At 42.4% G+C, this 131,420-nt stretch overlaps 5 protein-coding genes across 5 annotated transcripts in view; 2 read left to right on the top strand and 3 right to left on the bottom strand.

The window, feature by feature from the left end:
• cyp27a3 (cytochrome P450 family 27 subfamily A member 3) overlaps positions 1-9,010 on the bottom strand; it is a 12,961-nt gene extending 3,951 nt beyond the window's left edge. The window contains exons 1-8 of the mRNA XM_083922214.1: positions 8,556-9,010; positions 7,141-7,331; positions 5,324-5,523; positions 4,164-4,361; positions 2,282-2,445; positions 1,858-2,024; positions 1,507-1,588; positions 1,110-1,313 (exon numbers count right to left, since the gene is read on the bottom strand). Of these exons, the coding sequence (XP_083778340.1) occupies positions 1,110-1,313; positions 1,507-1,588; positions 1,858-2,024; positions 2,282-2,445; positions 4,164-4,361; positions 5,324-5,523; positions 7,141-7,331; positions 8,556-8,969 (1,620 nt within the window). The 5' untranslated portion in view covers positions 8,970-9,010. The remainder of the gene's footprint in view (positions 1-1,109; positions 1,314-1,506; positions 1,589-1,857; positions 2,025-2,281; positions 2,446-4,163; positions 4,362-5,323; positions 5,524-7,140; positions 7,332-8,555) is intronic.
• A 1,493-nt stretch (positions 9,011-10,503) lies between these two features.
• eaf2 (ELL associated factor 2) lies at positions 10,504-18,354 on the bottom strand. The gene is made up of 6 exons (XM_083922315.1): positions 18,204-18,354; positions 15,883-15,977; positions 15,598-15,734; positions 14,286-14,455; positions 13,856-14,089; positions 10,504-12,241 (listed from the first exon to the last, which is right to left on the bottom strand). Exons 1-6 carry the CDS (start codon positions 18,304-18,306, stop codon positions 12,198-12,200), a joined length of 783 nt encoding a protein of 260 aa, XP_083778441.1. The 5' UTR covers positions 18,307-18,354; the 3' UTR covers positions 10,504-12,197.
• A 49,172-nt stretch (positions 18,355-67,526) lies between these two features.
• On the top strand, positions 67,527-82,738 carry arhgef49 (Rho guanine nucleotide exchange factor 49; the record flags this gene model as incomplete). The annotated part of the gene is made up of 7 exons (XM_083921076.1): positions 67,527-67,825; positions 67,996-68,703; positions 75,609-75,801; positions 77,168-77,384; positions 79,102-79,691; positions 81,461-81,606; positions 81,904-82,738. The coding sequence occupies 7 exons, from the start codon at positions 67,527-67,529 to the stop codon at positions 82,736-82,738; spliced, it is 2,988 nt and encodes a 995-aa protein (XP_083777202.1).
• Positions 82,739-84,928: 2,190 nt separating this feature from the next.
• Positions 84,929-90,022, bottom strand: tsn (translin). Its single transcript, XM_083921983.1, has 6 exons — positions 89,871-90,022; positions 88,592-88,685; positions 88,392-88,488; positions 86,826-86,941; positions 86,658-86,737; positions 84,929-86,255 (listed from the first exon to the last, which is right to left on the bottom strand). The coding sequence occupies exons 1-6, from the start codon at positions 89,934-89,936 to the stop codon at positions 86,016-86,018; spliced, it is 693 nt and encodes a 230-aa protein (XP_083778109.1). The 5' UTR covers positions 89,937-90,022; the 3' UTR covers positions 84,929-86,015.
• A 1,705-nt stretch (positions 90,023-91,727) lies between these two features.
• fam124a (family with sequence similarity 124 member A) lies at positions 91,728-123,403 on the top strand. The gene is made up of 4 exons (XM_083922235.1): positions 91,728-91,834; positions 98,689-98,720; positions 114,543-115,300; positions 122,484-123,403. The coding sequence occupies exons 1-4, from the start codon at positions 91,779-91,781 to the stop codon at positions 123,291-123,293; spliced, it is 1,656 nt and encodes a 551-aa protein (XP_083778361.1). The 5' UTR covers positions 91,728-91,778; the 3' UTR covers positions 123,294-123,403.
• Positions 123,404-131,420: the final 8,017 nt, after the last annotated feature.

The following is a 131,420-nucleotide window of genomic DNA, read 5'->3' as shown; positions in this document are numbered from 1 at the left end:
TACCGGTGATACCATTCAGTGGGTGAATGTGTGTTGTTTAGAGTATTACCCATACAGTCCAGTAGAGGGACGTGAGTTACAATATCTTAACCCTTGGATTGATACAGCTCTCTGAATGAGGCTAAAATAGCTGATTTCCATGAAGCCAAAAACAGAGGTAAGTGTTTAACATGCTCCGTTCACATGTTTGTAACAGCAGGAGTCAAAAGTCACTGATGCAAACATGTAAAAGACACATACTGATACAATAATCTGCAAAAATATACTGGTGCTACAATCAAACAGAGCGTCTTCATTACTACCAAAGGAGAGCTCTGTCCTGGGAAATATGACATTTTCTTTTTTTTTTAAATGCTATAAAAAGTGTATGAAGCAAAACTAATTACATGAAAAACAAAAGAGAATAACATCTTTTTAAATTCAAATTAGTTGCGAAGCTAGGCCTGTAAGGACATTTTTTTTCCCAGTTTGGTATGGAAGAACTGGACCGGTCTGCACAGTGGCCTGACAAATCCCTGCAGCCAGGTTATACTTACGTGGAGTATTTTAAAACATTGTGCTTGCAGAGATGCTTGTAAAAGGAATGAAAAAGATTAGCTCAGAATGCTAATCCACTGAGACTTTTACTTCTTAATAGAGATGTTCTGATATTGATACCTGAACTTTCATATACCAAGCACCTATCAGAGGCCAGTGCATAAATATAAATATAGATATTTTTTAACAGCTGTATACGTCTAACCCTGTGTTTGGATGTGATACGATTGCTATCATTGTTGTATTGCCTAGCTCAGGTTAAACCCTTTGTAAAACATGAACAAATACAGAGGAAGAGTGCAACAGGATTCTATTTTATCATCTATTTTGATAGTCTGTCATAACGGAAAAACAACATAAATAAACTACTTTAAAGTCGTTTTTCGGGGCTAAATTATGTGGTATTGGATATTTAAACAGTATCAAAGGCATTTCTGATACTGGTATTGGTGTCAGAACAACTCTACTTTTTAATAGAAGAAAAAACAACCATAAATGAACGATAACAACTACTGTATGACAGAGAAAGCAAATCTATGGTCATGGTAGCGAGAGCAAAGAGATGTTCTTACCCTGGACAGGAGGAGATACATCTCCAGCTCAGCCACCCGCCTGCCCAGACACGCCCGGATCCCAAAACCGAACGGCACTGACCCAAACGGGTGGTGCTTGGACTTCTCTGTTCCTCTGAGCCAACGCTGCGGCAGGAAGATGTGGGGGTCGGGGAAAATATTCTTATCATAGGACACTGCGTAGTGGCACAGGTGGAACAGCGTCTGTGAGAGATGGCACTCATGTTACAATTTAATATGTAATATTTGCACAGGATAAATACATATCAGTCAGTACATGTGAGCCGTGTCGCATTTGAGGCTTTGTGACTATTAGCTTTAAGTCTGAAATGTCAGAAATGTTCTTTTAACCAGTGAACACTTCACGACTTTTTGTCATGTCTAACATGTGTCTCACGTTTTTGGGGAAGAGATGATCTCCAACCACAATCTCATTTTCAACAGTGAGACGGGCGTTTCCTGGTACCACTGGATACAGCCTGGTGAGCACAGAACAAAGCCGGGAGTCAAAGAAAGTTTGTCCATTCATGGACAGACAGACATGTAAACAGCAAAGTACTTCAAACCACTTTTGTGTACGCTACAGAAGGTGTCTCCAGGACCACTCTTCCAATGATGACACACACAAACACACACACACACACACACACACACACACACACACACACACACACACACACACACACACACACACACACACACACACACTGTTGTGGTTCGGCAGTAACAATGAAAGGAATCCTCTAACCGTAGCGTCTCTCTGATGATGGCCTTCAGGTACGGCATCTGAGCAATGTCATCACTGTTTGGCATCTTGTCCCCAGGGCAGACACTTATCACCTCCTGGTATAACTGTTCTTGGATCTCTGGCTCCCTCGCCAAGTGATACAGAGACCAAGAGATAGTGTTGGAGGTCTGCAACAGGGAGGAAGACACACTGTTATCTTCTGTCAAATCAGTGTGATGTTTCAGAGACGTCTGGGTGAGAGCTGGGCTACATTTAGTTGTGAGGAGTCTAGGTTATATAAAACTGCTCTTTCAATATTTCAAACTATACTTTAATGTGAAGCACACTTTAATGTGTTATACTGAGGCATCATACATTGTGACAATAAGACAAGTAAATGTAGGACAAGTTAACTACAGTCAATCACACACTGTTATCTACTCACTGTGTCGACTCCTGCCAGCAGGAGTTCAGTGATGCTGCCAAGGATCTCAGTGACTGTCATCTGATCCCCGAGCAGCAGGTGTGTGAGATACGCTCCTTCCACATTCTGGTCTAGATGCACCTTCTCCTGGATCTCCTCCATTTTTTGCTGCACCAACCTTTCGGCTATGAGACAAAAGAGGAAGGTCATCCCTTTTTCATTTGTCGTTGAAAAAACCAACACAAAGAGGAGACGGGCTTGACGATTTTGGCCACCAGAGGGCGAAAGAAACACACTCTTTCAACTGATGGGGAATAAGGGCTGTGAGGGAGTCACTAGAGTTTAGCTTTCATTCATTCATTTCATTCATTTATGCATTTATTTCAGGCAGCGTTCATTACAATAGCATTTAAACAGGAAATAGCAACATTTGAATGCAATTTGTGCCTGAAAAGGAGCGGGAAGAAGAAAACAATCGTATGTATACCCCACCTCCCTTTTCTCATCAAGTGTCTTAAACAGAATGTGTGTTGTCACTTCCTGGATTCATGCAAGTAAATGTAAATAAACAAAAACACACAAAAAACAACACGTTACATAATGTGCCTTCTTGAAATGCTGTGCAAACGGCCATGAAGCCTGAACTCTAGTAACCTTCTGTGACAACAATCAGCTGTGGGGAGCAGAGAGAGGGCTGTTGAGAGACCCACAGTCTCGCTTTGCCACAGAAAAGCTCGTAATACTCAGAAACTCCTGTAAGTCTTCACTCCAAATTAAAGACACATGACCTTTTTTTCCAATCATAATTTAATGCTAGTAATAGGCTATAATGTGTTCAGCATCTCATAGTATTTCTTGTGCAGTTTAATATCTGACAATAACAAACAACAAAGTCACCAAGACAAAATAGTGTAGTTCAGTGGTGGACCCTCAAGGCCAGCAAGGCCCTCTCTGCTGCCCTAAACATAATCAGGAATATATATTTTTTAATATTTATTCTTTTCACAAATATGTATTAAAATGTTCCCCATAGTTTATACTCTTCATTTCATAGCTTTCCTAAGTTGGTTGCTCTTCTTTCAGCCCCAGGTCGAGGTCTGTCTGGGGGGGCTGGCGTTGATGTTAGAGTGTTTATCCAATCATTATTCAGCTATCATGTGTTGCCAGGGTCCAAAATCTGCCTTTACGCCTTCAGAAGCAACAGTGCAGGCGCATTGGTAGCTTAAAGTCTACTACACTGTACTTACTGATTTCATGTTTTATTCTTTTATATATATATATTACTGTATACGAGATACTGTAAATCAATGTAGAACAATGATTGTTTGTTTAGCAGCTCCTCAGCAAGTAAACAAATATAGTAAATCTTGTTTTCCTTTCATCCTCTTTTTCTACTTTATTTTTCATTTAGTTATTTTGTTTTATTTCTATTTATTTCTATTTATTTCATTTTCTTTCCACATGCTGTTATTTATGTATCCTAATATTTTTTGTGGATTAATAGATCTGTATTTGGTATGATGTTACTATTGTTTATATTTATATGCACTAATTGATGAATAAAGAAAGAGAACGTTATAAGTAAGTAAAAGTGAATAAAATCGCACAAAATGAGAGCAAAATAGATACAAAGACAAGCACTGAAAGCAAGATAAAATGACCAAAACAATACAATATATTATTGACATATTGATATTTAAGTATAAAACAGCTTTTATGAAATGCCTGAGACATGCAAATACATATAAATATAAAATATATACGTGTGTGATCTTGTCATACTGTGTGAAAATGGTTTTTTGTCTTTCTTCAGGGATCATATAAAGAGAAACCCTGTGTCTGTAACAAAATGGCCTAAAACGTGCTGTACTTTGATTGGCTGGTTGAAAGTAATGTTGCTCACAGACTTTGAAGAGATGATCCCAGGTTGCCACAAACTGTTTCCAGAAAGGTAAGTAGGGCCAGGTGGCCTTGGGGAAGAGGACGAGGACAGGTGAGAGCCTGAACATTTCCCCCACGGAGAAGATGAACTTTTGGGTTTCCTCGGGCACCACCTCGTTCATGCAGCCCATACGGGTCTCAAACAACACCGAACAGATCCCTGCATTTAAAGATAACAGTAGAAGAATAAAATTGTTATTGTACCAGTACAACCCACACACACAGGACCTATATACATGCAATTAACGGAGGGATGGCCGAGCGAGAGCGCTGCCAATGGATCGGCTCCCAAGACTGTTGGGGATCAACGCCTTGCTCAACAGCACCTCAGCAGTGCCCAGGAGATAAACAGTCACCTCTACAACCACCAGTCCACACTCCACCCATGGTCCACACAGGGACTCGAACCCACAACCCACCAGTTCCCAGCCAAGGCATCTATGGACTGAGCTACTGGCACCCAAAAGTGCAGAAATAATACATTAAAAAATGTTAATTAGTAAGAAGTGCTGGTAAGTGAATTTTGGCTTCAGACAGAGCCAGGCTGGCTGTTTCTGAATGAGAAATATTCAAATGAGTGAATGAGAAATATTCAAATGTTAAACAACAACCTGACGTGTAAAGGCTTTGAAAAGAACCTTGATTAAAGGTCATATAATGTACTTAAAGCTACCTTTGTGATCATAAACACAGTATCTAATCAGCTGTCAAGGCCAAAAGACTCCCCATCTGTGTCAAACACTCTGAATGACGACACACACGCGGACCAGTTGCTCTACATAATTCTCAGCTCCACCCATAGACTGTATCAGTAAGAGGTGATTTATAACATTTAGTTTTTTATTTTGGCAGGTTCAGTCCACCATAATTAGTAACAAACCTCTTTTGTGAAGAATGACAGAAATAAAAACATACTTCAGAACAATCAGCGTAAAACTATTTTCCATTATTTAACTTAGTGTTAAATAACAACAGAGTGCAGTGTCTCTCACTTCTGTAAGATTGATTTAACCAGCAACTAAGTGACTTTTAGTTACTTCTTTATTACTAATCAAGTTGTTGTCAAGTATCTAAAAAAGATGAGTTTCCACAGCTGATTTAATGTGTTTGTTGTCTGCTGACCTTCAAAAGCAAATTTGTAGAGTTCTCCAGTCAGGTCATTGACCATAATGCCGCGGCCGTTGGTTTCCCTCAGCCACGCCAGTCTGTCGATGAAGTCTGTCACCACCTCGTTAAGGGTGTTGGAGTAGGAGGACACGTGTTTGGGCTTCAACATCCGAGGATTCAAGATGCTGCGGATGCGCTGCCACTTGGCCCCCATTCTACAAATGAGGATAAATAAAAAGGACATGGGGTGGATGAGGTTGTTTAAAACATACACTAGTAAAACTGAAACAATCCTTTTAGTTGTTCTAAGCTTAGAAGGGTTTAACATGTAATATTTGGCTCAAATCAAGCAATCTCATTGGTTCATAGTATTGGTACAATGACCACATATAATGGCTATGATGTCCTGTGCACAATCATTATAACTAAATAAAATAAAAAACATTAGCGTGCTGTCAGACAGCCCCTTTCGACGGGGAACTGAAGCATGTTTCAATGGTCTCTTCAAAGCCACCAGACTCCTTTGACATAAACAGCAATTTTACTTTGGAAGAACAAGGGAGTCGCTGGTCTTCCGGTGCCTCGATCGGTTAATTTGGTTGTGCTAACGTGGGACTTTGGTGAATGCTAATGCTAGTTTAGTCTACCATCCATAGCAACCGTCTTGATGTGCTGCCAAAAATCTGATTAAATTGGAGTCTCACCATAAATGTCATATTGCCATATTTTATGACGATGCCCCTTAGCTATTGCTTCATTATAGGGCTCTTGTTTCCATGTCTTTATGGCTTTTTTCCTGTACCTAACATCCTATATTTCATCTGCAAATCCCATAAACGAAAACACTGATTTATTGTATTCCCTTTGTCAGAGAGCTCCACACACACACACACACACACACACACACACACACACACACACACACACACACACACACACACACACACACACACACACACACACACACACACACACACACACACACACACACACACACACACACACACACACACACACTCACACACACACTGTAGTTAATTTTCAATTATTATTCATCAGTATCTGAAACCATTGTTGTTGTTATTGACAATAAAACAGAATAACATCAGAATAACATTATTCCTATTATCCAATTGTCCTATCAAAGACAGAGAAAGAAAACAGAGCAGAGCACATTTGGCTCCTCTCGTTACTCTAAACCTTTCTATTATTTAAATTTGAAACATTGTTAAACACCCTTAATTATTCAAGTTGATTTATAGATCAGGGTACATACTTCTCTTATTGACATGGAACAACATTTACCACCAACGACAAGTGCTGCCACAACGAGTCTGACAGGAAAAACAGCCAGAAAATGATGGTCCCCTTCGTGCCTGTTTGGCTGGAGACTGCACCATAATTGGTAAGAAGCTGTTGATGATATTTGAACCCTTGTCCCTCCCACTATGTGCATTGTTGTGCCCATCAAGTACAAAGCCCACAGCAACTTAAGATAGGAGTCTAGCCTTGCCTAGAATGATATTCAACTAGAACTTAAACATGTCTCTTTAAGTCTTTTCAAGGCTGCAGAAGCTGGAGTTCAATATTTCAACGTTCCAGTCTTTACCCTGTACATTGTTTCACGCAGAGCTGTCAGAGACACACAGTAACATTAAAGAAAGAGGACATTTCCAACACAACACTCTGGAGGATACTCGTGTGTATAAATGTTCATATTAGCTTCATCTGAATGAAGTTTTGCACAGAACAAAGACTTATTGTTTTCAGAGAGATTGGAAACAATGTGAACCTCATGCTTCGTAAAGCTATCTACGGGGAGGTTCACTTACTCTGTCAGGGGCCCATGGGCCTGGTTCCTGAGCTCTCTGTAGCTCCTCCAGTGGGGCATGTCTGTCCGTGCCGGGTGTCTCCCTTCCTGCCTCAGCACCTGCTCTATCAGCTCGGCGCTGGCCACGTTCACCACAATCAGAGGGCCGTACTTTGACTTCCACAGAGGACCATAGATTTTGCTGTGCTCAATCTGTGTGCAAAAAGTGTGTGAGTCATTAGATGTTCAATGCACTGAAGTATAATCAGTTAAACATGGCATTACACTTAAAGGGTCAGTTCACCCAAACCATAAAAATGTAATGAAGGTCCTCTTCATTACTAGAACTTTGCACTAGAATGCTTCTAGTTTGTGCAATAATTAAGTGTAATGTGTTGCTATGTGGCAAAAAGAGTACCCAGCGATGTGACAACATAGCAACCATGTGCATTTACTGAACTCTTTGAGAGATGGTTTTCCTTAGTCCGAATTAATTTTAGGACAAACACATATAACACAATCCACAGTCTCCATTTGGTTGCAATAATAATCAAGCACCAATTTTGAGGTTACAGGGTGGACAAGGCAGGTACTTACATGCTTATTTACATGTTATGTGCCCGAAAGGAATTCTTGAGTTACCTAACCCGTTTGGTAATGGGGAAGTCATTTTGCTGTTGTTTATTTTCAAAGATAAGGTGATAGGGACAGACTTCCCTGTCCTGTGCAGAATCAAGGCCATTGTCAGTAGCAGGATAAAAGGCTTCTGGTTTCCACATCTGTCAGTGACTTATTGCATTACTGTTACTGTTAAAAAAACACTTGTGACCTATGGGTTAAATCAATAACCATGCATATCCAGCTGCTTAATAGCCTTAAAACTACCAATGCAGATCATTTTGGTTTTATTTCACTATAGATTACTGACATGTCTGTTTGGAACATGCACACCTCTGCACCAAATACCACGGGAGGTGAGTGCAATAAAAGGCATTTGAAACATGCAGCGGAAGTAACTTGTCTTTCCAGAAACAGTGTCTTACACTTACACCATGATGGCTGGTTTTCATACTTTCATACTGAGTAAACGTTATTCATCAGGGGCTAACTGGGACTTTTAAAAAACTCTTACAGTTGGATTTTTAAAATGTCATTTTGTTCAAAGCAAAAATTCAATTCATACCCATGGCATTGGGTAATACACGATGCAAAAACCTATGCACTGCCTGCGTGGATAGGTAGGCTGCGTGTGTGTGTGTGTGTGTGTGTGTGTGTGTGTGGGGGGGGGGGGGGGGGTGTAGTAGGCTGTTTTCTAATTTGAGTGAACTGATCATGAGTGAACTTCTCTTGCAATAAGATTCAATGCTGAAACCAAGGTGAAACAAATGAAACACACGCATCAACAACGCACCAGAATAATGGATGCCCTTCACGTACTTGCATTTGTTGCGTCTTCTGGAAATACCCTTTTAGAAAGAGCCAGTTCAGGGTAGTCATGAAACTTGGTCCGCTTAAGTCCTCCATCGTTTTCAGTTTGACGTTGTCACCCATCACGGTGGCGGTGGCGGCGGCGGCGGTGGTGGTGGCTGCATCGCGGCGGTGGATGCACCCGTACTCCCCGTGCTTCAGTCCCGCTGTCACTCTCTGGATCCCTTCGTGCTGCTGACGGTTCGCTCGCAGTCCGATATTCACCAGAGATGTCCTGAGCATTTTTAACCGTATCAAGCGTCTGTTGTTCTGCACGGACTGTGATCCCAAAACATGCGCGACAATCCCGCACTGCGTGTCTAATAATAGCGCAACTGGCTCTCTGTTTGCACTGGCTGCAGGAGAGCGCTGCAGACGGCGCATTAGCCTAAACCCCAACCTTTGCGCGCCCTGGACTTTGATAGCCCCACCATATACTTTATTACAGTAACAAGCACAGTCACAAAGGCGTTCTGGTGATAATTGTTTTTTGGTAAGAGGATAAATCTACAACACAAATGAAGCCGATCACTAAAATAAATCCATTCAGTGAGGGTGAAGAAAGGAATAACTGAAGTTTCTACCGCAGCGCATAAAACAGCATCGAACCTGTGCACTGTGACATCAGAATTTGGTTTTATTACTCAACTAGGGTAAGTTATAATACATACACTTCCAACCAATCAGCTGCTCACATCCAGGAAAGTCACTTCCCCTATTTGTGTATTTGTGTGTGTGTGTGTGTGTGTGTGTGTGTGTGTGTGTGTGTGTGTGTGTGTGTGTGTGTGTGTGTGTGTGTGTGTGTGTGTGTAAATAGTGTATAATACCTCTTGCAACGTTAACAGCTGATCTTTGCTGGTGCTCCGCATCCATTTTAATCGCAGCAACAGTCAACAGTAGCCTACCTAAAGGCTTTGGGTTCGGACCCAGCCCAGTGAATAACTGTATAATTATCATTAATTATATATCTACATTAACTACATGGGGTATGGCAAACATATGAGGCACACCCCACAACAGAGATTCACAACAGTTTTGTCTTGGGACTCCCCTGAACAAAGTAATGTCAACATGTGTCACCACAGGTTGTGGTCTATAAATATGATGAACCAAAGAGTGATCTTCTCTGTCGAGGATATTTTTATAGGGGGCTGAAGCGGCCGAAATGGGTTTTCTCAGGAGGGTGGCTGGAGTCTCCCTTAGAGAGAGGGTGAGGAGGAACTCGGAGTAGAGCCGCTGCTTCATTGCGTTGAAAGGAGCCAGTTGAGGTGGTTCGGGCATCTAGTAAGGATGCCCCCTTGGTGCCTCCCAAGGGACCAAGGGGGCATCAGACCCAGGACCAGGTGGAGAGATTATATCTCCACACTGGCCTGGGAACGCGTCAGGATCCCCCAGTTAGAGCTGGTTAATGTGGCCCAGGAAAGGGAAGTTTGGGGTCCCCTGCTAAAGCTGCTGCCCCCGCGACCCGACAACGGATAAGCGGATGAAGATGAGATGAAGAGGAACTATTTATATTTTACAAAAGAGTGTTGCAGACCTAATGCAGTCGATCCGCCGACTGCATTAGGTCACAAAAGGTGTTTGTAAGATCATTTCCACTGCTCTGTACATGACATACAATCGAAATCCAGGTGCTGTTGCTTCTCTTGAATGGAACCGAGAAAACAGCAAACATTCAAAGATATTAAATGCACATTCAACAATCTACTGCTCAAGGAAAAAAAGTAAAACTAATAAGGAAGACGGAAACGCCCAGGATATCCTGCTGTAACCTGGCAGGACCTCAGGCTCTAAATTGCCATAAAATGTACTGTGTGATCAGAATAATTTGAAAGACATTAAATAAGTGCAAACATTAAACACACAGTGTAACAAAAAATGAGAATACATAAATAATAAGTCCTGCAAAAGCACAAAAAACTATTAAAATCTTTATTTTTCTACAAAGAAATGACTGAAACAGTTTACAAATGATGCTCTGAGGCCACCGTTCTCCTTAAGGCTACAACACGTGATTGACTTAAGACGTGATCTTCACCAGTCTCTCACTGCATCAGTCAACGGGGATGCCAAAGAAATGCTGGGACATCAACAGCAGCTTGCTGTGTGCTGAGATAGCTCAGCGGTGATATGGGGCTTTGTGACTGAACGATTAGAAGGCGTATGTTATTACTGGCCGAGGCAAATAACAAAAAGGCACGTGAAGTTCTTTGAGGCTCACATAGAGGTGCAGTATCGAAGCATCCGACTTGTTTTACGCAATACAGTTCGTACTAACTTTCACTTCCAATTGCTTGGCTATTAATATATATAAAATATATTAAACAATCCACCGTTGGTCGAGTATACTTTAAAATATAAATAATTAGATTCAAGTATTGCAGGTTTTAAAGCTACAAAGCGTCACCCTCACTGAGTCAACTAAGCACTAGTGCACTATTTCTTCGTCACAACTCAGACCCACTGAAATATCACATAAACGAGGGTGTAGAGACATCTTTAAACTGCAATAATTTATATTGATTATCAGCTGCATTTGCCTTTAAGCTCTACAAAGCATGATTTAGCATTTTTCAGTTAATTGTTTTGGTTTTATGGTCAACAAACTCCGCTCTCATCAACCCAGTTTCCAGTCAGCTGAAGCAGCTGCTATCTAGTAAAAACCTTTGATAAAACTGTACACTTCCCTCCCAGTGTGAGACAGACAGTTAGCATTGAGTTAGCAACTAGCCGATGGACATAGTAGAGCATCTACTGAGTCGGTGAAGACCAAAACAGAGCTAAAAGGAGAGTTGATACTGGATTTTCAGCTACACATTCAACTCAAAATGTAAGATAACGTTGAGCTGTGACTTCTGGGTGTGTAAATAAAAAACTGGTTGCTACAACTTCCGAAGGAGCTTGTTCCTTTGCCCTCAACGCACTGCCAACATTATCGTTTCATTTGAATTAATGTGGATTTGAATGAAAATGTTTTGTTGTCCTGCAGCTGGATGTTAGTAATTCAAAGCAAAAAGGTTCCACAGCTCCCTTTAAAAAATAACTCCATAAAACAAAAGCAGAGGACTCTGTCAAATCAGTTTGGCTCATCCTTAAAAACAACAAAAAACTGAAGCTATGAACCGACATCTGAGCTAAGGCACAACAAAAGCGCCTAATATTGCTAAGCAGAAATGCATGAACTCCAGTGGTGGTTTAGGATAAGTCGTTGGTGGGCAGAAACATCCATCTAGACTACATGAACACACCACTCATCATTCTGCCTCTGACATGCTTGGTCACAGACGTGCATCCAGTGAGATGAAACAATACGGCTAGTTTATTATAATTCAACGCTTCTCTTAAAGCAACGACATCACGTCACTGGACTAAGGCATCTTTTAAACACGGTCTCTACGCACAAGAAAATGAAGATCACGAAGCAAAAAATGTGACCGAAAAATTTGACGAATGCCGGCAGAGAAGCAACAAATTATATATGCTAACAGAATAGTGGATATGTAGAGAAGACAGTCCCACGTTAAAGGAAGCGAGACACTGACAGGTCCGTGCACGGCTCCTTTACTCGTCACTGAAAATCCTCCTGATATCCACGGACGTCCCTTGTGTCGTTCAGTCACTTTCGCTGCCTGATTCACTCAGCTGGAGGTCATTCTCTGCAACACAAGTACATAGCAAAATACACAATAGGCCACGAAGACTTCTGACATACATGAATCATTAAACCCAATGAGTCCTCTTTGTACTATTTCAATGTAGTTTCATTTTACCAGGTCCTCCCATCCTTTCTGTTTGTTATTTCACAGTTTGTTTTGTTTCAGGACACACTGTAAAGCACTTTGTAACCTTTGAAGAAACATTCAGGGAGTGAGTTTGATAACTTTTAAGTTCCTGCGGTGCGTCCTTCACTTTAGACGAGTTTAAGTAACACTGTAACAGCGGCTTTCAGTTTTGGAGTTGGGAGTTAAAATGATGCAAAAGACATAAAATACAACATAAACAACAGAGAGTGATGTGGAAAACATCCACCTGAATAATCTAGATAATGTTAACAGGATATTAACTGTATATATGTATTTTAAATTCAGAATATACACAATGTGTTTATAATTCTAATATTTGCATTTGAAATGTTTTACTATGAATATCTACTGGTTCAAGTCCCTGTGTGGACCATGAATGGAGCGTGGACTGGTGGCTGGAGAGGTGCCAATTCATCTCCTGGGCACTGCTGAGGTGCTGTTGAGCAAGGCACCGAACCCCCAACTGCTTGGGGCGCCAGTCACTGGCAGCCCCCTCGCTCTAACATCTCTCCATTGGTTGCATGTATATAGGTCCTGTCTGAGCATGTGTGTGTATTTCGGGCCTGTGTGTGTGTAAAATGAAAAAAATAAAAGTGAAAAATTGAATTTCCCCATTCCCCAAAATTGAATTTCCCCATTCGCGGGACTAATAAAGGAATTCTTCTTCTTCTTCTTCTACTGCTCATTGTCGCCCATGTATTCCTGTGATTTCTGTTTAATTCTGACTGCTGGTTGAAAAAATGATCATGAAGCAACGATGTAACACATTTGAAGTATGTTGGTGCTGAAGAAACACCAAACTAAAAAATAAACAAACCTCTAATTAATAATCCTAATCATGGTTTTTAGGACTTTTGGAAGATCCAATTAATCCATTATTTCCCCCTATATCTGATTACAAATTGTTGTTACTACAGTGAGACTGAAATTGAGTTCTGGCTGCTTTCATAGTTTTGCTGACACTGTCAAACTCAGGGCTCATCTTTGACCTTAGGGCAACTGGCTGGTATCAACTCGTAAAGTAAAGATAAGAAAATATGGCGTGCTGAAAAAACAAATAGCTGGCTCAGCTCAGCTGGCTGCGAACCGTTTCTTTTTTGGTTTCCCAAAGTTGTGGATAGGGTGTGGTACCTTTTTTGTTATCACCCCAGTCGAGGTTTCCAAGCGTAGTGAGCCGCTACTAAAACATGGAGTTCAAAACACTGGATCACAGCGAATAACCACTGGAATTGTGACTTGCGTAACGTGGGACAACGTGGCACAAACCTGTAATTTTAAATAGCCATGCTAAGATCAAGAGGCCGTACTTTTGTGATTCACTTGACCCAGATTTTAAAAAACATTAGCCCACAAAACCATGCCGTGGTCGATTGACAAAGTGCAGATGTTTGTTCAAGATAATGTCACAGCAGTTTCACAGGGCTTCCCTATGATGATCAGTGAAATGGAGTCAAGAGGGCTACTCACTGAGTGTGTTCATGAGTCCTCCTCCACTCTCCTGGTTGTGACTGTTGGTGTCGGCGCTGGTGGTGATGATAGGCATGCTGTGGTTGGCGGGGGCCGGAGGCGGCACAGAACGTCGTTCGTCTTCGGAGTCGCTGCTGGAGCTGTCATCGCTGCTGGAGGACGAAGAGCTGTTGGAGTCTGAGGAGCTGTCGCCGCTGCTCAGCTGGTCCATGCCCCGCGCCTCTGCCATCAACTCTGTGAACAGGAGCACGTGCGTAAACAATGAAGAAGAAAAGTGTGACAATCATCCCCATTTATGGAAAACAGATGAAAACGATAAATGAGCTGAAAAGAGTAACAACGTCATCCAGATGCATATGTGGAAACCTTCAACAATGAACACTCATGAAAGCCACTATAGGTGAAGACATCATGTCTAACACCACGTCACCTCTCTCGATGTCGTCCATGGGAGATGCCGGGGATGTCTTCTCTTTGGGAGGAGAACTCTTGGAGCTGGCTGAGGTCTTGTTACTGCTGCTACTGTTAGTCTTCACTTGCTGGCTCAGGCGACTGGTCTGTTGCTCCAGGCGAGAATGCATCTTACTGCTGCCCTCAGCCCTGGATATGCACATATACAGAATAAGACAGGTAGAATGGTTCTATTACTACTACCTGAACACGGTTTTAGGGGCATCTTAAAGCTGCATTAATTAATATCGATTACCAGCTGCCTTTGCCTTCAAGCCCTACAGCGCTTTTTTTTAGCATCTTTCAGTTAATTGTTTTGGTTTTACAGTCAATAAACTACGCTCTCATCAACCCAGTTTCCGGTCACAGCAAGCAGCTGCTATCAAGTAAAAACCTTTGATAAAACTGTACACTTCCCTCCCAGTGTGAGACAAAGTAAGCAATGAGCCGATGGACACAGTGGAGCATCTACTGTAGCAGCTAAAGAGATCTCTCTTTCTCTCTCTCTCTCTCTCATGGGGTCTGTGAAGACCAAACAGAGCTAAAAGACGAGTTGATATTGGACTTCCATTCTTCAGTTTGCAAGAAACACAGCTGTGACTTCTGGGTGTGTAAATATAAAAACTGGTTGCCACAACTTCCGAAGGAGATAATATATCAATGTTGTGTTTTCAGCTTGTTCCTTTGCCCTCAAAGCACTGCCAACATTATCATTTTATTTGAATTAATGTGGATTTGAATGAAAAATGTTTTGTTGTCCTGCAGCTGGGTGTTAGTAATTCAAAGCAAAAAGACTCTACAGCTCTCCAGCCGACCACGCACACATGTTCTGGACGTGCCCGGAGCTTGCTGAATTTTGGTCAAATACATTTCAAACCCAGAAACAGGCTCTTAACAAAAATTTGGGACCAAATCCCCTGACTGCTCTTTTTGGGCGACCTCCGTCTAAAAATCTGCCCATTACTACACAACGTGTCGTGGCCTTTACCACGCTGCTCGCCAGACGTAACATTCAAGTGTCAAGATAATATTACCTAATCCAGCACCAGCAACTCGATATGTTGACTTTCCCACCCCAGTCAAGCTTAAAAACTGTTTCTAACTGCTAATTGCCTTTGTTTTTTTTAAACTTCTGACATTTCACCTTAAGTTTCTTATGTCAAAACTGTAAATGAAAACAAGTAGATGGCAACATGTACACAGACACATGTATAAAAATCGCAGACAGTTAAATTTGATGAAGCAATATTGAATAAAAAGAACAGCAGTGACATAGTTCCTAAGCAAACCACCTGGTCTTCTTCACAGCTATATTGCTGTTGAGTTTCTCCAGTCTGTACTCTCCCGTGTCATGGTTCACAATTAGGATGCACTCTTTCATATACGGCCTCTTTGACCCCTTGAAGACTGTTAACGGTGCACTTGAACCCTAAAAAAACAAACAAAAAACACAGGCAGGATTGCCCAGTGAGCTTTAACCAAAAATTAAGCATCTTAAAATGTTCATATGTCCACAATTAAAGTTTAGGACCTGGTTAAATAATCTCCATAACTGATTTGGAGTATCAAACACTGACCTCTAAATTGGGTAAAGTAATAGTAACTTGCTCTCCTTTGCCCACTTCAAGCTCCCCTTCACAGGCTGTATCAATGGAGGCTGGTTTGAAGTCATCTGTGACATAAGAAAGCAAGAAAAAGAAGTATTTAAACATTTGATTTATTTAGCACGGGTTAAAAAAGAAGATTACATTTAAGAGACATTAAAACACGCAAAGGAAACTGAGAAAAACCCACAAAGGGCTTGGGCATGTTGGGTTCCCTGCAATTATTAAAATTATTATTGAATTATAATCCAAAACCAACAGATTGAATAACTGTTTCTTCCCTCAGGCAGTAAAATGCACAAACCCTCCTCCCCTCCACCCCACCCCTCTCTAAGAACTGAACTGAATGTGCAATAACCCACTCACGTTCCACTTACTTTGCACCTTTGTAAAATAACACCTCATTGTGTACATATTTGAGACGTACAGGACCTACACTCACCAGCCTGTCCAACTGCCCAAATTTCTAAACAGCCAATAACATGGCAGCAACTCGATGCATTTAGGCATGTAGACATGGTCCCATGTGTCTTAAACTGATCCAGTAAAGAGCCGCTGTGGCTGCAGGTTTTCATTCAAACCAAGCAAGAACACACCTGACTCGACTTATTTAACCAACTGAATCGCCTTCACACAGTTGGATTTGTTGGATCAGGTGTGTTCTTGCTTGGTTGAAATAAAAACCTGCAGCCACAGCGGCCCTTTACTGGATCAGTTTGAGACACCTGACTGCTGCAGTTCAAAGCGAGCATCAGAATCATTAAGTGACGTTGCATGGTTGTTGGTGCCAGGCGGGCTGGTCTGAGTATTTCAGAAACTGCTGAACTACTGGGATTTTCACACACTGTCTGTATCAATCATGTCTCATCAATGCATGTTACTAATTCAACTTCTTCCCTGAAGTTGTTTGTGCTTTGTCGTCTCTCAGGTCTCTGCTGATCGTGGTGGTGCCTGCTGCCGTGGTCCTGCATGATGCTTCCTGCTACTATTATCAATATTTCTCATATACTGTATACTATTGTTGTTTTGTTTTTGTTTGTTTACTTGTGTCAGTTGATTCTTTCTTGTGTATTATGCGATGCATGTCTGGACACCCTCGAAAACGAGATGGTACATCTCAAGGGGCTTATCCAAATAAATAAATTTAAATACTATGATTAGTTTAATAAATTAAAAAATTTGTAGCCATAACAACATCATCAGTAATATATCTCATTGTATCACAGCTGTTATTACCACTACTCATCATTGATCATGTTTGCCACCATAATTATTATCATTGTCATATTCTATCACCTTAGCTGTACTTGTTTCTACTATTGTACTATAATAACTGCCATAACATATGAGTCAAATTCACATTACTATAGATATTATTACAGTTACTGTTACTTTTGTGGTTGCTTGTATCTCTGGGACTGTCTCTCTGTCTGTCGGTCTGTCTGTCTTTCTCTCCCTTCCCATCCGTCTGTTTGTCTGTCTGTCTTTTCTCTCTTTCTCTCTCCTTTTCTTCCTCCCCAACGGGTCAAGACAGACGGCCGTCCTCCACAGAGTTGGGTCTGTTCGTCCCCGTCTGTTAAAGGGAAGGTTTTCATTGCCACCGTACTCTACGGGGGAATTGTTGGGTCTGTGTAAATCATGAATAAGTCATAAAGTGTGGTCTATACCTACAATGTAAAGTGTCCTAATTAATAACTTTTGTTATGATTTGGCACTATAAATAAAATTTAATTGAATATTTATCTTCATACTTGTTTTATTTTAGTATTATAACTTTTTTACTACTTTAATTGCAGATTCTGAAAGCTAAATACAAAAAATAATCAACAATATTTAACATGAGGGGAAAACATATGTAAAAAAAAGAAAACATATCGTCTAATAAAAACCATATACTCTACATCACAAAACATGTACATTTAGATATAAATAATATGTTAAATATTAACAACAGTAGCATTTTAATAGTTTTAAATGTGGTCCCTCCGTGCTGCAGTTACCCACCGTAACCACAAGATGGTGCTAGTGTACAGATCGCCGCGATGCTAACATTAGCTAGCATTTTGACAGCTGGAGCGTCAACGGTTTGTAGTAGTTGAGAGTTAACTAACTTATTAAGAAGACAGTGAGCATACGGAACTGTCAGCTGACTTAAACGGGCCAACAGCAGGCCGGTGCAAACAGACTGACGACACAGCTAACCCGGTTAAATGTCTTTAGCTACAGAGCTAGCTAGCATGCTACCGTTAGCTACTGTAAAACACGTATCCTAGTGATTCAAAATCCCCACTTACATCGCACTGTGTGGTAGCCACTTTTAGAGTGTTTCTCAAACGTCTCTCCTAATTTCAAGACGTGCTCTTGATTGTCAAAGTTGGAATAAGTTGTTCCATTCATCCTGAGAGTTTCATGAGCTGTAAACTTTCTGTTCTTTTTTATCCGATAACCATGTACGGCAGAGCCTTTGGAACACCTCATTGGTTACCATCCGTTAAGCCCCGCCCTTGCCCTCGTTATGATTGGTCGAGAGGACTATTCCTTCCGTCTGATTTGTTTGAAAGTCTGTCAATCAAGATTTTTGACATGACGGGGCAGCTACAATGCCAATACGTGACATGTCTTCTCGACTGTCACATTATTTGTTTTGTAAAATGTAAAATTAAGTGTTTTATCAGAATTTAATGTAGAAATGTAATTTTGTATTTTGAACATAAGGCATATTAATTTCAAGCTATTGTCAACTTGATCATTTGGTGTGGTTAAATTTTTCTGAACTCTTTAATTTATTGATATAAGATTCATAGATTCATATATATTAATATATATAGATAATGGTATGCTTAACTGAAATGTAATCCCCACGTTTATTTATTTATTTTATTTTTTATTTATTGTCAAAATCCATTTTTATGTGTAGTACATGTCTGAATTGTTGTATATGTGAAACTGTGAGGCAAGGCAAGTTTATAGCACATTTCAACAACAAGGTTTTCATGTAAAGTGCTTTACATAAAACTTTACACCAGCATTGGGGGAAATAACACATGAAACATATACATTTAAAACACATAAAAAGACATTTAAAACACATAAAAGGTAATTTAAAGCATACAAAAGATGCTTACAGTTACATACGTAACAGTGCAGTTTACTGAAAAGCAGCAGCAAAAAGAAAAGTATTCAGTTGAAGAACTAGAAGTTGGCGTTTTCTGGAAGTTAAAACATTCTGTATATATTGTTCCTGTTATTCTTATATTTTTAATGTTTCCCTGTGTTTATATTGTTGATGCTTCTTCTGTGTTTGCTATCCACTTTGCTGCTGCAAATAAGAAATGTCCTGTTTGTGGGACTAATAAAGGAATATATCATCTTATCTTATCTTAATTACTGAATTAGCTCAAACAGTATGGAGGTCCTGCGGGTCTGGCAAAGAGAGACTAAGGAACTGCTGCAGCAACACTTACTGACTGACTGCAGTTTCCAGCTCCACGGGCTGACGGGGGCTGTGGGCTCCACGAACCCTGTGACAGTGAAAATAATCTCTTCTCCTTTCTTTAAACTGTTAATGATTCCTAAGCCTTAAATTCCCGCACTGTCTGCGCTTTACTGTGGCCATATGCTCCGCTGCCTTCAAACATTAAAGGATCAACATCTAAGACAAGTGGCATGCCCAGATTACACAAGTGCATTATGACCAGCTCGTCACTGCTTGTTTTCCCGTCCACTTACGCCACACGAGGAGGTGGTGTGTATGCATGTGAGCAGGGGAGTAGACATGAAAGGAAGGTGGTTAGGGGGAGATGTTGGAATCATATGAAATAGGAATAAACAACAGAGCAGTTAAGAAGAATTACTTTATTAATCCCGCATCAGGGAAATTCAATTTTTTCACTGTATTACCTTTAATCATTTTACACACACAGGCCTGAAATACACACACATGCACAGACAGGACTTATATACATGCAATTAACGGAGAGATGTTAGAGCGAGGGGGCTGCCAGTGACCAGCGGCACCTCGGCAGTGCCCAGGAGATGAACTGGCACCTCTCCAGCCACCAGCCCACGCTCCATTCATGGTCCACACAGGGACTGGAACCGGCGACCGTCCGGTTTCCCGCCAAGTCACCTATGGACTGAGCTACTGCCACCCCCAGCAGACAGTGGAGGCTCTAAATTAGCCGGCTCTCACCTTTGACCTCTAGGGTAAAAATCAGAGTAACGTTAATCTGCTGCAAGAATATTCAGAATAAAAAGGTGTAGGAATTGTCTCAGAAGGGGACAGATTAATAAAACAAGATTGGGACATTTCAGTCAATCTTCATGATGGCTTGTTTTCCCATTTTTTGTGTGTTATTATTGTCCTATTTTAAAGATGTCACTTCTGTGTGGACAAATGGATCACAAAAAGGAAAGGAATCCTCTTTCACTGTCTCCGTATCCCTTGTGAAAAGAAACCGGCGGGGGTCTGTTTCCATGGGTGGAAGTAAACAGTGGCTGTCCTCTGGTGATATCAGTTACTGTGGTGCTTGCCCTTGGACCGCGGGAGGTAGGGTTTACTGTTTCCAAGCAACTATCCGCAAGTTAACAATGCTGAGGTTCGAGCCACAGAGAGTACCCAGGTTGTAAGATAACGGTGGTGAAAGAGAAAAAGTCTATACTAGAGTAGACTAAGCAGACCCATGAAGATTATTTATGCTCTTGTGGAGTGTGTGATAGTTTTTTCAGTCTCTTTCTGTTGTTTGTATTACATTTATTGCTGTGACGATGTTTTTAATGTTGCCAAAACTGTCTTGTAATGTCAATAAGACGATAATATAAAGTAAAATAAAGGAAATTATTCTGCTCTTTCACTATGCATATTATGATTATTACTGAAGTTTGTGTGCAAATGTTGAAACAGTATAATTTGATATAGTGAAATGTATAAAAAGTGATCTGTTTCACTCTATTGGGACTGTCATATTGGACCGCATAAAGACTTATTGATACTAGTTTCATTGCTGTTGTTATTATGACTATTTTACGGTGTGTTATGTACAGTGCTTATCCACAGGACTGTGTATTCACATTGACATTATGGTTCTACTTTCAGTTCTTTGTTTGTCTTTTTGTTGCATTTGGCTTCTTCCTTAGTGACTTGGTTGGAAAACACTGCTTTTTCACATTTGGTATTAATAAAGTAATCTTTCTACAACGACAGAAGTTTCTACTTTTTTTTATCTGCTATGTGGAAAAGAAGATGAGCCAGCAGACACATCCGGCTCATACTGGACTGATAAAGAGACAGACACCATCACCATGACCTGGGCTCTCCTCTCCGCCTTTTGAGCCTTGAGGGGAGGCTGAGGAGGGGGACATATGGGCTGAGTGGGACCACAGCCAGCGTTTCTCATCTGAGCCAATCAGGAGCAGAGTGAGAGCGTTTGCACTATGGTTAGTGCTGCCTTCACTTGCTGTCGGGAAGAGAAAACATCCCACTATGAACAACACCCAACAGAGCGAGGATGGATCATGTACTATGGAACCTGCCCATCATAACACACACAGGCTATAACATGACAGGCACTCTAAATCATATATAAAGTTTAGGATTACTGCAGATTTAAAAGGTGTATCAGGTGTAAATGCATTTGTTTGTTTGGCATTCTCTAAAAATAATGTTTTTTTGCAATGCATTTTTGCTCTGATAAAAATAAGCATTTTCCTCTTTTCCTGTCTGAGCCTTTTGATTTTAATAATACGATGGATAAGTATGGATGGATGGATAAGTCAGGGCCGCATACCACCTCATCTCAAGTTTTGTCTTATGAACTACATTTGACATCTTAGGTAGGACACTTCATCTCTTGTTTTCTGGGCAATTTGCCATTCACATTATTTTGACTCTGCTTTGCCAAACAAATGTGGCCTAATAAACATAAAACAAAACACTTTGCACATTATTTCATGAACTGAGTCACGATTTGTCAAACTACACAAACTACACCAACAGCATGATATCATGGATAAATGAATGAATGAATGCTTTATGTCAAACATGTAAATAATAATAAAAAATAATAGAATAAAAGCTAAAGGAACAATAACACAATATTTACTTAACACGTCTGAAAAGGAACTGCAAGAAGCAAAAGCTTATTTAATTCTACCGCTTTCCACTACTGTATAATATAATCACAATGAATGACTCCATAATTATATCATATCTTATTATTTTAAATTTGCTACATATGTATGCTATATATGCACACCACAAAAAAGAAAACATACATATTCACATACTCATACATACACATATTCACCATAGAAAATAAATATTAAAATAAAAAAACAAATACATAATAAACCTATGAGAACAGGTGATCAAAATACCCCTTCTTCCTCTCCGTACCTTGTGAAAACCACATGTGTGTAGTGCTTTTTATCATCAGGTGAAGGAAGAAGATATAATCCAGATTTCAAACTGGAAGTGTTGCTTTTTTACGAGCAGCACGTGAACGCAGCACAGCTCCCAAGGAGAACCCCCCGCACATGAACGAGGTCGTGGATCCGGGCTCTTGGATCCGGGCTCCTCAGGTTAAAACACCTCAGACCAGCACGAAGGAAGGGACGGAGAGCCAACGAATGTGTGATTTTATGTCGGTACCGTCACCGTCCGGACTGCACAGATCCCGGTCCCGGTCTGTGACTCACATCCAGATCCCTTCAATCTGAGGAGGAGCTCAGCGCTCAACCTGCTGCCCGGATCCGGATCCAGAAGACGTCCTCTCTCGGATGAGATGGAGGGGAAAGCGTCCTGAAAGTAACTCTGAGTGAGTAGCTGGATGACGCAAATGAAGATATAAAATCAGAATACACAGTAGATAACGATGCCTGGGTGATGTAGACAGTGTTGCACAGTATATGAGTCAGTGACGCACCTGAAGTACCCCTCATCCGTGTGTAGGACTGATGTTACAGAAAGGGGTTTAGAGTAGTGTTGTCTAGGTGTGAAAAGTGCATGGATTTTGAATAAAGTGCATGAAACTGCTTGAAATGCATGTGATCTCCGTATTTGAGGGACTGAAAAGAGCATTTCCTGACATTTTTTTGCATGGAAAATGACTTTAAATGATTGACAGATTATCAGAATTGGTGGTTATATTTCTGTTTGAGTCCTTCTGCAGAACGCTGTCTCAAGACATCATGTTGTATAAGATACAAAACAATGTCATTTAATGTGATGAAGTACAAATATGGAGTTTACCGCAGCTGTAAGGTGCTGGAAAAGCATGCAAATACACCCTGAAATGCTTGAAAAGTGCTTGAATGTGACTTTGGTAAAGGTGTTGGACCCCTGCTTTAAACACAGGCATCTCTCTAAAGATCTATTAGCATGTTAAATAAGTTGCTTCTGACGTTTGAATGATGGAGAAGAAGCTGGGGATTTGTCTGCAAATATCATTTTTTTCCCAATTATAGAGTAATATTTTCTTTATTGGTTAATCGCCTAAATTAAACTATTTAAAAAAACAAGGATGCTCATCACCAATGCTGTTTTCCAAACTGAGAAACAGTCCTGTAACCTCCAACATATCGAACCAGCCCACATTGGTTATAGAGGATGATTTATTGCCTCTTTTATGGACCTTGCTGTGAGATATTTTGCCAACCGCTGCTTGTTCCTAAATGTGTCCTGACAGTAATTTTAAGTGGCTGCTACATTAAATTTAGTTATGAATATGAATTATAACTAGTGCTGCTCGTTATTCCCTGAAGTCGTTTAATGCTGTTATGTTGGCCGGGCATGCTGCAAATTAATTGCCCTTCCTGGGAGGAATAAAGTTGTCTGAATCTGAATCTGAAGCTTGAGAATGAGCTTTACACTCAACTTTAAATGAAGTCCCTGATGAAAAAAAAAGGAAATTTGAACATTTACACTTCCTTACTCCAGGACAGATGGGGTGAAAGCAGCAGATTGTCTCATCTGAGTAACTTTGACTGACAACTATTTGATATTTTACTCTTTATAAATGACTTGAATGATCATTTGAGCATCCAAATCGCTCTTGATTCATTTAAATAGTGACTTAGAGTAGATGAGTGTTTAGCTGCTGTAGTTCGAAGCTCAGGCCGTACCAGAGATGACGTTCTGACTCCCACACTAAATACCTTAATGTCATTACCTGAATCTAACAGCCACTGGGTTGAACTCTCCTCACCTGTGGGAGTGGTCTTTACATCCCAGACGCTGTCTCCAGTGTCAAACAGTCCTATAGTACTTCAGCTGTGGTGTCTTTTTAAAAAACAAGCTCAGCTGAGGAGATTCCTGTTGGTCGATACTATTTATACCCAAGATGGGAGAGTGTAACACCGTGCCGCAGTATCAATACGACTGTATTTGTCTTTATGTTCTCTTTCATCTGTGATGCCATTTTGTAAATGAAAGAGTGAGGCACTGTAGTTATTCCTCATCTCCCTCGGGGAGTCCCCGGAGTCTCCTGGGAGCCCCTTTTAGTGCAACATGTTTGGGGATGACTGGGCTGCAGCAAGCAGGTGCATCTAAGCCGTGACTGGAAATGCCTCTAGGACTGATGGGAGTGCTGGCTGACTTCCAGCCTGCAATCAGATAATGTTAATGAATACTGTAAAATTGGGTTATTTTGCACCAGCAGCAGTTCCTTTGTTTTCCAGGAACGGAAAATAACTGTGTAATGACTGTAAGGCTCGCTACACATAAATACTTGATGAAAAGTGACTTAGTTGGAGTGTTTTGTTTGCAAAGATGAGGCTCACGTGACGGGAAAACCATTTGAATTGTCATGGGTGTTCTCACAAAGGCATTCCCCGCAGCATGTGTTAGTTATTAGTGCGGCTTGAAACGCGTTACCGCTTAGCTTGCATAATATTTCTATGGTTTTAGGCAGAAATGTTTGGCTCATTAGGAAGAATCTGATTATTGACTCCTGGATTAGTTTGGCATGTAAACGCTAACTGTGACCGTCCTTCTATTTTCTTCTCGATCACGTTCGGAGGAATTTCGCCAGGGCTTTTTCTCGTGTCACCGCTATTTTAAATTAACACATCAGTACGTTGGAATTTGATGCATTCATGGACAAGCAATGTCATGCTAATTCCAGGCATATCTGTTGCTGACAGGACCTTCAAATTTTGCCTTTTAAACCACCACTTGACAGATACAATGTACAGGAACATGTTATTGAACTGTTGTAAAAAAGCATGATATTATGCTGGGTTAATGAAACCCCTGCATTTCTAAAACCCTGGATACAGCCCTGATGGATCATGTTGCCTAGTAAAGACGTAATGCAATAATAAATCAGCTTTACTTTCTAACTGAACGTGGCAGACTGCCGTTCAGCGAGAGACCCCACACACTGTACAATCTCGCAGATTGTCCTCCACAGCGTCGCTTTGTTGCTCCCCATCTGAGCTCTGCGTGGACTTAATCAGTAAGGTGATGTGATGCGATAAAAGGTCAAACGGTGGACCTGCAGGCTCTTACAGCTTCCCGCCAGCTCCGCGAGCACACATGCACACACATCCACTCACATCCACCTACTGTAAACAGGAGTCAATAACACTAGATTTAATGAGACAGGTCGATGTGTCAGGGTAAGCCTGCAGAGATCCAGGGCAGGTAAACTAAGGGCCCCAGGGCGACAGGCATGATAATGTACTGGTGTTGTTCTGGAGAAAGATCCACTCGGGTGCAATTCCCTTCCATTTACTTATTGGCTGAGATCAGGTGTTTTTTTTTGTCCATTGACTTCCACTTCCCAAAAGTCATTACCATAGTGACTACGGCGGAGTTGTTAAAGGATGATGGTTACATGTAGTTAGTAGTTTTTACACACAGTATACACAGATGACTAGACACAACTTTATATAGACTATATAGTGTAGACTTTAATGGGATTTCTGCTGCGTGGATTTTCTTTGAATGCCTGCAGAAGTGATACTTATAACTTATCTACAAATCCAGATTTTAGCATATGTGCTCGCCTGCTACTTTTGGTAAATGGTAAATGGACTTGTACTTATAAAGCGCCTTTCTAGTCTTCTGACTACTCAAGGCGCTTTCACAGTGTTTGTCACATTCACCCATTCACCCAGACATTCACAATGATGGCGGCGATCCTCTACAAACCATCTAATCTAATGTAACCATTCACACCACATTTACACACCCATGCGCAGCACGGGGAGCAATTCGGGGTTCAGTGTCTTGCCCAAGGACACTTCGACATGCGGACCGGGGGAGGTGGGGATTGAACCGCCAATCTCTCACATGGAGGACAACCCACTCTGACAAATTGCCCGCTACACAGAGTTGACTGATTCTTCTGGATCGTGACATGAAACAGCGATTTCTCCTTTAATGGTCATTGCTGGGGGGGGGAATAACGATTAGCCAATCAGCAACGGCGGGACTAATGTCGTTGTCAAGCTGTCTCAGTATCTCTACACATCATATTGTAGTTTGTTATTACTTAGCTCTGCCGCACTCCAAAATCATTTTGGTGGCATGGTTACTCACCAGGGTCAACTTAAAATGATGTTAGATTCAGACGGATACATCGTTTTCTAGTGATATATTAGGAAAAATCGAATCCCCCTCTGTTAGAGTGGAGGTGACGGGACCATATTATGACGAGAGGGTGTAGATGGAAATCGAGTTGACTATTCTGTCTGATATCAGGCAAATATACAGTAGCAATATAAAAAAAAATCTAATTTATTTGAGACAAAAAAAACCTTAACTCAAGTCTTTTTCTGGAGCTTCAAACTGCCTCTCAGGGTCTTCCTCATCGAATGTCACCACGCCACGTGTATGGATCTTTGTCCTGACGCAATGATATCTGAGCAAACTGGACCGGCTGAGGAAGACTACGAAATGCAGTTGAAAGCTCAGGACATAGCAAAGGGGATCTAAAGCTCTTTTCACACATGCAGTCTTTCCCTGAAACATGCAGGGACATTAGTACTGCTGATTTCCCACCTCAAGACCTAAGGAGAGAGTAGGATTCCTGGGAAAATGCTGGCGGCTGTGTTGTGAATGCAAGCGGAAACATTTCAGGGGTACACACCCTGGACTGTCCCTTTCCCCCATCTATCCCAGCACTGCCAAAGCAAATGTGAAAAGTAGCAAGGATGTTCCTGAACGTGGCTGCATGTGTGAATACTGCAAAGCACTAGCGATGTGTGAAAGGTTATCCCAGTAATTTACTTGAAACTATGTATGAAAGAGGCTCCAGTGTGAACGGCTGGATGTGGAAAGGATATACTCTGCCTCTCACCCAGTGTACGGCGGGGTATCGGCTCCAGCACTCATGACGTTCCACAGGATAAGAGGGTTTAGTTAATGGATGGGTGTCTTCAACCAGCCCTCTCTTGTAGAGAACAACCAGTTTCAGAGGTTTTTGTCGACTGCTCTTTGCTTGAATCTGTTATTCTTCTCTAGACTTCTCAGAAATGTGTTATCATCTCAAGCTGCTGCTTTTTTTTACACTCTTTGATGCATTCTTTGCTCTTGACATCAGTCAGAAGGCACTTAGCCTTGTCAGCCGTGATGAAAAGAATGCCACCTTGATTCAACCACAGACATTAACGCTTGCATTAAATGTGGCCCAAACGAAACATGCACTCACCAGACAAGTCATCTCTCATGTTAAGGTTATTGATAGCAACTCTTTTGGAGATTTATATTAAGGAATTTAAGACAACAATGAAGTAAGCTACATATCGATGATGATGGGAGTGTGTTTGAGGCAGCAAATCAGCATCGAACCTCTCACATTGAAGCCATTGTCTCCTGGGCCTGCTTTGTAGTTGTGTCCTGCCTGCAGGATAACTGTAACGCATCCCCTTGTGTCCCCTTAGAACATCAGTCACAGCTGCATGCACAGCCACATGTGTGTGCGTGCGTGTGCGTGTGTGCGTGTGTGTGTGACCGCTCACCCGTCCTCCCCCTTTTACAAACGAACACTGTCAACAAAGGGCAGTGTGGGTGGATGACAGTCTGGAGTCCCTATCCCAATTATGGACAGCCACTAATTGCCAGTGGAGTAATTAAGAATTGGGCAGCTGTGGTGAAATTAAACTGCTTCTGGGAGACTATCAAGAACCCCTGCTGCTGGAGGTGAAACTGTTAATGGTGCCTTTTTACGCTGCATGTACACAGGGACAATAAGGCTGCATACTCTTGGAGACAGTAAATTTTGAGAGAGAGTAAATTTTGAGAGAGAGAGAGAGTGATTTAACCCAGTTGAACAGTTGTGACTGATGCAGTGCAGGTTGGATCATACAGAGCTGCATGTTATTTCCTAAAGTGAAGGCTGGAGTGAAAAGAGAAAGCAGTTTTTTTTAAAAGGGGCAGACTGGAGAGCAGGAAGGTCACTTGATAAAATGCTAATACGAGCGCTTAGCATCCATGCTCTGTCAGTCTGACAAGGCAGGCTGGGCACAGAGATCTCTTCAAGTAAACACACATGCAGTACATGGAGACGCTGTGTGTCTCTCTCTCTCTCTGTCTCTCTGTCTCTCTCTGTCTCTCTCTCCTCTCTCTCTCTCTCTGTCTCTCTGTCTCTCTCTGTCTCTCTCTCCTCTCTCTCTCTCTCTGTCTCTGTCTCTCTGTCTCTCCCTCTCTCTCTCTCTGTCTCTCTCTCTGTCTCTCTCTGTCTCTCTCTCTGTGTCTCTGTCTCTCCGTCTCTCTCTGTCTCTCTCTCTCTCTCTCTCTCTCTCTCTCTCTCTCTCTCTCTCTCTCTAGCTCTCTTTATCTCTCTCTCTCCCACACACACCCAAAGGCATCAGCTTTTGTAAAAAAAAACCTTTGAAGGACATGGATATTGTATCAGACTCTCAACATGAGTCTCTTAACCTCGGGGTTGATACGCAGGGAGAGTCACCAGAGATTTACACGGTCCGTTCCTTTGATATTTGGTTTGTAAAATCAGTTTGAAATGTGTCCTGATAGTAAACAATATACTCTCAGCAACTCCAGATTATTTCGTTATTGTTGTTTATGATGATTTCATAATCGGATAATAACATTTCTGTCAATCAGCGGTGGAATGTAATAAAGTACATTTACACGACTCTATTTATGTACAATGAGGTATTTAATTTTAAATACTTCTACTTCACTACATCTCAGATAGAAATGTTTTACTTTAACTCCACTACATTTGTTTAATACATTTAGTCATGAGTTACTTTGCAGTTTTACACTCAACACATATGATTTACTATTAAGATAAAATTAATTATTGCGGTGGTAGTAGCTCAGTCCATAGGTGACTTGGCTGGGAACCGTAGGGTCACTGGTTCGAGTCCCGGTGTGGACCGTGTATGGAGCGTGGACTCGTGGCTGGAGAGGTGCCAATTCGTCTCCTGGGCACTGCCGAGGTGCTGTTGAGCAAGGCACCGAACCACCAACTGCTCGGGGCGCCGGTCACTGGCAGCCCCCTCGCTCTAACATCTCTCCATTAATTGCATTTATATAGGTCCTGTCAGTGCGTTTGTGTGTATTTCGGGCCTGTGTGTGTGTGAATTATGAAAAATAATAGAGTGAAAATTGAATTTCCCCATTTGCGGGACTAATAAAGGAATTCTTCGTCTAAAAAAGTATAAGTACTGTAGAATTAGATCCACCTTCACCAGCTACAACTGCAAAATACTATTAGCACAGTTATGCAGTGATAATAATAAAAAACTATTTTGCATTTACTTAACTCAGATTTTTAAGTTCACCCTGTTTTATTGTATATACTCACAACACAATGTGAAACACGTTGGTTTAGGACATGATGAAAACCATGTCACCTGATAGCTTCAGTGACTACATCATGTCCCAAACCAGCAGCATTTCACCTGCGATGAAGTCACATAAAGGGACATTTAGTTTTCAGATGTGCCACATTTAAAAAAATATCTCACTCCACATATGAAAACATGAATCTCACTTGCTTTTTTCTAAGGAAAACTGGATAAATACAGTGAATAAATATAAGTACTTGAAGCTGTGATCACAGGGTATAAAGATTAACAAAGGAACCTGATTGAAACGCTTGTTTTGTTCTCACTGGTCATTACTGTTCTGCTGTTTCAGTTCTTTGCTGTGTGCTGTATGGCGTTCAATCGTCCACAAACCCCACATTTCTAATAGCTTTTTGTGTTTTACCAGCTTAGAGCATTCATTTTCTAATGTCTGTATGTTTCCTGAGAGGTGTTACCTTCTCTAACGTGGACTTCATCCCTTAATATTATTATCAGGATTAGCCTTCATAATCCCTTCAGATTTATCCGTCTGGTTGTATTAGCATACGACAGTACAATACCTGCAGTTGTGGCTCAATGACAAATGACAAAAAGGCAGGTTTAAATTAGTGTAACCTCTATTTTAGCAAGCCAGAATATTCATCAGTCTAAAAATACAAGTTAGGATGTTTCTAATTCGACCTGATGTGTGTTTATCACTCGCTAAATCCCCTCATATCTCTGGCATCACCTGGAAACCTGTCTTTGCACCGCTGATGTGACTGTGGAGCAGGTTTTCCAGTAGGCCAGACAAAAGTTGGTAGGTGGTTACCCTGAAGTTCCCTCAGCAAGCAGCAGCAGTTTCCTGTCAGTGCAGCCATTTTTTAAAAGCACAACCTAGCTGATAGCCTGCGGCAGGGTAAAAGCTTCCTCAATGCGTGACCTCTCCACCCATCATCTGGTGTAACCATGAGTGAAGCTGCAGACAGGGCTCCAGCTGTGCCCACTCTGTCCACATTCAACCCTCTCCCTCTCTCCTTCACTAACAACCATTTGCAGCCTTGCTCTCATCTTTTTTCTTCTCCTTTCTCTACGCTACATGCTCTAATGTTCTCGTCCGTCTCGCCCTGTCCCAACTTTCATTTATCTTTCTTCCATTCACCGCCTCTTTCTTGTCTCCCTACAAAAAGTAAGCTCAAGTGAGCAGACTCCCCCTTAACACTTAACATTTTTTTCCCATCACAAGTGGCGCAGAGAGAAAAATGGTGGCAAAAACATTTCCATCTCTCCCTGTTGGGATTTTGTCATGAACCTTTGGTGCCGTAGCTTCATTTTTTCAACACATACACACCTTTTGGTTAACAAAAGCGTGTCACGTGTTGCACATAAAACAAAAGCAACACAGAATCCCCAGGACATAACCACACAACAAGACGTAAAACAAGACGATAAAGTGACAGCATGTTTTTTATTTCTTTTCTCTCAAGAATCAAGATTCACGCAGCACCGTGACGCCATAGGACGGCTCCAGCGCTTCGGTTGGGTACAAATGCTTTTAAGGTACGATTTCACTCTCTCTGTTCTTTTCATTGTTATTATGTGTCATAGTTAACCGCTCCACCACAGACAAACACAGCATTATGTATTTACTGGGTGTTAAGACATTTGCTAAGATTTTTAAAAAAAATCACCTGGTAAGAACACATGTCGTAAAGCTCTAGCTCTATGTCGAGTACACTTTTATATTATCACGTTATCTGATATTATCTGTATGAAACCACAACACGGCAAGTTATCCGATGGACAGATTCACACTGTGGCAGTTTCTTAATCTCTCCCGACAACAAGAATCACTCACTAAATCCCTCCCGTTGGCTAGCCCTGAAGTAATTAACCATGAGTGGCCGTTTCACAAAATAAAGAATAATAAGAAAATAGCATTCTGAGTGGATTTCTTTTTTAGGAACCAGAAATGAACGCGCCACACAGTGAGCTATTGTTCTCTCAGATTTTCCATCTATCCAGCGAAGACTGTGACATTTCACCAGCAAAATATATTTCTCTCAGAGGAGATTGCTCCCCGCTTGTTTTCATGTGTGTGTGTGTGTGTGTGTGTGTGTGTGTGTGTGTGATGTGAAGGCAGATGTAGAATGTTAATGAGACCGAAGGCCTCTGTGCTGCTCCTGACAGCTCAAAAGATGGCTACTGCTTGTCTGTCTGTGTTTGCGCACATGTGTGTATGCCACACCTTCCTATGAACTATTAGGATTCAGGTCAGAGCACATTTTTTACCAGTAGGAAGGATTATCCTGAAAGCAGCTGAATCGGCAAGTTGAGTAAAGAGGTTGGCCGGTTGATCAGCAGCGTCCCGAAGGAAGCCGTCGGGTTGGCGAGGCTGAAGAGTCTGAGCTGACTCTCACTCTGCCTGTTTTGCCTTTAGCGATGTGTTGGTAAAATATGGATTAATCTACTGGTGTGCACATCCTCCCCTCTCTCTGTCTGTCTCCCCCCCCGCTCTTTCTCCCCCATAAAGTGCTGAAATAGAAATATGCTGCTATTGTTGTCTATTACCTGAAGATGTTCTCCTATGAAATAATGTTCACGTTTTTGAGTTTTCTGAATAGCCTACAAATCAAGGGTCTAAAATGGAAAGGGAAAGGAAGTGTCATATAGTAAGTAGGGATGCCCGATATGGTCAAAATCTTGTATTCCGGTAAGGTCATTTTATATCTTGATAAGGTGTATATCACAAGTTGTTTTCTCGTAATTCAATATGAAATGACCACATGGTGAAGCCTGTTTTTGTATACTCCTGAATACATATAATGAGTATTTCCTCATTTTATTAGGAACTTTAGTGCAAAATGAACATAATGTGCAAGGATCAGAGCGTAAAGCGTCGTCCTGATAATGTAAATATTGCCGTAGCGCTGCCGTTTTTTGACATTGCGATAGACATAATATAGAAACATATATACCATAGACATTTTTATATGGTTTTAATGATATACATATCCTCATATCACCAAGCCCTAAGTGTAAAGCCAACTGAGACAAATGTGTAATTTTGGGCTTCAAAAAAATGGAAGTATATACCACCGCCACTTCCTATACACACCAAACTGTTGCAGCTGTGTACCACAGTCGCCTGGTGGTACACAATGCTTCCTGGCTGTCTGTGGACTTAGGTGAGACTGGCTACTCCAGTCTGGTTAATAGTTACCTTATTTAGTGGATCATAGAATAAGTCATTGTTTTAAATATTGATTTAAATACTAGAACTTCTCATGTCTGCTACTGTCAGGATACAACATATATGTGTTCAGTTTTTCCAAATTAAGTTGTCCTAACCTGCTCCGTGCGTCATCAAACAGCATAGTGATGTGTTGCTTGTTTGAAAGCACCTCTAGCCCTGTTCTATTTTTGAAAAAGGTTCATGCACATGCCTCACCTGGCACTGCTCTCATGAGCCATCCCCACATCTCTCTGTCCTGCAGCTGAATGTCAACCACGCTCACCTCCACACCCTGCAGTCAGCAGTCAACATGAATGAAGAGACTCATTTACAAGGTTGAAAAGCAGCACATCTTATATGATCAGTGATGAATAAATAACTTGCTCATTTGCAGAGAGAGAAATCACGACAGCGGCAAAAAAAATGTGACAACGCTTGTAGTATATCAATATATACAGAGTTTGCTTGCTTGCTGTATGAAGAGGCGTAATTGAAAGTTGGACGTATTTAGAGGTTCGGATCTGCATACAGAGAGGCAATACAGCACCTAACATGACACTGCGTTTAAATAATCTGCGGCGACTTACTTACTGACAACTGTTGCTAGAGGTGCAAGTGACGAGACTTGAAATACAATCTTGGAAGAAGAGTTTGAGTAATAGATCCATTAGTTTGAAGGGTTATCAGACAGCAAAACACTGAACAGCAATTTATGTGTCTGCACCGCTGCAGTGATCTCATTGAAATGAATGAGGAGGCCGCATTTTTTTCCCCATGCAATGCTAATGTTTGTTCGAACACGGCCCTGTGATTTCAAATATAAAAACATGTTCTGCATCCTGGATGGCACATTATTTCCTACGGGGAGCGTGACCTCCTTTGCTTTAAAAACACTTTTTACTAGAACCTATTGTTCTTTTAAACTGCTCTTCCGACAGTTCATCCATTTTTTCATTCATCTTCAACCGCTTGTCCATGTCGGGCTCGCGGGGGGGCTGGAGCCGATCCCAGCTGACATCGGGCGTGAGGCAGGGTACACCCTGGACAGGACGCCAGTCTATCATAGAGACGAACAGAGACAGACAACCATTCACACCTACGGGCAATTTTTAGAGTCATCAATTAACCTAACACCTGCACGTCTTTGGACTGTGGGAGGAAACCAGAGAACCCGGAGAAAACCCACGCAGACACGGGGAGAACATGCAAACTCCACACAGAAAGGCCCCAGCCGAGATTCGAATCAGGAACCCTCTCGCTGTGAGGCAACAGTGCTAACCACATTCGCTTATTTCTGTACATGTGTATCGTTAGCAGCTCCTTCTTTTTGGCAGCAGCGTCACAGGCGGCTGTGCCTTTTCATCCAGTGATGGCCCAGTGACTCTTCTAAATAGCTTTTTCATGTGTCATTATTCAAAGTGCAGGGACCTTGTTGGCTTCCTGCTCTTTCCTTGGACCCTCTGTTATGTCACTGTCATTGCATAATGTTGCTCGCCAGCACAACTGTGTTTGATGTAGACACGGAGCTCATCCTCATGCAGAATTATCGCCTCCGGTAGTTCACAGCGTTCGCCTTCCTTCTGCCCGAGTACAGTGTCATTGAGATTCAAAACGCCTTGCCCACTGTCTGAATATTCTGCATAATAGTACCTCTCAGCCAGCCCCCTCTATTCATGTGTAAATTCTGATGTTTCTGAAGTACGCCCGAGCTTCCTACTATTACTATGAAGATTAGTTGAATTTTGATGGCTAATGTGTTTCTATTTCTGCCTCCCACGCAGCACAGTCTCTAAGAGCTCTTGGGAAAAGAGGAATAACGTTGATCTCTGTGTTTCAGAGGCTAATCTTGCCTTGATTGAATGTGATCCAGGCAATGCTGCCAGTACATTCAGTCCACTGCACCATCTGCAGATATGTTGCACAGAGGCATCGATGTGTCAACAATCCTGTGTTTACTGTGTCTACTGAGGCGATTAATTTAGGCTGAACATTAAGAGAGCCGTCCATTTCGCAGATGAATGAAGCCCAGTCGTGTTTCTGCAGAGCTGTATATTTACTCGGCAATTTCCTGTTTGGCTCATGCTTATTCACATGCATGCTGCTGGTACCTCTTGGCACATTGTTCTGTTACAGTATGTTCACGGATCAAGTAGTTTAACATGGCAAAGAAAATGCGCCTTTTCTTTATTTCCCTATGGTGAGATTTCCGCCGGGGAGCCAGTTTAGTCTATATTTGTGACAGAAAAGATGATTAAAACTTTATTAGCCACCAGCAGCATAATTCTGCAGTACATCAGTCGCGCTAACCAGATCTGCGGCGTCATCTGGAGGGGAGCAATCAAGGCAGGCTGATGAGACGGGCATGTAGATGCGGAACAAGCAATCCAGCTTCGAGAGGGACTGTATGGTACACTGTGCAGACGATAGATTGACAGGAAAATTGGATTTCAAGGCTTCCCATTAGGAGGGCTGGGTTCATTCAGTGTGCTGTGCAGCTGCAGGCATGCTGATTATGATAGCAGCCTCCCTTCTGCACACTTTAAATCAGCCAATGCAGGGCACAGGGGGGAGCATGTTTACACACTGTCCGCTCACCTACTCATTCACAAACACAACGGAGGATATAGGTCATAGAGTTTTCTTTATGTAACATGTGAAATGTTTAATGGGGTTGTGGCTGCGCCTCTCTTTCCTATCAGGCATGTTCAGAGCGGATGGAAAAAGAAATAATGAATGAGGTTAATGGGTCACGATGATTATGTATTGCACTGTTTTCCATTTATTTCCCTTTTTATAGACGGGTCACCTTTTCTAATGCACCGCCTTGTCCGATCGATAAAAACACACACATGCACTACCAGTATTTGGCGGGTGCTGAGGTTAGCACATCGTCACAACATATTTGCCTGCACACACCACCCCGATACAAAACACTGCAGTGAAAATAGGAAGACCCGGCCTTGCTTTGGGTATTGGTCTTTTTGTCAGTAACGCTAAAACCATTGATCAATTAATTGATTTGTTGATCAGCAGAAAATTAACTGGGAACAGCTGTTGTAATGAATTAATTGTTGAATCATTCATCAAACATTCTGTGGTTCCAGCTCCCTCTCTTTGAATCATGTTGAATATCTTTGGGTTTCGGGCTACATGGTGGTATAGTGGTTAGCACTGTCGCCTCACAGCGAGAAGGTTTCAGGTTCACATCCCGACTTGGGCCTTTCTGTGTGGAGTTTGCATGTTCTCCCCGTGTCTGCGTGGGTTTTCTCCGGGTTCTCCGGTTTCCTCCCACAATCCAAAAGACATGCACGTGTTAGATTAATTCATGACTCTAAATTGCCCGTAGGTGTGGTTGTCTGTTGTCTGTCTCTGTATGTCTCTATGTGCCCTGTGATAGACTGGCGTCCTGTCCAGGGTGTACCCCGCCTCACGCCCGATGTCAGCTGGGATCAAGCGGTTGAAGATGAATGAATGAATGAATGTTCTTTGGGTTTCGACTCTTGGTCAGAGAAAAACAAACAATTTGAATGCGTCACTTTGGCATCTGGAAAATGTAATGGAAAAAAATGTAATTGATGACACAAATAATCCTTAGTTGCAACCCTAGATATATCCTATATCTATATCCTAGATATATTTTGATATATCTAGGATACTGTAAGCTCAGGGATGTGGGTTGTGCACAGCGACACATGTCAGGAGTGAGTGAAGCAGCAGTTTTTGCTCAGAAATGTGGAGCGCTTCCCCTGTCGCCTCCTGTCTCTCCAGCTCTTTGGGTCAAAGTGATCACACAATTTACTGTAAGAACAGAATGTGTTTAATATCAGAGCCTGTCACAAAACAGTCTACAGCCGTGCTCGCATCCTGGAGGGAGGAGGGAAGATAAAGCTTTATCAAATTTCATGAGAGTCCATCCAACTGTTGAGGCGTTTCACTCAGATCCACAGACGTCAAGTTCACAGTGGCGCTAGAGGAAATCTCAGAGAACCATCACAGTCGTTAGGATTCATTCAAACAATTCTTGACAATACATCCAATAGTTGCAAAGATATTCAGCCTGGATCACAATGGTGGACAGACTGAAAGACATCCATAGAGCCATGATTCTGGCATGGCTGAAATTGGAATCAGAGATTTTTATTAGTCACCCATACATATGTTAATAGACTTGATCATTATGCTGGTCTTATAAAATCAGCATGGGAACCCAAAAAATGACTGAAGAGATGTTGGCTGAAGTCATACTTCGTTACACCAGGAGACAGACAAACCGTCTCTCAGATCTGCACTGCACTATTTACATTCTTCCATAATGTCCCCCTTTCACTGAATGCATTATTGTCCTAACTCCTACTTACTGTAGATATTGTTGTGACCAAACATACCCAGGTTTACCTTCATGCCAGTGGACAAAGACCCAGTTAATGTTTTAAATATAGTTCAGTGTGTCAAGCCTGTGGCTGCTTTTCTGTATGTGTGTCACTGTGTTCCTTTGTGCGTTGTGCCCTCCATCAACCTCCGCCCAGTCACCCATCACTCTATTGATTTTCGGGCATCAAAGGACCGCGCTGTGCCCCACAGTACCCCTGTGGTTGCCAAGCAATCAAGCGTTGGATAAACACACTGGCAAAGGACAATTTTTACGACGTCCTCTATTAACCCACTCCTCCCCCTACGATGTATAAACACTTCCATCTCTCCGTGGGGGTCAACAACAATGCATTGTTCCTTCACAAGAGAGCTAACAGTAACAGCCATTGTGTGCAGCAGTGAGGTCTGCGTTATGGGAACACACTGCCTGTGCACACTCTATTAGGCTTCCTCTGTGTGGGTGTAATAATATGGACAAATGACGTGATTGAAGCCTGTCTTGTCTTTTCTTCCTGCTGTGTTTGTTGGCTCAGGAGAACCCTATCCTGCAGAAGGATGCTGCATGCTTTCAGGCTCCCAGGGTTACTTACTCGTCACTTAAAGCTGTCTCACCCTCCTTCATCTCCTCGTGCGGCTCCTCCCCTGAGTCATGGAAGCAGTGCTAAATTTAGCAGGCCTCAAAAAGTAATGGTGTGGCAAGTTGTTATTGAGTTTGTACCCCACAAATGCCTCTCTCTCTCTTTCTCTCTCTCTCTCTCCCTCTCTCCCCTTGCTCTTTTCTTAGTAAAAGGCTTGTCCGTGACTCACCCACGGCAGAGCGAGTGCCCTATGAATTATTGAACCAATGGTGGAGCCCTCATAAATTATCTAACTGTGTGTCGTCCGGCATTGCAGGGCAGCTCAGTGGATACATCTAATCTTGAACCCTCGGTGTCAGTACCTCCTGGACCTCTGTGTTGATCTGATAACAGAACAGGGCCAACCTGGACATGAACACACACACACGCACACACATTATATACCCTGCAGTAAAGGCTTCTCCTGGCTTTCTAACAATAAATGACAAAAATGCATCGTCGGCACAAGCCAAAGCACATTACATCAGGACATCCACAAATAAAACGCCTACATACATTAATTAGATATACTTACTATTAACATGAATCCTGTGCCATGTTAATGCTTTTGGGTCTTTAAGCTTTATAATATTTTTTCCCATCTTAAAAATGGACCAAATGAGTAGCATGAAGCTGTTTTTGGAGTTACCACAGCAGCAGGTTGACAAAGTTAGTGACAAACTGGTGGAGAAAGTGAAACATTTAACAGCTATGATTCAGGCATTTTTCTTCAGAGTTGGTGGAGACTAAACCAGAGCTAAGGGGAAAGTGAATAATGGACTCTGGGTGGAAACAAAAAAATCAAATGGTGCTTTTACTGTGTCTGCTGAACATGTAAATAGGGCACAGTTCTGCCTTAATAAATCTATTAAGTGTTAATATTTAACAGTATGTGTGTTTCACATTCTTGAACATTTCAGCTGCTCCAAAGTAGCCCGAAAAAAGAAGCTTTTTATCAATCAATGGTTCCTGTTCCTTTCCTGTTAACCACAGATTTGGCAACAATGATATTTTTATACCTGTCCTTGGACTTTCTTGCTGAGGTCCAGGCATTTGATGGTGAAAGTTTAATGTAGTTTAGCTTTGGGCTTTCACTGGAAGAAAATGACCTTCCTCTCCGTTAAGTTTGCGACTAATGAACACTTTCACTACCACTTAACCTGACTAAAGTATTGCAACTAAAATATTGCAATATTTATATATTTGTAGTGTTATAAACTGTCTGTGGTGTCATCCCCGACAAAAATCCTGTATCAAGTTCATGCAAACTGAATATTTGCTCATACTGCAGCTTCGCAATAAAAGCATTTAACAACAAAGCTTCATTTTCAGCATTTTTGGACAGCAGATCAGTTTGAAATACAGCAGCGAGAACTGGAACATTCAGGGACAGCCTCAATGAGCTGTTAGATGAAGAGCTGTAGGCGACAGGCTGCACACCTCCAACTTCTCAGCCAGGTAAACAGCTTTCACTTTCATGGTTCGCAGACTCATGCAGCCGTGTGCAGCATAAAATCCGATCACAGTGGCTCACAGAATGGAAAAAGGACAACAGCATGTTGCACCTGCCTGTTCATAACCTCGCCCACACCTGCAGTCATTTTACCACCATGTGAGGTCAGTGCTGAAGTTATTAATGAATGTATGAATTGATTTCAACATGGTCAATTTGGCAGTGATTACATACAGTAATGTATATTCATACACTTTTCCATAAATACACAGACCTTCACTTCCAACCTCTGATTAATGCCCCCTCCCCCTGCGGTCGCCGTATTGATCATTTGATGTGTGATGGAGCTGCTAAATATTGAAGAAACGCTTCAACAGCCTTGAGCGTTTTAGTGTGTTCCTGTTGATGGCCGGTAGCCTTGAGATGCAGAACAGCAGGTGCTTAGTGAACACACTCCCTTTGGCAAGCAGGCTAATAGCCTCACCAGCACCTGAGAAGTCTAAAATAAGCAAAGTGATGGAAGTGGTGTTTTTAGTTTTTGCGTGTATGGATGTCAGAAACATAAAAAGGTTTTGCCGGAATTTTAGTGATAAGCTTGTGCTGGAAGTGACATCCGTTTATTATTTGTAGGTCTGTTTGTCCTCTGGTTTCATTGACACAAACACACCATGATCCCTTTGGCTGATGCCCACATGGTGCCTTTATTGACTCTTATTCCCACAGGAAGTCAGGGTTGTGGGATGCCCCTGGAGGCTCTCTACACATGGCCAAGAAACGCCACACACCAACACACCGCCATTACAACACACAGCAGCAGCCTGAGCATCTTCTGTGAAGCACTTACGCAATGTTCATGCCTTGTGTTTGATGCCTTTTAGAATGGTTCATTTTTACGACACGTGATCCTCCGACTGAGCAGAAGATCTGATTAGACTCTTGCTGTGTAAATAAATTTGCATATTAATGGGGGGAAATTGGATTTTATTGAGATACAGTAGAGACTTCATATTAAAACCACCATGGTGTTATAAGTGCTGCATGCATTTTCATAATTCATGATAAGTGAGGGAAACACATTGATTTATGTCACTCATTCTCTTCTTCAAATTGAATTTCATTGAGTGAAGCATAATGTTGCCCTTCACAGTCAATAGTCAATAACTTTGCTGTAGATAAAGGTCAGTGGTGCCATCTAGACAAGGTTGTTATTGCAGCACTTATTATGTCATTATCTCAACATGATATGTAATTATATTCACAACAAGTCTTCCAAATTTAACAACAAAGCACATTTAATGCTCAGGCCCTCGCTCCACAACGACACACATCAATGTTTTCTTTCTCTGTGATGCCTTGATAGCCCCCATCAACAGATATTTGCATATGAATGCTGAATATGTAGGCAATGGGACAAGATTTCTGTATCTGAAGTGCTCTAGTGTCCGTTTGTAGTCCTGGTAGCATTGACCATTCACATTTGAGTGGGATTTGGTTGTCGATTGCCCAAATGCAATCCCCTGTACCCTTCGATTATTGTCTGACGACAGTTTAGCTTTTAATTTGCTTTTTTATTTATTTATCTGCATTGAAATTCGTCCGGACCTCAAACACCTACACAAACTATTGACTTGGACCGTAAACACGAAAGAGGGAGTCTTAGCCTGGATATACATTTTCCGGATATCTGCAAGCTACACCGGAAACCCTGACATAATGGCGGTTTCCCCCAGAGGCTAATTTGCCAATGCCATCAGACTGATGGCCGGATAGGCCAGATGAGTGCTTTGATGCCTCTATCTACATGATGACATTATTTGTCTGTCCCTTCCTACAAATATTGTATGATGTGACAACAATTTGGTAGTTGGGAAAGACTTTGTTAAGGTTAAGTGATCTCTTTTACCCTTATCCGGCTGTTAAGACGTGATTCCACACTCCTTTAAAATACGATTTCCTGGTCCTAGTCGGCCCACGCCTCGTATTTTTACAATGCAGTGCTTTAATACCTGTTGTTTGAACAGATCTGAGTTTTTAAAATAAAAACTTAATTGTCCCCTTACCTCTCTTTGATGTAAAAGGTGTCTAACTGACGAAAGAGGTGATCCTAATTGTTCACATGTTCGGCCGTTGTCTGTTTTGTTTCAACGGCGTATTTGGACCCGGAAATCATATTTTGAAAGGGTGTTACGTCAGACTTAGAAGCCCATTTCCTGTAATCTCTCTGATTTAGTAATGAAGGCATGAAATGCCCAGAAAGATACTTAAACAACTTCAAATCATTCATTTGGACATCTCCATATGTAAGGTCCGTCATGATATGTTTCTGAATCATCTGATTATGGCCAGACAGGTCTAGTGTCTCTGTTAGTATTTGTCCAATTCACAGGTTTTTCCAGGTTAAACTTCAGGTGTATTACTGACAACTCTGGGCTAGGGTGGATTACTTTTTTATCCAGGGCACTGTGAACTTGTGTGTGTGTGTCATCCAGATCGCTGTCTGACAGAGCAGCTGTCACTTCACTTAGGAGAGGAGAATAAAACGAAGGAGAATTAAGGATTAATCAAACGTTGAAACATGGCCAATGATGACACAGCAGCAGCACCACCTGCCTGCACTTTGCTGTGTGTGTGTATCTGTAACTGAAAGCACCTCACAATTCGAGCACGACAGCCGCTTTCTGGTTTCCATGCCAACCACAAGGGCTGTTCATGTTGGAGCATGCTCAGTTTGGCTTCCTTCCCTGTAACAATAGCCAGTGAGAGGGCTCTCACTCACACACACACACTCTCTCTCTCTCTCTCACACACTCTACTCCAGCTCGCAGTGGGAGCGAGACGGAGAGGAGAGGCTGCCTGCTGCGTTGCGGAGCTCATAACACACACCTACCAGCAAACACATACTCCTTCAGTAACAAAGGTGAGTACACAAGCGTGCAAATATTATTCATTTTCCTGGTTTTTATTTCCTTGTGGTGATGAGCTTGTAGCATCAGTAGCTTTGCCTCTCTGAAGGAAAGAGCTGCAGAGTGGAGACAGTTGTGGGAAAAACTAGAGATAAAGGAGAAACATGTGCTCTGCTTTGTGAGTTGACAGGACTGCATGTGTTCTCTTTTTTTTTTTTTAAATCATTGGTTTCTATAATCATTATACTCAAATCCCCTCCTCTTCCAGCTTGGGGATACAAGGATCGTGTCTTTTTATGAATGGTGAAAGCAAGTTGAATATTTATTCTGCTCAATCGGAGGTGTAGTAGTTGACAAAGCAGGGATCGCTCAATAATTCATGCAGCCTTGTATGGAGGAAAGTCAGGGGATGACAGCAGGTGTAATGTGATGCTTTGCATGGACACAGATAGCTCTTTTAGGCTCTTTTGACAGCACAGCTTAGTTTTACAACCTTCTGTTTGCTCAAACTGCTTATCAAACATTTTTAAAGCCAGTTCTTTGTACGCTAACTTAACCTGCAGCTATAACTCAAGAGGTGAAAGTCCTCACCGACCGTAGAGAAGGATAAATAGATCCAGCCTGGTCTTGATGCTCAGCCATCTCTGAAAATGTTATATGATCTGCAGATAGAGGGAATGTGAGGAGCTCCTCATCATGCCCGACTGACCCTCTGAAATCTGTATGTGTGTGTGTCTGTCTGTCTGTGTGCAAGTGTGTATCAGGGGCGAAGATAGCGCCAAAGAGGTCTTCAATATTATCCTGTAGTCTCGCCCCATTTCTCTCTCTGAGGCTCACTTAGAGATCCTCACACACACACACACACACACACACACACACACACACACACACACACACACACACACACACACACACACACACACACACACACACACACACACACACACACACACACACACACACACACACACACACACACACACACACACGCACAGTTTCTACCCACCTCCCACAAGATTAATTGTTGTGGCTGATAAATTCCTGGTCGGTCGAAAATGTAACTGCAACCACCGGCTCCTTGTGTTTGTGTGTGTTGTCGGCTGTTGAGAGAAGCATGAATATCAACTGACCAGGGCTGTGACCTTATATGTGGAGGTGTAATAGAGGTGCAACCAGGGCTGGATGAGATGGTTCGAATCAATATGATGATATGAATTACTTTTTTATCTATCGATGACTTTATGGCAAATGCATACGTAAAATCAATGTCTCATTGAATATGATATGTTTGACTGTTATTCATTGTAAAAATGAAAAAAAACTTTTTTACTCACTTGGTTATGTTTTTTTAAACTGAAATTGGCTTGAAATCCTTAAAGGGATACTTTGCCAATTTTATTGCAGCTCTGTGTCATGGCATTGTGGGCAGATGAACGGTGTTAAGCTTTCCTCCCTGGCAGAAATCCCTGCGGAGTGAGGCATTGGAGATCTGCGTTCTGGTGGATTTTGGCAGACTCTCAGTGAACCTCCGTACCAGAGAGGGCAGCTTAACACCGTTTAGCTGCACACACCGCATGATGCAGAGCTGGATTTAAATTAGCAAAGTATCTCTTTAATGTAAACAGAACAACAGGATTAAAAAAAACAGGTAACACTTTAACTCCCCTAATTCACATTTTCAGACAGTAGCCAATATTAGCATGTACATATTTATTATTTTAAATTATCATATTGGTATATTCCAGCCTCCACTTATGAAATCCTTACAGGAGGAGTATTTATTGACAATTGGACGTTTTAGCCAATACATACATAATATGCATGTTGTCATGACAAAATTGGCATAATACAATTATATCAAAAAGGCAACAAACAAAAAAAGAAATCAACAATTAATTGTTAAGTCTCTAAAAAGCTAAGAAAATAATAAAAAACTGTACACAAATGTTAAAAAATCCAAGGTAATGTCTGCAAATTAACAGTCCAAAACTCAAAAGATTTACATTTATAATGAAAAAATCTTTTGCAGAACTGCTAAGAACTGTATTAACTCCACAACAACCTTAAAAAAACACACCTCTGACACACCATGTCCTTGTAAAGTTTGGCTGGTGTGTTCGCAAACAGACGTCTCACACATCTAGTACAGAGAGCAAAGAGCAGCAACATCATGCATCGGCCCTGTGTGTGTATACCTGTGTGAATGTGAGTCCAATATTCGCTCTCTGTTGAGCTCTGGTTTGGTCTCCACCGCTCTCTTTAGCAGCTAAATGTTGCACTTTGTTCACCAGCTTGTCGCTAACTTTGTCTGTCGGCTGTTTGGTGCTGGATAGGTATGCACAGTGGGTTTATCAGAGCTAGACTGTTGAAAATGATGCAGATGAGAGTTGAGACTGAACCAAACCGTAAATGTACTGCAAGATAACTAAACTGTGAGCTAAAAGAGACTAAAAAGCTCTATACTGTATATGTCTGTGGGTTATTCACTAAGAACGGCCCCTTTTACATTAGTAGTTCGATTAATTGTTTGTATAAATATGTTGATTACAGGAGCTTTAAAAGCTTAATTGTTTCTGTTTGTGTCTTAATTTGCAGTCGATCCCCTGTTCAATTATCGGAGTAATTGTTTCATCTCTAATATAAACTATTAATAGTTCAGTCTGCTCCTGTCTGTTTCTTCTGGGTGACCTGTCTAGTACGTGGAGGTGGAAGACAACAACGCTCCCCGCTAGCTGCAAATAAGACAAATAAAGACACAAGAGGAGGGGACACATGGAATGACAGAGAGAAAAGGGGATGAACAGAACATAGAGAGTGGAGAGTGATAGATGGCAGACAGGCAGAGCAAGTTAGAGGCACTCTTTCACCCTGCGGGAAATTGGAAAATAAATTGAGTTGACACAGGCAGGTTTGCATGTTGATATTGGGGAGTGGAAGGGGGCGAGGTTTGGACTCGGGGCTTTGGAGGTTCACGCGAGGCTAATCATCCCTGTACCCACCGGTTAGTACGACCAAAAAGCCTTTCCTGAGGTTAGTTATTAGGAGTTTCCATCCGCCATTGATAAAAAGAGACCGTCCAGTCAGTCTGTCGGACTCTTAAGCAGCCTTTGTGTCTCCATTAAATGGCGTTTCATTTAGTTCTTTGGAGTATTTGAGTCAGAATGAGTAAGGGGAATTCTTCTAGCAACAATTGTTTTAAGTCGGCCCGCAGAAACATCTCTGCTGTTCTTGGGGTGCCTTTTGTTGTGATGTTGGGCGGAATATAAAGTGGCACCCAGCGTGGGGTGTCAAGTTTGATTTTGTGAGCGCTGAGTGTTATGATGGCTCGGAGCAGACAGACGGTCAGTGTGCGAGCGATGTGAAGCTTCGCTGACACGAGGAGAAAGCTTCTCTTGTCCCTGTTCTTTGTCATCATTTTTTGGTCTTCTTTTCTTTCCTTAGATTTGAGACGGGTTTCTACTGTGGCTTTAAACTCAATTCTTAATGTAAACATGAATATTTATAATAGTACACCAGGTCAGAGGCTTCCTTATACAATTTACAACGTTGGTTCTCTGAGAATCTCTTTCATATCCAAGCAAAAGAGGTTTTGTAACTGAAATATCACGAATCGGATCGATATTGAATCAAACCGAATCAGAAATGAGTGGTGATACCAGAGCTCTAGGATATGCTCATCTCTCAGAATATGTATTACAATGCGTATCGTATCATGGCCTCTGTATTGTGATAGGTATCATATTGTAAGCTGTAGGCGATACCCGGCCTGAGTGTCCAACATTTTCACAGTGTACAAAGCACAGCAGCAATAATATCTAAAAGATTTCAAGTATAAAATAAATAAAAGAAGAATAAATAGCCGAAGAATATATCATACACAGTGGAAGTAAAGTGCATACTAGAGGGCCAGGAAAAACTTAGGTTAGTTAGGGAACATTTCAAACGACACCCAGCCCGAAAAGAAGCTGCACAAAATCGCAAATTGTAATATTTTGCACTTGCATGCGTGCACGTAATGTAAATACATACACAGAATATATAATAGTGTTTATACAGCCTTAGAGTGTTGATGCTTGCGTGTCAGGTCCATGTAAACCAGGGTGACAGTTGATCAATGACTTTCAATCCCTCCTCATTCCCAATCCCAACATCCCTGTGACTCCCCCCCAGCAACACCACTCTCCCTCCTCACCGTCATCCTCCCTGCTGCTAATCATCGCATCCCTCCAGCTCTACCCTTTCATCACTCTCATCCCTTCTTCTCCCTCTCCTCTCCTCTCCTCTTCCTCCTCTCTTCTCTCCCCCCATACAGTTTAAGCCAATTACGAGCGTGTCCTTGGCTTCTGGAGGAGAAAGAAGAGGGGCTTTTCCTGCTCTCCTCTCCCCTCTTATTCCACTCCCTCCTCTTTCTTTCCCTCTCTCTCGGTGTGAGTCATCCAAAATGCCTTCAGCAGGCGTCTGTAGGAGCTAGTCAGTCGATAAGCAGGCCATGATGTATCTGCGATGCGTCCTTGTTAAAGCTGACAATGAGCTGACAAGAAAGGCATTTTGAAAACATTGACACCCCCTCAGCCAGGTCAAGGGGCAGCATTGATCCAGAGAAAGGAGGCTGAATTTAAACAGAAATGGTTTAGCATTGAAGTAATGTATATTTTAAAGTCATAGATTGTTTTCTCAGGAATTTACAACCACATATTAAAATAATTTTTCCCCCTGCTCAGATGTGCAAACTTTTTATCAACTTTTCTTCTTTATTTAGAAAACAGCTCTTCGGTTTCTAGGAAGAGCAAATCATCAATGAAAGATGTTCCGCTTTTACTCACTTTATTCATGACATTAAAGGATTAATCCCGGACAGCTGCCTGTGACCCAGCAGGTAAATAAACACACCACAATCTATTTATTCCTGTCTTGACTGACAGGCTGGTTTAACAAGGAGATGCAGAAGTGCTCTGATGGGATAAATAAATGTTTTTTTTTCTCTCTGCCTCCATCGTCAATCTCTATTTCTCTTTCCTCCGTCCACCCTCACCCTCTCTTATCTCCCTGTCTCCCTTCATTCCCGGGGAAGGGAGTGACTCACGTAGCCATCTGCTGCCCAGCAAATCCTCTCCTACCTTATTACCCTCCTTTTGTTTATTAACGCCACCCCTGGGATGACAATGATACCTCCATCTCCTGTAGCCATCTCTTTATCTGCTTATCCCTCTCTCCAATCACCTACAACTCTCCTCCTCCTCCTCCTCCTCCTCCTCCTCCTCCTCTGTTCAGTCAGGCTTTTTATCATGTATTCCTCTTTACACTCCCTCTCACCTCCTCGGCTGAATTCATCTCTGCACGCGTTGCTTCCCTTCATTTCACCTGCATATTTTCCTCTCTTCATCTGCCTCTTCCTTTTTCTCCCAGGAGACAGATTGTAGGAATGAGGTCAGACACTGTGTGTGTGTGAGTGTGTGTGTTTGTGTGTAAGAGCATATGGGTATGAATTTGAGCAGCTTGTTGATGTTTTGTTGATGTAGGTGTTGTTGTCGTTGATGTCATTACGATCCCCCGCAGAAATGAACAGGGACAAATGAAAACATCCTGGGGGCAAGTGTGTGTGTGTGTGTGTGTGTGTGTGTGTGTGTGTGTGTGTGTGTGTGTGTGTGTGTGTGTGTGTGTGTGTGTGTGTGTGTGTGTGTGTGTGTGTGTGTGTGTGTGTGTGTGTGTGTGTGTGTGTGTGTGTGTGTGTGTGTGTGTGTGTGTACGGAGCACAAACATCGCCATTAAAAAATAATTAGAGACAGATACAGCATAAATAGTTTCAACTTTGTTTTCACAGTCATATTGTATTTGTTACATTTTACATTGACAAAAAAGGTGACACTTAACTCACGGGTGCTGATGTTTGACAGTTAGTATCGTTTAAGCCAAATATCCAGTGAGTGGGTGAGCTGCTTATGCCACATTTTTGTGCCATGTTGGATTAAGAAACGTTGCTGCTGGTAAATGTCGAAAATACAGCAAAGAAACCAAATGGAGGCCCCCAGCCATAACATTATAGATGCATCTACATGATTTTAAATAAGTAGGCTACACTGTTTTTTAATGAACTGTACATAAAAAGATAAATCTGATAACAAACCCGGGGGAGGCAGTAGCTTAGTCCATGGAGTTTTGGCTTGGGAACTGGAGGATCACAGGTTCAAGTCCCCACACGGACCACGTATGCCCATGAGCAAGTTACTGAACCCTCACTTGCTTGGGGCTCAGCTCCATAGGCAGCACTCTCCTCTTTTGTACATAACTCATGTGTAGATCCTGTTTGTGCATGTGTGTATTTGAGCTTGTGTGTGTGAATATATATAACAGAGTGAAAAAATTTAATTCCCCTTTGCAGGATTAATAGAGAATAGTTTCCAACAGGAATTTCCACTGAGGAAATTATATTTATTTCAACAAAGCAGCTCTGAAAAGGCACCAAAATAAAGTTGTGATGTGAGATCAGTTATTTCAAGCATCAAGAGTTCCAGAAGTGAAATTCTTGTTCATTTTATTGATAGTTAAAGTTAGATGACTGACTGTTGGAGCACTTTTACAGCTTGCATGGATGTGAAACCCTGCATGGTGGAATCAGAATATCAAAAAATATGTTTTTTACAATTCAAACTCAAAAGGTACAAGTGTTAGGGTTTGTGTTTGATCAGGACCCAAATGCACGACGCGACTCTGGTTCAAAGTGCAACAAACAAAAGCATAGGTGCGAGGTGGAGGGGTAGTGCGAGGTCCCAGGATCCTGATGTGGTAGATGAAGTCACCGAGGAGTGCGTGGATGCAGGTGACGTGATGTGAGGGCCGCTGTAGGGGAATGGTGATGCAGTGAGAGAGCTCCGGGGAGCTGGCAGCAGGCAGGCAGGTCCACAGGCAGGCAGGGAGGAAGCAACGCTCAGGACTGCACAGCAAAGCACCGAAATCTTGCAAAAACACAAGGAGATTAGCTTCACAAGCTAAACAAAGGGGCACAGTGCAAACAATGCAAAGAAGCCAGGATCCAAACCACCACGTAGACTGGCAAAAAAAATCTAGCAGGAGAGAAACCAGTGGCTTTATGGGAGGCTTGATTGTAGAGTGAGTTCACCTGTGGAGCAGAAGCCACACCCACATGCACACACAGCACAGACAGGGGGAGAGACACAGGAGGAATAATACAGACAGGGACACAAAAACACACACACACAAGGAAAACTCAGGGCTGCCATGGTGGAATCATGACAACAAGCCTGTAAACATTAAAAAAAAACAGAAGGACACAAGTCAAATACTCCTCCCAAGTTACTTTTCTTTTTCACCTCTCATTCAAGAGGCTTCATCAGTTCATGTACACATCTGACCAGGCTGGGACTGGTGCTGGAACAGTCCCAGCCTGGTCCTGGTCCAACTATCTGGTGTGGAGATCCAGATCTCCTTGTGAAAGGTTAAATACTTGGATCTCCACACCAGTTAGTTGGACCAGTCCCAGCCTGGTCAGATGCGTACATGAACTGATGAAGCCTCTTGGATGAGAGGTGAAACTTCTTCTTAGACAAATAACCAAGTCCAGTTGCTTTTGACCAAAATTGCTTTGAGGATAACGATGACCTGGACAAATGAGAACATTCACAGATTCAATAATGGAGATTCTGGGTCAATTCTGGATGAATTTGGGACTTTGGTGCCCTGTTTTCCAATTAGCTACTGTGCTTCTAATTGGCTTGTTCTCCTTACCAACATTTGCCGAGGCTCATGGGTATTGTTAAACACAGAGAAACCATAATCTCTCATGAACCTCATAGTGCAGATAAAAATCTTCCAGCTCCCTCTACGTCACAAAAAACTGCACGAATGACAACTTCAGCAGCCAAAGAGGATGATTAATGAATAAATGAATGATTGATGCATTACATGTAAAAAACGGATTCATTTTAAAAGAAAAATGACAGTTTTAGTGTATTTAAGTTTTAACGGACTGCCGTGGATCTGAGAGTAATTTGAACAAAAAATATGGTGGATGTTCTTTCGATTTGAAGCGGTGCATCAGATCATTCGGCCTGGGGCGAGCGGCCTCGTCCTGAAAACACTCACTTGTTATTTCTCTGTGTCTCTTAAATGCCAGCAATGTGCTTTAGCGTTGCCTCCCAGCATTACACAAAGCTAAATATAGATCACACTCTGTCTCTATCTGTTACTCTCTATTTCTCTTTCTTCTGGGATGAGTCTCTCATTCGTTCATTCATCATGCAGCAGTGATGAAGGGGGAGCGGTTCATGTGTCGTCCTCGGAGGAAAACACACATCACACAGTTGGACCTTCATTAACTTGTTCATGAAACATCCTGTTTGAAGACTTTAAACCGTCACATGGGATAGTAAGCACCGCAGAGATGTTATTTGATCTAGTCTCTGTAGGGGGTGTGTGTGTGCATGTGTGTGCATGTGCGTGTGTGTGTGCGTGTGTGTGTGTGTGGAGTTGTATCTACCTGTCGCTCTAAACGTTGGCTCTGTTTAGCTGTTGTTATGGATGCAGCCACATAGTTGTGTGAGATCCATAACCCTCCATCAGTCGATAGGAAAGGCTGGCTGTGGCGTGACAGAAAGCCACTCTGCTAATCATCAGACAGACACATACACACACACCCACACATACACACACACACACACAGGCTGTTATTGAGATTATGTCTATTTTCTATCAAGGCTTGTTTTCCTCTATGATCACAGGGTAATTACATGGTTTGCTGCTTCATCAATTAAACATGAGCCACAGACTTCAATTGCATCTAATATTGACCCCAGATAATGTGTGTGTGTGTGTGTGTGTGTGTGTGTGTGTGTGTGTGTGTGTGTGTGTGTGTGTGTGTGTGTGTGTGTGTGTGTGTGTGTGTGTGTGTGTGTGTGTGTGTGTGTGTGTGTGTGTGTGTGTCTGTGTGTCTGTGTGTCTGTGTGTCTGTTACTTTCTCTTAACTTGACTCTAATGTAACCAGGCACAACCAGCTGATTTTGGTTATGATACTAAAAAGTAAGGATGCTTTTTCTTTATCTATTAATCTCCTGATTGTTTTCACAATTAATAGGTTGGTAAGTTGGTTTATAAAATGTTGTAAAAATGCCCGTCACAATGTCCCAGAGGCAAAGGTGCACAACATCGCACAGATTGGGACTTATTCTGGCTCCTCTTAGTTGTTTTTTTATTTTCTTTCCTAGGGGTGAAGTTGGATTGACCTACAACCAATCAGAGCGACAAAGTTCTTCAACAGAAGTCACAAAATAATATTTATCATCAATGAATCAGTTATCATTTATTATTTTTATTATAATCGCTTTATCAAATAATTGTTTTTTAATAAATGACTTCCCAGGAATGTTGCATATATAAAAATCTGTGTAGAATTAAGAAAATTATGACTTGAAAAAGTAGCAAGATTTCTGCAACTGACACTTTCTATTTGCTGCTAAAAGTGTTGGTTCTTCGCTCTATATAACACAAGTACACTGCACTCCCTATGTGCATTCCTGATTGTCCTCAAGAGGATGACTCCAAGGTTGACTGAAAGAAAATAGGGCACAAATGTAATAACATAAATGAATAATACAATAAACCTGAAGAACACTTTATTTAAAATAACAACCAGATCAGACATTATAATCCCTATGAATCAGAGAGATATCACTTCAAAGCACCAGTGTTTCCAGAGCACTTTATCTTTATTACAAGTCCCCGTATCACACGGTGGCTCAGGTTATCATTTGCATGAATTGGCTCCTTTTGAACTGTCTCTCTTTGGCAGAGAAGACTCCCTCTTTTGTCCTCTTTGAATATGTGCAGATCTGCAGAGCCGCTCATGGAAAAACCTCATGCAAAGGAAGTGAGGTGTTTGCTCTGGGGTCATCTGCTGTCTGTATAATTCATCTGCTACATTTCCCCCTCGCAACACATGAAATATGAATGAGGCCGATATGACCCGCAACCACAGACAACACAACACTGCAGGTTATTGTGTAGGTGATCTCTACTGCTAGACTATAAAGTGACTCTTACCATTTATTCTTTTAACCTTTCATAGTGCATTTAACTACATAATGGAGCGCTATAAGACTTGACACAATTACCATTCTTTTGAACAAGTTTAGCTTATACATGTAGCCTCCGTTGCTGGGTTGTAACCAACGTTCACGGCCTCAAAAATGTCACTACACGTCAAGATTACAGCGTCTTTGGAGAAACCACATGGGTACATGGGCAAGCTGCTGATGCCTGTGGAGATGTGGTTGATTTTACTTCCACCTGGAACATTTGCCAAGCCAGTTTTGACCTCTGCGAGGTGTTTTCGGCTCAGATTGTCTGTCTGTCTGTCTGTCAGCAGGATTACGGATAAACTACTGGCCTGATTTCCATGACTTTTGGTTAAAGTGTGCAGCATGAGGCAAGGCCAAAACCAATTACATCTTAGAGCGAATCTGAATCAAAAGGCGGATACACAGATTGTTGTTTTTCACTTTTATTGCTAGATTTGTGCATTTGTGCCGCTTTTATGTGGTGTCAACATAAAAGTAAAATTAACACTGCAATAAGATGTTATGATTGTTTTAAATGATTAGAATAGCAGTCGTCTTCTTCACTGCCTTTGTTGGTGCATTATCACCACTCCGGCTGTTCTCATTCATTTGTTCGTACATATAACTATAAAAAGTAATGCACTGTATTTAGTGTAATCCACATATCTCCACTTCTTTCCTGTGGACATTACATCCATAGGGAAGAAGGAAATCAGGTGACGTAGTATAAAAGCTTCTGTACCATTGTTGCCTAAACGTCAACGTCCGGTTGACGTTCGACTGTGTTAAACATTATTTCATATTTGGCGAGATGCAAATTGTTGTTTTTGTTTGATATCATACAAACCTGTTGATGAGAATGAGTTGCACCACTGACTGTCAATCAGCGGTATGACCTGAATTCCTGGCAGGATGTGAACTGTACTGCCCACATGCACAATACAAAGGAAACAGGGACCACCTCTGAATGACATTGCTCTATAGTGCTGCTAGTCAGAAACTCCACAGGGTTCCTTTAAGCAGGTTGAAGGGCTCTGATATCTTCTTGTTCTCAGTGACACCCATCTAGCAAACACATCTCCTGCAAAAAAAAAAGTGACCTCAATGTAACCTCAGTTCTGTAAGAAGGATCACACCTGTGCAACCCCCTGAATAGAACCAGCTTCACCTTGTTGGCAAATACCCATAAAAACAAATTAATGTCAGGCCGGCCATTTGTTGTATGTATGAATGTATTGCTGTGTTGCTATGGATGTGTTGCCTCAGGTACCAATCGCAAAACTGTACTATGATCCGGGAAGGTCACTACTTCCTGGATCATAGTACTACAAGACCAACTTGTAGTATTTTAAGGCATTCAAGCACTGCTTTGTGTAAATAAACGAGTCCGTTTCAACCTTTCTGCAGGACCCTCACTGGTGTCTATAAGAGGACACACCCAGTGCTGAATTTGTGTTTGAACACTGCTTCCTGCTCCACTCACAGCCAGCCTTTATCTATAGTAACAGTGACTTCATTTAAATTTTAACTTAAAATAACCACTTTCAGATTCCTGCGGAGCTCTCAGCTGCTGTAGTAAACTGTCTCTACTGTACAACTCTGTTCATCTCCCCAGAGACTTGTGGTTCATGCACATACCACAGTCGTTCTGCCTAATTAACTGCACTCTTCCACACTTGCACCTTTGAAGTTGCCCATGCTCAGTGTCTAGCAGGCCCCCGCCCACTCTCTTGCCTCCCCTCCCTCTGATGAGTCTGGTAGTGTAGGTGTTGCTGACAGTGCCCCCGGGTGGTACCTCATTAACCCACATTTCACTAGCTGATGGGAATGTGTGTGTGTGTGTGTGTGTGTGTGTGTGTGTGTGTGGGAATGTTTCTGAGAGGGAAAAATGGAAATGTTGGATGTTGCCTTTGAAGAAACTCTTCAGCATCTGCATGCGAGAAAGGCAGAAGCTGTGTTTTTATTTTTATTTTACAACCTTTTCTCCTAATCACCCAGCTCGCTATGTATTCCAGTCCTCGTCAGTGCTAATGCTGTATTCACTTATGGGTGGAAGTTCGGCTTAAAAAAGAGGAAAGGCATGATTTCCGACTTGTGTTCGAGCTCCCAAACTAGGGAAAACATGAAGGCTGCTCATAAGCACAACAAACAGTAAACTAACAATATTATATTAGCGTACTGATTCATTTAAAGTCCACAGATGTGTTTTTAAAATATTTTCTTCAGTTTACTTATTTTGCCCTGATCGAACAAGATGTCCCAGATCTACCCTTTCCCCCCTCCGTTACCTTGATAAAGCTCCTGCCGCCAAAACCCAGAACACACATGATGCTGGTGAACCTCTGTGAGGCTCGGGTCCCACGGTTGCCCCATTCAGATGCTTCTTTTCAATCTCATACCTCCTCACCTCCTCAATTTGCATCCTATCTAAGCCATTTAGTAAACTAATCCTTCAAGTAGCAGCGAGTGAAGCCTCCACTGTCCTCAAGAGCTCTAACCTCTCCACCTCTCCTCCGTCCATCTTCCTCCTGACAGGAGATGTAGAGCCACTTCACTTCATTAGGATACTAGTGTCTTATTACCTGTGTGTGTGTGTGAAGAATTACTTTATTGATCCCGCAACGGGGAAATTTAATTTTTTCACTCTTATTATTATTAATCATGTTACACACACAGGCCCGAAATACACACATGCACAAACAGGACCTATACATGCAATTAAGGAGAGATGTTAGAGCGAGGGGGTTGCCAGTGACCAGCGCCCCGAGCAGTTGGGGGTTCGGTGCCTTGCTCAACAGCACCTCGGCAGTGCCCAGGAGATGAACTGGCACCTCTCCAGCCACCAGTCCACGTCCATTCATGGTCCACACCGGGACTTGAACCAGTGACCCTACGGTTCCCAGCCATGTCACCTATGGACTGAGCTACTGCCGCCCAAGGACGAGCTGCGTTTGCCGGGAATCGAACCCGGGTCAACTGCTTGGAAGGCAGCTATGCTCACCACTATACCACCAACGCTGTGTGTGTGTCTGTGTGCGCGTGCGTGCGTGCCTGCGTGCGTCGGGGCCTGCGTGTGTGTGGTTGTGTGTGTGCGCGCACACGAGAGCCATTGTATTATTGAGCTATTGATTACAAACATTAAGGCTGGAGCTTGATTATTCGTTATTGGATTGTTCTGATTCATCAGTTAATTGTCTAGTTTGCAAAATATCAAATCAATTTGACAAATTTCCACGTTATCAAGTTTCCAGAGTGATGTCTTAAAAGAACGTATTTTGTCGCATGAATACAATAATAACGTAGCAAAATACTTGATTTATCACAGTATAAAATAAAGAAGTAAGCATTTCACCAGATAAAGAATTTAAACAATTAATTGTCAATGAGGGCGACACGGTGGGGTGGTGGTTAGCACTGTCGATTCACAGCAAGAGCATGGATCGAATCCCGGCGGGGGCCCTTCTGTGTGGAGTTTGCATGTTCTGCTTGTGTCTGCGTGGGTTTTCTCCGGGTACTCCGGTTTCCTCCCACAGTCCAAAGACATGCACGTGTTCGGTTCATTGATGACTCTAAATTGCCCGTAGGTTTGAATGGTTGTCTGTCTCTGTTCGTCTCTATGTGCCCTGTGATAGACTGGCGTCCTGTCCAGGGTGTACCCCGCCTCACGCCCGATGTCAGCTGGGATCGGCTCCAGCCCCCCCATGACCCCAACAGGGACAAGCAGTTGAAGATGAACAATGATGATGATGAATTGTCAATGATTAAGTTTTAATTGACGGATTCATTTATTAATGTATGAGTCTATTAATTGTACAAAAAACTACAAATAAACGCCTCAGCCTAAAATACAGTGTTTTGTTTTTTTAATCAAATCTGTAGTGGTATTGTTAGTTGCAAAGCGACAATAGTGCTACTCTGCTGGAGGAATCCCTTCCCATCACTAACCCTGCTCATATGCTGAAATCTATAATGATAAGGGCAGTCAGGTGTTCTTATGTAAGACACTGCGGATAAGCATCTCAATCAATAGACTGACGCTGAGCCCAGATCAGGCTGGGAGGATCGGAGCTGTGGGTAGACTTTCACAGGGATAAAGATGTAAACTGCAGGATTAATAGACGACTCACACACTGAGAGTCAGGCAGACAGGTAAGCCATCAGATGGGCAGGTGATTCAGATTATATTACAGATTATATAGGGCAAAACTGAGATGTTTATGAGGTTGACTTGATCTTTATCTCCATTCGAAGGGATGTAAGTGACGTTTTCTGTTACGAGGTTCTTGGTTCATTCCTGTAACATGATGCACTTTATCACTGATCCCACTTTATCACTGGGATCCGCTCCAGCCCCCCGCGACCCCGACAGGGACAGGGACAAGCGGTTGAAGATGAGTGAATGAATGAACACTGCTTCTGTATCATAATGTTGCTGTCTGCAAGCTCTGAAACTCCGCTGGCATCAGTGTGTTCGGCCAAAACTACTATGAGCATCAAAATGCTGAACATACAGACAGACAGAAAAAGTGGATCATGCTGCAGGAATGGTTTGCAAAGTTTTTATAGTGAAACAAACTTTCCAGCTGCTAAATGTCATGCAGATGGAAAGGTGTGATATTTAAAGACATCCCGTTGAGGTGGTTCGGGCATCTAGTAAGGATGTCCCCTGGGCGCCTCCCTAGGGAGGTGTTCCAGGCACGTCCAGGTGGGAGGAGGCCTCTGGGAAGACCCAGGACCAGGTGGAGAGATTATATCTCCACACTGGCCTGGGAACGCCTCAGGATCCCCCAGTTAGAGCTGGTTAATGTGGCCCGGGAAAGGGAAGTTTGGGGTCCCCTGCTAAAGCTGCTGCCTCAGCGACCCGACCCCGGATAAGAGGCTGAAGATGAGATGAGATGAGTTACAGTATTCATTTTAAACTTTGATGTTCACCATGACTTTGTGACTTCTGAGCTGTGTCGTCCCTTGTCGAGCTCTCTCACCTCACCTGACTGCCTTACATTTACGCTCTGCTCCCATGGTCACAGTGTAAGTCACTGTTAGTACAGGCTGCTGTAGTCGTTGCTTCAGGGGCTCATAAAAGAGAAACCAGTCGGCCGTGTTTCAGCGTTCACCAGCGGCCGGTGTCTTCAGGCTCACTGTCGTGCAAAGTGAAATATCACAGCAGCCTTTGGTGTTTGAGTCCGACTGCATGCCAGCACACAGCGTGTGGACAGCAGTCTGCCATTTTGTGCCACCTGCTGTGTGGCAAACACAGCGTGTCTGTGCACTCCAGCATATGCACACCCACACATTCGTAGTATTACCACAAGGCTTTCCTTTGACTTGACTTACAATACATTAAGTTAAAGCTACATGCAGTATGTTTCTATTGATTTTTGGTCAAAGGTTAGTTTGTTGTAATTAGTTATTTTAAGATGGAAAAGAAGTATTCGAGTCGGTGGCAGACCTGACGCTGTGTAGAAAAGGAGGAAAACACCAAACACCAAGCTTACAGGCAGGGGTTAAACTGGGATTTGTCATTTGTCAAACTGTAAATAAACATATCTGAGCGAGTGATATTCTGTTATTAAAGCTGTCACTTTCTGAATCATTTCTCTCCTACCCTGACATCCACCAGTCAATCCCCGCAATCAGTGCTGTCTGACTGACAAGTGCACTGAGGCTGCATCTTCTCCTCTTTTTTCCATTTTATGTCACCCAGCTTTAAGGTGCTTTACCTCCACCTACTGTAGCTCTTCAGGAAACCCACTGACTGATATTCTCACCTCACCTCATTTAGGAATATGTTCTCTACAGCTACGAAGGAAACGTTTTAGTCACTGTTTGAATGATTAGGACAGAGAAGAGCGTAAAAATATACATTGTTAGAGATTTGCTTATTTAAGCGTCCTCTGATGACACAGAAGAGCGACAGCCAGCCCAAATTTAACCCTTTAATACACGTCACATTGCCTGTAACAGTTGTCCTCTTAACATTACTGCCACACAGCACCATGACTGAGCAGGCTTATCTAGTTATTTTCTGAAAGCAGCCAAGGCTCACACTTTCAGATTTATCCACTCACGAGACCGTCTCTAAAGGCTCCATTTTTAGCAGCCGAAACAGCAACTCTGGTATTGTTTTCACCTTGGGATATAGTATGTGTGAGTGAGGCGTGTGCGTGTGCATGTGTGTGTCATGGCAAAATGTGGTCCTAGAGACAACCACTGTAGCGTGACCTACCCCAGAGGCAGTTTTGAGTATTATATTAGGCGTTTATATGTCTGACTGCAGCCAGATTTTGTCGTGATAGAGTCGCAGCTGTGCAAGACGCAGTCACAAAACTTTTCAGGTGTGTGGTTGAGATCAAAATGAAGGCTGAGCTCAACGATGGGTGTGGTCCAGGCATGGGCATTGGAAAAGGGGAGTAGAAAGTGCTGCGGCTCCTGTGATTCCATTGCGAGATGTTATCTAGTCGAGTTTTTAAAATCACCGGCCAGTGTAAAAAAGGCCAAAACAGAGGTTTAAAAGGCAAATGCTTTCTTCTGACTGGGTGTCCTTTCCAGTCTTGGCTTCACAGTGAGCCCCGGCATGCCTGTCACCCGCCACGCCTTCCAGCTGTGCTAATGTTAGCCTGTCTTTCTGGAACACAGCACGGAGCTTCAGATTCAGACACCTGGTGAGCCTTAGCTGCAGGCATCGGCGGGAGGTGAACAAATTCGTGCCATGTTGAATTTAAGAGTGTTTAAGTATTGTTAACTCAAACTACTGAGCACCCTGACAGTCCTGACTAATGTTTGTTGTCAGCTTACAGACTGTAGACATGTGCTTTTAGAATAACTGTTAGAAACAGTGGTCGAGTGTTAGCGTATCTGCAGTTTAAATATCATTTTTGGATACATTTTCATGTCGTTAATATTCCGCATTGATTTTCAATGCTTCAGTCAAACAGTTTTTAATATTATGCATACATTGTTTGCTGTGCATGTCATTCTTTATTTGTTGAAGTCTGAGCTCTGAAATCTGACACTTGGCTGCAGAACATGAGTGGAATCACAATCGAAGTTTTGGATCTTTCCCGGAGAATTTAAACTGAATGTTCATGCATTTGAAAGTAAGAAATAGGTACTGAAATACAAATATATGTTTTTGGGTAGGTTAGTGTATTTAAGTGATCCTACTTATTGTGCTGCTTTTCACAGCTGGATTATTGTGATTATTTTGGTCGTCACTGTTTGCCCTTGTGAATCAAATCTGCTGTTATGCAATCACACAATGAATATCAATTCATGAAGATGAAGTGATTTTGCAGGAAATACAGGTATTGAAGAGTGTGAGGAGGGTCTCACTCTGTCTTTCTCTTTCTCTCTCTTTCTCTCCCTGCCTCTCTCTCTTACACACGCACACACACACACACACACACACACACACACACACACACACACACACACACACACACACCAAAGTTGGACCAGACAGACTGAGGTGCGAATCTTTATCACTGCAGGGAATGCCTGAAGGTGTCAAAAACCGTGGAGCACATTATTATCACCTCTTCTACCACTGTATAGGTGTGTGTCAGACATTCAGTCTGACACACACACACACAGACACACACACACACACACACACACACACACACACACACACACGCGCGCAGTAACAAGACAGTGTGCAAAACACTTCTGAGGATGAATGAAACAGGCCGGAACGGCAGGGAATTGGCTCAGTGATTTAAGCGCTCGCCGGATAAAAAGAGAAAAAATAAAATAAATAAATGGGTCACTTCAGTCAGTGCCAGTAACCAATTTCTCATTCCCTCTCTGAAAAGCCTATCAGTTTCAGTGGGATCGTCAGAGCGGGGCTATTCTGTGAGCGAAAGGGCTGAGAGAGTAGAAGTCTCCCAGTGTGCAAAGTGGAGCTGAAGAGCCCAGCTAATTCAGACTCCTAAAATCTGTTTGAAATCAACAGAGCTGGTGACAAACGAAATGTGGAAGTCGGATCATTTTTGCATGAGGAGCATGCATGGGAAAAAAAATGTTGGATTCTTTGGAAGCCCTGTCAATCATGTGGTACTCCTGGGATGAAGGAGAGGGTGGAGGGGGGGTTGGTTTCTAAGTGACAGCCACTTGTCAAAGCTTTGGATGATGCAGCCACAGCACTCTCCATTCCCTGCGGGGGAGGGGAGATAACGTCAGAGAACATGCGAGCTGTGCGTTGAATGATAACATTTTGCTTTCTCATCGCGCGGGTGAAGATGTTGAGGTGGCGGATGCAGGTTTTAGTGGAGCTGTCGTGTTTAAAGAGGTGGGGGTCAGTCTGTTTGTTCTTAAGTTTTGTGCACTGATTATTCATCGTTCCTGCAGAGTTGTGTCTATGATCTGATGCACAGTTCAGTCTTTTGTGTTATTTTAGGTCCGCTGGCCTACATTACATTCATGTCTGCTGTATAGTTAAGTCTGGAATGTGTGTGATCTCACCACTTCTATTTTATTTGTTGTCTATTTTTGTTGTTTTTAAAGCGGAACCTGCCGTTAAGTTTTAATGTGTTGATGTAAATCCATTGTTTTTCTTATTTTGCAGTCTTTTAAGGAAACAGCTATATATTTATTTAACTGTATGATGTTTTCCTGGTGCTGTTTATTTTATTTTTTCCTTTATTCCTTATTTGAAAGAGACAGATTGATTTATATATTTTTATTATTTAATAAAATGTTTACTATGACAGAAATGTACATGTATATTCAATATATTAATGTTAATTGTATATATTTATTTTATATTTACTTTCAACAGATTTCTTTTTTTCCAATTTAACTAAATTTAATTGGATTATTAATTTGGCTGATACAACCGTAATTTTAATATTTTGTGTGTGTGTGTTCTTTATTGTTTATTTAAAAGGTACGATTGCACGACAGTAGATAGCTTCAAACTAATTTCCCTCTGTGGTCTCCTGGGTGAGCGCCACCTGTATTTGTTTCCACTCTTACCCATAACTGTTACTGAAACCTGATGAGATTTAATATAAAGAAACTGCTGTTAGTGGAAATCTGTGTTGTTGCTGGGAAATTGAGTAATTAAATTAAACCTGTGACTAATTCAGCACACGCACAAACTATTGTATACGGGCTCTTGGCGTGATGTGTGTAATCTGCTACTCTCTCCTGCCAGAGAAACACTAATTATGTAATTGACTCAACATCTAATTCAGTCTGCGAAAGGAGGACGAGGTTAGTTTTACAGTATCAGGATACATCTGCCATTCGAGCCTCAAGTGTTTGTTGCTGTGTGTCTCCTCGCCTGGCAGAGTTAAAAGCAGCAGAACTTGGCGAAGAGTTTACCTCCACCGTGCTAGTTTGTTGTTATGTTCAGAAAAAGCAGCTCATTGATTGATATGCTCTTTCCTTCCTTTTCTCTCTTTTTACTTGTAGCTCTAGGCCACGTCTGTCTGGCTCGGTGGGAGCTCCAGACAGATCGCTGTACTGAGAGGAGACGAAGAAGAGGAAGCCAGGCACTCTGGGATCTGATCCAATGACCTGTAGGAGGAGGGAAGCGGTGTAGAAGCTTGATTAAAATGGGGTAAGTTTAGGAGATCAGACAGCACGCTGCCAGCGGCTGCAGGAACTGCTGGCTGCAACAGGAGCATTTGCTTCCAAACCTGATCTCTGCAACATAATGGTCGCTGTTAGATAACCTCTGCCCGGTCAGAGAGGAGGGGAGATGGCAACATAGACACTGACTCACACATAAGATCAAACTGAGCACATGCATGGACAGAATTACACAGTAACGGCACGATGATCCGTCACAGTCTGTAGATTCATTCATTCATCTTTAAACGCTTGTCCCTGTCGGGGTCGCGGGCGGGCTGGAGCCGATCCCAGCTGACATCGGGCGTGAGGCGGGGGTACACCCTGGACAGGACGCCAGTCTATCGCAGGGCACATAGATACAGACAGAGACAGACAACCATTCACACCTCACATCTATTAACCTAACAGGTGCATGTCTTTGGACTGTGGGAGGAAACTGGAGAACCCGGAGAAAAACCAACGCAGACACGGGGAGAACATGCAAACTCCACACAGAAGGGCCCCAGCCCGGATTCGAACCAGGAACCCTCTCGCTCTGAGGCGACAGTGCTAACCAGATGATCTACCAAAAACATTTGTCAATTGTGAGACTATCCAAAGTTGTGTCCAAGCAAATGAGGTCTCAAAAAAATGGCTGACGTTTATGCAGATGAATAAAAGTTAAAAGTTGCTTTATAAAGAAGAAAGCAGCAGATTCAATGCCAATTTAGTTCCCTTTCCCCTCTCCCAGAGCAGTAGTAAAACCCTTTTATACCACTGACCATTAATCTTTTAAGATTTGTAACCATTAAAATGCAAAAATAATAAATAAATAAGGCCAGGCAGCTTGTCGGGCTATTCAATTCATAGCAAAAAGTACATGGGTACTCGGAAATTACACCATGTAATGGTTAGAAATCTACTTTCAAAAACCATGGGCATTAATCTGCAGCTTTAACGACATTCACTCTTCTAGTTTGGGGATTTTCACCAGATTGTGGGCTGCAGGGATTTGCTCTCATTTAGCCACAAGAGCTTTAGAGTGGTCCAACACTCTGGCTCACAGTTGGCGTTGGAGTTCATCCTAAGGGTGTTGGATGAGGTTGAGGTCAGGCTTCTTCCACACCCAACTAGGAAAAGCTTTTCTTTATGAACAGGAAAAAGACAAACAGAAACTGTTAACAAAAAGTTGGAAGCATACTGTATCAATGTATGCTGTAGTATTAACATTAACATTAATATTTCATTGAAACTAAAGGACTAACCCATGAATAACAGTCCAGGCCAAGAGGGCACAAAACATAGGTGTCCACACACCTTTGGCCACATCATTTAAAATTGAAGGACTCTAAAATAACCCAGACAAACTTGTTAAGATGGAGGTTTGTAAGTGTAGTTAATAATGTGGACACTGACAGGGTATCCGATCACATACATGATTTATTCCCTCATTTTGATGCTGTCCTTTTCACGCACTCTGCCATCATATCTGGAGAAAGCAGTCCCTGTGCATGCTGGGACGTGGCGGCTGATTTACTGTCCTGTTGGTAGGGATGAGTTATTCCTCCGTTAGCTTGGGCGACAGAGGGAGCACAGAGAGCGCGGACCTCCGGAGAGATTTTATACTGGCAGTAATTCAACCAGAGAGTGAGGCGCAGGCATGCTGAGCACCACGCTGCCTGCTATTCAGACACACACGCTCATGCTAATTAAAGCCGAGTTTCACATATCAGCGCTTTTTCTCCTATGAAAACTACACACACACACACACACACACACACACAAACACACACACACACACACAAACAAACACACACACACACACACACACATTTGTGTCTGCCAAACAGAATAACAGAGGCCAAGCGTTCAGTGGGTTTTACATGCAGTAAATCCAGTTCAAGATCGACAAAATGATCATAGAAATGAAAACATTCTTCATACACAGAGCAAAGGGAAGAATCCTATTAAAAGTCATTATTTAGTCGGGCATAATAATGCTTATAGAGCGATCTCAGGGTCTTCAGAATAATGGACAAAAGAGATGAACAATAAGATGTCAGATATTTTTTCCTCACCGTTTATAGCGTGGTAGGCATTCCTTTAATATCCCTCTGGTCTAATTGGATCATCGTGGGGAATCTTGCAAATGAGTGTGCAAGACTGCTTTATGGCAATATTGGATTTTTAGCCATGCAAGCAACGGCGGCGTGGCTCTACGGATGGATGGCAATGTCAGATGGACGACCACACTTAGATCTATGAAATCTTTTGCAAACCTTCTTGGTTACCAGTTATGAATTCTGATAACTAATATATTAACTTTTAATTTAGCACCGTCATCAGGTCAAATTTGCATTAGTCCAATACTTTATGGCCGAAGACCTGTCACTTAACTGATGACATTCCCATCCGCCTTAGCTCTACTTTGTGTTTACAGTAGTGCTAATTAGCAAATGCTAGCATACTACCACACTAAACAAAGATGCAACATGGTAACATAAGCTACCTATTTAGTATCAGCATGGTGCTGTTGTCTTATCGGACCCTGTTTTTAAAAAAGATGTTCCCTGCTTTGTCTGTGCCCGGGGAAACAGCGGACCCTTTTGCAAGATAAGGGTCCGATGTTCCCCTCTTGTCACTGAAAGGGTCCTATGATCCCAGTCTGTTATTTTTTTCCACAATCAGTGCTGAATTCCCCGGCACATAGGCTTATGTAGACCCTAACACTACCCCCTAACCCTGCCCCTCACCCTAACCATAACCATAACCTCTAGCCCTAACAAAATGCTGAATTAAATCTGCAAAGGTAGAGAGTTATGCAACTGGGGAACATAGGGATGACCCCGTTACTGTAACTCCAATGATGCAACCCCATCAACAGGTTAAATTAAAGCATTTACAGCATCAGGACTAGGTCTGTGGGATTGAGTCAAAATAAACTACATTATGTGTGTTCATCGTAATACACGAACATGTCAGTCAGTGTGAGTGTGGGCTTTTTGGACAGCAACAGACAGATTCTTTGAAAAACTTGTTTCTACTCATTCATTTCCATTGACCTCCACTGAGTTACAGACCTCAGTGTTGCTTTGAGGATAACGATGACCTGGACGAATGACAACATTCACAGGCTTACCTCAGTGTCTAGATCAACACATTAATTCCCTTGATTTTTGTTTTGGAGAACCATTAATTTAATAAACATCCAACAAATGAGATTTGACAGAGAGCGCATGTGCTTGAAATGTTTGAGGCTACTGATTAACTCTGATCGCAGCCTTGCTTACGCCCAAACATGCGAGGAATGGATATTTATCTATTACTGCAAAGCTGCAGAGAAGCGTGGCGGCCCGTTCGTGCTTCGGCATTAGGGAGTGTTTGAGTCTAAAAGATGATTTGGGTTTTATTATTCACCTAATGCATCGGGGATGAGCCCTCTGAGTTCCTGTTTCATAATCGGAGTCATAATCACAGCCGTAACCCTGTGCTGCAGAGTGTGATGTAGACGGAATATAAGATACGGATGATGGGCGTTAGGGACGGGCGGTCGACACGCTATTTGTACTCATTATTACGCAGAGAGAGAGAAAGAGCTGCAGTACACCCAGTACCTTCTTGCCGGCTCTCTCGGCTCCTGGCTAATCTACAACTGCTGTCTGATTAGTCAGAAGGAAAGAGCAGAGCCGGCCGCCAGCGGACAGCCGAGCAGTTATCTTCATTAATGTCCCTCAGCTTACCGCTTTCTCTTAGCGTCACACTCATTTCCTCTCTCTTTCTCATCTGGGTCTCCTTTACAAACTCCCTTTTTCCTCCCTCCTGCACTGTCTGTCTCTCTGTATCCGTCTCTCAATCTCATGTTTTAATAGCCTGACAAGCAAGGCAATAATCCCTCTATTATTATTCTTGCTGCAGAGAAAGAAAAGAGAAAAAGCCTGAGGGGGTAGACAGGGGAGCCATTTATATAAAAATGAATGTGATTATTCTGGTGTATTCTGTGTCCAGAGCTGTGGTTATCCAATATTTCAGTGTGTGTGACCTCTCACAAATCTCTGTCACATGGCCGAAGCCGGTGCATAAAATCTAACCCGTGGTTTCAGTGATACAAGTGTAAGAGCTGAGCTGTATCAGTCTAACACAGACTGTCAAAGAGTCCACTCTGATAACAGAAGGGAGTGTGGTATTGTTGATATCACAATAATACGGTGGCCCTGAGGGTCAAAACACAAGAAAACTTCAGAAAACACAACATTTTCTACATTTCTAAAGCAAAATACCTCAATACCTCATGTGTTTTGACCCTCAGGGCCACCATACATAATAGCAATGATATTTTCGATGATGGTTATGATGTGAACTTTCATGTGAAGTCATTCAGTCAGTCATTAATTTGCATTTTGTAAAACAATAACATGATATGATCGTTTAATCACGATATCATTCCATCCAAAGTCATTTATTACTAATTTCCCAATTTAAGATAACAGAGTTATTTATATTTTATTTTAATTTCAGACTTTAGTTCAGTTTCATTGTCTTGACTTTCACATTCAGGATTAGTAGAATTAAGTACTTTCCAACCCAAGGTATAAACCTGAGTTGGGCATCCAAACGTTATTCAGAAAATAGAATCAGAACAAACCCAATTCAACCATCTTAGATCAAGTGTTTTTGAACTTATATTACACAGGTTAAGGTTCTGTAATCCATCACAGTGAACGTCAAACCATCAGTGCCACAAAATTAATAGTGACTACAATTAATGCAGACTTGATGTTCACTGGCTATGGATTTTACAGCTCAACACAAACAAGCCCAACAGCCGTCTATTAATTTCCATATTATACAGAAATTGATTTAAAATATTGGCTTGGACACTGGGGAAATACATAAAAAATGATTAGCTGTGAAGTGAAGTGATTTGTAGTAAATTGGCTTTAACCTGCAGACGTGACTACAGCTTGAAGAGTTTCTGTAGATACTGATTCTAACAGAACACGACAAGAACACAAGCACACTGTGAAAGGATGCAGTTCATGTAAACAACACGATGTCTGTGTATCTTATTGTTATACATTCTGTCTTCGTCTCTGCAGGCTGCAGATCTCCTTAGCTGCTGACAGTGTGTCTCAGAGCCACTCGCTCAGCCCACAGCCATGCCAGACGTAAGGCCACCACCTCCACAATGTGACTACCCCTCCAACTCCTCCGTCGCAGCGTCTGCTGGCTCTCCTGCTGGCTCCCCTGCTGGCTCTCCTTGCTGGCTTTCCTGCTGGTTTACCTCCCACCTCGATCTTTATCATAGACATGGAACCCTGCATCGCCAATCTCCCCCTGTCCCCCGATCCCTTGACCTCCTTCCCCCCGACATAGACCTGGTTGTGCCTCACTACCAGGGCCTCCATGGGCCTTCCTTCCCACTCATGGCCAGGTGTAATAGTAGCACCCTGCTTACGAACCTGGGGCTAAGGTACTGCTCCAGCAGGCAGGGCCCTGTAGGATTTGGTCTGAGTCAGGCGCCAGCCCCGGGCTCCTGTAACCACACCGGAAGCAACGGCAGCAGGCCTTACAGGAGTATGGAGAACCTGAACTGGAACACTGTGGCATGATCCTGGCCTGTGTGCATTCAGCGCTTCCCCCTACAGGAGCATGGACAATGACTTTATTCTACGCTACACCTCCACTAGCCACTGGTATGATGGGCCTCCAGATGGATCTATGGTGGGGGCCCATGGACTGGTACCCAACCAAGAGAGCTTGGCGTTTTACCCTCGACATGGGCTTCCCAGGAAAGACCTACCGCTTTTCCCTCAGTTGCTGTTTCCAGGTGGCGTTGACGAATGGGATGCGAGGAAGGGCCTGCGGGAAAAACTCCTTCTCCAGAGTGCAAGGTCATCACTCGAGCCTCTGAAGCCCTTCCCGATGCGGCCTCAGGTGACTCCCAAGCGGTGTGCACCCGTTGAATGGGAGGGTGCACAACACGTGAATTCAAACATGTGCTGGATCCAGGCCGCCGTTCACGATGCGCATCACCAGCCCGAGGAGATTAAGCAGGAGGTCCTCAGGCGCTTACAGCTCAGACGGCAGAACAGCAGCCCCCAATCTGGCTCTTTCATAGCAGCCCCAAAGTGGTTAAGACATCCTACACAACAGACAACATTGCAGGTGACAGGCGTCAATCAGATTCTACGTTGGAGCGCCGCAAACCTCCCGTGGGACGCCTACATATTCCTACATTTGAGGAGTTTAAGAGGATGAGGCAGAAAGAGGGAGAACAGAGCAAAGAATCCACAGCAGGTTCTGTGGTATCTGGACAATCAGAGGCTGACTTGCCAGAGGAAGCAGGAATATCCAACAGTAAGATACCTTCTTCTGATCGGACCATCCTTCAGTTGAGCTCTAATGGAGGAAACCTAGAGCAGCAGGGGTTGGTGGGAGAAATGAGTCAAGTGACCTCAGAGAGACCTCCCTGTAATTCTGTGATCAATAACAGCACTGCAGCTCCCATCTCCACCTACGTTACCCGTACATACTCTCCCATTCGCACAGGCCCATCTCCACGTTCACCCCTGCAGCTCCTGGCCAGCTCAGCCCAGGAGAAACCCCCCGCTGAAGGGGGATATGATTGGAGCAACAGGCGCAGGAGGAGCAGTCTGGAACCTACTGGGTCGGTTCCTTTCCCGCCCAGTAGGGAGAACTGGGGTCGGCCCTCCAGCTGCTGCCCAGCACTCCTACTGGAGGGGACGGACCTGTCCAGCTACGGAGCCAAGATCTATAAGATGAAGGATGGCCTCATCGGTTCTGCACTGGACCTCATCAAGAAGAGGTTAGTCTGGGGCTGTGGATGTGTTTGTCATTGTCAGATTTATTCAGATCCCTTACTACACGTAAAACTAAAAATACAGTAAATATAAAGTATGCTATCAGGTGTAAAAGCAATGACTATGCAAGAACGTTTTTGATGATCATATTTTTTATTTGAGTATGAAGAGTAAAGTCATTATATCATATTTATATCTTAGAAGTGTCATTCAATGAAACAACTTAAGTACTTTGACTTGATTCTAAACGTTAACATTTAGCGAACTAGATTATTGTATGCAGGACTTTCACAGTTGAGTACTTTTACACTGTAGTAATGCTGCTATTGCTCATACATAGAATCTGAATACTTCTCCCACCAAAGTGGAGTTGTAAAAGTCCTTTGTATGTGAGTCTACCTTTGAATCCAAATCAGCTGCAGGTAGACAATTAAGAAACAAAGGATCTATGATTTCTCTGTTTGTGCTGCAGGGTACTTCCAATGAGCATTTTACCAATAAGCATATTGCTTTCAAATCCAGTTAATCTCTTTAGTGGTGAAATTAGATCATGTAGTACACATCATCTGAGCCCTGTAGCAACATTCAACAGCAGAAGTGTGTGTGTGTGAGTGTGAGTGAGTGTGCATGCGTTTATCAGTTAAATGAATGTGAGCACACCTTCACGTGGGTGCTTTGCAGTGCCAGACTGTTGTATCGGTGTGTACGAGTCCATCTGTTCAATCCTGCGCGTGTTGTTGTGTTATCGATTTATCTCAGTTATTGTGATAACAGCTGTCCGAGCTAACAGGGTTGGCTCTGCAGACGAGACTGTGGGCGGGAGGCTGGCATGAAGCATGACAGACTGGAAGACTTGGACCGTTTCTACAGACTTGCTGTTTCCCTGTCTCTCCATCTCTCTCTCTCTCTCTCTCTCTCTCTCTCTCTCTCTCTCTCTCTCTCTCTCTCTCTCTCTCTCTCTCTCTCTCTCTCTCTCTCTCTGTCTCTCTCTCTCTCTCTCACTGTCAGCTGTTGGCAGAATAATTGAGGCTGTAGTTCATTCTGATCAAGGACAAACAAGAGGAGGGTGTGTTTTACAGCACTATGGTGCCATTAGGGTCCAGGCTTCCATGCAATGTAAATATTAGACCCTGAACACAGAGGAGCTACTTGATGAGGCTCCACCCCCCTGCAGGCTGTGATAGATGGGAGATATAGACAGTATCTTTCCCTGCCTGTCAGGGCTCTCCACTGACTGTCTCTCCTTTGTCTGCACTGCTGGAAGGGTTGATGGATGTCTGAAGCCCGACTCCATGAAAGCAGCAGAAATAACTGCTGTGTGTGGCTTTGTGTAGGTTCATGAAAGTGCGGAGCTGCAAGTAAAGGTTATTTTTATGATTTATGTATTTAGTCATATTGTGAGAAATGCGCAGTGTGAAGTCTTTAATTACTTGTTTTATGTGATTGACACTTCAACAAGAATAGGGTCTACAGCCATGCTAGCTGATCTCTGAGGCTGAACTTAGGCACAGTGGTGTTTTGAGCTGAATGCTAACATCAGCGTGCTAACATGCTATATGTGCGAGCGTACCTATGTTCCCTGGGTCCTATGTTCCCTGCTTTGTATGTGTCCCTTTTTTTGAAAGAAAAATCTGATGTTCCCCGCTTTTGACACAAAAAGGGTCCTGTGTCCCCGGGTCTGTAATTTTTTTCCACAAATAATCCAGAATTCCACAGAAAATAGGCTTATGTACCCTTAACCCTAACCCCTGACTCTAACCGCAACAAAATGGCGAATAAAATCACCAAAAGCATAGGCTTTTGCGACCTGGGAACATAGGACCCGGGGAACATAGGGATGACCCCCTATATGTACCCCATCTTAGTTTAGTGTTTTAGCATACTAACATTGCTAATTAGCACTAAAGTACAGCTGAGGCTAAAGGTAGGTCAGTTTTGCACGTATGTAGTCATAGTCATAAAGTATTGGCTACATTTAAATTTTGACTTGGTGATGGCACCTGAGGATCACCAAAGTAACTGCATTTCATCCTGTGGGACATATGAATGTCTGTACCAATTTCATGATCCATTCGGTAATTGTTGAAACACTTCACCAAAAAACACTGAACTGTGAACCTCATGGTAGTCCTAGTAAGTATAACATTTCATGGAAATGCATCCAATAGTTGTTTAGATATTTCAGTCTCGACCCAAATGACTCACATTGCAATGTAGGACCATGTCGCTGTGGGATGATAAAACCTTGAATTCTCACATTTAAGAGACTCAGACCTTAGAGTATTTTGCACTTGATCAATAAAGTAAATGATTAGTTGATCACCCAAACTGTTAAATCCTTTCAGCCCTCTCATAGAGGCCACTGACCGCCCCTGCAGCTCACATTCAACAGTGTTTATCCCAAGTGGATTAATCTTTTATGTTATGAAAGCACCCATAATGCAACACACCGTGCCCCCCCCCCCCTCTTCGATTTAAATTTGACTTGAGGCTCTGTGAATATTTTAATACTTTGAGGTTTATTAATTAAACATGACCGTATTCTTTGTGATGTTTGCACCCTTGGGTATTTGACTTCCACCAACAAGTGTCTTTGTTTAAGTGTATAATGCAGAGCCAAACTTGCACACAGAGCATAATACAGCTCTTGTTACTGTATATTATCACAGTAATATATTTATATTATTACACCTGGGAGGGTTTTTAGAGAAATCGAAGCAACCTCTTAAGTAATTGTGCACTGCAGTGAAGACACACCAGTTATGTATAGTGTGCGAAGGGGGTTTTCTCTTTATTTGTTTCTTTGAGATGCACACTCATAAATTGATATCATCAGAGTGATATGCATCAGTGAAAATGACAGCCGGGCTAATTTCAATGTCACAAAGTGCCGTGTTGAGCGGTGATCTATCACATACAGTGGTTTCCTGATAAATTAAGCTGCAGGTTATTACTCCCCATGCATCATCCGTGGTGTGACAGCTAATACCGTGAAGGAAAGGCCTTTAATGACAGATTGTCTGAGGGAACACCGATTGAAAGCTTCAGAGCTGCGTATTCAAAAGTGCATTAATTATATCTGCCTTTACGCCACACTGGCACCAGTGTAATTAGGACATTTGGACACCTTTCACCTGTGGCTCTACTGGCTTTGTTCATTACACGTGGAACGCAAACGTGTGCAGGCTCCCGGGGTTTGCCAGTGCCACGGAGCACCAGAGGGATGCTGAGACAAAAATGTAGTTTTATGCCGTGTCCAGAAAGAGCTCAGCGGTTTAACTGGTTTGGTAGGGACAGAGCTCAGATAAGACAGTTATGTAAGAACCATTTGTATAATGAGACATCACGTTAAGTCGCCACAGGGACATTTGAGGATACATAGTGAAGTGCATATCATAGCAGTGGTTAAAGCTTGTGCTGGAACAATGATTTGATTAGTGGATTTACAGTTATACGTTAATTAGGAAATAATTGAGCAAGCAGATATCCAAACACTCTCTGGTTCCTGCTTCTCAAGTGTCATTTGTAGATTTACTCTGTTTTACATCAGTGAAATTTGAATATCTATATCCAAACAAGCAATTTGAGGATGACACCTTGGCTTCCTGGTTATTTACTTACCCCTAATGTCCAACATTTCAAAGACTTCAACAATTTATAAATAAGGGGATTGGTCAATAAAGGGAATTATCTCTAGTTACAACCCTTTTTTAAAGCAAACAAGTAGTAAGAGTTTGATTAGTTTAAGAGATTGGGGTCAGACAAAGAAAATACAAACACACGCACACACAGCAGACACAGTAACAACAGCAGCTTAACTGATGATGACAAGTTTGTTTACTATGGACATGACAGGAAGTACGAGAGAAAGGAAGAAAGAGGAAATTACATGCAACATTACATTCAAGCTCAGGAGCTCATATTAGCAAATCTATATGTCTCATCTCATCTCATCTCATCTTCATCCGCTTATCCGGGTTCGGGTCGCGGGGGCAGCAGCTTTAGCAGGGGACCCAAACTTCCCTTTCCCGGGCCACATTAACCAGCTCTAACTGGGGGATCCCGAGGCGTTCCCAGGCCAGTGTGGAGATATAATCTCTCCACCTAGTCCTGGGTCTTCCCCGAGGCCTCCTCCCAGCTGGACGTGCCTGGAACACCTCCCTAGGGAGGCGCCCAGGGGGCATCCTTACTAGATGCCCGAACCACCTCAACTGGCTCCTTTCAACGCTAAGGAGCAGCGGCTCTACTCCGAGTTCCTCACGGATGGCTGAACTTCTCACCCTATCTCTAAGGGAGACTCCAGCCACCCTCCTGAGAAAACCCATTTCGGCCGCTTGTACTCGCGACCTCGTTCTTTCGGTCATGACCCAACTTTCATGACCATAGGTGAGGGTAGGAACACAGATTGACCGGTAGATCGAGAGCTTTGCCTTCCGGCTCAGCTCTCTTTTCGTCACAACGGTGCGGTAGAGCGACTGCAACACCGCCCCCGCTGCTCCGATTCTCCGGCCAAACTCACGCTCCATCGTCCCCTCACTCGTGAACATGATCCCGAGGTACTTGAACTCCTTCACTTGGGGTAAGGACTCATTCCCTCTATATGTATAGTTGCTTATTCCATCTTGTGAAGGGCTCGTTGCATGCGCAGTGTGGTCTCTAAAAAATACATGTCTCCTTAAAAAAACAATCCAATGCACATTGTAAGCTTTTGGAAAAACTAAAATGCCTTTATTTTACATGCCAATATGTATTTAAAACGACCATATATAATTAAAGTCACTATTGGATAAAGATCATGTAGCCTTGCCCCACCTGCTCCTGACACTTCCCATTCCCCCTCTCTTGTTACACACACAACTGTGAGGGGGGAAAAAAGTCAATATTTCAGGAATGTACAGCCTTTCTCTTATTCGGAGAGCCAGACATTGTTGAGGCTATTATGGAGTTTGACCCTTGGGCCTGTTAAACCCGCTGAGCCGATACAGAACCACAAACACATTTAATTTGAGTAAAACACATAATGATCTTCTAAAATTGCTGTAACAGGAGTTTTTTTTTTTTTCATTGTTGCAGACATATTATATTTCACACTCACCACTGTTACAAAAAAATCAATATACTGTTTATAGTTGGTGGGTCCTGTTGTTAATAATGTTTGGAAGCAGAAAAATGCGTTATTTTAAAGCTTGACTAATCAGTATGAGAGGAACCCGGAGGGATTTATTAGCTTTTTAGCCTCTTTTAGCTCATAGTTTTGGTTCGATGGAACATCTACTGTATTTGTCCCCCTCTGTTTTAAGATTTCAGTGTGATTTTCTCATAAAAATTCTCTGAACAGAATCTAACTTCTGTCCAGCTGCCAAAATACAGAGAGGATATGTTGATTAACATGTTGGTTCGTCCATCTATGTGCTCTAGCCTCTGATTGGTGGAGGTTCAAACCTGAAACAAAGACAGACCTACAATTACAGGAACTACTTAGGCTGTACAAAATACCGCAAACTCCCACGCACGTTATCCGGTAAACAGAATAATTCATGTAAAGTATGTTATTATTTATAGTATTCTCCTCAAAACTATATCAAACATCAATCCACATCGATACAATAATTATCTATCATAAAGTGTCCGGCCTCTTTTAACAAACATTTTATTTTTTATGTGGAAATTAATGAAGGAGAATGTTTGTTGTTTTTCACTAGACCACTATCAATCTGGAAATCCTGATAAACAATTCAGATTTTGCTTGTTAGTTTGTTTTGTTGCTCCGTACATGTCTCCCCCACATCTGAAATATTGGACTTACATCCATCACGACCCAAAATGATCATGTCGCTCTGTATCAGCTGGATGTTTCCACCGTGACGACTTTAAAAGGCGTTCTTATGTCAGAAGTGTGTGTTGTAGTGTTTGTCTTCCCCCTCAAGTGGCCAAAAAAATAATCAATGCAGCTTCAAGTAAAATGGTGAGAGTGGTCTCCCAACAACCTGCTTAGACTTTTTTTATATATATATATATATTTTGTGGCCTTTCTGTGCCATTGTTAGTGAATCAGTGTAAAGAGATTGGACAGGGCGTAGAGAGAGACAGGGAATGACTTGCAACAAATGCCCCCTTGCACATTTGCAGTTCACGGTCAGCTCTTTACACTCAGGGCTCACCACTTGTTCAGATCTCTTGTCTCTGCTGTGTTTCTTTATGTGCTCTTCCATATGCATCCTGCAAGTCCCTGCAGGCATGCGTTTGTGGGTTGTGCTCATGGGTGTGTGCATCTCAGTGTAGTGCAATTTCATGGATCCACAGTTATCAGACAAAGGAATGAAGGGCTAGTATTATGCCTCCATGTGTTAATGTGTGTGTGTGTGTGTCTTTGTGTGTTTGTGTGCAGGCAGTGTCCCTGTGGTCCAGGGGTTCAGGTGTTAATGTCCGCTTATGTGTCTAATTGCTGTCCCCCTGAGGAGGGGTTCAGGGTTGGGAGGGGGTGGAGGAGGAGAGGAGAGGCATTGATTTGAGTGTTTGGGGTTTATAAAGATGATGGAAGAGGACAAGGTTGGGTTGGTGAGGACAGAGGACGACACAGCAGGAAGCAGAGAGGAGAGGATGACAGGGATGCTGTAAGAAGATGAGAGCTCTGCCAGAATTACAATTTCAACCCTCCCCTCCTTCCTGCATTTCCTTTCACCCTCCTTTCACTTTTCCTCATTCCTCATTTACTTCTTCTCTCCCACATCCTGCTTCTATCCTCCTCCCCATTTCCCTTCTCCTCCATCCCTTCTTCCCATTCTTTCTCTCTCCCTCTCCTCTCCCTCTCTTCTTCCCCTTGTCCTTCCCTTTCTCTCCCCTCCCCTCCCCTCTCTCCATCCATCTCTCTCCCCCCCTCTGTACCGCCGTCTCCTCTTCTCTCCACCAGCTGCAGTGCAGAGATCTCAGCCGAGGCCCCCGTCAGGCTGTCAGGTGACCGGGACGGAGGCTGTGACATCACCGCCCCCTCGACCGATTGTCAGCCCTCCGCCGTTGCCATGGCAACGTCGGCAACGGCCTGCGGAGCCGAGGCTGGCGACCAGACGCCTGCAGTCGGAGGAAGAGAGGAAGCAGGAGAATGCGTAAGGATTCTTTTTCATTTACCTTTTTTATGTCTGAAATGTGTCGTCTGTGTGCGTCTCTGCTCGCCGCTCTTCACCGTCGCTTCGTAGTGTACAGAAACACATAAATCTATTGGTATTCAAGGATGACTGGGACAAGCAAGGGGACTGCGACACACATGCACATCACTCACACATACTGATGCAGAGGTATTTCTTGAGACAAGAACAAGCATGCAGCGCTCTGTCTTCCAGTAACAGCTCGACATCTGAGAATGCAGTAAAATGAGGATTAAGCCCCCTTCCAGCAGCTGACTGCTGGTACCTCAGCGCTTCATTCCTGCTCTCTGCACGGCTCCTCTCTGCTTGCTGGCAGCAGCTTGACACCAGCCTCAGCTGCAGCTAGCATTGTGTTCCTCTCTGCATCTGCAGAACAGAGGAGCCGGACTACCATGGAGTAACATCTTGCTCGCTTGCATCTCGCTACAAGGCTGTTGGTAGTTTAGAGAACAGATGTCGAGGTGCGTATGCTGCTTGCTTTTCTTGTGTTTTGGCTTTGAATCCACAGTGGAGCCTGCCTCTGCATTCCCAAAGCAAGGGCTGCAATTTGATAATTCAGCGGAACATGAATTATTCTCCTTCATTTTACCTGATTGCTGCAAGCCGTATACCATGTTGTTTTCTGGTAGAGAGCGATGAAAACCTACATGCGTCTGTTAGTCATGTGAAGCCGTTACTTATCAGAGAACTGTCAACATCTGGGGAGATAATCTTTCATATAAAGCCAATATGATCAAATGCTATAGATGTAGGTGATGCCACCGGGGTGAGGAATTGCATGTCATAGTGATGACCTTTGAACTTTCCACCTAAGGTCAATCCTCAGGGGCTTGATGGATCCTAAAAGGATTTTAAAAGCCACGTGAGGAGTGTTGGTCTGTGCAGAATGCTGCAGTATTTTGGGGAATTCCTCGCCTCACCTTAAAAAAAGCCAGGAGATGCTTAGAATCTGCGCTCAGGGGACGTCTCTCATCTTCAAGGCTGGATGGTTTCAAGTTGTGATAAGAGCCGCATCCTGCATGTGTGGCCGTGTTGTGTTTAGACTCCGTTACAAAACTTGGCAGACGATTAGTGCTGCATCTCAGTATGAAATCTGGATTCTTGTCAGTTCTACAGGCTGGGATCAGAGAGATAACCAAGATTTGTTATGTAATGATGTCATGACAGGGTGATGAAAAAACTCCTCACACATACGCGCACACGCAGAGCTGTGATTTCTCTCTTATCATCATTCTCACCTTATCTCCTCGGAGAGTTTTGCCCTTCTTCATCTGTTGCTATAGTAACGTGAGCCTTTGATTGACACACGTGTCCTTCCAACCGGCAGCACACCGGTCTGGGCTGCAGGCGCTCCAGCTCGGACGCAGCCTATGAGCTGGCTGAGACGGTGAGGGCGCATCGCGAGTGCCGTCTCCGGCCACACTACAGCGATCCCATGCCAGCCGACGCCTCCAAGCGAAAACAGCTGGAGATGAAGATCGCTGCGGCCGCACGACTCCATGGACACCGCCGAGACCGCGACAGAGACCGAGATCGAGACAGTGGTGAGTACATGACAAATGTGTGACAACTGTGTCACTTTGTGCTTGTCAGTGTTTGACCTCTTTTCTGTATGTAATCCCATTTATTTTGAATTAAAGTTAAGCAATTTTTGAGCAAATGATAAAAAACTAGAAAGTGCTCACTGAGCAAATCATCCCATGGACAAAAATCAAGGTCACATAATACCTTCAAATGCCTTGATTAGAAACAGAAAATCAAACCCATAGACAGTGATACTGATTGGCTGAAGGTTAAAAATACCTAAATCCTATCCAAGAATGAGGATAACTTGCAGAAGTCAGAGTCATTTTAACTGAGGTAAAACATATTAGTGAAATGCAATCAAATGTTGCAGAATCACTGGAAGTTGGTACGTGCATGTGTCAAAATGATGTTGGAGATACACAGGGCATTTTGAGTTTCATGTCAAGTGGGCACCTGAAAAAGAATGTGGAAACCACAAACACAAAGTTCTTTGACCCAGCCAAATGTTTTATGCACCAAATCTGGTTAAGATTAAGTTTTCAGGAGACAAAGTCACAGTTGTTATCTTCTTCTTTAAGCTAATGATAATTACTTGACCTAGCTTTTCACCAAACTTCACTAAAATCTGTTTTAAAGAGTACTCCAGTGATATAGTATTTCACTTCTGTAAAATTTACGGGGAGTTGAACAAAAGAGCAGTCAAAACTGAAGCAGCAGAGAGAAAGATTTTTCTCTTTTAGTTTTGTGTTTGTTTAGTGTATCCAAAAACTACGGATCCTACATTTCCCATAATGCAACTTCTTAGCATGTTTTTGTTAGATACGCCTCCTTACCCGGATATAACCCACATCTTTGAGTGCTTTTAAGTTGTGGTTGTTTTTTTTTAAAGATGCACAACTCCTCCTTCTCATTACATCTCCCTCACATCTTCAGGATAGGTGAAACACCCTAAATTGTGAGGGAACCTCCAACTAAGCCTGGCATTTTACAATCCAACCCATTTTTTAAAGACTAGGGCTGTTCAGAGCGGCATTGGTTTTGTTTCCGTAATGCACCTTAGTTCAACGCATGACTCTGAATATTTTGGTCTTTGCACCCAGTCCTGACCTCCCCCACCAAACACACAGAAACACACACACACACACACACCCACACACACACACACACACACCCACACACACACACACACACAGTTCCCCTGCCAATACTGTGCTCTTGGCTGTCAACAGAAGCTCTTTGACACTGGACACTGGTCACAGAATGTCAGTCAATATGGCATATGCTAAGCATGACCTCTTAAAATAAAATGGATATATGGACTAGAAATAGTGTTTTCCCTCAGTACCAAGAAAAAGAATCCTCATCCAGTTCTGTAAACACGTAGCCTACAGTCTCTCTGAACACACACACACACACACACGCACGCACACACACACACACACACACACACACACACACACACACACACACACAGTGATATCGACATGCATGTGGACAGAGGTTAAGTCCTTGACTGGAGGGTTAAGGATCTAATTATTGGAGAAAGATGATATCTATAACCATTTTTTTCTTATTTTGACGAGACCAGTAATGACCAGTTCAGATTAAATGGGTGTTCATTAGGGAGGCTATTAATGCTCGGTGTGTGCGTGTGTGTTAATAACAAAGACTGTACAAAGTAAATCCATAAACATCATGAGCACTAATGAACCATCTCCACCTCTCTCCCTCCAGCCCCAGCAGCAATTCGTGGTCGCTCAGAGCCCCCTGGTGAGGAGCGCCAGGCGGGTCTGGGTGTTACCCGGTCAGGGCAGCATCGCTGGAGCACCATCAGCAGCTTGAGCGTGGACAGCGGAGTGGTGGGCCTGAGTGATGAGCGGGAGGAGGAGGACAGCGAGCCTCGGCGTTACCGCAGAAACCGGGGAGCCGAAGTGGAACGGGTGGATAGCGGCATTGGCCCGGGTCTGTCCCGCACCTGGAAGAGACCGTCTGCCTCCCTCAGAGCTTGGGAGGCCCAGAGACCCTGTCCGGACTGTGGACTCAGGGACGGGGCCTCCAAAGAGCGAGGAGAGCGCATGTGTGAACGTTGCTCCAAGCTGCGCACCGAGCGCAAGGAAGCCATCCTGGAGTTTCTGAACACAGAGTCAAGCTACGGCGAGGACCTGCGGATCATCAAGGAGGAGTTTTACTGCCCTATGCAGAGCGCAGGGCTGCTGACAGCTGAGCAGCTCACTGTGGTGTTTAGTAACGTTCAGGAGCTGATAGACGTCAATGACCGCTTCACTGAACACCTGCAGGACAGCATCGACCAGGCCTTTGACCAGGTGACACTCACTCACTCACTCACTCACTCACTCACTCACTCACTCACTCACTCACTCACTCACTCACTCACTCACTCACTCACTCACACATAAAACAAATTAAAACACGATTGCTTTAATGTTTCAAGCATGTACTGGTGTTACATAAGTCACTTTCGGGGTCACCTTTATAAATGCATTAAGTTGGTTTCTTTGGAGTACAGTACACATTCATTCCTCTTCAACCGCTTGTCCCTGTCCCCGCCGATCCCAGCTGACATCGGGCGTGAGAGGGGTACACCCTGGACAGAACGCCAGTCTATCGCAGGGCACATAGAGACGAACAGAGACAGACAACCATTCACACCCTACGGGCAATTTTTAGAGTCGTTGATAGTTGAGAAATGGAGGTCATGTTTACTCCACCTGTGAAAAATAAGGACGATAGCGAAGAGAAAAAAAAACATGTAACTGTAAGGAAGACTGTAAGATGGGATATGAAGGGGAGACCCAACTTAAGTCAGAAACGGGAAAAGTAATTGAACTTCTTAGATCTTGTAAGGACCCAATAAAGACCCCTAGCAGTTGTCATGGAAAGGTCAGGGAAAAGTACATTGCAATAATATGCATGTTATGAAAGGATATGCAAGAACTTCAGCCCCTCTACATGAAAAGGGACGATTTAGTAACATTCTTGATATGTGGCTCAAAGGTTTGAGAGTTTCAACCATTTCCAATATAAATCAGCTTGTTTAAGATTTTTTTCTTGAGTCGAGACTCATTTTTTTATGAGACCAAAAGTTAATTCTTGACTTTGTAAACAAGAACTGATACTAAATGGACCTTGTGGTAAGATTGTTTGGTCCAATGCTGTTTCAAAGGTGCTCAATGAACTTTCAGTTTGAAAGCCAGCATTGACAAGAAGTCCTTAAAGTGCTCAGAAAAACATTATTCCATGAGAACTGGGCAAACTCCATCTGAAACGGGTATTTGAATCAACTTAAAGCTGTTACTAAATGGTCTTTGTCGTAGGATTGTTGTCAACTGTTCATTTTTCTTTATTCTAATACCGTCATTTGTTCCTCTTTCGTCAAGATACTGACACTAATTCCTAGGAAAGGTATATCTAATGGATCATTTCCAATCTGTTGGTAACTCTTTAACTAGCATGCCTGCTGCTTTACTGTCAGGGATGGGTATCTTTTAAAAGACTGAAGTGGTAAAGCTACACACACACACACACACACACACACACACACACACACACACACACACCAATCCAAATTATTATTACAGGAATGCATTCAGAAAAGGGTTCACAATTTAAAAAATATTCATTTAATAACTATACAAAACTGTATAATGAACTATTATTTGGGCTTAATTTCACCACACCAGACTATATGGGTTGTAGTGGGCCAATCACGCGTCATATATTAAACACAGTGATGCATGATTGTGACGCGTGACAGTGATTGGCTGTGAGGAAAACCATACCTTTTTTCTAGATCAGGGTACAAAAGAGATCATATGTAGGGATTGTTTGGCCGCCGAAGTTCTGACACTTCTTGGTACTGGGTTATACTGGCATTGACCTGCAGCCTGCTGTGCTGAGCTTGGTGTATCCTTGTTGGGAAATATATATGAGTGCTATTATAAGTCAGCATTCCCATAATAATGTTTGGTGACTTTTACTTTTCTAGCAGAACTTTTAGACACAATAATGGACAACAATGACTTGTTGAGACGTAAATAAGTTGACCACATTTTCCCATGTGCTTTGACCTCAGGGAGATGAAGATCTGCTCACAGTGTACATAGGAGAGATCTTTCTGGAGTTTGTCAACATGCTGCCCGCCTTCCAGACCTACTGCCTGCAGCAGCCCACCGCGGTCAACTTGGTCAACACGCTGGAGAAGGAAAAAGAGCTGCTCAGGTACACACTCAGAAGTAGAAGGATTCTTCTTCCTGTTAGTGTGTGCAATGAAAAGGTTACTCTGGGAGCTTTCTCTGGTTCCTGCCACAGCTCTGCTGTATAATTCTTAATGGAAAAGACAGCGAGTTATCACTTATTCAGAAGAAGTTCTATTTCGAGAGCAGAGCTGCAATGATTCATATTTTTAGACAGAACCACAGCTCACCCGTGAATCAGGCTCATGTGATTCCCATTAATCCACTTCTTTTCCCAGTATATCTCTCCCTTTTCAACTTTCTCTCATTCTGTCTTTTTCAGAATCTTCCTAGATGTTTCCCAGAATGACAACACAGCACTGCGTCGTATGAACTTGCGCTCCTTCCTCATGGCGCCCCTCCAGCGCGTGACCAAGTACCCACTTCTACTGAGCCGCATCATTAAGGTAACTACTGAGTGCCACCCCGACTATTCACGTCTCCGTGAGGCCAAGAGTCGGGTGGAATCCCATCTGGAGCACATCAACATGAAAACCAAGCAGGAGGGCAACGGCGTCACCTGGTCCCTCCGCTCGTTCCGCCGCGACAGCCGCAAAAACCGAGAGGTCATCAACATCGAGATGCGAGAGGTGTCCATGAAGACTGTGGGCTGGGCGAGAGAAAACACACGATTCGTCATGGAGGGACCCCTCCAGTTGTCCCAGCCAGCAGATGGTCAGTGGGTGAAGAAGGGCACCAAGGCCCTCAAGTTCCAAAATGTCCAGAGTCTGCTGATGGTGAGGATACAGCGGGCCGGTGACCCCCCATGTCAGGGTATCGACCTGGGGGCACGGGGAGATCAGGGAGAAGGTGGTGGTGACAGCATTCGAGACGGCGTGCTGGTTCTAATCAAGGACAAGAGCAGCGGGAAGTTCACTGTGCTGAGGGAGCCCATCCGTCTGGGAAACTGCGTGGTGTCGACGGATCCTGACTGCGAAGACACATTCGAGGTGCTCGATATTCGGCGGGAGTCTTTCGTTTTCCGCGCCTCGGACAAATCTCGCACCCAGCAGTGGTTCCATCAGATTAAGAGATACACTCGGGACTTGGGCACCTGGAGGAAAAGACGCAACGCTTTGCCCAACATCATGATCAACACAAGCCAGACCCGCTCCTGAGACTGACAATCCTTTCGCCTTTGTTACAATGTAAATAACCCGAGTCCTTCTACTGCAAAACTAAACTGATAGCAAGAAGCATTTCTGAGTGACGCCACTGTTAAAACATGTTAGATTTCAGTTTAAAAAAAGAAAAAATCTTTCTCAAAGTCTCGCAAGGGGAAGATCTAGCACTTTTTTTCTTACAGAGCTCCAAGTGCGCCATACTGATATGAAGTTACGTATGAAGATCGAAGTCGTCGAAAGAAAATGTCAGATTCTTGGACAACCAAAAAACTTGGGCTGTCCTCGTCAGCCTTGATTGTAAAGACTGTTTGCTCTCGGAGAAAGAGAGCCGTGTTTTCCGTGAATAAGGTGTGTCTGTTGGAAAGCATGACTGAACATGGCTGACTGCAAACAACTGAAATTGTAATGTATTTTTTTTATACAAGACAGCAGAGGTGGGGGATATTTGTTTTTTGGTATGTAAAAGGTGATGTGGTCGAGAGCTTTGTTCAGTGGTTTCTGTTTGCCGTCACTGCCCTCTCCTGTACGTTGGCGGTACGTTGACTTTCACTGCCAGAGATGCAGTTGAGCAGAGCCTCTCTAGCAGGCTGAGCAGACCTCCTGTATCACTGTGTTTCAACGAGAACTCACATAACAGCAATAATATCTGCCAGTTCCAAAATAAGTAGCTACTGTACATGCATTTCATTTCCCAAGATTTCCTACGGATAGTAAGGTGTTAGCGTTTCATGTGGCAGATGCAATTCAAGTCTCTTCCCTCCATCGTCCTGACACCAAGGACTTGGAGTGGAGATAATCTCAGTGCCATGAAAGCAGTTTGCGAGAAGTCTAGTCGGTCTCCTTTTAACCGTTTTCTGTTAACGTCATGTCACACAGGTAAAGTCAAACGCTACAGCTGATCCCACTGTGTAAGTCCAGTTTTTCAACCTTGTGTGTGGGTTGCACAGACCGGGTCCTGGTACAGAACAGATTTATTGACATTTGATCTATTTGTAGGGCAGCAACAAACAGTTATTTGCTTTATTAATTTATCTGATTTATCATTTGCTCTGTAAAATGTCAGAAAATATTGGAAAACTAACATTTACAATGCACAGACCCTCAGGAGTCTTGTCTTATTTGACAGTCTAAATCCCAAATTTATTTAATTTAAAATTATATAAAAAAAAGGGAAAAGATCGATTTGGGCGGTTTAATCCACAATTTGTCAACTAATTGACTTTCCCAGCACTGTACCTTTGTAATAAAGAACTGAAATAGGTTTGTTTCCTCCTCTCCCTGTAACCCTGAACCTATGAAGCAAATATGCCAGTTTTAAATTGCCTTGATAACATGAGACCCCTTCAGTTGCTGGCATTTTAGGCGTAAAGCTTGAAAAACCCTGTTTACTTGACTCAAAAAATGTCCCAAACATGTTGTCATGACACGGTTTCGACTGTGTTACGTGACCTAGCGATGAGCTGTTGTGCCTTGGTACTTGATTACTGTTATGCTAAAACATACTGAAATATTTGCAACCTGTCACAGTAGCATTTACCCCTGACATACGGACTAGACTGCCCTGTCGGCACCTCAATCTACAGGCAATATAATTATTCCTCCAACAGTCCCTGGCGGCTGATACGTGTCACCTGATCCTCTCTTATTTTAGTGTTTTTTTTATTTATGAAGGCTTTATTTTCTTTAATGCACTTTATTATGATTCAGTAATAGTACACTCTCCAGTATGACTGCTGGTTAAACAAGTTACACAGTCTTGTTTATCCGCAAATCTTCATACTAGAAGGAAACTAGTTGACCGAAGCCGATTTCAGCGGGTCGAACGGTCGTCAAACCAAAACCACTATTTAAGACTTCTACTGTTTTATGTTTGTGATGTAGTAGCACTAGAAGAGGTAGCAAATCACTGTGTTTTGGAGGGCAGGGCTGCTCAACTCCATACCAATACTCCTGCGCTGTCGGAGGACGCTTTTTCAGACTAACCCTTTCAAACTGTAACGAAAAAACAAAAGCCTGCTGAACGGCAAACAGTTTCTTTCTGTTTTCCTCATTTGCATTTGAAAGACCTGATGTATTATTTCCCCAGTGTAATATATTGTGAATTATATTAAAAGATTTTAAACACAGTCTTGCTTGTTGGATTTTTTTTTTGGTGCGACGTGATCATTCATAACGCTGGGAATGTAGAATGTAGAAATATATTTACAGTCATTTTAAGCGTCTTTGAGACAACAGATGGAAAGACGAGGAATACATACGGTACAGATCCAGTACGCTACAGAAACATGGATGCAAACAGCAGGAACAAACCATTAAAGACATTTCAAGTGAAACTTTTTTTTTTTTAAACATATCATATGCGGTATGACATTCTGACTATGGGGCTCACTCGTGGATTTCCAGAGAAAGCTTGAAAACAGCACCTGAAAACTAAAAATAACTAAATGTCTCAGATATATTCATTGGCACTGTTCGGCAAGGGTTCCTTCCTTGCTGTTAGAAAAAAAGTTAACTGACTAATCACAGAGAAGCTTTACATCACGTGAAGTGCATCTTTGTAATGTCTTTGGCTCTAATGCTCCTGGAGCCTCATTTATAATATATATATTTTTTAAAACAAAGTAATACGCAGGGTTAGGAGCCAATACTCAAAATCTAAACTGAAGCTTCTGTATGAAGAAGGTCAAATGTCTTAATTAGTTGTCTTTTGGATTCTCGGTTGTTGCATCAAATACTTCTTTCATAAATGAGGCTCCTGGGTCTCTGTTTGGATTCATCCATTTTTCTTGACACTAATTCAGTCTGAAGAAATACCTACTGGCTTCAACGCAACTGATAAACAACACAAACACATCCCCCCCACCCCCACCCCCACAAAATAAAACAACCGGCAGAAAAGAATAAGCTCTGCGTGGCAGGAACACTCCACTCTGAGCGATCACCACATTCTTGAATGAATTAAACATCAATGTAATGTAATGTAATCTAATAAGAAGAAGTTGACAGTTGCAAATGAGATGAAAAGGTTGCACAATCAACTCAGTGAAACAATAACAGACGAATAAGATGAAGCCGAGAACACAGATTTCAAAAAAACAGCAACAAACCGAACCATCGATCTTGAACGACAGCGTCAAACTCTGCTACAGTCTCTGCCACCCCTCTGACAGACTGCCATCTAAAGCACCTCTCTTGCACGCACACGCCTCATGTGGATCCTCGGGTCTTGCCTTCCAGATGGGGTAGGTAAGGGTGCTGCAGCCTCTGAGTTTTACTTGTCTCCGGTAGCCTCGGCCTCCTTGGTCTCCTTGGCCAGCCCGCGGATGGACAAGTCGTAAACCACCTCCTCGATCTTCTTCACGTCATACTTGAGGCCGTCGTAGCGCTTCCGCAGCGGGTCGTTCTTCAGGTTGAGCAGGCGGAAGCCCGAGTCCAGCTCGTTGATGAAGTTGGAGATGCGGAGGGGCCGGGTGTAGTCTCCTGCTGTGACGCTGTTTACCGCCAACCGCGACTGGAGCGAGAAACAGCACAAAGTGTTAGGACTTACCCGTGACCAGAAAGCTGTATACCACACTGCACGCTATGAGATAACAGTAACCTTGGAGGTTGGTCAGTACCAATGCCGTATGTTCCAACTGATTCAGCAGAAGAATTGTGAGTTTTGTCCTAAATTCGGTCACCAAAGTTCTAAATTTACCGCCTGTAGAAATGTCTTACTGCACGATCTAAGACAACCATTTAGGATTGACAACCACATATTTAAAGTTTCTCTCATGATGCTCAACTTTAATCTGCTAAGGCTCAACATAGGTGCAGTGTATAGGGGCTCAAAGAATTAGAGACCCTGATGTGTCCTTCTGTCTGCCTTCATATAATCTTGATGTAACACCATAGCAGTCCACAACAGACTCACCAGTTCACTAGCCATGATCAGCACACCTGCCAGGTAGTCCTCCACATCCAGGTGAAAGCCTTTCTCTCGCACCACCTCGACTGTAGAGTGAAGAGAAGAAGAAAAAACAGAGTTAAGCAACACTCCTCAGTAACAGTTACACACTAAAACACATATACTGGTACTTACTGCCGAGTATCTTGGCCACTTCCTCCCGGATCACAAGAGTTTCGGTCTCCAGGTAGACAACAAAGGCTGCTAAGAAAGCCAAGCGCTGCAGGACGAACCGCCAGTGTTCATGGAACCTAAGGCGGGAACGAACACGTCAGCGATAAAGAGATAAAACACTTTACTTTATTTCACCATGATAGTCCACTCATTATCATTTGTGCATTTCAGGGAGTTCTGTGTTCATACATTAAATCAAAAACAATAAAACAAATTAGAAACATAGAGTACAGTTAGTAGTCTGAGTATTTCCCACACACAAATATCTTTGATTGGGTGAGAATAGCGTTTAGCTTTTAGTTATATGCTGATGACTTAAATTATGACTTCTAATGAAACCATAGGAGGAAAAAAAGCCAAAGTAGATTCACAGTTAATATGCTTTGTGAGCTAAACACACGCGCATTATCAGTGCATGTCTGCATATTGAATAAACTATGAATTAAACTCTGGGTGTATATTGTTTATGTACTTTGTCATTTATGTATCTATGGGAGATCTTCAGTATGTGTGTGTATGACGTATGTATGTGTGTGTACGTCTGTGTGTATGTATGTTTACATAGGTAGCTATATTTTACTATGTGTCATCTTCAGTATGTGTGTGTGTGTGTATGACATATGTATGTGTATATATATATATATATATATATATATGTGTGTGTGTGTGTGTGTGTAGGTCCGTGTGTATGTATGTTTACATAGGTAGCTGTATTGTACTCTATGTCATCTTCAGTATGTGTGTGTGTGTATGACATGTATGTATGTATGTGTATATGTGTGTGTGTATGTCCGTGTGTATGTATTTTTACATAGGTAGCTATATTGTACTCTGTGTCATCTTCAGTATGTGAGTGTATGTTATATATTATAATAATATAAAGAATGATACAATATTTTATTAAGATAAATATCTTTGTAATAGAATTATGCTTTGTTAGATATAGAACAAGGATACTTGAAGAATGACAAATGGAAGTTATTATTGTTATTATTACTTTATAGATAGAATAAGTGTTTTTTCAGTAATATTTATTAAAAAAGGGGTGGAATAAAACAAGTTTATACGTCTTCCCACTCCTTTTCCGGATATGTAAACAGAATTTATATTTGTCAGTTTACTTTGTTATTGTACATTTATTTTTCTCTGTTTTTTCTCCTTTTCTTTATGACTGCCCATCAATGTATGATCATATTGTTTTTTCACATAGTCGAAATAAACTATCTAAACCATGGGTGTCAAACTGATCCAGTAAAGGGCCGTGTGGCTGCAGGTTTTCATTCCAACCAAGCAAGAACACACCTGACTCGACTTACTCAATCACCTGAACTGTCTTCACACAGGTGATTTGTTGGACCAGGTGTGTTTTTGATTGGTTGGAATGAAAACCTGCAGCCACACGGCCCTTTACTGGATCAGTTTGACACCCATGATCTAAACTATCAAATGACAACACTTCCAATCACATCTCAAAGTGTGCTTTGAATGGTCGCGACAGCTGCAGCTAGTGTAAAAGGTGGCTCCTACCTGTAATACTGCTCCACAGGGAATTTTGTTTTGAGGTCTCCAAGTTGTGTCCTGACTGTGAGGAACAACTCCCGAGCTCTTGCACATTTAGTGGGAACTAATGAGAGTAAGAAGAGAAAAAACATTTTAATATTGACGGGTCTTACCTCGGAGAGGAAAACATCATTCACTACACAGCTGCACACGAGGGAAATGCTCACTTTCTTTGAATCCAGATGGTTGATGGACACTTTGGAGAACCGTTAGTATTTCTCTGGCAGTCTGCTCCAGTGTCTGGACCACCTTACGGATGTCCTGCAAGAGTCCATTAAGTTTAAGACACCTAATACGTTATATTACATTATTATAATACATACCCAATTTCCCTGTGTCAGTTAAACACAATGTCCACTATATCATGTGAATATGTATATATGTCTATATTGTCTATTAAATTTAACTTTATTGCTTATTTTTTATCTTATTTTATAATATTCTGTTGCTGCTGTGACAAAAGAATTTCCCCGTCTGCGGGACATTAAAGGTTTTCTGATTCTGATTTTAATGGATCATTTACACAAATCGAGTGCAAATGCAAAGTAAGAAGCAACACATCACATCTCAGGTCAGACAGTGGAGCACAGAGTTCAGACTAGACTCAGTGAAGCAGCATTTAGCTGTGATGCTGCACACAAGTGGAACAAACTACCAGCAGATCTGAAATCAGCTGAAATCAACTGGGAGCACTTTGAAATCCAGGTTAAAAACATTTCTCTTTCCATGTGCTTACAGCTCAGCTCTTTTTATTAACTTTTAACTTTATTTTCTTTTACTTTTTTTTTCATTCTTCCTGCTTTTAAATGTGTTTTTTTTTTGTTTAAAAAAAAATGTATTTGCCTTTATATGCAGCACATTGAGTTTACTGATGATTACTTATTATTGCAGTTAATAAGACGCATAGTCTGAGGAAAGTTGTGTCCGTGCATCTTTCATTAATAACTCCCCTTTTCAGAGCTTTGACACGTTGTGTATTTTTATGCTGTTTTTTTAAAAAAGGTTTTGTCTTTATGTGCAGCACATTGAGTTTACTGATGATTGCTTATTATTGCAGTTAATAAGACGCATAGCCAGAGGAAAGTTGTGTCCGTGCTCCCCTTTCCGGTGCTTTCACACGTTTTTTATATTTATGCTGTATTTAAAAAAATGTGTTGTCTTTATGTGCAGCACATTGCGTTGGTATGAAATGCGCTATATAAACAAAGACTCCTTGCCTTTGTTTGAAAGTCTACTGTGATGTGATTTGTTAAAAATCAATAACTATGTTTACATACATTTAAAAACCGCTTAATGCCATAGGCGCCTTTGTCTAACAGAGAGGACTTGTGTCATTAAAGTGCGGGTCCTGCGGTGAGACTATCTAACATGTGTTGGCCGGGGTCTGGGCTCCGGTTAGCCGCTAGCTGGCTCCGTCGCGGCGGGTGCAGCGCCGTTCATTCATACCTCTCTGACGTCCTGGTCGGCGCTCAGGAAGCCCTGAATGTAGCTGAACATCTCGGTGACAGACATGTCTCGGTGCCGGTGATGGTGGTGATGATCTGTCGTGCAGCTAAGCTAAGCTAATTCATAAAAACAACCAACGTGCGAGAAACAGAACCGCCACCGTCTCTGCTTGCTTTTGAGTGGCGCGTTGAGATGATGTCATCGTTTACGACGTCATTTTTTATTTAATTTTTTTTTACTTTTTAAACAAAATTGGAAGCAAAAATATTTATATTGTATATTAACGTTTTTCCCTCAAGCCCGTGTTTGAACTATCTTTTTTAAATTTATTTATTTTTAGTTAATATTATTTATTTAATTGTCTGATTTTTGTACTCTCTTTGATTTATTTATGAATTAAGTCACAAATGTGCTGTTTATTGTATACCTTGTATTTTTGTACATTTAAATTGCTCAATAAAAACAAAGTAAAAGGTGTATTAGGCAGCAGGCATTACCTGCTATGAAAACAACAATACAGTGGTTTGTCTACTTATTAATTCTATAAGGAAACTTTCATATCCATAAAACTCAATTCTCCAAATCTCGGTCACATTTTATTCCCTTGAAAATTAAATATTTCGAGTCTATCCAAATTATTAATAATAAGAAATATACGTATATCCCTGATATATTAAACTTTTTTTTAAAAAGAAATGTAATAATATAGCCCACTTTTTCAGTTAATGTCTTTGTATGTAGTTAGTTTTGCTTTGTTTATTGTTTTATTCTACGCCTTTTTATTTTATTGTGTATCTAAAATACTCTTACTTATGTTGCCATCATAATTTAAAATTGTAATTTTTATTGAAAAGAGAATCTACTGCCTTATATATACATTATTTTCTTTGTCAAGTACGATGCCAAATTGTTCTACTGTGTCTGTATTATATTTGTGAAAATACGCAAATAAAGTTTAAAAAAAGCAGGTAAGTTTTTTTTCCATTCATGAACAGTATTGTTTGCAGGTCAGAAATTTGATGACTCTACTTTGCCTGTCTGGTTTTATTTTGAAGGAATAACAGGCGTGTGTCATTACATCATTCACCCTGGTGATGGAGCCAAAGCTCATGCACAATGTTACCTTCAGGGGCTGCTTGGAAAAAAGTAACAAAAACGCAAAACAGTCAAACAGTAGCACTCCTACCAACATTGGACGGATGCTTCATGTGGTTGAGTTTAACATAGGTTTTATTTTTCTTCTTTCTGCAGTTGGGGAAAATGACTAGAGAAACACTTTCCAGTTATATGTCTGGATAGATAGATAGATAGATAGATAGATGGATGGATGGATAGATGGATAGATGGATGGATAGATGGATGGATGGATAGATAGATAGATAGATAGATAGATAGATAGATAGATAGAATGATATATCGATAGCAATATAGATAGATAGATAGATAGATAGATGGATGGATGGATGGATGGATGGATGGATAGATGGATAGATAGATAGATAGTCAGAAGTCAAAACAATATCACAAAGCAACATTTTGACTCATCTAATAATATCCAAAAATATGTGATAACTTGTATTATATATTTTAAAATTAAAAATAAAACAGTCTCATTTACCACTCGCCACCTTTAGTCCTCAAATTCCCCACGGCTCCTGAAGGCCCCAGCGCAGAGCGCAGCAGCTGACGCAGAGGGACAGTCCGTCCGCCGCCTGTTGCTCCAGCTACTTCTCCAGACGTCTCAGTGCGGAGTCAGGGGTTAGAGACCGACCCACCCGGACTCTCTGCCCGCTCCCGCAGCTCTCTGGTCGTAAAACCGTCCCGTGTTTGTTTGAATGCCCCCGTTTTATTCGTGACCTCGGGACTTTGAAACAATGCAGCTGGCTGGCGTTGAGCCGACACTCTGAGATGGAGAAAATCTGTGCAGAAGATGACTGCGTGGATTCAGGAGCCGAGACTGGAGGGTGAGTGAAGCAGAAATCACACTGGATTGTGGCTCATCCTAAATATCCTATTCATAGATTAGTTTTTGAGTCGGTTTGTCTTTTTCTGACATGTTAATTTAACCTTTTGTGTGGAAAACCAGACCCAAAGTAGAGTACTTTTACGCACGTACAGTATGTCTTGAGCATGCCTTTAGTGGGAGTGTGTCCATGCACGAATTAAAGAGAGCATGACTTTAAAGCTGAGGAATTATGTTACAAAAGCTAAACCTGGTCAGAAAAACAAAAAAAACATTAAATTGACTTTTTTAATGGAGTTTGTTGTTACCCATCTTAGCAAAGAGTTTAATGTAATTTATATTCTATGAAAAGTGACTATTATACATTCTTATAGAAAAAACTCTGCTAAAAGTAAAAGTCATGAATTCAAAATGTTACTTGAGTACAAAAGTATTAGCATCAAAATGTACTTGAAGTGCAAAAGTAGTCATGCGGACTGGCCCAGTTCAGAATATTAGATCATCAGCATATAATTATTGATAGATTCATGTAAATATCGCTTTTATGTTGCAGTTGATAGATATAGGCTACTTTGATTGCCTTTATATACTACTGTGTAGATTCATCTATAATAACAAACAGTATGGTATGTCATTTGTTGATAATCTGAATTATTTGTGAAGTACAGAGTAACTAAAGTATACCAAATAAATGTAGTGGAGTAAAAAGTACAATACGCCCTCTGAAATGTAGTGCAGTACAAGTATAAAGTAGCATTAAATGTAATTACTCAAGCACAGTACAAGTACCTCAAAATTGTACTTAAGTACACAGTACTTGAGTACTTTCCCCCATTGTTCTTATCATTCTGGTAAGGTAACGTTAGACAGCGAGGCTTATTGCCAACGCATGATGTTAAGTCTGATGAGGGCATATGGACGAGGTGGGATCCTTTGGTACAAAGTTACGTCTTAATCACCAACTCAGTTGTTAATGAGACACAATGAAGTTGGAGCTTGATTCAAGAATGTTTCAGAATGATAACCGAGAGTTAAATGGATGTTTTGTTCCTTCTGTTTTCAGCCATTAGACAAAGATGCGCTTCACTTTCTCATGTGGTATGTCACTCGATGAATGTGGTGTTGTGGTAGTGAAGGATCTGTGTTTGTGTGTGTTTTTTAGTGACAGACCCCTCAAAACCCCTTTAGAGACTTGTGTTTTTAAGAGTCGTGTTTACTTCACCATGGAAATCCGCAATAATATAGGTAGCCTACAAGCCTTTCTAATGTCTCCAAATGTCCCCGATTTCATAGATGCGTTGTTATAAGTACATTTTGATTAGTTTCTGTTTCTTGGTTTCCCTTTTAAGTCAAATACACACATTCAACAATTGTACGGTATAGTGTGTTTGTTGGAAATTACAGGATTTTATTCCAATGACCCTTAAAATAAAAATATTGGATTAAATTATCTTTTGAAAGTGTTATTTTCAGGCTTAAAAATGCCCCCATCACTCTAACACTACATAAAATGTAACTTATTTATTAAGAAACTTGCTCATTAATTGACATTCCTAAGTTGAAATGCGCCAGATTCAGCCAAAAAAGTGTATTTTTTTCTTTGTCGTCCCATGGGCAAGGTTGAAAAGTTAAAAACAACAATATCAGACCTCCATCGTTCCCTTTACACTCACTGTATGCAGTAGATTGAAAGCTTTGGCTGGGAAAAGTAATCTGACATCTGCACGTCACTGAGTCACCAGGGACCACGCTATTTAATTAGCTGTGAACTGGAACCAAGCAACATAATGTGTGTGAGAGCGAGAGAGTGTGTTTCATGGGAAAAGTTGGCAGCAGAGAGCTCTGCGTAAAGCGCTGATGTGAAAGGAAAGCAGGGACATGCAGCTGATAACCACAGAGCCACCACCTCCATCAGGTCACATCCTCCACCTCTCCTGCCTTTCTCCACTTCCTGTTCAGCTCCTGTACATCCACTGTTTTTCTACTGTTTCTCCTCCCTTCAGGCTGTGCCATCAACTCTCCTCCAATCATAAAATCACAGGTTCTTATTGTACTTTAAAGATAAGGATGTGTATAATTAGCACTAATACACTCTTGCAGATCTACGGCACATTTTAGCGTCTTTTAGCTCATTGTTTTGGTTTTAAAGCAACAATAAATCTTTGGTTCAGTCTCATCAGCAGCAACAACAACAGCTGTTTTAAGCAAACAAGCTGTACGCTACCTGCCCAGCACAAACAGCAGCCAGACTAAGGGAACGTCCACACAGTCAAAAACAACCTTTTTTTCTCCGTCGTTCTTAAAAAGTTTTACGTCCACACGGCCTCGACTAAAGAAATATTTGCGTCCACACGGAACCAGTGAAACCGACTCATAGCGCTGTAGTACACATGCCAGGCCTGGATGTGGCGCTGTAACTGCCACAGAAATACACCAACAACAGAGAAGAAGAGACGGGAGACGCTGTGATACAAACACCGGAGAGTTTCTTGTCAAATCTGGTGACTTCGCAAATCCTCCTCCATCCTAGAGAGAAATCTAGCGAATGTTTCTGGTGTTAGTGGAGACTTTCGTGCTGTTTTGGACTCTGATGCATGAATCACTCTGTAGTTAGTGTCCTCACTGAGCAGAGGGTGCTGCTGTGAGCCCCTTCCCCGTCCCAAAGCACTCACAGGTGATCACTTTCTCACTAGATTTAGCGACTTTTCTCATCGCTTTAGCAACTTTATTTATAAAAAGTCACCAGCAACCAATTTAGCGACTTATTCAGACCATCAGGGAAAATCATGGATGTGGCTCAGAGTCCAGTCCAGTAAACAGTCTATGGGTCCGTCCCCCTCTCAAGCACTGTTGTTGTTATGTGACGCCGCAGGGATATGGCCGGAGGTTGGGCGATGACTGCATCGTTTAACAAAGTATGCGGTTTCGCCGTCCAGACGACAATTCATTGGGGGGGGGGTTTCAAATCTTCCCACTCTGGTCCCCGGTTTCAAAAGATACCGTTTTCAGGCTCCAATTACGCCGTCTCCGTGTGGATGGTCGGCCAAAAAACGATACTAAAGTTGTGCGGTTACAGGAAAACGCGTCTCTGTGTGGATGGGCCCTAAGAGAGAGAGTAGCTGGAAAACATAGTGGAGCATTTAGCAGCTGAAGAGACAGATATTTCTTTAAGGAGTGGGACTTAGGAGCATACATCTGGTGAACAGAAACTTCAAAGAACTGGCTCAGCGACACAGACTTTCACCAAGGCATACCCTATCTTACAATGTTAATGCAGGATTTTCTCAGGGTTGACAACAGGCGGGGACTATTTTTCCGGTTTCCCCAACACAACATGAATGCATCTCAAATGCCTTATCATGTAAGATTAACAAATGGGGAAAATAATGTATCTGCCCCATGTTTCGGATCCCCTCCAAAATTTAATGGGTTCTTCCTTGGCCCGTGGTACAGCCTTCCACCACGTTTAATGAAAACTGGGCCGCTAGTTTTTCCATAATCCTGCTGACAGACAGATGGAGAGACAAACCTCCTTGGTGGAGGTAATGAATGTTAATGCTCTGTGTCTGCGGCATGTGTAGAGGCTTTTGTTCACCAAAACAACGCCTTAACTTTAAAAATATACGGAAATGTTGCATTTTTCTGCAAAAAAAAACCCAAAACTCAACGAAAACAGCATTAAGTTTTCCCAAAAATCAACCTCTCAAAAATGACTGTCCTGACGGAAGTAGGATGACAGTGTTTGAATGGTTACGGGAAACTGTGGTCCACGGCTCATCTCCTTCCATCAGTCAGCATCGGTTTCGTTAAACTGTGGCGAACGATCTTTCACAAACATAACCAGACCTTAGCGGTGGAAGGCCGTAAAAGGCTGATGTGAGTCAGTGTTTGGAACAGTCATATGTGTGAGGATTTACTGCTTTGTGTTTGGTGTCTTTCTATCTGTGCTCTTCATCCTCCTGTTATCTTCTCCCTCCCCGCCTCCCCATCCTAATCGAATAAGAGACACATGGAAAACTTAAAACGAGACTCACTTGAGAGCCCATCAGGTCACTCTGCAGTCAAACCTTGTGTGCATGACCACGCTGCTGCCTGTCTTCGCCTCACTTTGAGTTTATTGTCTTTGGACGGAGATGAAGCAAAGGCAGCGTGGCCAGACTGGGAAAGCCAACAGAGATGCTAACTAGGAGAGTCTTGCCAAATACAAACACCCCGAGGGAGCCATCCAAACAGACTTGTAGCTGCACACACTACTACTACCTCCAACTCCATAAACTTAAAATGTTCCACATTGACATTTTCCACATTCACATATTTCTCTGTGCATGCAGGGACATCTATGAGTTTCACTCCGTGTCCTTTTGCAGGAACCTTCCTGTCATTTATAATCTGCTCTGTGTTTTTGTCTTGTCTTGCCAACATTTTTCCCTCCGCAGTACCCCATCATCTTTTCTTCTTACCTTTCTCTCCTCACCTCTGCTACTTCCCATACTCACCATCCATTCCTTTCTCTACACCACTAATGCCCCTCTTAGTTAGATGGATAACCTCCTGCTGCAGGAAACAGACTCGTTTGTCTGTTTCCTGCACGCTGTCCTGTAGCTCCAGAAGCTTTATTAGTTTAGAGACGGACTCACGGGGAGAGTGTGTGTGTGTGTGTGTGTATGTGTGTGGAGGAATAGTTTTCACTGGTTGTCAGCTGACTCCCGTGGGACTAATAATGTGGCGTACATGTGAGCTGAGGTTTCACAGACGGTTCGGGGAATTGTAATATTGTGTGTAGGATGCAGGCTATAGCTCCTCAGTCAGTCCTGTTGTATGTGGGCATGCATGCCTCTTGTACGTTTCACATCAGAGATATTTGTGCAATTACGCAAAATACTAGAATTTCCTCTCTGATCCTGGGGAGATCAGATTAGCGGAAATCTAATTCTGCTTCCCTCCCAGTTCAAAGATGGGACCTTTAGATTATTTCTGCGTGCATGTAGTGTGTGTCCCAAATAGTGGAAGATGCTTTTACTTAAAGAAATAGTTTGACATTTTGGAAATATGCCTGTTTGCTTTCTTGTAAAGACTTTGATCAATACGCTCTCATGTCTGTTATAAAGTATGGTGCGTAAGTAAGGACATGATTATCTTAGCTTAGCATAAAGATCAGAAGCAGGGGAAACGTCCAGTCCATTGTGTCTAGATGGTGAACCTAGATTTCTGAAAACACCCCAAAACTCTCGCGAGACTACCTATACTTACCAAACTATTAGATTTCAATGCCTAACCTCAACCCTCTGATGCGGCTTTCGCAAATCTTGAGTTACCATTTTTGGCTCTGTCCAAAAATATACCTACCAACATCACTTTATGTACTGAATCACTTTTTTAACCTATACACAAGTGGAAACATTACAATTTGTGATACTTATGTGCTGTAGCTTTTTCTTGATGGACGTCAGATTATCAGCACTTCAAGAAGGAGTTACAGCGCGTAACCCACCATAAAACCATTTTATTACGCATCCATTTGTGCACAGATTAAAGAAAAGTGATGCATTGTGGTAAATAATGTGCTTTAGAGGAGCTGGTAGGTGTATTTTGGCCCTTTGGATGGAGCTGGGCTAATCACCTCCTGGCTTCGGCTGTTGTACTTATGTAACATTCACACAATGTCAGCAGAATGGAGAAAAAGTGGAGCGTTTATCCTTTATTCCACGATGGTTAACCTGCTAGTGACATCATTTAAGGAGGAGAGGTTTTACTATGAAACCAGACAAAATCAGTGTGTGAAACTTCTTTTTAATTAGCTGAATAAATTGTATGTGTGCTAACATGGAAGTTTTCTTTAGCTAACTGCCAGTGATGGTTGCACAACAGCCATGTTTGTTGACTCTTCTGTCTTTCTTTTCACCAAGGGGAAAATCACCGCTGTCAGAAGTTCAGAGATATCTCCAACTCAAACTGAAAACACGGCGGCTGACGCTAACAGTTTTTCCGATCCGGCTGCTTTTAATTACGGTCTTAATGATATGACTTGAACGCTGCATTATCACACATAACCAGTGTGATTAAACCGATCTTCTCTTGTAACTCTTTGAAAGAAAGCAAATCAGTGTCTTCCCCAAAATGTAGAACTGTTCATTTAAAGTAGAAGCATCAACACTGATGTTACAATCCATTCCAACTAAAGGTGTTGATTCACTTTAGATCAGGGGTGGGCAATTACGGTCCTGGAGAGCCACTGTCCTGCATGTTTTAGGTTTCTCTCTGCTCTAACACACCTGATTCTAATGATTTGCTCGTTATCAAGCAGCTGATGCTTGTCACAGTTTGATTATTGTTAGACTCAGGTGTGTTAGGGTAGGGAGAAACCTAAAACATGCAGGACAGTGGCCCTCCAGGACCGGAATTGCCCACCCCTGCTGTAGACACTTCAGTTAATTCTATAACGATGCATCATATTTTAAAAAGTATGCAAATTAACTAGCAAGTAATGTCAAATAAAGGATTTCCCTCTGTAAAAGTAAAGTAAAGTAAGTAGCATAAAATAGAATTACTCAGTAGTAGTATTAGTATTAGGTACAAGCAGTATTTGAGTAAAAGTCTCTGTTGTATCACTTCAGATAGAAAGCACTATGAAATGTCTGTGTGCGTTTCTGGTGACCTTTCCAGTTGGACCTCTCCTTCTGTTTAGCCAACTGTCAGCACTTCATTTGAAATAGGAGTGTGTCATGCAGTAAATCATGTGAATTGTACTTCATGCTGTAACATAAACTCCTGTCTCCTCTCTCTGTGTAATGTCCTCTCCTCCTCTCTTCCCGGACCACATCGACTCTCTCACTCTCTTTTCTGTCTTTTCTGCAGGTCTGATTACAGCCCCTTGTCCTCAACCAGCAGTAAGTACACTAACGGCGACATAAAGCATTGCTAGCAGTGACTTGAACACACACAGCCAGACTTTTATCTCCCTAATACACACTGACAAAATAAATCCACTCATGGGGGTGGGGGGAGGTGTTTGTTTGTGTGTGTTTAGTGGTCCACAGGGCTACAGCAGTTTTAGGGACATTGCTTGATTTGCTTCTTGCAGTTGTATCCCAGGAAAATATGATGAAAACGACACGCAAACAACCATAAAAGCTGAGTGCAATCGAGGCAATAGTTGGGGTACTTGTTAACCAATGACAAAGCAATTCAGTAGTGGCTTACTGATGTTCATCCAGAAAAGGCTTGAGTTATCTAAATCGGAGTCGAGCACCCACCAGTGACCTGAAAAAAAGGTGTTATTGTGTCTTAAAGCTGCAGTAAGTAAATAGCAAAAGAAAAGTCAGCGTTGGAAGCAGAGTGAGACCTCTTCATGCAGCTCTCCTTCTCCGCTCTCTGTCCTCAGCCAATAGGAACACTCTCTGTCTTAAATGACCTGTGGTTGACTAAAGTCTCCTGTCACAGGCTAGACTCTCTAAAGTCTGAAACCAGAGTCAATAGCAGGTGCAGGAGTCTAGTTTTCTCTCAGAACACTTCCATCACAATATGATGAAAGATCATTATGGATTCTTTCGCCCAACAAGACCACAAATAAAGTGCCTACCCCAGGTTTATTTTTATTTCCAGGTTTGGTTTTGGGTAAAAAACAAAGAACATGGGTGAACTAATGTGGGCCGTTGCTCATAATTCATTTCAAATCATGAAATTTGTTCCATGTCTTAAGGATAACTTTTATTTACTACTATTTGGATCGTATTTTTGGTGGGTAATTCATTGTTTTAATCAATTAAAACATATTTATGAAGTTAATTGAGATCTGGGAACGCAGTGGCAGCGCTAAAAAGAAGGGCGAGAAACACGAGCATTGATCAGACCAAACAATCCTCTAGGTTGGTCAAACTTATCTGGAAGAGATAACAAAGGCGAAACACTGAAATCAATTTCCAAATCAGTTTACAGACCAGCTTCCTGCTTTACTTACTGTTCAGTGGTTTGCCAGATAATCTGGATTGTAATTTAGATAATCTGGATAAACGCTTGTCGTGTATACAGTCTGTCTGATCATCTGATTTACTCTGACTTGTTTAAAGATGTGGCTACATTCCCAGATGTCAGAAATAACTCATATGATAAATTGATACAATATTATCATAACAGATGTGGGAACTGACCCACGCTGTAATAAACTGGAGTTATCATTTAAGAGATAAGTAATGTGGAAAAGTTGATCTCTGGTGGCTTTTAACTTTCATTATTTGCATTCAACTTTTGTGATGCTGAGACTGATATGTATTTAATATGGTAGTGATGGCACATGATAGGGATATAATGTGATGAAATGTGTGGCTTGACAGCAACTCCCTGTATTCATCCGTAATCCATGGGAAATCTAGCCGAGATCAGGGTGGATTTGCGAGCTCCATTGTATTTTACTCGCAGATCAGTCTGGTAACGTGCGACGGAGAAAATTTGGAGAAAATTGCCGAAGCAATTGAACCATTAGTGTTGTTTTTGAGGCGGCTCCAAGTGTGACGCAATGAGAAGCGACTGTTCAGTGTAGACAACATGGCGGCTTCCGCGGATAAAATGGGCGCAGCTAACGGACAAGCCACTCGCTAACGCTTTTTACTTTTGGATCCTTCTGTTGGAATATTGACCGGGCATATTTAATTTTGCCTGTTACCCGTAAATTCCTGTCACACAAACGGCAAATAGCCTTTACCGACATGTTGTTTACTTTGCCTCGACGCTCTGTCAGTACGTCATACGCTTCGTTGATCTGATTGGTTGATTTGGCCTGTCTATCACCAACACAGGTGGTGATAGACAGATGATTTATCCAATCAGAAACCAGTATTTCCACCTCTTCCCAAAAGATCTCCAAACGAGAGTTCCCAGATGGATATGCAGAGTTAATGCGAATTATGCGACTCAATACATCAGGCGGAGTCAGGTTATGGGAAATCAGCTTCCTTAACATAATTTCTGAGTTACACATCAGCAACTTGTTTTTGTTGTGTAATAGTGCTCGAACTATGTGATTGCCACTTTCCACAGAGTTGCCCATTTCATGCTTTTGTGTGTGTGTGTGTGTGTGTGTGTGTGTGTTCATGTGTGTGTGTGTGTGTGTGTGTGTGTGTGTGTGTGTGTGTGTGTGTGTGTGTGCGTGTGTAATTGTGAGGAGGTCATGACCTCTACCCAGTCGGGTTGCCAGATCTCCGGAGCTTTCACAATGGGAGGATTATATCCAATATTAGACCATTAATCTGGTCCACAGGAAGCTGTGTTATCCCACCCTCACCACATCCGCATATCAGGAAGTATAGGAGCCCACACGCACTTACACACAGATCCAGCAGTGTCTGGTTTGGCCTCTCCCTCATGTTTCCTTTGTCTCTTCTGTATCAGATGAGCTTCTGCCCACTATTGTCTCTGTACCACTGGAGGTCAGGGTGGGAACAAAACGTGCACAGGCACATCATCAGAAAACACAAGAACTTTATGTACAGTAAATGGAAAAGTGTGACCACTAGAAAGACACTACTGGGCCACAATTACATAGGGACTTAGGGACAGATTGAAACTCACAGATTTAGACTGAAATTGTTATTTCATTTATACCATTTGAATGTATGAATGATACTTCTGTCTGTTTAGCTGACCGATTTTCTTCGTATAGCAGGATTACTGTCATAAATGTGCAAGGTAGGACTGGGCGATATGATGATATATATTGTCAAAACAATGTAAAATGTCTATCATATATATTTTTCTATATCATTTATATTGCAGTGTAGAAAAACCAGCAGCCGAACTGCATCATAGCAGTATATATGTCGTTTGGCCAACACTTTACGCTCTGATCCTTACACATTATGTTCATTTTTCACTAAAGCACTTATTAAAATGAGATAGTAATCAGTTCTTTTTGTTTGTCAAGTATTTAATTCACACAGGAGTATACAAAAACATAGAAAACATGATATATTGTGAAATATATAGTTATCAAGATATGAAATTACCTATACCAGGGTTGAGGATTTTGGCCCGGCCCTTATTCAAGGCATGTTTAATTGCTGGTAACCATAGCAACAGCATATCTGTGAGATGTGTTTGATAAAAAAGTTTTAAGGCTTGATTTTCCCAGCATCGACAACATTGATGATCTGTAAGGAGAATGAAAACCACAGGAAGTCTCCAGGTAGGACGAGTTATTCATCTAATACTTGTTCTGAGAATCAATGAAAATATACACACACCCTCTACACACAAAGACAAGACAGGCAAATGAAGTGAAAGAAGCAGCCTCAGGTTATTTGTCTAACTCACACTAATGATGACAACAGAAAGGAAGGGACAGATGGATGCAATCTGCTGTGGTGACAGATGAAAAAGATGTGAAAGAACAATATAGAGAAGTCATCTGTCTCAGCGCCGTGCAACTGCCTTGTTCTTGTCCTCAATGTGTGTGTATTCATGCATGTCTGTGGGTGCTGAGGAGTTCATTTGCAAAGGTGCATGCAGCATCACTCTCTCCCGTCTCCTGCCTCCACAGAAGTATATTTAGGTTCTGGCAGGGACAGCGTACTCGTGTTTATACAGATGGTCCTAACCCCTGACCTTTGACTTCAGCTCAGAACATCCATAAGCCCCCTGTAGACAGACTGATATCATGCTTAACCATCGAATCAGTATGACCAAGGTTGTCTATGTAACAGAAACTGGAGGAATTCAAATGACTTGAAAATTGAAACCAAAGCAATCTGTTGCCAGTTGTTCAGGACAGTGACTATTAAGAGGCCCCTCTGGTGCATTTCAGTTGTTACTTAGAAACAAGAGAAGAGCTTTTGTTTTTTTAATTAAGGGACACTTTCTAGCCTGGGTATACCTATGCTTCCTTACGATGGCGACGTCTGTGCGGCACACCAAAGCTTGTAATTTGTTTACATCTACGGATCCGACATGGCAGCAGACGCAAAGTTACCTTTTCGATGCAGCCTGAGATGCTTCTTACCTCATGTTTGTCTTGCACAAACGGCAAATATCGCTCAACGCCATCGTGTAAAAATAAATCTCTGGCCCTTCCTCTTCTTCCTAGTCGAATTTCTGTCTCTCTACATACAGTACGTCCTCTGGTATAATTGATACGATTGGCTATGAGCTACGTACAAATGCGTTTGATAGACATTCATAGCATCTAATAAACCACTCTGGGTAATCGTAAACCACGCCTCAAATACGAGAAAATGAATGGGTGGTTCCCAGACCAAATCTTCTTGAGATCTGGACGCGTTAGCTAGGTTAGAAACTTTCAGGTATCAGAGAAAAATGCCAGTGAGTTCCAAAGATTTTGCAAAACTAGCAGAAAAATGTAGCTACTATCTGAAAAAGAAAAGCAAAATACTCCTATCTGATCTCAAAGGACAAGGCTGGCCGTTGTTCTATGCCGTGTTCATTCATTCATTCTTCTTCAACCGCTTATCCCGAGGTCGGGGTCGCGGGGGGGGGGGGGGCTGTAGCCGATTCCAGCAGACATCGGGCGTGAGGCGGGGTCCACCCTGGACAGGACGCCAGTCTATCACAGGACAAATAGAGACGCACAGAGACAGACAACCATTCACACCTACGGGCAATTTAGAGTCATCATTTAACCTAACACACGTGCATGTCTTTGGATTGTGGGAGGAAACCGGAGAACGCGGAGAAAACCCACGCAGACACGGGGAGAACATGCAAACTCCACACAGAAAGGACTTAAAATCAGTCTGGAAAATGGAACAAATGACACTCATTCTTACTGAGCCACTGCCACTTCTGCATTAGGAAAATGTTGCTAAAACCTCTACGGGGTCTTGAATTCATATCTAGCCTTTAATACGTTTCATAAACGCAAAAGCATGTGCAATATTTTTATCACTTTGGTGATTGTGGTTGCAAGAATTTCATGCAAGAGAAGTGACGGAAAGTCACATTCTTGGTGTAATCAGTCTTTTATGCTGTCTGCAGCTGGTGTGGGCAGCATCTTTCGAGCGTTCAATAGAAGGTAAATGGGTTTTGATTCAAGAGGCTCCTTCAGCTGAGCCCCACCCCGAACACTTAATCACACAACCTCATTTTCTATTGGTCAAAGCAGATGAGTGTCCATTCAGCGTTGGGTGACCTATGATCCTGCCCCCCTGGGTTTCTGCATGTGTGTGTGTGTGTGTGTGTGGGTACATGTATGTAAGACGGAGGGGGTCGGCTGTCAGAGCAACGAATGTTTTAGGGCCATAAGGCTTTAAAGTATGCAGGGGTCAGACTGTCACAACACAAAAGGCGCCAAGCAGAGACACAAATACAAATATGCTAACAGAGGATGCATGATTTGTCACACTTGAACAGGTAAAATAAATATGCTGTAGATGTATTTATTACGTGCAGATGTAGATGCATGAAATTGTACACCACAGCCAGGGAGAGAAAAGAAAAACTTGGAGACAGAGAGATGAAAACATGAGGCAGATTCAGGGATATCCAGCGTTTTGCAAGTAACGGTTTGCAAAACAGAGACTGTGGAAATATTTCTTCCCTAAGAAAGAAATCAGGAATGAAAGAACGATTTTAAAACAGTGAGTAAAATAAATATGCATCAGCGCATTGAACAGTTCAGTGAGTCTTCTCTACCACAGAGAGCGGTCTAACAAAAGCCTGGGAGTCACTGGTCGACATCAGGGGTTTATATTTTCAGGGATCAGTCTGTCACCAGCAGATGTTTGCTCGCCCAGGGCTTTGTGTGTGTGAGTAAACACGTCTTAGTGTATCTCTGCATATGTGCATTACTGCATTCAAGCTTGTGACTGCTGAGGAAGTCTTGCGAAAATTAAACTATCTTAAAAATATCTAGTTTTGTCTGGGTGACAAGTAATTGTGTTTCCTGTGGTTGCTTCACAAAAGTAATAATAATAAAGAAGTACCAGGACTAGGTGGAGAGATTAGATCTCCACACTGGTCTGGGAACGCCTCAGGATCCCCCAGTTAGAGCTGGTTAATGTGGCCTGGGAAAGGGAAGTTTGGGGTCCCCTGCTAAAGCTGCTGCCCCCATGACCCGAACCCTGATAAGCGGTTGAAGATGAGATGAGATGAGATGAATAAAAGCACTGCAAAAAGGTTTAAAAAAACATGCACATATGTCTTTACCAATAAAAGCCCACTGTAAATCCATTACAAACAGTAACACTGTGTTTGCTTTAGTAAGAAATGTGAGTCACAAAAAAAGTGGACTCTGCCAGTAGCAAATAAAACCGCTTCACAGTTAGCCCCGTTCTCATCTCAGGACGTCAGATACCGTAGTTTCGTTACGTCCCACAGCGGTTGATAAATCGATGCATAAAGCACCCTTGAGAATCTGTATGAATCACGGCAGGCTTTGAACGTTTAACTCATCCGCTGCATTGTTACACGCTCAGAGCAAGTTCTCCAGAATTAAAAATCAACAAAGTCAACGCAGGAGGAGGTCAGAATGGTGGATGGGTAAAACAAACATTTTCCCCTAGGAGACTACATTTCACGTCCATTGTGTCACTGTAATTACGTCATAGTAACCAAGTTTTGCTGCCTGAACTTGAATTCGCTAACGTTAACCATGTGTTTACCGTGTTTAAAACAGCGACCGTCATGTCATTGTTTGATACCAAGTGCGTTGTCAAGTCAAGGGGTCCTCACAAAGCATCCAAATATTCTGATTTATGATGAGAATGGGTTGCATATACAGTGGAGATGTTTTTATATAAATAAATATTTTAAATAGCTGTTACATAAAAACCCACAGGTCATAAATAGCATCACTAATGGGCTTGGCCCGGTCCAGTGGTTCTTAGCCCATCGGTCACAGCTCGCAGCTGACCACCAGCAACAAAGAAGATCAAATTACAGCATACCGAGCCTTTGTAATGCATCTCTGTCTGTACCTCAGGTCATATTAATTATGCTCGTCAAGTTGTCAGCGGTAAAATGATGAGTCTCCACCACACAGTCAACGCCAGACTGCCTGTGCATCCAGTAATGCCTGAGGCCCCGTTCTTGCTATTTTGGCTCAGACATGCTGCGGATTAGCAGAACCAGGAACACATGTGTATGCAAGTTGCTCCAAATCCACTACCCACTACATACTGATGAAAGTGCAGGAGCCTGTTAGGTATGACTTGCTTCCCTAAAATAACTCCAGGTCTGCTGTGGTTTTGAGTGGCACTGATGAACGTGATCGTGTAGATGTATATATAAATCGCATTTTTTTAATTTTTGCGCGTTTTATTTTTCCTCATTTTAGTTTGAGGGCTCAGCTTGAAACATCTGTACAAGTTAATTCTGTACAAATCACAGTGATGTTTGAGTTTCAATTGAAAAAAGTTCTACCGTAGCAACCGTGCACGAATGTTAATAAACAAGAAAAAGGTTAAGCACATTAGTTCACATATATTTTATTAATTTAACTTTAAAAGATGTTGTTGCATTGGTATTTGTGTTTTTGTTTGGAGTTGATAATATATTGTCTACATTTTAAGTTTTGAGGAGGCGTAAGTCAACTATAGCTAAGTGCTTGTGTATGAAAAAAAAGCATTTTGTCCCAAATTTCAATATCAGTATCAGCTTTACTTCTGCATGCCTGTGTGTGGAGTGTGTGTGTGGTGAGTATTAAAGTAAGATCTGAGCATTCGCTACTCTATGCCTTACTTCAGCACAGACTAGCATTCACACTCAGACACTGGGGAAGATGACGCACTTGTCTGTGTTAAAAGGACAGTGCCGAGTATCCGTTTACATGCCAAACCACTCGCAGCGATGTCAGCCAAGGCACTTTCAGCACAGTCAGTTTGAATTGCACCTGATGGATCAAGGACCACCCGTAACTGCTCAGCATACACACACATATACACTCACGCTCCGGTGCTTTCTGCCTAGTTGAACGTAGTGTATAAGCTCCGGGCTCTGCCATAAGGCAGCGTTAAGTGTTACCAAATGTGCGTCCTCCAAAATGAAGTTCGGCCTACGAGGCTGTGATCGCAGCTAACTATGCTGCAGTCAGCTGTTTATTTTTTTAATGGTTTAATTGAAGCAGTTTTGTCTGTCAGCCTTGTTGTGGGCTCTTCATGTGAATTAGTGAGTGTCTGTAAGTAGTTGCACAGTGAGATATTTTGTGTTTTGACTCTACTCCAGCACGTTGGGTTAAAAAAAGAACCAATGACTGAGGTTAGAGGTTCTCATGGGTCCACTTGGTGCCTGACAACGGACCGTAGTCGGGCCAGGTTCAGGTTATATGCAGTCTAATGACGTCTGATACCCCGTTGTGTGTGTGTGTGTGTGTGTGTGTGCTTGTTAAATGGTGGTGTTTCATGCTGCTGGTGTTCTCTCTGTTTGGGTCTTTTGGGGTCAGCCACATATTGGACTGTGTTTTCGGATCAAGTCTGAATGAAAACACTAAAATCAGGTTAAGGCAGGTTTTACATGTATCCGTTTTGGATATGGTCCAAAATGTTGAACCAATGAAGACCTCAAGCTGAGGTGCTGACATCCATGCGGGTGTTTACATCTGTATCACATGAACAGTGTAAGAACTGATGCACTTTAGACGTAGTTCCCCAATTTTGGGGGGCGAAAACACTTGGTAGTTTCTCTAGTGATGTTATTTTTGTTTTGTTTTTTTGCCTTAAGTCCGGCCTTCTCAAGAGCATTATACTGTTAAGCTCCTTGGTCGCGTTGTTTGTGGAAAAATAAGTTAAATAGTGTCACAGCATCTATACCTCTGCAGCGTTTTGTCCCTCTACTCAGCCACGCTGACCTCTCTCCCAGGTCTGTTGGAGCAGTGAAGGCCACATGACATGCATGAACTTGGACTAGCCCTGTTGACTGGCTTTGGTCTCCTCACTAAGCCTCCCCTTCTAATCTTTCCCCACAATAGTCTGTCGTAACTTATCTAATCTATATAATTCCTAAGTTTGAAACCGGCAGCAGCAAACAGCGGCTCCACATTTTGATCTTTAAGGTTGGCGGCGTTCTCACTTTAATGTCTCAGAGTCATTGTCATATGAGAACTGCTTTAAGGATAAGGCTGGGGTTGTTCTAGATTTCTTTTATTGCCAGTGAATACCATGAAAATAGCAAAAGCAACAATGTGTCAGTCTGTCTCTTAAAGAGTATCTGACTTCAGTACCCTGCCTGTGACACACAACCCAGAGTCCATTTGTTCCTACTGCAGACCTTTAAACATTTAGAGTTAAAATAAAACAGCTGGGCACTGCAGTTTTTAATAAATACACATTAATACACATTTGTTGCTTTAGTGAGTTTCGCAGGCAGAAAAGCAAATGTCCCCACTGTGGAACTAATAAAGGATTACCTTATCAGTTAACAGTTTTGTTTTTTTTGTAACAATGGAGCTCTACGGCACAGAGGAATGAGATGTATCAGCCTTTGGATACACAAAGGATGCTTGTTAGTAGAAGCGGTTCATTGTATGATCTGGTCTTTTCATGGGGTTTGTTGACGATAAGAAAAAGATAGAAAGTTTTTGGACTGAGAAACAGCTATAATTTATATTTTTATGATATTGATGTATCAAATGAGAGTGTGGAAGAGGTCACTCGACAGAGAATTATCACCTGATTCTGCAACTCCACTCCCAGAAGAGCTTTATAGTGAATTATAGCTCATTGTTTCGCTGTCCAGCCCACAACTTCACTGTTGGGTTCACTGATGGTTCTTGCGTGATCTCGTGTTTTTGCGAGAATTTGGCTGATGTGTAAGGTAACTTACCGCCCTCATGGGGTCGTTTTTTAGGCTGCAGCAGCCAGCTGTTTTTAAAATCTTCAGAAAGCACCAAACAGCAGACAGTTAGTGACTAGATGGTGAACATAGTGGAGCATTTAGCAGCTAAAGAGATACGTCCCTCAGTAGTTGGTGGAGACCAAAAACAGAGCTAAAAGAGAGTGACTGTGGGACTCTCTGATAATGATAGTGCTCCGTAACTACTGGATGTGGAACTTAGGGCTGGCTAACGCTCAAAAATGTTCCACACAGATACGTTGACTTTGACACCAGTTCCTGAACCATACTTTTCTCAAAATCACTTTTATAAAATGTTTAAACTTTACACTGCCGTCAAGCCTTTTCATGCTCGTCTCTATGGGCTGTACCCTTAGACAGCCAATCATTTACATTTTTAGATCTTGGTACAAGCATGCTGTATGCTCAGGTATTGAAATTTGGTAGAAGGGCAAGGCATTTTTCGATAGTCGATACTATGGGGGCAATTCAATCGGTGTCTAAAAGTATCGAAGTTCAGCCTTAAATATAAACAACTGTTTGGTAACACGTTTTCCAAATCCACTTTAAAAGGTGGTAAGTGAACGTTTGCTTTTTAAAATGATGAAAAGTTTTACTGAACTTGCAGAATATTAATATTATAGTCAAGACTTAGCATTTCAATTTCCTTGGTGGCAGTCAAACCCATGTATGAGTGTTGGAACTTGCATCTTTTTTGTTTCTTTTTACCAGACAAAAAGAGGCCTCCCATCTTGAATTTCCTCCTTCAGTTGTTTTGACTCAAACTTAGGGCCAAGCTAGCTGCAGCTAAAACACGCACACACACACACACACACACACACACACACACACACACACACACACAAAGAGAGAGAGAGAAACACAGTCCGAGGCCTTAGTGGAGTTTTCGCTGCTAATCACTCTCATATGTGCAGGGGCCACTAGAAGGCGTGTTGTTTTATCTCACGTCATCATCCGTGCGTATGGCTGCGAGCATGTGTTGCCGGTTAACACAGAGTGAAGGTAAAAAAAAGTCTGTGAGAACAAAAAAAGACACGCCTCTCCATAAATGTGCAAATTGATTTTTGTGTGTGTTAAGGACGGTTGTGCACATGCACGGGTGTGTATGTAGTCAGTGGAGTCCGAACATCAGCGTGAAGACTCGAGTGGATTAAGAGCTTAGAGACGCACTCCTCCAGGGCTTTACGCTCAAACCCCCTTCATTCCCTTCACAGGATTGGGGTGACTTAATCTCTAATTTATTCTTCTCTGTGCCAGCTCCCCATTAAACCTTATTGCCCGAGGAACGCCCTCAGCTTGAATGTACAAGGTAATGAGTAATGAGTTCTAGCTTTTGTACCATAAAACACAATTCCTTCCTTGTGGCTGCTGAGTGAATTTTAGTCGGTGACAGATACATCTGTGAATCTGATGAATTCAGATTTGTAAAACGTATTTTAACACCAGAGAAGTTACTGTGAAGCACTCAGCCGTCTGTACTTCTGCAACTGATCAAAGCTGCATCACTTAAATCTGCAATATATGGATCTCTTGATCTTTAAAGGATTTATGTATAATGTATTTATTGAATGGTTCATTCACTGAGGTCAACTACGAACGCGTTTTGCAAAACGTCTAAAGACCTCTGGACTGACAAGATTTAATAACAGGAGCACCATCTATAATGCAACACAGTTCAACAGCACCACTGACTACTTCCTCCAAAATCCCTCTAATAAAGCATCACCATTATAACCTTCATAAAGGTAGGATTTATTGCAGGTTTTGTTTATTGCCGCTGTACGAGACTGCATTAGCTAGGTGTGCCTGTGTTTCTCATAAACTGGCAACTGAGTGCATATTAAATAAATAAGGATTTTATCTTTAAAGAAAACTACATAGAAAGTAGAAGAATAACAGTTTACACCAGAAATAACAAAGAGCCCAATAAACAGAATGAAGACATGCAACGGAAATGATTTAAAGTGTCATTCTGCTGAGAAACAGTATCTTGTTGTGGAAGATTTTAACTGACTAAATATAACTAAAGTAAACAAAGTAAAGTGCTTTTACAATACGCATCAGTACATACATTTCCTTTTATGTATGCCTTTAATGTTATGTGTAAAATGATATTAAGAAGAGGCATATGGGCTCCAGCCCCCCCCCCCCAACCCCGACAGGGACAAGCGCTTGAAGATGAATGAATGAATGAATATAGCGCTTGTAAACACTAATGTTAGAGTTTCTCTCTTTCCGTCCTCCTCTACAGAAGCTCTGAAGCTATGTTAGCTTTTGTTTTTTCACTCATGTTAGCTGTAGTTGCAATTGTAATAGGTACACAGCAGATGCAGGTCAAGTTTCTAAATGTGTGATGAAGGACTGATGACCTTGCGTATTCATGATTAGCAACTCAATATACAATAATATAATACATAATACAATACTCGATACACTGATTGTCCGTGTCCTCGTCATTCCAATGGAAAATTGCGATAAACTGGCAAAAGGCTGAACAGTTAAAAGTTTAAAGGAAGGATACAACTACGCCTCACTGAAATCTTATCAATCTGCGTAAATTAAGTTTACAGAAAACAAAAAAAACACTAATAAATGAATGCAAAAAATACAAATTTTAGTGTTTCTCAAGCATAACCAGTTTCTTTTACGTAAACCTTTTGACCCTCTGTCACGTACGATGAACAAGGTTGCTGTGCATGTTCTTTGTGTTGCCGCGTGCTTTCATGAGAAACGGGAAGTTCTGATAACAACATCGATATTTGGCACCAGTGTATTAGTGTTATAACATATCGCACGAGGAAGTTATATGATTATATATTTTCATAATACCATCATTACAGCACACATCGCCTGTCAGGTTATATGATTGTTATGCATGTCATTTATCAGCTGCTGCACCAAATGTATTGTGTAGTTTAGGTGTGGTTGGGTGAAGGTTCAAGTGTCTGTCTAGAACTTTAAATATCCAAATGGATACCGGTCGTCCACGTGTTTCAAACAGCGGTTTGATTCTAACGCGATCAGACAGAAATAAACGAATGTGTGGCCCTCAGTGTGTCTGTGGCCTCGATCCTGACCCAAAGTTAGATTCCCCTTTAATCCCCAAAGTCATTTTAGATCCAGACTCCCAGAACTTTGGATACACGAGGAGACACGAGGAGGAAAAAGGAAGGGAAAGAAAAGTGATAGAGACAAAACAGAAAATAAAATGAGTAGAAATGGAAATAAATCAATAGAATTGAACCTGTAAGATGCTGAGATGTTTCTAAAGCTTGAGTCACTGATCTCCTTATCTGCTGCTCTGTTTGCTTGATTGTTTATCACCAGTTGTAATGAGGCAGAAGTCAAACAGGTTGGACAAAGTGTCTGTTCCTGTTGGGCTCGTTTCATGTTCTGACTCCTGAAAAGAGGAACTGTGAGAACTGAGTGTGACAGTGAGTGTGACAGTGAGTTACTGGAGAGAAATGAAGCTGTCTGGGTGATGTACAATGTGCTCTACAGTAAATACCCTTAAAGATCCCTATCATCCCTGTGTTTGGTGCCTTGATGCCGGCTACATGTCAGAGAGACAGACATTCATTCTAATGGGATCAATCGGGCAGTCGTTAATGAGCGCCGTGTGCGTGTGTGTGTGTGTACGTCTGTGCCCTGGCATCCAGCTTAAACCTGCAGTTGATCTTCCTTGATCCTGCTGTATTTATGTCACACGAGGACACTTTGTGTTCAGGTTGGGGTTTCATGGCATTTCACTGAATGTGAATCCAATATTCATACACTCACTCATCTTCAATATTAAATCACCTTATTAAATCAATTTAGCTTTAGTTTGTAAAAGTCAGTCATTGAAATTTAAGTCTTATATCTTACTTGCGAGGATGTTATTGTCCATCAGCAGCAAGATTTCACAAAACTGTCATAAAAAGCAACCACCAAAATAATTTCAAAGGATCCACCGCGACATGGTGGTTAGCACTGTTGCCTCACAGCGTTAGGGTTCCTGGTTCGAATCCCGGCTGGGGCCCTTGTGTGGAGTGTGTTCTCCCCGTGTCTGTGTGGGTTTATTCCGGGTTCTCCGGTTTCCTCCCACAGTCCAAAGACGTGCAGGTGTTTGTTTCATTGATGACTCTAAAACTGCCCGTAGGTGTGAATGGTTGTCTGTCTCTGTTCGTCTCTATGTGTCCTGTGATAGACTGGCGTCCTGTCCAGGGTGTACCCCGCCTCACGCCCGATGTCAGCTGGGATCGGCTCCAGCCCCCCTGCAACCCCGACAGGGACAAGCGGTTTAAGATGAATGAATGAATGAATGATGAACTTCTAAATTGATCTAGAGGAGCTAATTCAATTACACAAATTTAAACATTGTTCACTCTCAAAAGGTCTCAACTGCAGCCTGAAAATGTTGACTTACTTATTTTCTTTTGGTTTCTTTTCAATGGTCCCACCTGTCCAAGGACATCCTGAGGACATTCTTATTATTATCATGAGTGTTTATGTTTTTTTAGCTTGATATGTCTGTGGAAAATCTACTCGCCCCATTTTCATAAAACTTTTTGGATGGGTGTAGCATAGTTTAGAGCAGATCTGAGTAATGGGGCGCATACACGAATAATTTTTTTTCTCCGATAACATTATTAATTTCGTGTCGGAATAATCAGACAAATTAGTTCCCAATAAGGGAAAATTCACACTGCACCGACATCAGCCTTTAAGTTTAAATGATTTAACTTTGTGAAAACAAAGTCTAAGAATAAAACTTTATGTTGAAACAACTTTTTAGACAAAGAAGATTTTCCCATTTTCATCTTACGCCCAAACAGATATAGTACCAAAACTAAGACATTGTTTTTTGTACTATAATTGTGTATCATTCTGGACCCTGAGCTGACGTTACACCTCTAATGGCCACCAGCAAAGTGTCGTCGTAACCTGATCTTAACATTTAGAAAATGTCACCTCTGTGGTCAACCATCCTTTTGCAAAGGCCAACGGGACTCATGAGACCCAACCTGTCCCTGTTTGGCCTCTCTGTTTCATGGAGGGATTCTGGCAACAGCCAAACAGTCGGCTGTGCCAGGGGACAGGGAGACTGTGTGTCCTTTCCCAAACTGCCTCAAAGCACGGACGAAATGGGACAAGTCCCCCGAGAAGTCAAATAAAGACCGTAGGAATATGAGAGAACATGGAGATGAGGAGATAAGGTGCAAGTGTGTACATGTAACATGCGTGAATGAAAACACTAGTGTTGCAGTACCTATGCCAGGGTGCTGAGCTCTTTCCAGGTCAGGGGTTCACTCGGAGGCTACACCTGAATGCATCGCTCCTGCTGTGGTCTGGAACATTCCTCCGGGCTTCAGTAATGACCTCCTAATGGCACTAATGAGCCTCCGCAGAGGAGTCCTGCTCCACATGGGTCTGGTGGAAATGAGAGAGGAGGGGGGGGTGAAAGGGGGGGAGAAAGGTAAACATAGAAATTGGGAGAAAGATGGAGTTAGATGTGGATGAGTGAAATGGAGAAGGATGAGAGATCTGTGGGAAGGAGGGAGGGAAAAGGACCGGGGGGGATAATGAGGAGAAAAGGAGAAAATGTTTGAAAAAGAAACAGTATTTACGTCTAATGTGAACTTGTGCCACTTGAGTGTGCCACTCGTGTAGAAACATTTCTATCAGGGACGTAAGGGGCCACAATCTCACCCTGAGCTTCATCGTTTTGGTTGCTCAACCTCAACCACAATTTCTTTGCCATCACCAGAATATTTTTCCCAACCTTAACCACACTTGTTTAGAGGCGATGAGGTTTCTTTGTTTGCCCCTAACTATGTCTAGTTTGGTTTTCCCAAATTCAGAAAGCTGGTTATAATTTATTGTGTCTCTCTCTTCCCATTTCTTGCCTTGTCTTGATGCTGTTGTATGTGGAGGCGAGTTTTCCATGGGTGAGCTCCAGGATCCCTTCCTTGTCAGCGTCCACCTCATCGCCGACCCCGGACACGGCAAGTTCCTGCAGCGTGCTGCCGATGCTGTGCTGGCGTGGGTCCACCCTGAGCTGCAGCTCTTCCGAGTCTCAGAGCGAGCCTCCGTCTCCCGGCCCAAGCACCATCCAAACGTCAGCCCGGTGGCAGCCTGCCAGCCGGCCATGGCGGTCATCGTCTTCCTCCAGGAGGCGTACGGTGGCGATGAGCAGATACTGATGCTTCACCGCGCTCTGCAGAAGCCGCCTTGGCGCTACCACCACACTGAAAAAGTCAGCAATGGCCGGCGGATGTTACCGCTGACGCCCTGCAGTCAGGACTTTTTCACTCTGTCTGCCGGCACGCCGCTCTGGGCCGTGCGGCAGGTCCATTACGGGAAAGAAATTGTGCGATTCACTGTTTATTGCCAACACGAAAATTACGCGGACATGGTGCGGCTTTACAAGCTGCTGCTTCAGCGCAGGGTAGCGCAGAAGAAGGAGGACTTTTGCTTCTTTGTGGTGTACTCCAACCCGGATATGGAGATCCAGTTGTCATTCAAGAAGCTCCCACGAGGCCAGAGTCCGGCGGTGCTGGAGTCAGCGGTGATGGAGGTGAGGGTACGAGATGTCGGGACGCTGGTGCCCCTGCTGCCACACCCCTGCAGCCCAATCAGTGAGGTCCGCTGGCAGACAGAGGACTACGACGGGAATAAGATCTTGCTGCAGGTAAGGGTGCTTTCTGTTGGTTAGTTTTTCATTTCTTGAAGTGTCCAGGCCATGATTTACTTTTTCTATTTCTTGGGGAGAAAATAAATGGTAAATGGACTTGTATGTACTTATGTAGCGCCTTTCTGGTCTCTCACAGTGTTTGTCACATTCACCCATTCACACAGACATTCACACTGATGGCAGTGGACATCTACATACCATCTAATCTAACCATTCACACCACATTTACACACCCATCCCATGGGATCGAACCACTGCTCTCTCGAATAGAGGATGACCCACTCTTCCACTGAGCCACAGTCGCTGTAAATAGACTACACAATATAAAACAATGATTCTGACTAAAAAAATGTGGTTTATATGTTCATCGTATTACCCAGGTTACACTGATGACCTCCACCACTGGGAACAGTCCGGTCTTGTAATCCCAAAAAATACTTTTCAATAGGTTTCACTTAAATTAAATAGAAACGAGTGATTCATTTTTGGTACCGTGTGGCCTTTTGTAAACCACTTTACACTTTTGCTGATAACCTAAAGCATAAGGTTTAAAAGTAACGTACATTTTACCCAGGATTAAGACACAATATCTCGAGTTTTATCTATGAAACTCTCTTCTCGTTCAGAGCACTGACTGTAGCCACCAAGTTGCATACAAGAAAAACAGAGGAAAGTCAGTGTCTTGGGTGAAAGAATTACAGAAGCAGAAGGAGAGAACGGAAGAAAAAATTGGTTCAGAGAGGGATGTCAAACTGATGCTACAGCCAAGAATAACAAACTCACAGCAGACAAAGCAGCTTTGAGTCTCCTCAAGTTGTAGCCCCATTTAATGTATCCATCACCATCCATCCATCCATCCTTCATCCAGACCTTAAAAGGTTTGCACGTGCACATTTAACTGTTTTACAGTGGTTATACGTGGATGAAAGGAAAACGACTGTGGATGAATACACACACACACACACACACACACACACACACACACCCACACACACACACACACACACACACACACACACACACACACGGTCCTTGTTTGGAGGGTATCAGTTTCAGAGGGGATATGTGTCCAGGCAGTGGCAGATAAGTAGTTTTGAAAGTTCAAGCCGATTAAGCAGCAGTCCATTACTGGGATTGGAACAGCACCGAAGAAACAATAAGCTAATCTGTCATGACAATGGACCATATGCATGACGCTTAACTGCCACCTGGCCTGAAGTCATGTGCTCCTCCGCACTGTCACACACTGAATTACACCGTGTCATGACTGACGCAAGGACGTGATCAGCAGGCAGACGGTCTTTATGTCTCATATTAGGCACACGAGAGGCAAAGCAAGTTTACTTAGCGCACATTTAAACACAAGGGCAAATTGATTTACAACAGCAAACATACAATAAATAAAGATAAAATAAGAGAATTTTAACAAAGCATAAAAAATCCCAGTTTTGTCACAGATTATGAGAAAGAGAGGGAAACCTAGAGATCATCTTGTGATGCGATCACACCATCTGTGACGCCAAATCGGGCCGAGTTCCCTGCTTCCAGCGCCCTTGCTCGGACCACACACATCTTTAAACTCGACCAGCATTTTTTTATCTCAGGCATTTTTTTATCTCAACTACATGAGGGGCGGCCTGGGTTTGAACCCAACCTATGGCCCTTTTCTACATGTCGTCTCCACTCTCTCCCCCCTTTCCTGTCAATCTTCAGCTGCTCTTATAAAAAAAGAAGGCAATAAAAGCTGCACCTGTAAAATTTCATAACTGTATCTTGCGCGGTTATCAGGCCAGAGGGGTAAAGTGAGGCCCTCTCCCTACGCGACTATTTCATGACCTTCATTTTGATCTCTACACACTACACACCTGACTATATTTCATGACTATATTTTGCATGGTTTGGATGCTATCTCGGGGAAAAAACTAATTTTGCCATGATGACAGACACACACGATGACTCACAAGATGAAAACAATACCAGTGTCGCTATCACGGCTGGTAAACACAGTAGATTTAAGATTTAAGAGGCGTAGAAGTAGAAGAATGTAACATTTAAATAACCTCAGGAAAAGCAGCAGCAAACAGAAAAGTTGAAAGCCTGAATTAAAAGGAAAAAGAAACAGAAGATCTCAAATGTTGGCAGTCGAAAGTTTCTAATATACGTTTCTAAATATAGAGCTACAGCCAGGAGCTAGTTAGCTTATCTTAGCACAGAGACGGTCCGGTTTTGAGAGTGGTATCAACCTTCTCATCTAACGCTCGGGCAGAAAGCAAGTAAATGTAATTTTTCAGCGATATCCTCAATCAGTCGGCCATGAGACGGCTGTCTGCCACCTGTCTGAACCCTGCATGAGGCTAAAATGTAGACCTGTGGCTGCCTTTTCAATGTTTCTAGCCATATTGATGCAAACTGTCAACCTCAGGTAGATGGTACAATCAGTGGTGTAGTGGTAGTTCATGAGGTGGAGCTGCTGCTAGGTAAATGAGTGTGTAACCATGAACAGTAACCATTAATTCCAATGTCTTTTTGGCTGATAGGTGGGTATACTGTAACCTGACTCTCGCCAGATTAATTTTCGTTCCGCCTTGACTCTGCCTAGCTCCACTCAGCCAATCAGGGCTGCCGGGCCGGGGTTTTATAGATGTGAAGTAGCGAAGAAGGGACTGTTGTGATTCAGACAACAATGGCGACTCACATCGAGGAAGCAGGCGTCAACATGGATGCCGCTATTTCATCCCTGTTGTCCAATCTAGAGAATATTTCTTCTTTAAAAGAACACCAGAAGGCTTTTGTTGGTGGAAAAAATGTTTTCGCCCTTCTCCCGACTGGGTTTAGCTTTTCCCTGCGTTGCCCTCATCATCATCATGGGTTGATTTTGATGTGAGTGGTTGAAGTAGCACGTCAATAAAAATGACAGACAAGTGGTTTATCCAATCATATGCAAGGATTTTGGATAAGGCCCAGCCTCCTGAAATCACTTTTCCTATGGAGCGATCCCAGATGTTTGAGTGAAGCAACCGCAGAACTAAGTTCAGATGGCGGTCAGTTTATACTGTAAACTGATGGAATAAGAGGTGGGTTTACTCCATATATCTGCGTATACCCTCCACTACACCACTGGGTACAATGTAGTCTAGTGAATTTCCCAATGAGGGAGAGACTGGATGTGCTTCCAGTCCCTTCACAGAGTTAATCATAACAGAGTTTCTTGAGGAGGACTTTAAATCACAAATTGTCTTGTGTCGTCGAGGATTAGTCGTGGTGTCATCGTCTCACTGAGGTCGCATCTCCGGCTGACCTGGCTCATCACATCTGAACTCAAGTTTACAAGAATAAGGGTCTGATCATCAGCATGTCAACAACCTCATTACCCAGCACCCCCTGCTGCGGCTCCTCACCGACATAGTAGCATGTTGTCCTCACGGAAAACTGGACAGATCCTGTCATGTCGTATTAGCAGACGGAGGCACACACACTTTCACCCAGACATGCACAGAAATAGTTTCAGTAAATGCGTGCAGTAAACGCGCCTCCCTAAAGTGTCATTAAGTTTAAATCACAGCCTCGACAGTAGACGACAACACTCACCGCCTCGTTCTTTCCTGTGTGGGAGAGATAAGTATGCAGGCGTAAAACCGCTGCATGGCTCAGAGCGAAGGGAAAGAACAAGAAAGACAAAGCGCAGAAGAGAGTGAGAGAAGGATAAACAGCCAGTGGCCTGTAGAGAAGAGAAGGGCAGAAACACAGGGTTGAAAACACTGAGGCTTTGTTAGATTCTCGCTTTTTTCTTCACACGCTGACACATTTGTACTTTTATCCTTGTGAGCACCCTTGTTGAGAAAATACGTTCCCAGGTATTGAAGACAGAAGATGCCAAAATAAAATAAAATAAACAATCCCCCCCAAAAAATGATTATGCCATATATTTTTGCATTTCTGGTTTATGTATTCATTCATGTATTTATTTAAATTTAAAAGGGGCTGTACTCAACATTGATAACATGTGATGCACGTGCATGTGAGGGCCTCGTGTGTCGGTATCAATCGACGAGGGCCATCTTAAAACATCAATATTTTACGAGTTGGGGAACAGTTGGTAAGGACCATGTGGAAGCAACAATATTTCGAGCACTGGAATTTTAGAAAGTTTGTGACCCCGCCGGCAGCCGCCATTGTTTTCTCCTGCTTCAAAACAGACTGAGAACGTCCCCGCCCACACTTGCTAGTGTCGCTCAGCACTACGTCGTTTCATTGATCTGATTGGTTGTAGGTCTCACTAATTGGGTCTAGAGGCATTTCTGCACCATTGCTAATGCCCCTTGAATATCAAAACAAACCGAGAGGTTCCAGACTAATAATCATCTGAGAATTAGTTGAATGATGCCGGGCTAATTTATTTATTGAACTACCAAAAAACATGCTGTATCGTGATATATACTGTTGTCGAGATATGAAATCACATGTATCGGAAGAGAACATTTTGGCCAGCGCCCAGCCCTTACAAGGCCTCAATTACAGAAAAACAATGACTTAAAAGTGAAGAAGTAAGTTGTGAGCAAAAGTGTATATGGTACTAGATAAAGTGCGAGTAGTTACAAAGTACTTTACACAAAGAGAATTAAAGTTAAGAGGGTATAAAAGAGACAAATTACACAAATGAATCCTTCTTGTAAGCTTTCATCGCTAACATTACGTAACTACTTTGTCACACATACACACACAATATTAAATGAAGCAATACACTCAGCAGATAATGAGTCTGATTGTTAGCTTCTCAACCAGCAGAGCGTCCACTCAGCGAGGCACTCACATAAACAGGTGTCCCATTTATGAGCCATTGGCTGAACAAGCTGCTCTCTTACTACAAAGAGAAACAATCTGGTTCCATTTTAGTGCTTTTTTGTTCTTTACCTACCTTTTATCCAAGATATTAGAGATTTTTTCCCGTAAACATTCCTTCTTTAATAATAATAATAAGAAGAATTACTTTATTTATCCTGCACAGGGAAATTGAATTTTTTCACTCTTATTATTATTCATGTTACACACACAGGCCTGAAATACACACATGCACAAACAGGACCTATACATGCAATTAAGGAGAGATGTTAGAGCGAGGGGGTTGCCAGTGACCAGCGCCCCGAGCAGTTGGGGGTTCGGTGCCTTGCTCAACAGCACCTCGGCAGTGCCCAGGAGATGAACTGGCACCTCTCCAGCCACCAGTCCACGCTCCATACATGGTCCACACAGGGACTTGAACCAGCAACCCTACGGTTCCCAGCCAAGTCACCTATGGACTGAGCTTTTGTCGCCCCAAATGATGATTTTGGGATCATACACCTGAGGTTGAAATGATGTTATGTGTTAATATTTAATGATCAGCGAGAATATTTATTGATGATAGTTAGAAATACAGACGTCACTTGTTTCCCACAGTCTGCCATGAGGATGTGGTAAATCACAGTTCCACTCTTGTTCTCAGGAAACTTTAAGATTTGCTTTCCACGATATTTATTGTTTTTAAACCTGAACATATGGAAATCTGCAAACGCCCCTACATCCCCATGCTCTTGGAAATAACTGCTGCGTGGAAAGTTACGGCTTCTGCTTGTATTGTTTGGTTGGAAAAGCGCGATGACGGAGTCGACATGAGAACAGAAACATGGAGAAACTATCAGCATGGAGGGGAGGAGGGACCTGTGCGTTTCAATGCTTACAGGGAAGGGAAAACATAGACGAGAAACTGAACCGACAGAGTAATGAAATGAATACTGCTGCAGCTGCCCTGCATGTTAAAAAAAGAACATTTCCTCCTTTTGCGTCAGAACAGAAGAATCTACCATATTGCTTTTTTACTTTTCCAGACCTGTTGCTTTGTGGATGATAATCAAAACTGTGGATTTGTAGTGGAGCAGGTTTTTCTGAACAGCAGTCTCTGTGTTTTGAGATACTTTGGTTCATAAATGGAGGTGTGATACACATGGGCCTGCTCCGCAGCGCTGATGACTTCTCCAGCTGCTGGTGTGATTCATAAAGTGGCTTGGCTCAGAACAGGAGGCCTGTGGGGGCTTTTTGTGAACCCCAGGGTTCCCTCGTACCCCGTCCTCCTTTGCGTCGCATGAGGAGCGCTCGGTTGCATGAGAGCCCTACAGGGAGATGGTAATAGTCTTGGATATGTGCCCTCTGTGACCTCACATTTAACTACTTCTTCAGGACATTCGACAGGACAGAAGAGTTGCTGTGCTGTGCTACACTGAAGCAACCCCCCTTCTACAAACAAGCAAAATACCACTTGACAAAAATATCCCTATCAAATTAAAAAAATGTGCCAAATCAAACAACAAAATCTGCCAGAAGGGGATTCAGAGATCTGGCTAATAAAACACCGTCTGAATGAAACTTCAAACGAGAAAGACTTGTGAGGAACCGGAGACATGGAATAATTCCAAATGGGCCATGTCCAAAACCTCCACTGCCTTCAGCATGTCCCACACCTAAAGAGGTATTTTAAAAAAAAAAAAAACCTCCTGCGTACACACACTCTTCTGGAGCCAGCTGCATGTCATAATAAGGTGATGAAGTATAAGGAGTTGTAATCCTAAAGTAAAGTATTGTTTGTTGGTTATTTGCCAACTGCATTGTAGAGCGCCCTTGCTCAGACTACACCCGTCCACTCTGCCTTCATTTTGATCTCAACTACACACCTGTAAAGTTTTGTGACTATCTTGCATGGTTTGGATGCTATTGCAGCATCAAAATCTATCCACAGAAAGACAGACAGGCAGGCAGGCAGACAGACAGACAGACAGACAGACAAACGCCTGGCAAAGTACTCAAAAACCTCCTCTGTGGTAGTTCCTGCTACAGTAGATGTCACCTGGACAACATGATAGACACACAAACAGACACACAAACATACTCTCTCTCTTTCACAGACACACAAACGCACACACACACACACACACAAACACACACACACACAGCGCCGCTAACAAAGTGTAATTCAGTCTGATTATCAGGCTCTCAGTTAAGAAATATCTTACTAAAAAAACATCAAGATGTGTTTCCTTGAAACAAGTTTAATAATGTGTTGAACAGATAAGAGTTATTCACCCTTGAATTGTCTTTTTTTACATTTTTACACTGTATTCTAACTGGTTTTCCCTCCCTTCCTCCTCAGGTCCAAGGTGCACACTTCAAACACCAACAAGACCCCTGCTACATATCATCCACTGTCACTGAGTCCGCCTCAGCTCCTTCTACCTTTACCCGCAGCGCCGCCTCCTACAGGAACCGTCGGCACCACCATCGGGCGACGTCCCGTCCCAGAGCCCACCAGACCTCCCACAGCTCCCAACCTCTGACCTGTGAGGAGCCGGACGAGCAGGACCAGTGGGCTGCCCAGCACCATCCCGACACGTGGAGGACCCAGTGGAGGAGCCACAGGTCCGGCTCCCTCTTCTCTCTACCCAACATGGGCTCGGCCAGCTCCCGCTCCACCTGCTCCTCTCCAGGGCCTTCTCCCAGCCCCCATCACAGGAGCCACTCCCTCAACCGGAGCTCCTCCCTCCTCCCGCCCTTCCGGCTCAACTTGGACACTCTGGTTGGGGCGGAGGAGACGGACGTGGACACGGGGGATACGGTGAATCCAGGAAGCAGCGTGGACCTCACAGTGGTGTCTGCATACATCAAATCGAGCATGCCACAGACTTCTCGGCCGTTATCGGCGCCACCAGAAGACCTCGGGCCATCCCTCTCTCCGGGCATCCCAGAGAACGCCTACAGGGCAGCCACAATGGGCCGGATTCCCAACAGCACTCCCTCTACCTTGTTTGGATCACGTATCCACAGCAGCAGTGTGAAATCAAGTGCTGCTCTGTCCCTCAGTGATGTTTCCATAAACCAGTCTGACAGTTGCAGCGTTATAAGTGCACCAATTGAAGAGGCGGACAAGGTAGAAGAAGAAGAAGATCAAGAATTCTACATCTGATGTTTTGTTGAGAGCTGAGAGCGCCGACTCTGGCCAGTAATGACAGTGTGCAGCTCTACTCTGCCCCCCAGTGTTTGATAGTACATTTAAAATGATAGCTACAGTATAAACAAGAGCACAGCACAAACTGTATTTGATGTATGTATTTCTGAATGTTTCTTTTGTTGCATGTAGATTTGAGCTTTGTAAATGTCAGGTTATATATGTAAAATACACATTTAAAGGACCAATCGCATAATTGTGTACAGATACATTCAATAAATGTTTTTTCTCCATCATGTGTAGTTCCCACGACCACTTTAAGGTCCCTTTCCTACCTTGATTCTCCATTTTATGTATTTTTTTACGTTCGCTTGAACACCTATTATGGTTTGAGCATTCATGTGAGGATAAAATAAACTTTATTTATAAATAGAACATAGTGAAACAGTGTAACAGTGAATCTCTAACACGTCAAGAGGTAAAAGGAACGCAGGGTAAGGTTTGAAGGCCCAGAGTATGAGAATGGCAGCAAAGTTTCATATTGCATGCGAAATTCATGCAGAGTTTGTAATAAAAGATACAAAATAAGTTAGAGACATATCAATAAAAATAAATTTAAAGATCTGATGCCTTAGGCTGGTGCCTAATCGGTAACAAACACTTTAATTCAGTTAAAACAGCTGCACTCACAAACTGTCACTGCGGTAAATGACTTGAGTTTGTCTCTCACATGACACCTCACCTGAAGCAGATGAACTCACAGCACTCACAGTTTTGACTTATTGCATCGTCTTGATTGAAACATCTTTATCTTGCAACTGTGTTTGTCGTAAGTTGTGAGAACTGCATGTTTCCATCCAAATACATCAACTAGGTCCACAGGTGTGTAATACTGAGGGCCACCACCAAAACTAAGTTGTCACCCCCTATTGGCTTGGAGTGCACATTTTTCCAACACTCATTTTCTAATAGCAAGAATAAGTTATAGGCAACCTGTGATTGGTTTTGGGGCTATTAAGGGGGTCACTCTCATATAACAACATCACATCAGCAGCATAAGATGGTAGAAGGAATACGTCAGACCAAGATATTCAATGCAGTCAGCTTTGCCCAGTTTGACATTGAGCAGATTACATTATGTCATCTAAGTGCTACACTTAGAAACCGAAAGAGACAGAGAAAGAGTAGTCATCTATTTTGTTTTATTGTACTATTATTGTTAGTTTGCAAGGTTACTGCTGTCCCGGTGTCAAGGGGGAGCTCCTTTAAGAGGCAGGCTGTTTAATTAAGGGGACGCTGAAGATTACTTCCTCTATGCCTGTTCCTGTTCATGTTCATGAAAAGTTAAAGGGCCATTTAAGGTTTATAGTTTGGTGCAAAGTGAGGCGTAGAATAATAAAAAATAATAATAAAAGGCAGACGTTTGAATTATTATTTTAAGATGTAAAGGAAAAAATCCAAAAGGTGCAGAAAACTACAGACTGATACTAACAAAATATAGTCAGTCATGTAGCCATAATGAGATTCAAAAACAAGTAGAAATGTGGTTTTAAGATGAGTCAAACATGGAAATGTTCTTGTAATATTCGTATTCAGACTGTGAAGTGTTTCAATGCATTACAACGCTGCCCTCTTGTGTTGAACTTTGAGGCTACAGATTTAATTTGCATACAGGATTTACTCGGACAGGGATTGTATTGTCTTTAAAGAGCTGTATAATCATATGAATCTCTAAATGAATACAGTCAGATAGTCCATCCTACAGTTTTAGCAGAAGTTGTTAACTCTTGTGTGTGTGTGTGGGGGGGTCTTTAATGACCAGCCTGTGAAACCGGCATCTCTCCACAGTCTGAGCACTTAAACAGGTGCAAGTCTCCTTGTGAGGTCTCTCCACGCAGTCTGAAGAGGGAAACACAATAATAGTACACACACGGGTTGTCCGTCGAAGTCTCGTTGCAGCCCTGCAGAGGTGATGTCACCGTCAACCACTCAACACAGCGAGAGAGTATAATTTATTGCTTCCACAGTAGAGAGGTTGGAAGTCTGGAGAACAGATCAGTCTGCAAGAAAAGTTTCAAATATAATAATATATAACCTTCTTCTTGTAAAATAATTACTCAAAAGTAATTTGTATTTGTTCAGAACCAAATATTGTTTAGTGTTACACGCTGATGAGATTAGGAGGGAAAGAGGTCCTGCAAGGCCCCATGTTCCACATTATCACATACAGGTACATGTCTGTGGGGTTGACTGTGGTAATGATCACTTACAGCAATAATTCATAACCACTTGTACAGCAGGGGAAGCTTCTGCAGCTTAAAGTATACATTTGGATTTGATAGATCCGGAAAACATATCCACATATTTGTTTGATTTAAGTTAAGTGTAAAGTAAAATGGACGCACAAATAGGATTTCTAATCAGTGTGGAGTTGATCATTACAATAACCAAAGACTGCACAGGACACCAACCAAGTTTAGTACTTGAAATTGAATGGAAACTAGTTTACATCCAGTAGAAAGATAGAAACATAGCTAAAAGTATAAGTGGTGGAAAGGTCCAGCTTCACAAAAGAGGTCAAGCCCTGTAACTAACATCAAGCCTAGAAGATGATAATTACACATTTGCAATTCCTTTAGTATACATTTTGATCAGTTAACGAAGTCCCAAACAAAACAGCAGAATACTGCAATTTCATATTTAATTCAATTCAATGAATTCAATTTTATTTATAGTGCCAAATCATAACAAAAGTTATCTCAGGACACTTTACAGAGTAGGTAAAGACCACACTCTATGACTTATTTATGATTTACAGAGACCCAGCCATTCCCCCGTAGAGTACGGTGGCAACGAAAACCTTCACTATAACAGGCAGGAACGTGGAACAGACCCAGCTCTGTGGAGGACGCACATCTGTCTGCACCGGAGAGAGGAAGAAAAGGAGAGAGAAAGAGAGAAAAGACGGACAGATGGACAGAGAGAGACAAAGACAGACACAGACACACTTCCAGTAACTATAATATCTATAGTAGATATTATTATATTAGTGTAATATTATACTACAGTGGATCAGTTTAGAAAACTAGCTTGATTCCTTTCCTTGCACCCTTTCCTCATGCCTTAGTCCCTCCCACTGGAGACGAGATGAGGAAGAGACACAGGGAGAGAGGTGTTAAAGCAACAGGTATTTAATGAAACATGTGGCACAGCTGCCATGGTTTGCTTGTGTGTCAGACTTCTCTTATACTTGTCTCTCTTATGCCGAGGACACAGGCACAAAGGATACACCAGTGCATCCTCACACCATGCTCCTCAATATTTTTTTTAGGAATTGAGACGTCCTTCAAGATAACGTGCTGACATGGATTTCTGGGTCACAGGCAGGAGGACAGAGCGAGGGCAGCTGAGAGATATGATGGAGTAACTGTAAATGTTGTTATTTACCTCAAGGTTGTGCTGATTATCCAATACAGGAGAAGTGAAGAAGTTAATAAGTGGGACTCCATTGTAAACTTGCAACTTTCTTGCCAGGATTAAACTTTCAGCTGTATTTCTTTTAATGGTTGAAATGACAAATACTCAAAGAGTCAACTAATGCTGTTGTGTAATTCTTTGGATGTCTGTGACTAAGTGGCCCTGGAGACCCCGGGGATAACAGTTGATCCTCATAGACTTAAACTGAACCTTGAGAGCAGCAGACAGCAGCTAGATGGTGCTATAGTGAAACAGTTTGAAAGGCTTCTACAACTACTTCACAATTCACAGACGTCATTCTTAAAGATGCACAAACCAAAACCTCCACAGTTGAACTAACACACTGTTAGAACCAACATGATCCAACATGACTTTATCCTTGCCTTTTTCTTTGTTGCAGTATTGAATATTTAAGATATTTCCCAAACCTTTGAGGGTATATGTCCATGTGCTTTTAAAGCTGCTGTCCTGACACTCAAAATAACACATTTTCCCATGGTTCTGCAGACCCATGCTCCTGCGAGGCGAAGGCTACGTGGGACACGTCCCCTCACGTCCCCTCTCTCACAGTGCCAGCACTAGTGGCTTTAATCCTCCGTGGCGTACCTGGCAGATCGCTCTGGCGACACCGGCTCACAGCGCTGCTGGCGTTGTTGCAGCCTGGCCCGGCCCCGCACACCAGCATCCCCTCTAATCCCTCCCCGCCTGCACTGCCCAAGGGCCCAGGAGGCTGAGGGGAAGTAGGGCACTGGAGGTGAAGCAGAATGAGTCAGTCAATGAGTCAGTCAACTCTTCTACTAAACTACGCATTTTTGGCTGCTTTGAAGCTACTTTGCATCTGCAATACTTCTCAGCTTCTTGCCCTTTTTATTTTATTTTCTACTTCTTTTATATGTTAATAATGTAGCTATGTACATTTACTTCAATCTGTATCACCTTCTTCCGTAGTCTTGTTCATCCTAGTCAGACCTAGTCTCGTTCTTTTATTATTCTTGCTTTGTTCTGCTTGACAACACCTTATCTTATTCTTGTTGTCCCTCTTTTTCCTCTTCTGTCGTTCTTGTTGCTCTACTTTTTCTTTTTCTTTGTAGCTTTTCTTCTTCTGTGGCCTTTAGGCTACCATGAAGCAGGGATAGTGGGTTAGCCAGCTATCTCTGGGCTTAACTCCAGCATCATGAAGTCAGAGAGAACTCATCAGGCGTTTACGACTTTTCATTAGGTATTCAGAATAGTCTGTCCGTCATCATGTTCATCTTTCTTGTTGTTTGTCTTCTTGTTCTTCATCATCATCATCATCATTTCTGGTACATGACCATTTCTATACAAGTGCTTTTTTTAGTGTTTGGACGAAGCCTTTAAACAGACACAAAACACAAACTGCAAGGAGTTCCTGTTGTTATGCTACTCTGTAAACCCCTCCTCCTCCTCCTCCTCCTCATCCGTTCATTATCATTTTCCCTTCAAGGTCAAAGGTCAGGTGGTGGAGAGGGGACTGGGGTGAGCGGTCTGAATGGAGAGCCCGGGGACAGTCTCCGTTAGTTAGGGATTAAGTTGCTGCCGTGTGGAGAAAGGCGGAGGCGTCGCAGAGTCACACAGAGACACTCATCAATTAACATATTTTGAAATGCAAAGGAAAAACTCTCATGGAGTAACGATAAGCTCCTGGAAAAACACAGACCGACTTCATCACTCGATTAACTCCTAAACCCAAACAATTCTGAAACATCCACTTTTTCTCAGGCTTAAAACGCATACATTTACTAAAGCAAACCATGTACATATACAGGCCCCCAGGAGGTACTGATTCATTTAAGTTAGCAGGATGTGTTCACTTAACATCTTTCAAGTTACGTTCAGATTTTCGGAAAATATGTTGAATATGTTTACCAGAAAACGGACATCATGAATGACAACACTTCACTTATATAATGTATATTTTCAGCAATATTATGTGCTTTAATTGCAGGGTTGGTGGTTCCATCCTGAACCACAAATCGCTCCTGATGGGGCGTGCATGATGGTTCAACCGTCATTTGTGTGTGTGTGTGTGTGTGTGTGTGTGTGTGTGTGTGTGTGTGTGTGTGTGTGTGTGTGTGTGTGTGTGTGTGTGTGTGTTTGTGTGTGTGTGTGTGTGTGTGTGTGTGTGTGTACGGATAAATGAGAGGCAATTTGTAAAGACCTTTTTCCACTAAAGAACAAACAGACATAAACACACTATCACTGTCTCTTTTTCCTCATTTTTTATCAACCTGGCAGACTTTTATTTTCCTTTCTCTATTTCTTGTAATAAAGACGTCTTACATTTTCATGGGCATTTGCCAGTAAAGCCACTTTAAAAGACAGGCTCTGGATTCCTCTCTCTAAAGACATCTCATAAGTACACAACATGTACAACATGGAAGACATAATAAAGCAAACTTTTATGCTGAACTTTAACCCCGGGGGCTTTGAGATTTAGACTGGACTTTCATGCATTTATTTAGTAAGGCATGAGACGTGATTCAGACGTACTACAGCAGTGTTGTCTGTAGCACAAACTGGGTGACATGCCAGGTCATCTTGGTGGCAGCCGATCAAACTGTGGGGCAAACTGGCAGCAGTGAGAGGGCTAGTATTAGCATGCTCTGATAAAACAGTGCCAACTACACGTAATCACCTGCACATACAAGTGAAGAATGGTAACCTTTAGTGTGCAGGTCCTGTCCCGAGTGCTATACTGTACTCCCCAAACTGCAGAGTGACACTGCCCCGACCCCTCCGAGCAGCGGCGGCTTGCTTTGCATGTTGGTCCAGGGATCAGAAACAGAGAGCTCAAATCATTATTTCTACTTCACAAATATGAACCTCGAATAGTGTTCCTCCGAAAGGCCTCACAAACCGCCAAGATGAAAGCTGCTGTTTGTGGTGGCATCGTTTCAAAGCAATTGTTTTTGGTCAGTTACCGTGACATTTTATCTCCTCCATCCTAGTCCTTAAAACGCAGAATTCCTGGAGTTGGGGCGTTGGGTTTTAAAGAATGTGGCGACTCCGTTTAATGAAGCCACGGCTCCACTAATTAGTCAAGTCCAGTAATGGCCGGAATCCCCCCTCAGACAAAGCAACCAAATACCTGATGGCTACCAATCATGTTCTGTCCTTCATGGGAAAAAATGCCCACAATTTATTTGCTGACTGTCATGTCCCCAATTAAGAGGGACAGCTGAAGGGAGATCCCTCCACTGCAGATTGATTCTAGGTGAAATACAGGACATACCATCATGGACAAGTCTGTGTTTTCTTGTCTTTATATACATTTAGATAAGTGTACATTCTGGGAAGTGAATTATACAAAAGTTCTAATATACTCTGCTCCCTCTGACTGCAGACTAACTACATTACAGAGCTGTTAAGAGCAGATAAGGACGGATATTGTGCACTCTCAATATAGCTTTATCTCTGTCATTTCTTTTAAATATAATTGCATTCAGGGGCTACACGGTGGTGTAGTGGTTAGCACTGGGGCCTTTCTGTGTGGAGTTTGCATGTTCTCCCCGTGTCTGCGTGGGTTTTCTCCGGGTTCTCCGGTTTCCTCCCACAGTCCAAAGACGTGCAGGTGTTAGGTTAATTGATGACTCTAAAAATTGCCCGTAGGTGTGAATGGTTGTCTGTCTCTGTACGTCTCTATGTGCCCTGTGATAGACTGGCGTCCTGTTCAGGGTGTACCCCGCCTCACGCCCGATGTCAGTTGGGATCGGCTCCAGCCCCCCGCGACCCCGACAGGGACAAGTGGTTGAAGATGAATGAATAATTGCATTCAGAATAATGTACAGATTAAGGAGATGCAACAGTTTTTTACATGGTGAAAAGAAACACTTTCATTGGTGCTGCTGCTTTCACTTAAACGTTGTTTGAGACCTATATATTACAGCAACAATAACATCTGAATATGAAGGAAGACCAGGATGATGATTGTTTATTTATCATATGCCTCTGAAATTAACATTTTTAAAAATCTACCTGTGTTGGTGGATGATTTAGATGATTAGACCGGTTCTGTTGTGGGGGTGGTGGTGATGGTCAATCCCCCATCCATCCATCCATCACTTCTATCGTGAAATTTTGTTGAAACATTCGTGATCTCCAGACAATGTATCACAGCGTCTTTCGTGATCCCTGAGGGTCACATTCGGGGTTTTGAAGTTTAAAGTATCTCGCCGAATATCGGACCGACTGTCATGGTTTAAGTTCAAGACCCTTATTTGTCCCTGAGGGCCATTTGGTTCTGCCGTGGAATTGGATTCAGACATTCATGTCCCCCTCAGGATGAACTGTAGGTTTGCGGTTGTCCACATTCACATTTCTTACATATAACCACAAAATGTAACGCACTGTACCATCACAGGCACCTACTGGTTGCCATTGCATTAAATTCATATTTCAAAAGATATCATATGAATTGTTGTGGATAGGTTTTCATATATAATACAAACCTATTGAAATGAGGATACATTGAACTCTTGTTGATCCTTTAACCCTCATCTATTTGTCCAATATTTTGGTTTATCCTGCAAAAATCCATCAGACTCGGCTGATCTTTGTGTGATAGCATGCTAAGATGGTAAACAGAGTAAACGGTATACCTGCAGAACATGGGCACGTTAACTTTTCTATGCTAGCATTTACCTCAAA

This window comes from Echiichthys vipera (genome assembly GCF_963691815.1).
Source record: "Echiichthys vipera genome assembly, chromosome: 10".
Classification (NCBI taxonomy): domain Eukaryota; kingdom Metazoa; phylum Chordata; class Actinopteri; order Perciformes; family Trachinidae; genus Echiichthys; species Echiichthys vipera.
The sequence above is the reverse complement of the archived record's forward strand: the minus strand, read 5'-3'. Positions and strand labels throughout refer to the sequence as shown.

What these genes read in the sequence shown, in the direction of transcription:
- eaf2 (XM_083922315.1), bottom strand. Translation starts at nt 18,306, where the DNA reads ATGAATGGAACAACTTATTCCAACTTTGACAATCAAGAGCACGTCTTG. An exon ending in ATAGCTGTGAAGAAGACCAG is followed by an intron (nt 14,456 to 15,597) that starts GTGGTTTGCTTA and finishes GTGCATATCCAG; the next exon opens with GGCTGAGGGCAGCAGTAAGA. An exon ending in AGGACTCATGAACACACTCA is followed by an intron (nt 12,242 to 13,855) that starts GTGAGTAGCCCT and finishes CTTGTGTTGCAG; the next exon opens with AGAATGACCTCCAGCTGAGT.
- tsn (XM_083921983.1), bottom strand. Translation starts at nt 89,936, where the DNA reads ATGTCTGTCACCGAGATGTTCAGCTACATTCAGGGCTTCCTGAGCGCC. An exon ending in ACCATCTGGATTCAAAGAAA is followed by an intron (nt 88,489 to 88,591) that starts GTGAGCATTTCC and finishes TACTCTCATTAG; the next exon opens with TTCCCACTAAATGTGCAAGA. An exon ending in AGTGGCCAAGATACTCGGCA is followed by an intron (nt 86,738 to 86,825) that starts GTAAGTACCAGT and finishes TTCACTCTACAG; the next exon opens with TCGAGGTGGTGCGAGAGAAA.
- fam124a (XM_083922235.1), top strand. Translation starts at nt 91,779, where the DNA reads ATGGAGAAAATCTGTGCAGAAGATGACTGCGTGGATTCAGGAGCCGAG. An exon ending in CCCCTTGTCCTCAACCAGCA is followed by an intron (nt 98,721 to 114,542) that starts GTAAGTACACTA and finishes TTGTATGTGGAG; the next exon opens with GCGAGTTTTCCATGGGTGAG. An exon ending in GGAATAAGATCTTGCTGCAG is followed by an intron (nt 115,301 to 122,483) that starts GTAAGGGTGCTT and finishes CTTCCTCCTCAG; the next exon opens with GTCCAAGGTGCACACTTCAA.